Source organism: Falco punctatus (genome assembly GCF_963210335.1).
Source record: "Falco punctatus genome assembly, chromosome: 8".
Lineage (NCBI taxonomy): Eukaryota > Metazoa > Chordata > Aves > Falconiformes > Falconidae > Falco > Falco punctatus.
In genome coordinates, this window is record NC_137588.1 from 53,984,901 (window position 1) to 54,116,174 (window position 131,274).

A 131,274-nucleotide genomic window follows, 5' to 3' on the forward strand; every position below is an offset into this window, starting at 1 on the left:
TATCCAGATATGGGCCTAGTTTCTGGGTGAAAGGAAAAAATTAAAAGATGTGGATCTCTTAGTACAGAGATGATGACAGCAGGAGGAAGAGGAAGAAAGCTGCAGAATCAATTAGAAAAGCAGTATGTTGCACACAGCTTGTTTAGATTGCTGTCATTTCCCTCTTTCTCTTGCCCTGCTTTTAGACTTAAAAGGCAAGAGTAGCTGTATCTTGTTCCTGCACTGTAATCTAACATGCACTGTATATAAGGGACAGTACTTCCTAATAAAGCAGTGGTCACTCTACCTGCAGCAAGAAGTCCCTGGCCGGTGCTATTATCCGAAGACATTATTAAGGGAAGGACGCTGGGAGTGTGGAACAGTACGGGATCAGCCATGTGTGTTGCATTAACCCTGGCAGGGATGCAGTCAGACAAAAGCATTTGGGCAAAATGGCAAGACTGAGGAAATGCCTTGCCAAAAGAATTGGCAGCTTTTTCTTATTTTAATTCCTTGGCTTCTAATGAAAGATTTTGAAGAGCGAGCGAAGGAGCCACACTGGTACCAAAGGAGTCCATCCTCACCAGGAGGTGTACCTGAGGGTGCGTGTCGCAGCGGTGCAGGAGGGCTCCTCCTTCGAAGCGTGAGGCTTTCCCCAGTCTGCCACTGAGGCTTGACTCTGTCTCCAGCCAAAGATACCGCCGTCACAAACACCGGCCCTTACGCCTGCGATGCTGAGCACGCCCTGCACAGCTGCCATGCTGCGGCCTGCAGGCCCGGGCAGTCCCGCTGGGCAGGCTGGCACAGCCGGGGGGGGGGCTGCAACCCCAACGTGCCCCGCTAACGTGGGCAGCGGCTGCACCGGGCTGGGCCTGCCCCGCCTGGCAGGGTCACCCCCGGGGCCAGGAGCCCGGTGGCTATCGGGCAGCAGGTGCTGCCAGGGCCCAGAGAGGTGGCCAGGCCCGTGAGGCACCGACTGGGCCCTTGCGGGGCTGGGGGCGCGCAGGGGCCCGCGGGGCAACGGAGCGCGGGCAGGGCCCTGGAGCTGCGTGGCACTGCGGGCATCCAGGGGGGCCCTCAGCGCCGGGGGCGGTGGCTCACAGCCGTGGGGCGTCCGGGGGAGCCCTGGGCCCGCGGGGCGGCGTGGGGAGCGCAGGCGGGGCGGGGGCGCGGCGGGGAGGGCGAGGCCCGGCCGCAGCCCCGCTGCCCCGCAGCCGCCGCTGCCCGTAACCCGGCGGCGGAAGCGGCCGCCGGCTCCAGCCGCCCAATGGGCTGGTGCTGCGCTGCGGCGCGGCCCGTCACTTCCTGGCCCTGCAGCCGGCGGCAGCGAGGCGAGAGCCGGGGCCGGGGGCGGCGGGGCCCGCAGCCTGCCCGGCGCCCGCCACCAACATGCCCTTTGACTTCAGGAGGTGAGTGCGGCCGGGCGCGCCGCCCGCCCTCCCCGCCGGGCCCGGCCTCGCTCGCCCCCTCGGGGGGCCGCCGCTCCCCAAGCGACCTCCCCTGGCCCCGCCGCCCCCGGCCGGGGCGGGCTGCGGTGGGCGCCCCACGCCCGGCGGTGCTGGCTGACGCGAGGCCGCGGCTCAGCAGCAAGGAGAGGGCCGGGCCCGTGACCTGCTGTGAGGGGGGAGGGAGGGATGGAGGGAGGGAAGAAGTAGGTCTGGGCAGGGAAGGGACGTGGGAACGCGGGAGGCTCAGCCCGGCGAGCGGTGGTTATTGTATAACGCGGTTGTGCAAAGCGCAGAGGCGGCGTGTGGAGTTTCGAGCTGCCGCGGGCGGGGCGGGTGGGCCCGGGTCGCGGGGCCGGGGTCAGGGCACTGGGCCCCTTCGCCTCCCTCGGGTCCCCGAGGGCTCGGGGAGGGGGCGCTGGCCACGGTGGGGCTGTGTGCGAGGGAGGCTGGGGGCACCGTCGGCGCCCCCACCTTGGTCTGGGCCTTGGGAGTGGGTGTGAGGTGCCAGGTGTGCGGTGCCACGCACCAAAGCAGAAGTGAAGAGGGCCCTTTTGACTCACACGGTGCAGAAATAGCAACTGTGGAATCATTTTCTCTTCAAGCCGTTCCTGAACTAAAGATTTGTGCCTTTGGTACAAGTTGTAACCTTTGGAAACTGTACATAACTTCACCAAATTCATAGGTGCCATGGGGAAGACACACAGTCTTCTCCTGTCGGTTTTACTAGAACATTAACATTACAATTAAAAAATACACGTTTTTTTGAATTGACAGATACAGTTGTTGCTTGGTGCTTCTCATGTAGGACCATCGTGAACCCTACATTTGCACCCCTTTGAGATGACGGGGGGAAACGGTGATATTGCAGGCTTTTTTTAGTTCTCCCGAACAAAAGTTGTGTATTGTATTTTTGCTGTAATTCTAAATCAGGCCTCTCATTTATACAGGCTGACAGGATCTTGTATGTGATCCATGGGGCACTATTGAACATGGAGGCAGTTGCTTCTGAATGAAAACTTGCTGAAGCTGGAAACAGCATCTGCTGGATCATTTGGGATCCGGGGCCCAGAGCCTCATTTCTGCTTTTGTAAAATTTGATAGAAAGTATCTTCTCAGCTTTGGAGACATTCTGCCAGCTGCAAATCCCATTTGCCGTCTATTTTCAGACTTGTACAATACATGAACAATAAGAGATCATGGGTTGTGGCTGTCACTTTGTAATAGCAGATAAAGAAAATGTTATCTTGGATGTCTTTGAAAATGTAATTTTTGTTGGGTCTCAGAATGTGCATGTGGAAACACTGGCTCACCAAGAGTAATCATCTTAAGAGACAGCACTAGTGCTTCACTTTGGAATGGAAAAAAGGCATTAAGGAAAGGCAGAGTTGCAGAGTTTGTGTTAATGAGTTACAAAAACATAGAGGCATCAGTTCAGATCTGCATTTTAAAGACTCACAATTGCAAATAACTTCTTTGTCATTCACATTGGAGGATTAGGATTAGAAACAGACACTTCAAAGCACCTTCTCAAATAGTAAGCTTACTGAAGCTGAAGTTCAGCTTTCCTGCAAAGATGAATTTTTAGAAGACCACTGTTGATAACAAGAACTTTCTATTTAAAGATGCAGAGAAACTATTGTTATGAGCAATTAACCACTTCCCTGTTTTAGAAGCCTGAACAGAAGTTCAGGACCAAAATTTTTGCAAAAGTTGGAGTCTATCTTTAAGCTGTTGCGGTTTTTGTTCATTGTGCAGTCAATGGAACAAAATCTGCTGAGGCTGGAAAATTTTACTGTCATAGGTGAATGAAGTATGATACGTACGTTGAAAGAAGTGTACAGTTACTTCCTGACAACTATAGAACATACAATACAGTGCTCTTAGAGAAATAAGGTTAAAACTGTAGTAAGTTTCTGAATGAAGAGATGTTTTTCATCATGTGAAATGCAAGGTTTTTCTTTCAGAGGTTTCAACTGGATGTTCTCTTTGGCAGGTATAGTTTGGCACCCTGTCTTTAGCACACACTGTAAAATGGGTGTTATGCCTATGTATGATTAGAGGGTTGGATTCTTAAGAAACTTTTAAAATTGTCCCTAAGTATCTCCTGGAGTCCAAAATGCAGAGGTCCCAAGTGGAAAGGCATTGTGTTCTTCTGGAGACCACAGTTTTCACAGGTCTGTGTTGCTAATGCATCTGAAGAAATCACTGACCCTAACTGCTTTGCTAGGGCATTTGGGAAGGCCAGTTCTTTTTTTGTTGGATCTTTCCCTCAATTAGAGCTTTTATTTTTGGTATTGTAGAATGACAGGACATTGATAGGTAACATCAGCTGTAGAAAGGGGCATAGCAGACCAGGTAAAAGTTTGGGACTCAAGCTCTGTTTCCACGCAAAATAGCTCTAGGAGGAATGGATTGCCACAGTCTCACCTGGAGAAGAGAGACACAAATGGCAAGTAATGAAAACAGCCCATGACCAAAGAAGTCCCTATTCCTCACCAACTAAAAGTCAAAGAAATAATTTCCGTCCACACAACTAAATCTCCTTCCTATCTCCTAGACTTATGGGTTCATATTTGGCCAGACTGAAGAACCCAAAGTGCTTGAACGTGTTTCTTGGTAGTTGTCTCCATGGGTCGGTCTGAGGCATATTTGTTGGTGTCAGATATGGAAGTAGCTTGTTTGTTACTTGTACTTTTTTTTTCTGTAGGACTTCTGTTTTCTTGTCTTGTTGTTACTTTTGCTAATATAAAATGCATTTAATTTATAAATAAAATAATACTTTTCACAGTAATTTCAAGTGAATAATAATTATTCTGTCCCAAGCATCTTTAGGGTTTTAATAATACTTAGTACTCACCTAGGGTTTTTAATTTTTCAAAGCATTTCATTCACACTAATCTCTACAGTCCTGCTGTGATGTTGGTAAGGAACCAAGTTTTCTGCTTCCAGATTAGAGCCTTCAGTACAGGTTTGTTCAATGCATGTCACAAGACACCAGCCCTCCTACAGAACTGCTAAATTAGTTTGTATCACTGGAAGGCCTGGTTCTTTCTTATTTTTTAAGACCTATTTGACTGTAAGAGAAAACCAAATTTTTTTCCTTGTGGCGTCTCTCCCTGTTTGTTAGAACTTTTGTTAGCAAAGCAGCTTCATACCTATTTAATTGGGGATTTTGAGTTAGGTCGCTGGAGCTGAAAGGGTATTTCCCCCTCAAGCATTTAGGAGACCCAGTGTCACCTGCATAGCTGCGGCATCTGTGGTTGGTTAAAATCATAATTAGGTTGAACTTTAAGCCAGGGTCATCTGGAATAGTGATTGTGGGTTGGAGCATTTCTCCCACCTGTGATCCATGTAGCAGGGAGGGTTAGCTTCAGCAGCTAATGCCAGTGCTGGACCTTAGACTGCTCTGGTGTTGAGAGTTAGAGGTAAAAATGAAGTGACTTGACTGCACTGGGTGTGGATGTGTTAGAGAGAAACGTTGCTGCAAGTTATTTTGAATCTGTTGGGTTTTCTTGGCGTTTGCCTGTTTGCATGAAAGAGTTACTGATCGGTTGGGTTTGTGGCAAATACTGAAACTTCTGAACTATTTTGGCAGCTTTAACTGGTTAGACTGAGAAAAACTAAAATAGACCTCTCTGAAATCAAGGTTTTGTTCTAATTGTGGGCAGTTCTCAGTTGTGCCCTGGCCACGTTTTTGGCAGAGTGACAAACATCTGTGGATGGAGTAACAGTATGTTACACCTGGATTTTGGAGGTTATGGGAAAGGAGCCAGCTTTAGAAAAGATTTAGATTTAAATGCTGATTTAAGATGGAAGGCCTTTGCGGCAAAGGCTCTTATTCCATCTGCACAGTACAGTGGTCCCCCACAGTCAGCTGTTCTTTGGCGCATCTCTGATAAATTATACTTCTTATGTGGGCATTCTGATTCAGATATAAATGACATTTTTGTTGTTTTGGGTCACAGGCAGGTCTCTGCTTTGGTTCCTCTGTGCTTTTTTCAAATCAAATTGTCCAGTCTTAACGAGCTGACACGCTTCCAACCTTATTGCTTTTAGAAGGGGCAGTGTATTTGGTTTTCATTTAGACCAGAGTTGTGATGGCTAATAGCCAAACTGATGCTTAAGACATCTGACCTGGCACAGTTGTGAAACCAGTGATACAGACTGTTTCAGCAACATCAGGGAGGTCTGTTTGTCTGCCTTCCATTCCCAACCAGATTAGTGAGGGCAAACCAGTAAATTGTAGGTGATTTGAAGGTTAAGGAGAAAAATCTTTTTCTGAACTAAGCAACCCCTTGGACAACAATTTTTCATTCACTTACAAGCCTAAGGAAAATAGCTTTCTTACAGGCTTAAGAAAAGAAGGAAGAAAGCTATCTTTCATAATCCTACTATTTTTCTTTCAACAGGTTTGTGAGGGTCATGACTTAAAATCTTTCTGTAACCCCTCAAATCTCACTTAAACTTGTATGGGATTTGTTTGGCCTGTTTGAACATTTGCCAGTTGTTAAGCAGAAATGGGGACTACGTGATGTTTTGGCACTGCCTAATAAATACCAAAGGTTAGTGGAAACACGCGTGTTTGCTCAGAAGTTTTAGTTTGGAGTCTCAACCAGCTCTGCATTTCTCATCAGATCATGGTGCTCTGTACTCCATCCACCTGCTAGCTCTCTCCCAGCACCTTGTTTAACTGGTTGCATTAGCACAAGTTCATTTGCCAAAATTACTTGCTGAACTGACTTTAACAAATGAGCTCACGGTGCCTCTCCTATAGAAGGTATATGGTGGTGATAGCAGCAGGTAGGTGTCTTCTTGGCTGAAACAGTGTGGGGAAGACAGAGAAGAAAGAACAGTGAAAGCCAGCTGATATGGCTTCTTAGATGAGTTGTACCTTCTGGTTTGTGAGTAGCAATGGCATAGCAAAAAGGTTTGCATGTGCCCTGTAGTAAGCTGTGCATGGTCACACTCACTTCCACAGCCATAGACATTGCCACCTTAAAAATCTTCAGTCCTCTATGTGACTGAGCTGGTAGCTGTCACTTCCAAAGTTAATGTCTACGTTTAAACTAGTGGCAGTAACATTATTCTGTGTTGGTTAGATAGTTGCCTCTCTACAGTTCACAGGGACCTGCGCTTTTTCTCTCCAATTCCTGAAGTGATAGCTGACCACTTCATAGCGCCTGGTAACTGAGCAAGTGTATTTTCATGGTGAACTGCAGCCAGGTCTGGCAGGCATGTTCCACTTCACATTGTGCAATGTCACTGGTAAACAAGCCTTCCAAGTGGTATTGCTGCCACCTTACGTAATTACCAAAGTTGATTTTGGTGCCAGGCAGTGCCATGACTAACTTTGTTTCAACAATAGGCCTTTGAGGACACCTGAGAAATTATTCTGCAGTCAGATGGGCAAGCAGGGTTGTACAGACAGTCTGTTGATGTTGATGCCACAAATAGCTGATTATACATAGCATGCACGTGTATAAATATTGCTAAGTCTCCCTCCCTAATGCATTATTTCTCTTAAAATGTAGTTGGAGTAGATTTTTTTTTTTCCCAAGTAAGTACAGAACTATTAAGGTCTGGCTTTGTAGGAAAGTTTTGTGTTGTTCTTTCTAAACTTTAACTGTCCTCCTTTGTTCACTTGTTGATGACACAGATGCTTTCTTCATGCCATCATAGTTCATTACTGTGAAAATAGCTGAATCACACAGTAAACAAAGTTGAAGCAATACCACCAGCATGGACTGAGAAGCTGTGGATGTTGTTCAGCTTGTGTTTTGAAGTGTGCCTGTGTATTTTTTAGGCATGTAATTCAAATGGTGGAGGTAGTAAGAAAAGAATAGTCTTGCAATGAAAGAAGAAACAGTGGGATCGTTTGGGGTTTTTTGTCTTCTACCCAAGCACAAGCACTCAGGTGTCTAGGTATTCCTGTATGGAGCCAGTTACCCCCAAAATGGAAAGCTTGTTCTGCCAAAAAAAGTAACCACAATCTTGCCATTATCTACAAAATCTTCCTTATACTGAAATATTTGAGTATTTTGGAAGTGATCATGGCAGACACATAAGTAAAGTCTGCAGTTAGTGCGATTTGCTGCATTTCAGCTGTGTGTGTTTGGATGTTTGGATTTTTGTTTGTTTGGATTTTAAGGATGTTTCCAAATGAGATGTATCTAGTTTAATCCAGAGAAGCCAGAAAGATTTGCATTTAACAAAAGAGCCTTCAAAATGCTATGTTAATATGGACAGGCATGTATTACTGCTAACAGGATTTCAGGCAGTCATGGTTGCTTAATATTTATTTAACAGTCATATCCTAGGGCAGATCACTTGGCTTCCTAATTGCTGTCCATCTCTGTAGACCACTGTGTGCTGTGAATAAAGCAGGGTTGGAGAGCCTGCCAAAACACAAGTGGAGCTAGTGATGTAAGTACGGCTTTGTGTTTTCTGATAAAGGTGAGGTCTCGGAGCCTCACTCGGATTCCATGTCACTCTAGATCAAATATGACCTTACTGAATTGAAATCTGAATCTGGCTGCTGCATTGTAGCAAGTTGTATCTGGACTAACAAACACTGGTAAACCTGATGCCCAACTACAAGTTGAAGCTCTGTCTTGGGTCTGTATTAGTCACGTTTTTCTAGTGCGGTAGCGTCAATACAGATGTTTCTTGGAAACTGAGTCAAAACCGGGAATGTCACTTGGAAGCCGGATGATGCATGAATTGTACTTGCTTTTAGGTAATACAGTTATATGCAACTAAAAAATAGGACTGAGTTGTAGAAGCACGTACAGAAATTCTTATCTCCTTAGACTGGAATTTAAATAGGAGAACCCAAGCTGGTCACTGCTGGTTTATTGATATTCTTTGGTTAGGTACTGAAAAAGTACAATATATTTGAATTCCTGCTGCATGCTTTGGGAAAGGGTGTGGGTTTTTTGACCCTAAATCTTGTGTATTAAGGATGGATTTCCTTATAGGATGGATTTTGTCCTATAGGAATTGCTTTGGAGGACAGGGAAGACTTGGTGGTGTGTGTGTAAAGCAGTGAGTGCCGTTGTGGGCTCTCTCAAGTCAGGGTTCTGCTGTTCTTAACTCTCCGCAGCTTCAGGCAAGTAACGGTCCCTTTCTGAGCGCCAGTGACTGGTTTGTTTTGAGGGGACCTTCCTTTGCTCGCTCACTCTGCGGAGCAGTGACTGAACAGTTTTCCCTTTGAGTGGTGTTCTTGGCCTGGTCCAGCATGAGATGGTGGGCTTAGCAGACCTCTAGGAGTTTCCCTTCTTGATACGGAGAAATCTCTATGTCCTGCAGTACGGTATAGATTGGCTTCTGTGCTTTTGAGGGAAGCCTTGTGAAGACAGAGCTATTTTCTTCACAGATTCCCCCCTTTTTTTTTTTCTTCACCAGATGTTATATTTGTTCGTGCTGTTTTGTACAAATCTCTGTGTGCTCTCCTAGTGCAGCTGGGACTTAAACCTTTCAGAAAGCAGCTTCCACAAATAAAATTGGCATGATTCTGATGCTAAATTAATCTTAACAGATCTTGTTTCAAGGTGTTCAGCAGTAAAGGCAGCAACAGAGTCTTCACATTTTGTCATTCCAGGAAGCTATGGGAAAGACTATAGTACAACTTTTTTTTTTTGTATTTTTCCCCCCAAAGATGTATCCTGGTTATGCTCTGAGTTGTGTGTAGGTAATTTCTTGGAAATCATAATCCAACTTTCAATTTTCTTCAGTATCCGCTAGAGATTAGAACGTTGTGTCTGTGGGGAGGGCTGAGGAGCTGGCTACTGGGGCAATACTGGGAACCAGCAGCTATGGACAGTGAGATGGAGCCAGAGGAACATGGCAGGAGGTAGAGGAACCCTGAACTGGCAGGTCTCAAATTGGGATAAAGGAGAGATGTTTGGGACTGCAGGGCTCACAGTGGAAGGAGTGGGTGAGGGACAGCACTGGAGGAAGTGTCTGGGCGATGTGATGGTGGGAGGCGCTGGGATGTGCTGGGGTTCTCTAAGAGCAAGAATCTCTTGAGCTTAAGGGGGATGAAGGCTCCAGGACAGGAAGGGTTACAGTCTGCTTATGACACTCAAGTATCTGAACAATTAATTAGCTTGGGGAGCAGCCACAGAACTTTAATCCTGTCCCCCATTCTTTGCCTCCATTCTTTCTGATCTCCAGAGTACGGTACTACCACTCAGAAGTACGATTGCTCTTGCTTACAGTCCAGTGAAGGGCTTGATCCCTTCAAATACCAGTCCCCTTACTTGAACATTTTTTCCTTATGATACTTTTCTCCTGTTTTGATGAAGCAGAGTATAGTTTGCTCACTTTATTAAAAATAACATTTCTCTTCCATCCTTCATTTTGACGCCTGCTTCACTGCTTAAAAGGAAATAAAATGCTTGCTGGCAAGACAGTGCCATTGAGTATTTGAGATTATAAATACTTTCTTCCTCCTAATTACCTTTGAATTATGTTTGAGCCTAACATATAAAAAAACCAAAGTGATGTACCACTTCCTCTCTTGCATTCTTGAGTGCCACCTGAAATAGTTTGCACTTTTGGCATATTTCAGCAATAGCAATTGTTCTGTATTCCTGGGTGATAGAGAACAGCTTCTTATGCACTGAAGGAGTAAGAGCACAAAATTTAGTACGTGGTTGACAAAAAGGTGTTAGGCAGGACAGCACAATGGAGTTGGGAAGGCTGGCAGAAGGGGGAAAACAGGAGAACTAGCTCCCTGGAAAGAAATCAATTTAAACAGGAGCAGAATGTATTCATTTTTTGTGCCCTCTTTCTGCAAGTGTGTGTGGATTCATAGTTCTTTTGTCCTAGAAATAAATGGGTTTGTTGGGTTTTTTCCTATACAAATCCTGCACCTGCTAAGTAACTAGCAGACCAGATGACTAATGCTGCAGAGGCTGATGCCTCTGTTCTCTCAGCCCCTTTCCCTAAATGTCCAGTTACCCAAAGGCTGGATTATATAATTAATGACAATCCTCCTGGCTAACCTTGTTTTCTTGTTCTCAGTACTCCTCCTCGTTTCAGAAACTTCCTCTGTTAGTTTCATTATGTTCTTGGAACTAGAATTAAGAGGGAGGAGCTAGCTGGCAAGGAAACCTATTCCTACATTTCACTCCTGGGCTTAGAAGTGTGGAGAGTCAGCAGGTGAAAAAAAAAAAATATTTGGAGGATAATGCTTCAAAAACTGACGTGATGTTGGGAGTGAAAAGTCAGTCATACGGAGTCTGAAAATTGCAGTCTTCTCCTGCTTTCAGCATAGTTTAAACCAGTTTACAATTGCTTTAGCCCCTGCACCTCCTTGTCCAGTCCTTCACATATCAGAGCTTGCTCAAAGTAGTTCAGGATAAGCAGTTTCCAATGTAATTTTAAAGCCTTGAGAGTTTGTCCATTAACGCTCCACTTCTGCAGTATGTATGTTAATATCCTATTGTGTGTAAATGAGGACTAGCTTGATTACTTAATGATGTTTGTATATTATCTGCTGTTACGCAGGTGTTAATCTTATAAAATGTGTTAATAACTGCTTGGTATTTACAAGTATCGGCTTATTAGTGCTCCTTTGAATCTGTATTTGCATTTCAACTCACATTTAGGGCCAAGCTTTGGTATTTTTATATTCAGTCTTTACTTTTTGTGTGCAACTGAGATTAACGAGATGACTTATTTTACTTTCCACATGCTTCGAAGTTTGTGTCCCAATTCATGAAACTCTTCCTGATCAAGATTGTTCGTAAACATGCACTCCAGGCATGTCCTTGTTACTGAACTGAGGCTTAGCTCTTGCAGTGCACATTCAGTTTGTTTTTGTAAGCCCGTCTTCCTGCGGCTTTCCTTGTACAGACCTTCAAAGAATTGGAACTTTGATCAGTAATACTTCATGTATTTCCAGAGTTTTTCATCTGCAGATTTCAATGTGCTTGATGAAAGGTGGGCAAATGTTACCAGGTGCCACTCTGCAAAATGAAGAAGCTGAAGAAGAAAGATTTAATTGACTGGAACAGAAATTACACAGTGAGTCAGTGCTGGGAGCGGAACAGAATTCAGGTCTGTTGGCTGCCACTGCTGCATCCCATCTGTGAGATCGCAGCGTGGCTGTCCCAGAAGCTGTCCTGAACTGCTCTCTGCACATTATGTTCTCATCTACCGGCAGACAGGAAACAGAAATTTCATTTAAACAAAGAATTAACAATCGCAAAATGAAGTGCTTGGAGTCAGTAGTTCCTATTTTCTTCCCTGCTGCTGAATTCCTGCCATTGTTTTCTCGCTCTGTAAAACAGGGGGATAGATTTCACCTACTTTGTTGGAAGAAGAGTTGTTTCTTATCTGTGCTGGATTGTGTAGGAGCTAAGTGTTCTTGCAGAGTTGTTTGAGCAGGCGCTTGCCTCTGAATGTGCGGAAAAGCAACATGATCTAAAGAAAGGATTTCAGAATGAAATCTTGGACTAGTATTTCTCCATAAAAATAGAAAAATTAGTGCTTTCCATGCATATATAGAGGAAGGTGTTAGAATAAGGCACCTCTACTGCCTGTGGACTGCTTTAGAGTGAATTTACTGATGTGTAGAAATTATTCATTCTTCAATAGACCCATGGAACAAAATTCTGGATTTTTGTCTAGCACAGGTTCAGCAAGGACCACAAGAAGTTGAAAATACATAGGGAGTTGAAGCCACTGTTTTTTTTTTTGAGTAAAGTAGGAGAGATTTTACTTTAAAAAGACACGCTGTCCTTGATGTTTCCCCAGTTAAAAACAAAATAACCCAAGAGCATTGGTTCTGATGGAACTTCTACTCTGTAAATCTCGTAATTTGATTTTAATGCTCTTTCCAGTGTCCCTGAGACAGAGACCACCCTCTTCGATCCTGACATTACTTTGGAGGGAACATGGCGGTTCCCTCTCTCTGTTCTTTAGAGGTCTCCAGCCCTCTTACTTGGGGGTTGCATCTTCTCTCAAGTCCATGCTTCCCTAGTATAGGGACTTGCTCCAAACTGCTGGTCAGACTGGTCTGACATTCTTTTTTGTAGCTGTTTTCAAGCACCTAGGGTACATAATCCAGCCCACAAAATTGCGGAGTAGTCTTCTCTGTCACCTGCCCAGCCATCTGCTCATTCATCTCCTCTCTCCCAGGGGAGTCTGGTGACGTCCAACCCCTCTCCAAGTCCTAAGCAGAGGGAAGTCTTGCCCCGCTTGTTCCTTTATCATCATTGTCCTACATACTAGCTGTTCTCCAGGGCAGTTTTTACTTTTTAGATTATTTCAAATATTCTGTTGTTAGGTGCATGGAATGGCATATCTGGTCTTTCAAGCCATCTCTGCATACCCTAAAAGTCAGCCTGCTGCTACACTCTACAGTCTTGAATAAAATCAATTTAACAAGTAAAGAGGTTAATCTTTTTCTCTCTGATCCTGGTCACAGTAGTTCTAGGTATGGTTTTAACAACTGTTAACAATAAAAGCCGCCTCCCCCCCCCAGCAACAACAACAAATAGGTGCCTGGGATTTTATTTTTATTTTTTAAATAGATAGCGTTTTGTTAATCAAAAGAGCGCTATGTGTGCAAACCAGACTCAGCTGTGCTGTTTGTTCTGCTTTTACATTTCCCTCAGCTTGACCAGTCACATTGAAAATGAAATTGGTGGTTTTAGATTTACCCATTATACAAAAGTAACAGATTTGCTTTTAAAGATCTTACTGCGAGTGTCTGATGTGCTTCATAGGAGGGAACAAAGCCAGGAAGGTACATTCTGTGTTGGAGGTACCTGTCTGTGTTTGGTGGAGTGAAAGCGTATGTATAAGCCTGCTTGTATTTATTTAGAGTTTAACGTCCTCTGAAGAGGTTTTCTCTTATGCACTTGTACTTCTGATTCTTAAGCTTTGGTTAGATGATGGACATCATCTTGCCTGAGCAGTCAGCAGATCACAAAGATATATATTCGCCTTGACACAAAACAGCATGCCTTTGGTGGGAAGGTTTCTCTAGAAATTCCATGGGTACTAAAGGAAGGGCGTTTCCTCTTGCCTTTAGTCTCCAGCCTTGGAATCCTCTTGCTGTGACAACAGTCTCTCCATAGCTTCCTTTTGAGTCCACCAAATTCGCACAGAAGATACCCAATCCCAACGAGGGCTCTTCCCTCCCCACCCCACCCCCTCTTCTGCTTCCCAGGTACACTGGTTTTGAGGGGCAGAAGGAAGCTTCTGAGACAGATGCTGTGATTAAGTTCTGATCTCCCCTTTGTAACACCAACCTCCACTAAAGTTTTCCTGGAGAGAGAAAATGGAGTCCATTTGGGCACAGTTGTCTTTGAATGCCTGATAGACTTAATGCAGTTTATATTTATCGTGACTGAGTTTTTTCCCATTTCCTGTGTTCTCCTTATAAAGCGTTTTATGCAAAGTGAATTGCTGCATTTTCAACTGTTCAGTGTTACCTGTTCTAGGAGCCTTAATAGCAGCAGATATTGAATGAATCATAGTCTATAAACTTCTGCTGTCTCTAGGGATGCTTCTTTCAGAGGTGGTAGCAGCACTACTACGCAGAAGGTAAGTTGTGTGGTAGCCCATACTGCAAACGGATTGAAAACTCTTAAGAGCTGTTGTTCCAGCTCATTTCATGTGCACTTAAACATGTTTCCTGAAGTGGGGTTGAGGTTGCTCATTCTCCACTCCCCACTTCACACCCGCCTTGGTTTCCTGAACTGCTAATGCACCTCTTCTGTCGTGAAATGACAAACTTAAAAATAGATACAGTTATACAAATCCTGTGGGACGAGCTGATTGTCTGTCTCTGCATCAGATCTGTAGCTTCTGTGGGGAACCAAATAAAGGTGACTGAACCAACCATCTCTGCTCTCTGAATCATATGTCTGTAACGCAGCAATATAACAGAAATGTTGGAGGAGACAGATAAGAAATGGTAAGAGGAAGAACAGAAGTGTGTAGTGACAGATCCCAAGGTTATGGCCTTGTCTCCAGGGAAAATTAATCCTTCTCAGAGTTAAGGATGATTCTTCTCTTCAGTGGCAGCTGAGTAGAAATTGTTAGTTGGCTGGATTCGTTGGTGTCTACATGCGGTAATTAGAGAGCGTGGTGTAATTCAGAGGGATGTGGCCTAAAAATGAATTTATTTAGACTGTCTGGATGGTAGATGCTCTCAAAGAAGAGAAGATACTAGATGGTTTCTAACCTGTTATCAGGCAGAGCTGCCTCAAGATGACTCTTACCAAAGATGAAATGGATGCTGGTATAGCCTTGACTGTCCAAGGTTATGTTTGGCAGCTGCCTTGCTCTTTGTGTACCTTCCCCAGTGCATGTAGTTTTCATTGAAAGCAGTCTGTCGTTTTGAATAAATGTATGTTCCTAGAAAGGCACTGTACGGCAGTTTTTCTGTCTACCTGAAAAAGAAACCCAGTATAATTAACAAGCAGAGTGCTTTGTCTTTTTTGACAAAAAGTACCTTTTTGAAAAATAAGTTTCTTAAAACTTAATGTGTCCGCTGTGCATGGATACCTCTGTGTCGCTGTATTTCTTGAACATGGCAAGTACGGTGTGTAATGGCAGAAATTCTCCCTTCTGTGTTGTAACTCCATTTACTGGTGAGCACGCAATAAATGGACTTTGTGAGGAACAGGCAAGCTCTTTGTTATGTTAGTCAGGAATTGGGGGGGGGGGGTGTGTAGAAATACTGATGACATGCCTTCTCAGATTCTTGATATTTGAGGCCTGTAGCCACATACAAACCAAAGAAAAGTGGATCAGAGTAAGAAGGACTTGACAAATGGGGAAAAAAATAGCAGCACTGCTGCACTTGAATGTATCTCCAGTTCACAGGAGCTGCGCTACTTGCTGTTAGTGGATGGACATTACCAGCACATGAGCAGAAGGGGAAAGAAGTTTTGAAAAGTGCTTTAATTGGCTTGCATTCTGCCGTACAGGGGGCAAGGAAACATTTCTTGCATGAAATAGTTCTTAAAAGGCCAGCCTAATCTTATTTCACTTTGTAGAGCAGCGAGCTTGTCCTACAAACTCGGTGTTAGCTGGTGTGCCAGGTTTTAGAGCTTGTTTTCTTGGTACACGGAAGGGTCAGTGGCTTTAGTGTGTCACAGTCATGTTTTTTTAAAAAGGTTCTGAAAAGACAGTCTTATTCCTGCTTTCTGACTTACACAGCTGTCTTGAGTGAATTGACCTGTATGGCAAATACGTAAATATTGTGTGAGAAGAGAGAATCTCAACGGAAATCTTGAGTGATACAGCCCGTATCGTTGCCCCACAGCCTCCCACTGGAGTGCCAGCTGCCGCTGAAGGCAGGGTTTATTATTTCTTTGTTCCTTTGTGCTGTGATTTAAACTTGAGCCCTTGACCAAGGGCTTTTGTTGATCCAGGAAGCCATCTCAACTTGGGAAGGTGTATTATTCTTCATTTCTTCAGACAACCAGTCTGTCCCTCTTTGTGTGTGTCATAGGTGCCTTGCCTTTCTGTTTTTCGATCCCTTTCTCAGAGCAGTTGTGGTTCTTCCCAAGAAGGAAGCAATCAGAGATGGACTTTTTTCTGATACTGTGAAAGCCCTTTGGGACAATTCAGGCGTGAGGCTTCACCAGTTGGCTTCTTATCTGGGTTTTCCCCTGTATCTTGGAAACCCTAGGGACATCTTCCTACACCCCCACACCACCCCTCTACCCCTCCTTTTTCTTTTCTTTGAAAGACATTATGGTATCTGATGGATTACGGTGGAGATGTAGCTCCCCACTCATAACGAACGAGCACTTGTCCAGCACTGAGTCTCCAGCATCCAGCATGTTGGAATACAAACACTGGCTCCACAGTTCTTCAGATTTCTTATTGCAATAACAACATAATCTTCATAGTATTTTCAAAGTTAACTTTTTGTATGTGTACTCGGTAATCCCCTCTTTGTCTAGTTTAGTCAGATTTGCTGTAGAATTGTTAGTTGTATGGATAACTTGCACTGAAGTTACGTTTCTGCTGTTAAATGTGTTGTTCTTGCAAGTCACTTCAAGTAGAGGTGCTTGTTAACGAAGCAAAGAGGTTCAGCAGCACCAGGCTGTCTCTTTTTTCAAAGAGATCTCAAAGCTGCCGATGTGTAATAAAATTAAGGTAATTGTGCACTGTGCACTGGGCTCATTATTGAGAGTGAGTAATGTCACCAGGAATTAGTGGCCTCAACTTCAAATGTGGTATCTGCTGAAAAATAAATGCCACTTCTAAAAGCTAGTTAACATGGGAGGTAGGGAATCAAGTGTTGTTTCAACACCCACATTCTTCTGTGTGAATCACAACCATGGACCCTTGCTGCTAAGACGAGATGACCTGATGTATTTACGCCATCACTGACCTGCTAAAAATGGCGTTTCAGCCATGATAGAATTTTTAAATCATCTCTGACATCACAAATGTGATTTCCGTAATGAATGATTGTGTCCGCTAAACACTAACCCTTTTCAATACATGCTGCAGAAGTACCTATGATAGAGTCAGTATGCTTCAAAAAGAAGACTAATGTTTAAATATTCAGTTATTCTGGGGAAAAACACTATCTGCCTGAAGAACAAAAATATTTTTCCCCTGTCTGTGAGTATTAAAGCTACATTTCTGACTCATCTGAGGAGTGGAAAGGGATGAAAATTAATCTGTTAGCTGCTGATTTATAGTGCCTAAATTCTGTGCTGTGACCATGTGCCACATGTGAATGTGTTGCACTTTTGCCTGGCTGCGTGATTAACTGGAATCCAAAATACAGTCCAAGAGCTGCAAAATAATCTTTCCCTTGCCCCTTCGTTAAATCAGTAAAACCGGACTTTACAGAAGAGCACATGAAAACATCCCACTGCTGCATGCTCCAGAATTGTGTTTGAGTTCCACAGACAGAGCTAAAGCATCTCCTGTCTCTTTGCAGTGACTCCGCACAGTGAGTCAGTAGTAAAGGGAGATTTACAAGCTGTGCTCTAAATGTCTGCCCCAGGTGACACGGCCAGTGCATTGCTCCTTTGTTTGTGCCAGGGAGGGGTGGGCATGCTTGAGGGTTGCATTAAATGCTGTAAACTGAAGGAGGAATTAGTGTTCTTCCTTCTCTAATGCGAACTCCTTTAGGTATCAGCATTTCCCTTTGCTACAAGACATGCAAATTTAACCAACAACTAGTTAGTTCTACCTGTAAGTATTTTTTTCTCATTATTGCCTTAAGTTCTTTGCTTCTTCCTCATGAAAAAGTTAACAGCATCTTACAGAGATGTTACTGTAGTATTTTATTGAAGCTCTTCTCAGACTCCAAAGATGTCAGAGAGGATTTTTCTGTTTGGAGGTGTGGTAATCTTCAGTGAAATTATGTATTTATTACTTCATTTCCTGAAATATTTCAGATCCAGACTTGAAACTGTTCAGGTGTATATAAAGCATGCCCTGGCAGGAGGCCCTGTTAGCAGCTCCTGCTGGGGGATTGAGCTCATCCCCATTCTCAGGGCAGGCATTTGAAGTATCTACTCTAGAAAAAAACACAGTGTTTGGGTAGACATCTTCTGCCCTCCTTGTCACCCATCTTGGGCTGTCAATCAGATAGATTTGAAAGGGAAATCAGGAATTTACCCCAGGGCTGATGATGTCAGTTTGCTTAATTCTGTTGGGTTTGACCTATCTTTGCCTCTGGATTGCCAGCCTCGGACATGGTTGGTTGTGGCTGTCCCCCTCAGATGACACTACTGCGTCCAGCTCGGACTTGCTAAACATTGATGCTTTTTGTGGCTCTAGGAGATCCTGAAAAGTGCATGTGAAGAGCTTATACTTCTGTCTGAAGAAAAAATATTTGAATAGCAACAGCCCATATTGGTCTCAATAGAGCTTTTGAAGTCCTTCTGCTGTTCACTGGCACTTGAAATCTGCCATCCTTTTGTTTGGCTCTATTGAGGTGCACCCATCTACAATTTTACCTCATCATCCATTTGTGCAACTCCAGTAAGACAAGACTGAGCATGTAATTTCTGTCTCAGAGAGGACTGTTGCACACCTGTCCATCAGGCAGCCGGAGTTCTGCCTCAGACCTGGCTTAATCCTGCTAAGGTTTGTGAATGCTCTGTTCCAACCTGTTTAGGAATGATCCTTGTGCTGCTCTTCTTTACAATGCTGTTTTACCAGTTTGTTGACATTCCTGTCAGGAAGGTGAGAAAGTTTTTTGCTATGTCCTTCCAGCATTGGATTGGGAAAAAAAGTATTGTAGCATTGTCTCATGTTAGTTATGAATGTTGGTTCCTGCAAAACTCTGACATTGCCAAACAGCCTTTTTTTATTTCTTTGTTTGCAACCATGCTCTCAATTGAAAGAAAAGACAATAGATACACTGGATGTGTCAGGAACTTCCTTTGTTACACTGATGACAGCCTAGTTCTATCTTTAGCCTTGTATTCTGGTATTGCAAGGTCCAGCCTTCCCTTTATGAGGATACATATGACCTGGAGGAAGAACTTTCCGAGCAGACAGTTTGTTGTTTCCACTTTGCAACTATGTCAGTTGATCAACTCAAAGATATTACTTCGCCTTACAAGCCTTGCCTTTCTGAGCAAAGGAAGAAAGTTGCCAAAAGCTATATATAAATAGTGTGCTGGCTGTCCTGTGGAAACTGTATGTGTGCATGCTTTGTAAGTGTAAAGTAATGTATCCCTAACCGAAGGTGGGGTATGCTGCTGCTGCTGCACAGTACTACGGGTTAAGAGAGTTCACTTAGCAGTTACTACCAGGTGGTACATGCCGTAAACCTAACCCTGCCTTCTCACGGTCATTTAGGATATGACTACAAGACTGTCAAAGTGGATGTTCACAGTGTAGTACAGTGTGTCTTGCTGCATTATGAGCTGGCTGGTAGAACAGTTCTGAACAGCCAGTCTTCCTCCAGCGTTAGCAGTATCTTCCACTGCTTTGAATGTGCCAGTATCAGAAATCTGTAAAGCAGCTTTTGCAATATACAGAGCATGAGGTTCCTCTCTGTTCCCGGGGTACAAATACTTTCCCAAGTGACCAGTGCCTCAGGAACCTGGAGGCTCATTGGAATTTTTACTGCAGGTGCTTGCAGGAACATCGGACCTGAGGGCAAGTAAAACCTGTTCCCCTTTACCATGCATACAGCTCCATGGCCTCCTCCCTCATACATTACGATCGCCTCTGGTGTCTAATCCTCATTCTTTTCCCTTCCCAGGACAGTGTAAGTGATCCCCTGAAATTGCTTGGAGCTCTGTGAGCAAGGCAAGAAGCCAGCAGCAAAAGGTGAAGGGTTTGTCTAGTAGAGTCTAGAAGTTAATCGAGTTTTTGACTCTTAGGTCTGATAGGAGCTAAGGGTTTCACAAATCCCTGATTGATTGGAGCTTAGGGTCTCCTGTTACAATAACTCATGTCCATTTCGCACATTTGAGAAGTTTGCTTGATTTGTTTATTATAATTGCATGTAATTAATGAGGCCTTCTTTGGGTTCCATTCTCTACTTTTCATTTCATACATCCATGGGTTTTCATTTCTCTGGTGTCTCACAAACAGAATTTTCAAGCTGTCATTGAATCCTATGCATTTGTATCTTCTTCTGACTAGGAGTTTAAATCAGAATTAACAAGATAGCTCTGTTCCCTAGCAATGTCAGCACATCTGCCATGCTCTTCAAAGTTCTATGTCTTGCTGTCCTTTTGAGCTCCCAACTTGCCCTTCTTTGAAGGCACAAAACCCAACTGCTGTTTTCACCATCCTGGATCAGACTAAATAAATTGTACTTTCTCAAGCTGTGGCCAGTGTCAGATGCTTTATGGGAAGGTGCCTGGTACCTTGAAGAGTATTGTTCCTTTGCCAGAGTATAAACCCTCCTAATCCAAAGCATGTCTTTTCCAAGCAAATGAATGTTCTGCCAGGATACTTGCACAGAGCCAGTCCTTTTCCTTCTGGACTGGTAGTCTCTTGGCCTTACTGCTATCACGTGGCAGTGAGCAAAATCTAGCCTGCAGTGTTTGTCTCTTATTCCAAACTTGTCTTTTTGCATTCCCTTGCTGTTAATGTTAATTGTGATAATTTCAGCATCCTTCTGCAGGCTTGAATACACGTTCCCTGCTTGCCTTCCCTTCTGCTGCTTGAATCAGATTCTGGATGTCATTCTTCAAGCTTCTATAAGCTTGTGTTCTATAAGTGTTCATCTATAAGATCTCAGCTGAGCTTTCTTCCTCCCTCCCTACCATCCAGCCTGCTCTCATTGCCTGTTGCGTGTATGTTGTCCACTCTTGATTCTGTGTTGTTCCATAGTGGCTGTCCTAATCTGAAAATGTGTTAATTCTACAAAACAAAGTATTAAAGCGTTATGAAATTCTCCTGGGTTGTTCTGTTTTCTTCTTCTATGTGCCTCTAGACTGTAAGTTCAAGGCTAGAATTCTGTTTGCCTGATGTCTGCCTAGCGAGCTGTGTACCCTCACCGTGCTCATACACTAAGTGATTGTTAAAGTGTGTTAAGGTCCTGTGTAAGGACAACTGTTGTGAATGTGCTGTACTGTGCTTGCAGGGAGGCTTGAGGCTGTAAGTATAGACCCAAGAGTTCTCAAAACTCCAGGCAGATCAGATCCAGAGACTTGCTTAAAGCCATTTTCGAACATGTGTCGTGGAGGTAGAAGAGAGAGGGAGTGTAACCCCGTAGTCAAAGAGGTGGGAAGCAGAATAGCACAGAGAAGGTGGACTGTCTTTGAAACACTTAAGGTCAGGTGAGAAATGTGGCCAGGAGCCATTGATCACTCTCTGTAGTGTCTTTGCCCAATTCTAGTTTACTTATGCCATGTAAAACTTAATTTGTAGGGTTTGGGTGTTACTTAGATGATTAAAATGGCAGTCTGAGAGGAGAGAACCCTGCCATGACACCAGCTTTCCACTGAGTTATTTAAAAAGCTAATTTTATATTTTTTTTTTAATCCTGTGATGGGTCATCATTTTAATGCTAGTAAATTTTTCTCATTGTAAGAAAAAACTTCCTTTTATAGTATCCACATGCTGCTGTTTTTACTCAGTCCAGCAGTGAGCTATTTCCTATTTCTAATTGTTCACTCACACTCAGCAGCTCTTGTGTGTTCATGTGCTTTCTCTCTCTCTTTTTCTCTCAGCTTTTTTAGCCTTGTTGATCTATTATTGTGACTTTGGCGAGACGATGCCAGCTTTCAGTGTTTAATGGGCTGTGAGCAGGAACGCTCAGCTACTTCCTCTGCCTGTGAGACCGTGATGTCACCAACTGCTTTGGGTTGCTTTACCATCCGCTGCTGCCGTTGCTTTGGTTTATGTGGAAAGAATGTAAACAGCACTTTCCAGCTGTTCTCAGGGCAGCTGGAAAGCCATAAATGGACTGTTTGGTTCAGGAATATTACTAATGTATTTAGGAGATGACAGTGAAGAGAGTCATAAAAACATACAGCTCCATGCATATCCTGTGCAGCACACTCTGTCAAGTGTATCGTAGTGGGTTGTTGGAATGGTTAAGAGATGCCATAGCTTGTTCAGAACTTGAGCTGGGCAAGTGAACTGTCTTTATACCTGCTCTCTTTCCCTCTCCTACCCTTCCTTCCCCCAGCTTCAACTCCTGAATGAAACATAGCAACGGTGTCCTAATCTCATGCAAAGCAAGTCCTGTTTTATTCATCCAGAGTGCCTCCAAGTTGTAAGTGATCTCAACAGATGAAGAGTGAAGAAAAGAAAGAAGATGTAGTTTTTAAACTCCCAGTATAATATTTGGTGTAGTTGGAACTACTGAATAAACATGGAGGTGTTTCGCCTTGACGCTGTATAGAACGGGAGTTTGGAAGCCAGTGTCTCTCATGCCTCTCCAGGGCTGGAAAAAGCATCAGATCTCACCCACTTGTGGTATATCCAAAAAAAGTCTGTTTTGGGGGAGAACAAGTCACTTCCTTCTTTAGGGTGTGTGTGTGTGTTTTTAATGCATTAATTAATTTTTATTGAGTGGTGGAAAAACTGATGTCAGAGCTGCATTGCGGCTGGATGTGCAGGAACACAAGGTTGTAGGAAATAATACAGCTAACATCATAGGGGCAGTGAAAGTTTAACCGTGGAGAGTTTAAAATAGCAAAGCTGAGCCATATGGATATTAAAAGATATGACTGAATCAAAACAACAGTCTCATATTAAACTGGATTTTGCTGGGGGAGCAGCAAACTTCTGGGTTAATCTCTTGTGTATCCAGTGTCCATGGGTAAGGTTTCTTGTCTCAACACCTTGATTTCTGACTTTGGAATTGTCAATTCCTGACTGTGGCAGGATATGAACTGCAAGGGGCAATATAGGTTGTGTCTCAGCATGTTGCCAGGACTCTTTATTCAGGAGTCTGTAGAGTATCCTTTTCCTTTTACGGTGGTCTATAAACTTGTCCAGCATGACTTCTTCCCTGGCATCTCTCAACGGTTCAGATTGCACAGATCCATGACAGCAAGGCAGGGACAGGCGGAGTGAAGTGCTTTGGAAACGGGAGCCAAGAAGGAGCACAGTTACATAATTGTACAAAAGAAAAAGGGTTTTTTGTTTTACTTTGTTTTTCCTCCTCATATCCTTCTGTGAACTGAAAAATGTTGTTGGAAGGCTGGATGGAAAAACTTCGGCATCATTCATCCCTGTGGGGACATAAAATGTATTGAAATGTTCCACCTGTTTTATGGCTGTTACTTTTCCTCTTTCAGGTTTGACATCTACAGGAAGGTGCCAAAAGACCTTACACAGCCAACCTACACAGGGGCTATTAGTAAGTAATCCTTCTTTTTTATGTCCTTGCATAGCTCTGATCTAAAATTAAAGATTGCTTGGCTTCTCTGTCTCCAGGGAATTTTTGTAAAGGGATATTAAACACTGGAAAGGGTATCCTTTGTTGCTGAGACAGCTCATTTTGCCCAATCTGTCAGGTTGTACTAAACAGCAAAGTAGTTTGCATGGATTCAGGACCTCGGCAACAGAAAGTAGTAAAGATACGTTGTCATGAAAGGGAGCTCCTAAAAGCTAGTGCTGAAATGCCCAGGCTGCTGGCTACTGAAGCAGCTAGAGAGCTTTTTGCTGGGGTCTTTCCATGAACACTAGCTGTGAGTCCGTTCCAGACACTGGTGGAGGCGGGTGACTGCAGATTTTGTACCTCTGCCTGGTGGGCATCCCCTCATTCGGTGTGAAAAACAACCCGTAACAGTTGTGTTCAGTTGGTGTGCCCAGGCCTTTGCTTGTGGAAGAGACTTGAGGAGCCAAACTGTTGCAACAGGGAATCTGGGTTCTGGAGCAGCAAGGAGCAGTGTGGGTGGCAAATACGTGGTGGCCAGCGGTGAAGATGATTTGGGAAATGCTTATTTCTCTCATAGCATACTCAGGGGATTCATCTGATGTTGTAGGTGGGACTAATGAGCAGAGATTTTATTTCGTTGATATTTATTGTGCTTTTAAAGAAGAAAAATTGCTTGGTCAGGAACCACTGATAGTGATCCACTCTCACTCCTGTGTATCAATGCATAGGCTTCAGCTGATACAAATCTCTTGCCTTGGGCCCCTTTTCCTTCCTTCCTCCTCCTGAGGGAGGCTGTAGGCTGAGTAATGCAATTTCACACAATTATATGCAGCGAGGGCTCTGTGCAGAGTGGTAAACATTGATCAGGTTGATCCTGCCAGGCCTGTAATTAGATGCCTAATGCAGCTTTCCTGTTCCATTGAACAGTGGCTTCCTTTGATCATGTAGCTGTGCTCCATTCATCCATTCTTGTAGATGGGTCAGTAGCCTTGTATGTCATTGCTGACGTGAGTGACGTCATATCCCTTGGTGACAGCAGGCATCAAATAGAACTGAGTCAGTGCCAGTGAATCAGTGGACACAAAAGGAAGGCCCTTTGTGAGCTAACGAAACTCCTCGCTCCTTACTGTGAGGATGGTCAAAGACTGGAACAGGTTGCCCAGGGTGGTGTGGAGCCTCTGTCCTTGGAGGTACTCAAATCAGCTAGACCCAGCCCCGAGCAACCTGCTTCAGCTGACCCCGCTTTGAGCCAGGGAGTTGCCCGGGCTGATCTTCAGAGAGGTCCCTGCCAGCCTCAACTATTCTTTGCTTCTGTGAAGATAGCACGTTACTCAGATATTTACTTTCAGAGAGTCCTTGTCTTCCATGTTCTCCTGACCGCTGAATTACTTGTACGTTGACTCCCTTTTAGGTTTGCTGAGACTGTGAACGAAGGGCTTGAATAAAGCTGTTTGCTAATTTAGAGGTGTATGAGATTTAGTGTTCTGAAAGAACACTTTGAACTTGTTAGTGATCCTACCTTCTGTTTTGGAAACTAAGTGTTCCCACACTGTAACTGGGCTGCCTTTGAGAATTGGTCTTGTTATGAATCACCTGCTGAAGAGTGTGTTTTAGAAACAAAAAAACCATCAAAGGCCATTCAGTGTTAGGCTTTCTGATCTGCAGTAAACAGCTCAAGTGATAAGTCTGTTGTGGGAAGGCTTGAAGGCTGTGACTCTTACTTAAAATTATTAGCTGACTTATTTCTCTCTATTGTTACTTGCAGCTTCTCAGGCTTTGATTTTTCTTCTCTAACTGGTTCTCCTTCTTTTTGTCAGAGTGTTTGGAGACAGGCTGATATAAGCTTTTGAACCACACAGGCAGCCAACAAACTCTGGTGGCTTTGCATGTGAGGATCTTGTGTGCAGCTTTCCTAATGGGCTCTCTGTCTGACCAAGCCTGTGTCTTGTAATTTGAAAGCCAGAAATCTTGCGTGTTTTAGGAGGCCGTGGATGAGACCAGCCCATTGCCATGCCAGTTTGAAGTTTGGAAAGGTGGCATGGTTTGTGAGAACTGCTTTAGGGAAGTCGGGTTGTAATAACATTGAGGGCTTGAGGGGGAAACATTCTGCCTCTGAAAAAATATTTTGGGATCTAGTAAACACACGATATTACTATGGCTGCAGCTGTATTTTGGCTTTCCTTAAGTCCTCCAAGTTTTAAAGAGCAGATGTAAAATAGCCCTTAGTAGCTGACTTAATTTAGGCTAGTTCCACATGATTTCTGCTGAAACTTTAGATCAATGTCACTTCTGGTGCTGGAAGCTTTCAGGAATAGGAATGGATTTACTGCCGGATTCCTGCAGTTACTTTTGGATTGTAAAAAGGCCTTTTTTTGATACATTTGAGGTTTATTAGGGAAGAAGGTGCAGATCACGTTACAGAAGAGACGAAAAATAGCAGCTCTGCTTCTGACCTCCAAGGCTAAAGAGTTCAAGTCTTCCAGGAGGGAAGCAGCTCAGGGAGGGGAGAGTGAGTGTTAGGGTATTTTGGTGGAGAAGAGCAAGGCAATCTTCAATTGCAAGCAAGTTTAGAAGCCAGCTGGAGGGTTATTGAGTCTTTCTGTTATGTACGGCTATGTAGTTTCAGAAGTTGCAGTGAACATGGCAAGATACTGCAGGTCTGTGTAGCAACCCTTCTGACTAGTGAAAATCTGTAGGAATGAAGAAACCAAGACCAGTCCGTTGCATTTTACTGGAGGAAAGTTTGTGCAGAACAACAAACCCGCTGCTGCGGACTTCTCTGAAAAGCATGCAGAAGTTACTCGTTCCTTTTTCCCAATAAAAAATCTCTTCTTTCAGGCGGCACCGTGATCCCTGTGCCACTCAGCCAGTCATGCCATTGTTGTCCCTCTCCCACCAGATGCTTGTGCCAGTCGCAGGTCTTCCCACCCCTGCGTAGCGTGTTTGTGATGGCAGCACACTGCCGCTCCCGACAGACCTGACTAACGTGGTGACAACTTGGCCATGTTTGGGGATGTAGGCAGCAGCAGCAGCACGTGCCCTGGCTGGCTGGCAGTTGGCATCTGGCTGGACAGGAGCAGTCTGATTTCTTGAGAGAGGGGCTTGCAACTTGGACAGCTGCTGTAGCAATCCTGCTATTTATCAGTCAGTGTGGATGCATAGTTTGCATGCACATGTTGTATTCACACATGGTAATGTTATCCAGAAATACTCTGTGCTGTTTGGCGGCTGGGGTTTTAAATACACATCAGGAAATATCGAAGTTATGATTCACATGGCATCTGTAACAAGACCCGTTCCTTGCACTTCATAGCAGTTTGCTCCGTTGAATAATAAATACTAATAATTTTATGCCTTAATATAGCCATGGATCCACGTTTGCAGTCTGTATGATGTGTTAAACACTGCGTTTCTTTCATTTCTTCTGGGGTGGGGAGGAAGGTACATAGATGTATGAAGGTACCATAGAAGGTATAGGAATGTACATAGATGGGGTGTGTACAAAAAGGTTAGGTTGTTGAAGCTAGTGCAGGAAAATTAATTTGGCAGAATTTCCCAGCCTTCTGGGATTACTGATTAGCCAACAGCAGTGTGTTTCAGTGCATCTAACACCAGCAACCTTTGATATATTTGTTGTGTTATCATATTAGAGTTTTAAGAAACCTGTCTTAGGTGGTCCTTTGAGCTCTGTGGGAACATCACAGTGCTCTTGCAGTTAAACTAAGCTTTATGCATGAATTGGTTTATTCTGTCTGATCCTAGCCTTTAATCTACTTTTCCAAATATAATACAGTTGTCAAATGTGGGTGGCAGGAACTGCACATTTGCATGGAAGCAAGTAAAGACCTTCGCTATGAAATAAGTAGCCGAAGCACCGTGTGTGTAAATTCTTATGCTGGGAACATCTTATATGCCTGCAGCTCCATGCTAAGGAGAGGAGCTCACGTTCTGCATCTGAAAAACCATTGGCTCTAGAGATGGTTTAACGCGCAAGTCTTTCACGCTTCTCAAGCTAGAGACACCCCCCCACCCTGAAAATGTGCGTTGTGTACAAGAAGAGTTTTAACATAAGAGCCGCCATGCTAGCTAGGTCAGTGCAAATGTCTGTGCAGCCTGGTGTCCTCTGGCCAGGAGTGGCCAGCAGCAGATGCCTGAGAAGGAGCACGAGGACAGGCTGAACACCTCACCAGGCCCCCGTCCGCTGGCAGTTCGGAACTGCCTGAGCTGGAGGTGGTACCTTTGCGCTTAGTAGCCCTCAATGGATTTCTCTTTCAGGACACGTATGATTCCTTTTTGAAATCTTACAGATTTTTCTTCAAGCATTCTCAACGTCCATAGTCATGAATTTTCAGAATTTAATTAGGTGTTCTGTAAAGGAAAACCTCCCCCTTCCCTCCCATTCCCATGCTGGAAGAGACAGTGGTAGTTGTTGCCCATTCATCTCCTTCAGGCTGCTTGTGATTTTATGTCCCCCTCTCATGTCCACCCTCAGTAATCTCTTCTAAGGTTGAAAACTGACAGTGCAGTTTGAAGACGTTGAGAAGCTTTGAAGGTCAGTCCCTGCTAGGTGTTTCAGGGCATTCTTGCAGGATTTTTTAGTTATAGGTTAGTGGAATTTTACTGTACTGTGCTTGGTAAGTGTTGTCACAAGCCTTCCCTGCAAGAGCTGGATTGGAAGATGGACTTGAGGGAGCAGATGCTTTGTATACTGGAAAAGGAGAAGGTAATTTGATGATATAAGTGGCAGAGAAGAATATTAAAAAGTTGGAAGAGAAAGAAGACTCTGGGAGAGAGTTTACAGTTAGTAGTACCAGGCTTGCATAGAAGTCCTGGAGAGTAGAGAGGTCTAGCTGATGCTGTGGAAAGCCTTTACAGGATAACAAGCAAAGAGGAATATGGGAAGCAATTAAAGAAGAAAGGGTTGTCTGTATGTCAGATGCTCTCCCCTGCATACTGCCAAAGATCAGAGATCTTGCGTCTGTGCTGTTTGGTGATTAACAGTAAGGAACACTGGATGAACTAGTCTTGTGCTTAGGTTACCTTTTTTGTGCTCTTACGTAGGTGTGTATGTTCTCATAAGAATTTGCTGCTGTGCTTTAAGTAGCCCTTTCTCCTCCCCCACGCTGCATGGTGCACCATGCCGATGGTTTAGCTGGGTTACAGCAGTATTGCTCTTCTCTGTCTTGACAGTTAAGACTTGGAAGCAACTGTGTAACCGCCGGAGTTTTCTCTTTAGAAATTAATATCCCCTCATTTTCCTGCTGGTCTTTGTTTTTCCTTTTCTCTCTTTCTTCATCCTAGCTAATGGATTTTTTTGGCATCTCTTTTAAACCCTTGCACTTTTCAGAGGGTCAGTACATTAATCCACCCTTGAAATTACTCTGATGAGGAAGGGGAAGCAACGCATTTCTCTTTCCTCAGAACTATAAACTGACTAATCTGAAGAATGGGGCACAAGGCTTTAGGTCGCACAAGGGTCTGTCTCGGTATTTGCCTTAAGTACCTCCTCTTTCCTTCCCTTGCCTCTCACGTTCTCTACCAAGGGAGTTGGGACAGACGCAATTGTACGAGAAAATTGCTTCCCAACCCGTTATTGCTTGAGCTTCCCAAAGGAACGGGTATTCAGACTGTGTAGGTCATGTGGAATAAAGCTGAGGAACAGAGTTTTTCTTGTGTATTTCTCAATCCTAATTAGTGGCTATGGTAAAGTGGTCATTTCCAAAGAGTGCTTGGTCATTGCAGCTCTGCTGGGCTTGAGGGGTGAGCCAGATGGTACTGTTGTCACAGCCCTGGAGTAGCATGCCATTTCCTGGTTTACTCTTACGTATAGTGATTCATGGTGAACTTGGGTATTTTATTTAATACAGATACACATTGCAGCCCTGTCTCCTTGAGTTGGCACATCCTTGTCTCCTCCAGTCATCCCTGTTCAATAGGATTTACAGGTGTCCTTCCAGCCCCTCCTTTGTGGGTCAATGACTCTGTCACTGCTGTCTGAATGTCACTGTACGATGTTTTGAATAGTTTCCTGATGAAGAATAACCAGTAATGTGCCAGTTACTTCGGGTTCCCTTCTTTTAACTCTAGGTTGGCATTCTTAGAAAAGATACGGGACTTGTCCAGATACTTTGCAATTCCTTCGCTGGGTGTTTTCCCTCTCTGAAGAATCAATGTATGGCCAAATGGAGAAATTAGAGAAGTATCAGGCATTGGCTAGACTAGTCCATTATTGCCATGTCTCTGCTGTACCAGCTCTATCTAGTGGGTAGTACAGGCTGTGGGATGACTTAGATGTAGCCTTAGAATTTGACAAAGAACCAAAGTGTCTCCTAATCCACAAACCACTGTAGCTGACCGTATGCTTTTGAAGCAAGGAAGTGCTGATCTTTTTCTTTTCTGGAGGTTTTAGTAGTAATAAAACTCCATTTGGAGCAAGGGCTCCAAAGATGTAATATATCGTCAAGCAGCTTTGTCAAGAAGCTGGGAGAGCTGGCAGACCAAGGTTGTGTGCTGGTAGAGCCCTAGCGAGATAGAAATCAGTGTGGAAGAGGTGGACCAAGAATTAAGATACCCAGCAGGATGTTGGGTATTAGCATGCCATTGAAGGTTACGGCTCTGATGGCCTCCTTTGGGTCTCTAAATTAGTTCTCAAGTGTGTCTGGGTGGTGTATCCATGGGGGGAACAATATGCCTGGGTGAAAACAGTTTTTGCCTTTGTTAGAGATATGAAACTAACCTTTTCCTCTTCTTGCCTCTTTGCCAGTCTCTGTCTGCTGCTGTCTCTTCATACTGTTTCTCTTCCTGTCTGAGCTCACCGGATTCATAGCCACTGAAATGTAAGTAAAAATCATGTTTTCCTTTGTTTGAATGTATGTGCATATATGATTCTTTACAGCTTCACTCTGTTATCTTGGAAAAATATGCCTGTAATATCACTAGGTCCGTTAGTTGTCTAATGGTTTTTGTATTCCTTTTGCTTGAGTCTGAATTCTCAGTCATTCATTCAGCTTTTTAATTTACTAGAGTATGCGGGGGAACACCTTGGTTCTAAAATAATTCTGATGGAGAAAACTGTTGCAGACCTGCTTGATCCTTTATTAGCTGCATACATGTTGAGCAGAGTGGATATTTTTCATGTGACTGCGGATCAAAAGCTTCTGACCCTTTTCAGTTCTCTGGTGATCAGGTGTAAGGCAGTGTCAATGCTAAGATGATGAATTCCAGTCAGTTGCAGTTTCCTTCTTCCTCCTTAGGCTGTTGTTTTCTTGCCCTCATCTGAGATTTGCTTCCCCTCTCCTCCTGAATAGGCACTTTCCTCTGTTTGATTCAAAGTGATTCTCAAAAAGTAGCATGTTTTTCATCAGTGACACCATATGTTTAAATGTGTGGTGCCTACTGGATGAATCCACATGGTCTGTGCTCTTGAGACTGTGGGGTCCCATCGCAGACATGGTGGGATCTCTGAGAAGACGTTCTCTTTTCCCCTTGCTTCCCTGTGGATAAAATGGGTATCACGTTCTGCCAGTCTTCGTTGGATGTTTTTGGAGATGCTTTTTGGAAAAATGAATTGCATAAAATATGAATGGTTATTAGTTTAATGCTAATAATATCTTTGTTTTTTTTAATGTCAGAGCTGTATCTCTGATACATGCAGATAGCTTTGCTCATGTATGAGATTTATCTTCTTTCTTTTCACCTGATGAGCCTTACTTGGAAACTTAGTTGACAGGTTTTGTGCCTGAAGACAAATTGTCCCAGGTAGCCTCTGTGAGGCCTTGCTTTGAGCAAAATGGAAATAATTTCTGCTTTTAAAAATTGTTCATGGAACAAGTATTTTAGTTAATCACACTACTTTTTCTCCCTGTTCTCATGCTGCTCCTCCCTTGAAAGAAACTTTTCTTAGTAACCATTAACATGGGTACCTTTTGGTTTAGGTTCTAGGAAATATCCTCCATCATCCTACTGATGTGTCCATGAGCTCACTAGACTGTGATGCACAGTTCCTGGATAGTTAGGAAGGGTGGAACTTCTGTCAGACTTACATGACGGTCTAGAGAGTAACAGATGTCACTGCTGAGCGAAGAAGTTGGGCTTTGAAATACGTTGGGCTTATTGTGCTGTATTTAGATTGACCATGCTTTACGTGGCTTCTGATAACCATGTCGCTTTTTCATTGTTTTTGAGCAGCTCTGACTTGGGTCAGCAATATGGTTTCAATAATAATTTTAACCTTGAGTAATGTTTAACCTTAAGCCAGTAGTGTAATCTAGCTCTAGCTGATATTTTTTTTATGCCCATTGCACATTTACTTCAGAGATGTTATCTTTGCCGTCTCTTTGAATTCAGTTCCATGCATTTATTTGTAAAATACTAGGGCCGCCTTATCAACCCACTTCTCTCAGGAGCTGAGTTTTCTTGGGTTTTCTTGTTTTAAAAAACAGAGAAAAGCTAGATAAATTGCTTCAGGTAAAATAGTACTTTTTTTTGCTGTCCTCTTAGATCTCACTCTCTCATCTGGTTTTCTTTTTTGTTTAGTTAATGCTCTACCAGAAGAATTAGTAATAGTTACCTGATTTTGATCCAGTTATTTGAGTGCACGTGCCTTTATGTAGTGGTAGTTTCCTGACTAGAGATTTCTTTTTGAATAGCAAAATTGTATGATCCTCTGAGGCCTCTTCATGCTTTTTTCTTAACAGGATGATGCATTTTCCGCAAAGATATTAGAAGTGCTATAAGCTCCTGCATGCTCAGCTGACAAGTTTCTCATTAAAACGTCAGAGAGATGGTAAACTGCCTTCTCCCAGCAGGAACTGGGTTTGTAAGCGGTAAAGCAGTAAAATTTTAGAGAGGATGTCGTGGAAGAGACCGAGACTAATGCAGGAAACTGATTTGTCATGGACCATCCAACACAATAGCTTGCAGAATACGAAAACCTCCTTCTGATGAGTTATAGGTCATCAAAACCTCTGTGGCTGGGAACAGGTCACCCACAGCTTTGGTGAACAGGCTCCCCTGTAATAGTGGAAATATTTCAGAAAGTCACATAACAAAGTGCTTCCCAGTTCAGCAACTTTTAAAGTGGAAGTAAACTTTTCTTTTTTCCATTTCTTACTCATTGTTTTCTCTTCTGGGAACACCTTAAAGGTGTTTAAAGATGTTGTGAACCTCTTGTGCTTCCTTTTCAGTTGTGTATTAGTAGCGATGTGTTGCAAGGCAATATATAGCCACATCATTTGGGATAAGGGTGCCGAAGTGTGGAGCTCTGCGTGGTCTGGAACAAACAGTGTGAGAACTCTGTGCCACCGGTTCACTGGGTGGTAGCAAATAACAGGGGAGACAGTACCTTACAGAGATACTTTGAGCCTTGTTTGCCCATGAATCAAATACTTCTGAAGATACGGAAGATTCCTTATGTGCAAACTGTTCAATTCCTATAAACTTTTATTGCAAGCTTAGAGTTTCTTTTGTATTAAGTCTCCTGCAACAGATATCTCTCCCAGCTTGAAGTTTCCTAGTGTCAGCCAGGATCTGAATGATTAATTAGCATGCACTTACATGGGGTGAGCTTTCCTGCTTTGCCAGTGCCGGCTGTACTATGAGACTGCATCAGTCTTTCTCCTCTTGCGTCAGGTTTCCTTTAAAGCAGTCATGCGCTTGACAGAGCTGGCTTGCGTGGGGATAGCTGCACATTTTTGACGGCAAGGTGAAATCGAGAGCACTTGGCCTGGTGCCTCACATCAGAGACGTACCAGGTTTGCTGATGTGGACTCATACTTACCTCATAGCCCCATTAAGCCAAGTAATTGTGCATGGTGTGTGTGCACTGACAGCCTGCTGCAGGGCAAGTCAGCAGCAACCTCAACAGCAGTGGTACCCACAGGATTAACTGTCTGGCTCACCAGCAGGAGGGTTCTTTGGTATCTGTCTCTAAAGTTAGAGGTTGGTGTGGTTTGTGGAACTCATGTTGCAATGTGAGAAAATAAGGTCTGCTGCGCACCACGCTAACCCCGAATACTTGTTCGCTTCTACCCACTGTTGGACTTTCTTCTACGTTCGTATGGCTGTAGCAACTGAAATTCCTGGTATTACTAGAAATCTCAGTACGGTCAGTGTTGCCCAACTTCAAAGCAGTTTTTCCTTGACCAGCCTATTGTTTTAGCGTTTATAATCTCAACTGCTAAAGACTTGTCTGGGTGGCAGAAAGCCAAGAAATTCCGCCCTCATCTTGAGGATAACAGTCATAACACTAAAACCAAAGAGATTACCTATGTGGGGAAGGCAGCGTGCATCACAGTAGGTATGTCATAACTCGTGTGGGCATTTCTAATGAGCGTGAAGATTGCGTCTGTGCAGGGGAGCTTACTTCAGTTTAGGAAGCCAAACTAAGACGTGCGCACATTACAGCAGACATGCAGGAAGTTCATGTGCCATAGGTAACGAGCTGCAAATGCATCTCCTATTTTGCTGCTGACTGGCTTCCTGCGTAGAGCCTGAGTAGGGTAGAAAACTCCTAGTTTCTCATCTTGATTTATTGTGTGACCCTAACAGGCTGTCTGCTGAGCAGCCATGAAGGAAATCAAAGCCTGGTTCTTAAGTGGGGCTGCATTCTTTCCAGGAAAAGCAGAATGAAGGGCTGGTGGGGGAAGAGGTTTTTCCTTCTTTGCTCAGCCACAACCAATCATTGCAGTTGAAGGGAGGATGACTTTGACTCGAAATCAAGGAGCTTCTTGATTAGTTTTTGTTCATTTGGTTTTATGTTCTGTCCAAACTGAGACTGACTGAAGACTTAGTCCAAAACAAGAACCTAGATTGGCCTCCTTAATTCTGTAAAAGATGGATTAAAAAAAAGGAGGTTCATGCTACACATTTGAACCTCTGCAAAATTTGTCAGTATCAAGCACGGTTGTCCCACTGAGCAAACGACTCAGATAGCTGAAGAAATTAAGCTGAAGTGCTAAATCTGTTTGGTATTTCCTGGGCAGGATCAGTAGTAGGTTGAGAGTTGAGAGTAGATTCAGGGCTAGAAATTGCCTGGCATACTTTTAGCAGCCTTCCTCATTCATCGTGCTGTTATGTTGCAAGTCAAGAGTGTAGAAATCACCTATCTTTTCTAATTAACTCAGATCAGTGCTAGAAGTTAATAGCTGGCAAGATGATAATCTTGCAGTTTTATCACTATAATTAGGTCATGAATTATGTTCTGTAGAATCAATAAGAGTTTTCCAAGTATTTCCATCATTAAGGAGGAAAGATGTAATTAACTGATCTAGTCTGCCTCACTTTGGCAGCCAGGGGAAGGGGCAGAAGGGTGTGAATGGGGTACTTGTGGTATGAATGTAGCTGCTCAACAATAACTCCTCTGCCAAAGCATGCGGCAGAAAGCAGCACACAGCTTCTGGCAGTGTTTTATTGGTTTGTTGTTTGGGTTTTTTTTAAATATAGTAACAGGCAAAGAACAGTCTGAAGTTGCAACTTTGCCACTTGGAAGGCTGTGCCCCCCTGCAAGGCAATTAATTACTGAAGCAGTAATAAACGCACTGTCTTTGTATTAAATTGTAAATCATGAGCAATGTCCAAATAAATGTTCATTTAAGGTGACCGGATCATTCACTGGAGACACCTGCTAGCTTTAGTCATTTTGAAAAATACCTTGCCCAGTCTATGAATATCACACAGCACAGCTCCTCTGCCGGGGCCACATCACGTGCAGCACAACTTGACTGTTCGTGCAGGCTGCCAGGTACCCCCAGTGTGGAAGGAAGCAAAACACTAGGAGCTTCGGAGACCAGCATTGCTTGTTCACACTGGATTCATTTGTATGCCCAAGCCTGATCCTGCAGTGAAGCAGAATTGTTACCTGCCTTCAGAGGGTTTTCGTCCCGTAGCTCTCCAAGGTATGTGGAATGTGTCTTGTGGCTCTTGGCCCATGAAAATCTCTGCTAACAACCTGCTGGGTCAAGCTGCACCTGCTCTAAGCAGCAGAGCGTGATCCTGGTGCAGCAAGAGTTTCTGCTGGAAACTGTAAGCTCGGAGCATAAGCCGTCTGCACCCGGAGCACAGTGCTACCACTGGTACCTTCTGATGCTAAACTGGAGATAAAACTCCAACTCTAGCAACTGATCCCGTTGAGGCAGATGAAATGCTGGAGCAAACTAGACCAGCACAGGGGATACAGCCTAGCAGTCAGAGTGGTGCGGAGTTGTAATCCTCTTCTTGCCATGGACTAACCTTGAGACCTTTCTGTAGAAGGATGTAATACGTAGCTGCCTACCTCTCAGGGGTGCTAAGAAGCTTAATTAGTGTTTGCGTAGTAACTTGGACATTACTTAATAAAAGGTGTTATATATTTGTGAAGTGCTGTTATGCCGTTTGTCCTAATGCACATGTGTGGGTTAGCAGGAAGTGGAAGGTCGTGTTGTGATGTCATTTGCAATTCCTGACTCAAATCTACATTGACGTCTTTCGAACCCTTCTCCTTCCTACCTCCCGGAGAACTGTAATTCCTTCCTGTGTAGGACAGTGCATTTTCTGTGCTTCACAGCTGAGCTAAGACCTAATCTGGGACAAAGACCTTCTCAGTGAAGAACTGGTTGAGATCAGGACGTAGAAGTAAGATTACAAATGGCAGAGCAATAGACATGTGCACAATTTATTACACAGTAGCGAATTTGCTGACCAGCAGGTTGTTGTTTCCTTGCACAGATTGAAAAGAAGATGGGTTGTTTGTCTTATGTTGGATCTTCTCTGGTCTGGCACAACTGAAAAGATGGTAATACAGGAATCTTAGCTTTGGATGGTTGTTTCTGGAAGGTGGTTGATTAGAGCTGAAATGGCAAGTGAAGCCAAGAGAGTTTGCCTGAGAAAGTCTTTTGAGAAGCTTTGAGCTCCCTCAAGAAAGAATAGGCTTAGGGTCCTGGGGACCAGGGAGGATTTCTGAGAGTTGGAGGACAAGGTAAAATGCAGCTTGCTGGAGTAAATGGCTGTATTTTCTATATGGCTGATGGCTGGGGAGGGAGGGTGCCTTGTTGTTTGCTGTGAAAGAGATGGGGGAAAAAAGGCTAAAACTTGAAACAGAGGCTAGGATGAAGATGACAGAGGACAAGGAAGATGTGTTTAGAGAGCACCCAGGAAGCATGTGGAGCTCTGAAAGGTCGATGCAGTGTGTCTCCTCTTGTATTCCAAGGGCCACAAGCTCTTCAGCTGTTGAAGTGCTGAAGTGTCTAATGTTAGTGGCCAGGGCTGCTGGTTAGTGACCAGGAAGTAAGTTAATGAGGAAGTTTTGTTTCTGGGGAAACAAAGCTGCTGTGTCGTAAATCTCGTGCTAGAGCATGAGGAATGGGTCTGGCTTTCTTTGGATAAAATCTTAAAGAAATGCTGAGATCTCTTGCTGGTGTTTCTCCTTTTCATTCTGTCTCGGCGTGCCATTTGCATGATCTGCGATCTTAGCTAGAGTGCTTCCAGCATTTTCTGTGTAATGCTGCAAGTTTGTCAGCAAAGGGGATAAGCAATCAAGAAGCCCAGCAGCACCACTCAGGAATGTGAGGTATTTAGAAATGGTTCTTTCTAGAAGTGAAGCGGATTCTTTCTGCGTGGATCATGGCTCCTGCTGCGTGGAGCAGCTTTCCTCCCTTTCCTTGAATCAGTGGTGGGAGGCCCTGGGGGGGGGAGAGGGCCACCTCCCCCCTGTCCTGTTGCCCTCATTGTACTTTCATAGCTCTGCACCTCACCCCTGCTTTATTGTGCTGCTTTTACTCACATAGTCCTTAACGACAACCAGTGAAATACCAGCTCCTGTGTGGTTAGGGTCTTCGGAGAAGGTATGTGTCATCTTTGGAGCTGCGATACGACGCTGTACGCTGCCTCTAAACAGCCAAAGCAGCAGCTGTGTTTACAGTGTCCTTCTGTCTGACCTCGGGTTTTATTTGCCTTGTGGCCGTCCTGGATTCATTGTTAAGCTCTGTTACTCCTGGGACACTTTATGTTCCAGGAGGGACAGCTATAAATTAGAACCAACTTCATTCTTCCACTGGAGACGTTATCCCTTCAGGGAGAGTTACTAGAGGTGGTAACTAGTGCTTTTCCCAACATCCCAGAATTGTCCAATTCAATAATAGGAAGGCTGTGTGGAATTTAGCTGCTTGGCCCTGGGGAGAAGGACAGCGAGGGAGGTGTAAGTGCCGGTTCCCTGCCAGCTCCGTCCAGACTTAGGTGGCCCTGCTTCACAGGGACTAGCCTTGACCCCGGCCGTTTGCTTTACCTGTGAGGTTTCCAGAATGTATTTTGGGAGTGATATTCCCAGTTTGTTGAAAACGATGATGTATCTCCTGCGGTTTGCCCCAGCGAGTGTAGCCTGTGGTGTGCTGTCATTGTGCCCTTGGTTCCCCATAGTGAGAGGGAACCTCAATAACAGAGCAGGTCAGCATGAAGGGTGCTCTTTGGAGCCGCTGGTGAGAACCCTTGCTGGGTTTGTGGGCTTGGGCCCCCCGCAAGAGCTGGTGTGGCCGGAGCCAGATGGGAGCAGTGGGTTCAGCAGGCAGCATGCTCCATGAACGGCAGCGCTGCAGGGCCGAGGGAGGGGAAGGAAAGACGAACTATCACAAGCTGTCAGATGTCTAAGGAGTGATAGATGGGGTTATGAAATCAGGAACGTGGGTGGGAGAGGGGCAGGGGGCTAGTAGGTAAAGAGGAGGAGGAGGAGGAAATGGCTGTGAGCCTTGCCCAAGGGACAAGTTGGGAACCGTTGGTCCAGTGACTGGAGTGCAGGACAGGAAACCAGTTTCCTTTATCTGCAGCTAATGGGCTGTGTGACGTGACAAACTGGCCTACTTCTCTTTGCCTCAGTGATCCAGTCTGCAGCCGGGTGACCTCACTGCTTGCCTTCCTACATAAGAGCTTCCGTAGGCTCCCTCTGCGTGGTTCATCCCGTAACTCCTGCCGGCACCCACTGGTCGCTCGCTTGTGTGCCTGTGCTGACAGACTGCACCTGACCGCGTGTTTTCTGACAGGTTTGGAACTGGAAATCAGCAAATACAAATATTGACGTTCCTAGAGCTTTCCTCCAAGGAGCTGGGATGTTCAGCTGAGCTGCTGAACCTGACCCGCTTCTCTGTCAGCCCTGGCCTGAATGCTCCTTTTTGCCAGTAACGCCAAGTTGCTGGCGGCACTGGCTGGGCATGGCCCACATCTCAGACGGCAGAGAGCTGGGAAGAAGCCAGGTGCTGTTACGAAACAGGTCTGCTGCCAACTGGGATCTTGATGGGAGGATTTGGGGAGCACAGAAAGGCGCATGGCTTTGGGGGATTAATGCCTGTCCTGGCTGGAGCTGCTCCTCACAACCATACTTGGCCATATGACTTAATCCCAATTGCTACCCAATCTGCCAGTAATAAACACGTAGAAGATTTAATACATTCCACCGGGGAGAAGAGGGCTCAGCCAAGAAGCTTCTAACTAGGTCACTGATGAGCAATCTTTCCCCTCCCTCTGTGTCATTTTTATTAATCACTTGAAAAATACGTTGAGTAATGATTGCAAGCAACTTGTCAAGCCAATTAAAAACAGAGAAAGGTAGGGCTGTGAAGCTGAAAACAAATGCTGTGCTGGTTTAAATGAGTGTCTGTAAACCCCACTGACCTGTGAGTAATTACCTCTAAAAAAATTGGCAGCTGTGTGTTTCTCAGTGTGAAGGCTTGTTTCTTCTCGATCCACGGGGCAAACAGTTCATTATGGTGCAGAGATGTATCACCAGAGCAAAATCACTTTGAATCTGTCTTGTAGCTGCCCTTAGTCTGGTTTGTCTATTAGCATATAGACTCTTCTGCAAGGGCTTGTCAAAGGGTTTCATGCACTTTGAGCATTAAATAAAAAGAATACATAGCACTCTAGTAGCAAAGGTAGTTTATTTTATGTAGCTTGCCTGAACATAAGTTCCCATAGCTTTATAATCTGTCCGACTGGACGATAAATTGTCAAATCTTTGTATTTTATGAGGCCGAAAACAGTGTTGGGCTTTGAGGGAGAAAGAGCTGTCAGGGAATCTCGCAGTCTTCTCAGTTCGGCATGGTGACTTTCCCTGGAGTGGATTCTCTAGGACCATTCAGCTCATTCAGCTGTGCTTGTGTTGGATTTTTTTGGTTTATTTTTTACATGTCAGATGGATTGTATGTGCCGACAATAAATATTTATACTCTTGTATTTCTTTCGCTCTGTATGTGTATTTTGTCTTCTGTGAAATATGTGCCAGCACTGTGGGTGCTATGAAACAACATTACTCTCTGGGAGACTGTTGCATAGTGTGTTGGGTCCTGCTGTCCAGGATGTTTCTTCCCATCTGTTCCTGGCTCAAATCCTCTTCTCCTCAATTTTAGTCATTGCTTTCAGTTACCATTCATAGATTGAAATGAGATAATAAGAAGAGAGATACAACTATGCCATGCTGCCTTCTTTTGCTGCTGCTCTGTCAGCTGGGTGGCAATAACAAAAGGCAGTTAGGTATGCAAATAAGCTTTCCTGTGGGATAGTTGAGAGCGGGCTTTCTCTAAAATTATTTATGAAACAAATCGAAAAGCCCATGCTTCCCTCTTTCCTAAAAGGAGTAGCAGACTAGGTATGCAGAGGGCTAGCACACTAGCCTGCTGCCTCATCAACATCAAGTTCTTGTTTTGTATCAGCTCTGGAAACTCAGGGGAGGGGAGAGGGCAGGAAGCATAAATCGGACCAGAAGTTTTGTTTGCTGCTGCTGCAAGGGACATGTTTAAAGCCTCCAGCACTTGCCATGCAAGAAGTAAAATTAAATTGTGATTTGCCCCTCTGCAGTTGTGGAGAGCTTTTTCTGCTCTCACTCTCTGTCTCTCTCTGTTGCAACTGTCACACAGTCAAACGCCCTGCTTCAAAGTCTCCTTTTTTTCCCTTCCCATGCTATTTGGTTTTTTCCCTGTGGAAGGTACCTAGGTGCCTGAACCCACCTGTGTTTTCTCTCCTCCAGAGTTAATGAGCTCTACGTGGATGACCCAGACAAAGACAGTGGAGGTAAAATAGAAGTGAATCTGAACATCAGTTTGCCAAACCTGCATTGTGAATGTGAGTACCCCTTTTCACTTAACAGTTTTTATTTGTATTTTAAGTAATACTTGAAACAGTCCCAAACTGGTACAGTGGCCCTTCTTCTGTAACAAGGTTGATGGAGACAAAGTAGCTGCAGCCTTTGCCAATGCCACATTGCTTTCTTTTTCAGGCCAGGACACCTGTTTTCTTGGACCCTGTGCTCACTCTGCAGCTCTTCTTAGTGGCTGGCTAACTTTGTCACTGGCTTCTTTCTAAATCTTATTTCCTTTTTTCATAGCAACCTTTCTGTGTCTGGGAGCAAGAAACCTTCCAAGTTTCATTTGTGACTCTGAATGCATCAGCAATTTGTTGGCTTTTTGCAAATCACCTGCCTTATCTGCCTGAACTTTTTCTATTTATATAGTTGAGATTGCAGTCAGCTGGAAAAATAAGGGAGGTATATTTGTGTCAAATATACAGTCTGAGAAGTTTGGCTACGAGAGATGGTATAACAATATTTGACAAATGATGTTACTAGCACAGTTTAGTCAAATGTCAGGAAAAAAGATGTGGATTTTTTTCCCAGTAAAAGCAGTGCATGCTTTTCCTATGCAGCCTTCCTGTTATTTATTTTGATTGGATTTTTTTGTCTCCTCCCCTCCCACCCATGCAGTAGTTGGACTAGACATCCAAGATGAAATGGGAAGGCATGAAGTGGGTCATATTGACAACTCGATGAAGATACCTCTCAATAATGGGGATGGCTGCAGGTTTGAGGGCCATTTCAGCATCAACAAGGTGAGTAGGAATGACAGTGGGTGAGGAAATGCTAGCAAGACCCATTTGTAAAACGTTTATGAAAATCTGTGTGTCAGTCTCTCTCCCGTGGAGTGTATGTTTGTGTCCCTCATCAGTGGTAAGTTCAGTCCTTCAGTGCTGCAGAACAGTGCAGAGAGAGGAGGCGGCGTAGTTAGACCCGCACAGAATGTGTTAGATCAGGCTTTCTCTTCGTCCTCCAAAACAGGTAATTGAGACAGCATCGCTTAACAGCAGAGAGCAGCTCTGCGTTGCGGCCACTGCTGTCTCTCTCGGTTTGCGGCCACTGCTGTCTCTCTCGGTGCAGCAGTCTAATGTTTAGGGGGATGTATGAATTACCTACAAATGCCGAGTGCCTTCTATGTTTACTCGTCATGACTTTTGCACCTCCAAAATGTGACTCACTGTGTAGAGGTCTTTGGCAATGTCTCTTTCCAAGTGCTCTTTTGTTTCGAGAGCTGCAGAATGACAGGAATGTTCCCAACTAGAGGGTGCCAGCATAACAGAAGCGGCTCCATGCTGAGGTGTTTGGAATCCATGCGTGCGGCCTCTGCGCATGCTTTGTCGGGATGCTCTGCTTCTGTCTCAAAGAATGAAAATCCAGGCCTGGAGGAGGCTCCTCTCTGGGATGGGTGTGTTCAGAATTGAATAATCTTGCTATGTAATGCTGGAGATGACTAGCTGGGGTGGGGGAGGCAGTGGTGGGGCCCACTGATGTCCTCAGAAGGGCACACCCTTTATTCATGCCTCCTCATGTACCACAGGCTACAAAATCCTACTTCCTTCTTTTCCTCCCAGGTCATGTTAAATCGCATCTAAAAATAACAGGCAGAACCTCTTACTGATTCTGTGGCGTGGAGAGGATTAGGGACTTACAGAGAGGACGTTTCTTCCCTTGCCTCTAAGCCACCAAGATTACTGGCAGCTGATAGCCCACAAAACTGGGAAAGGGCTTCCTGAAAGGCAGTTCTTGTTCTGTTAGTTCCCAAAGCGCAGGGCTGAAATACTTGGGGGGTTTGTCTGCCAGATGCGGTGTGTTCTGCTCCCCAAAGCAACTCAAAAGGGGGCTGCTGCAGGTGGCAGCGAGGCGCTCCCCTCACTGCTTAATCTGTGAAGGGCCACTAATTGCGTTGCCTCATACAGTGGTTGGGATTGCTGTCAGAAGAAGGGGACCCGGTCCAGGGCTTCTGGCTCTGAAAACCTGAACCTCTCACGGATGATGGACATCTGCAGTCCCTTGGCAGGAATTGTACAGGCTTCTGTATGAGCCAGTGCTTGGAGTGGGACGTAGCCAGGCTTTGAAACTTGACCAAGGGTTACACTTGGGTGTTGTTCTCAAACCTGAAGAGGGAGGACGAGATATCAGTGAGATGATTGTGTGTACTACTTACTGCAGACGCTGCCACCCTGTTTACCGAGCTTGTGTATGACACAGCTTGTGTCCACACCTGAAAGTGTTCCCAGGGGTGCACTGCGGTTCCTCAAGTCATTTAAATTAGCTTTCCTGAAAGCACATGGAACCGGCATGTGGCCTCCCGTGGCCCTGCTGGTGAGGTGTCTCTGCAGAGAGCACAACAGGCACCAGTTGTATAACTGTCCTCCCACTCTTGTCTTAGGCCATGTCAGATTGCTTCTCAGTGTTGTTTAATTTTCCAACCTTTTCCCAATACGAGAAAATTCTTGCATCCTCCATAAGAGTGATTGAGCTGAATCTGCGGAAAGACTTCATGGACTAAAGCTAGTGACCTGAAAAGCGTATGCATGCCAGAGTGATCCCACCAGAATGACAACAGTGCTTATTTTCTGTCTTGGAACTGAGTCCTTAGGTGAAATCTGTATTTTTCAGAACTTTGTATTACCCTACATTTAAAAAATAAAGAATGGAAAAATGCTGTACGTGGAAGGGTTGTTGCCAGGGCTAGCAGCTGAAGACCTAGCTTAGTTTGTGTGGGAAGCTTCACTGTTTTTGGTGGGTTTTTTCTTTTTTTATATAAAACTCATACTTACACACAATCTTCTCAAATGTAAGCTTACTTGTGAGCAGTACTACAACAAGAATGTATCCACAGCTTTCTTGGGTTGTTCTGCAGCAGTGGGCCCATTTACAAATGTGAGATGTGGGAGTAAAACATTAAGCAACTGTTTGTTGCCTGTCAGAGACACGAATCTTATGGTAATAGGGATGAAAGACATAGCCTTAAGTGTTAGGAATCCCTAAAGTTGGGAGTGATCCACTCATCGCCTCCTAGTCAGCAGCAGCGGCAATGTGAGGGTGCCAGACTCTTGGGCTGCGGGATGTAAGCGATCCTCCGTGTGCAGTATAGGGCTGTTGGTCAAGTGCAGGAAAGTATTTCAGAGCCTTTCTCCGATGTGCCAGAGGTTGTCCACTGCTAAGTGGATACAGCCTGCCAGGCTGCACGGATCCTGGTATTTCCACTTCGTATCACAGAGCTGAGCAATGCCTTGAGGGATAAAATGTGAAATCCTGTCTTCCTTGTCTTGACTAATTTTAGGTCCCTGGTAACTTTCACGTGTCAACACACAGTGCCACTGCGCAGCCTCAGAATCCCGACATGACTCACGTCATCCACAAGCTTTCATTTGGGGACAAGTTACAGGTGAGTTCTCTTCCCTGAAAATTCCCTGGCTTTAGGGGAATGAATGCAATGAGAGTGACTTTAATACTAGACACTTCGGTTTTACGGAAGGACCACGCATGGTGCGGGGAGGGCATAAGAAACAACTGCCTGGGTAAGCAAGTCCATCCCTTGCGTTCATGCAGTGTACGCTCAGTCCTGAAGAGTTTGCAAACTGTTTACATGTCACCACTTCAGGAAGGAGCAGCATTCGGTCATTTTAGTTTTTATCTGAAAGCGCTTTTGGAAGACTGTGGCTATCTTCCTGCAGGGAGTAGAAATACAGATTCATGGCTTTGCAAAATCCTATGCAGTACTGTTTTCAGTATCAATGCAGGAAACAAATTTTTACTGCCTTTGCAGAGGAGCACTGAGTATGCTAAGGAAAGATGTGTGCTCACTACTGTGTTCACCGTGGCACCAGTCAAATTATTTTTAATTCACTTCACTGTACTTGTATAGCAAACACCTATTAGTCAAATTTGTTCTAAGAAACACAAGTTAGACTTAGAACTGGCAGTTCCCTGCTGGGAAGAAGCTGAGTGTGTGCACTTGCCCAGTGGTTAGAGTTTCACCAGGTGTTGCAAGTTATGTAATAATTCATGATTTCTCAATAAGGACAGATTACAGCACTTCTCTAGCCTACTTCCAAGGAGCTAGCATCATAGGTGGGAGTTATATATGTGCACACCCAGTTTGCGTCTCACCCTAAACATTGCTTACCCGTAGTCTCTCTGTAATCTTCTTTCCTCAGCACAGACGTCTCATTAGTCTGCTTCTTGTACACCCACTTCCAAAACCCTTTTTCATGCTAACAAGTCTAAGCGTTGCTTTGTAGTCTTCTGATTCTGCTCCCGGCTTCTTTTAGGAAATATCTTGTGTGGGAACGCTGGAATATTAGCATATAAATAAGCTTGGCTTAATGTCTGTAAAGCACACAGAGATTATGAAAAATATTAGGTAAGTGCTAATAGGGAGTTCTGCAGTTTGCGTGGGAAATCAGCGCTCTAAGGTAGCGTTCCCATTGTTTTATCGTGGAGTCTTTGAGTAATGGAGCTGAAGTGCAAATCAGCATGAATGAGATGAGAAGCCTGGACTGTTGGGGGCAAAGAAGCAAGTATCTTCAGTTCTGGTGGTGAGAAACCTGTCTAGTAAACATGTAGTTGGCTCCCGATTTGGACAAGTTATGATTAGTATTTTCAAAGTTCAAAATAACTCATCATCATCTTCCATACACAAGAACGGAGCATGTAGGTGCTGCTGATCCTGTAGGCAAACATGAGTTCAACAGCACAAATTAAAGAAGGATATGTTAGCTAAACATGTGCTACCGAGACTCAGCAAGCAGTGCAGAGAGCCGGCGAGTATGGAGAGCTTTAAGTCTATGTAGGTACACCTTTGAATATTTTGGGTTGTCTCCACCTGCTTTGATGTAATATATGCTGATATTTCTTGAAGAGGCTGAGGAGCTTCTCATTCGCTTGTGTCATGTGCTGGGAGTTAGTTCTTTGTAGGTTATTACCAGCTCTGCCGGAATGATCCACTAAGGTACATGCTGTGTTCTCCAGAAAGAATAAAGTGTTGGCACAGTTAAACCGCTGGCTAGCGTCCTGTGCCCTTACTGCAAGTACTGGATTTGGCCTTGGTAGTGCAGGACGGTCCTGCTCTCTGGCTAAACAGGCTTGTTGAAGTTCTCTGTTGCAAAACAATTTTGGTACTGCAGCCAAAAGCTTACTCCTTGTTGAAGTCTCTCCAGGTACTTAATAAGGTACGAACAAGTACGTTCCCCCAAGGAACATACCTGTGCACTTTGTATGGCAGAGATTAATTAGCGATCTACAGACAGCAAGTATTGTAATGGGAGTCCAGAACGTTCCACAAGGAAAATCATGGTAAAACATCAGACTGGGAGTTACAAATGCCATCCACGTTGTAAGACAAGAGAGGCAGGTGTACTAAAGGACCTGATGGCACAGAAACAGGCAGTTGTGGAGATGTCTGGTGGCTTTGTGTGGAAGCTCTGTAACTCACAGCTTTGCAAACTCACCATGAAGAGGGATGCAGAGCAGACAACTTTTAAATATGAACAGATGTGTGGATGCTGGGGAGCCAAGGACAGGAATTTAAGTCCAAATATGTCGGTACCTTGCAGATACAGTTGTTTGCTGAGTAACCTCTGAATATTTACTGCTGGAGTGTTCGAAGTGGACCTTAAAGTCTCTAGCCCAGATATTCTGTAAGAGATTTACTTCTCGGCTGTATCAAGAATGGAACATAATAATGTAGCCCAGTCCAGGGGCATCTCTTTCATTGTGTGCTTTTTACAATGAGTAAAGAATGTGTACAGTCTGCACGTGCAGTTCAGAAATGGTTGCTGTTGTTTAAAACATTTCAAATGCTAGCTGACTGAAAGGCGCTGTGGAAGGTTCAGCTGTTGCTTTTGCTTTGTGCTTGTTACCAGCATCTTGCCAGTTGAACTTGCTGATGATTTTGTCTCTCTATAATTTTATTTCTCAGGAGATAAGTGGGCTCAGTTGCTGCTTCCTCCAAACCATCATCCACTCCATAGCATTGGGAATAGGGAAAGAGCCATTAGGATGAGACAAATACATCCACGTGGTACCGGTTGTTGCGAGGGTCTGGGAAGGAGGTTGCATTGCTCTGTTGGTGAGGTGAAACTCTGTCACACCCATGACCCAATAGTTCTTCTGAACTCTTCTTCCCTGTTGTCTGGCTTAAGACCGGGAATTTCTGGGTCGTGGAGTTATTTTTCCTTTCTGTATAGCTTGCCATACATGATGTGGATGATGCAACCTCTAACCTACAGCTGTTGCTGGGGGGTTTTCCCTGTCTGAAGAGTTCACAGATTGATTATTCTATTGGTGGACATCAGGCTCCGGATCATAGTATGTGGAAGGCATGGCATGGAAATCCTGTTACGGATACTTGCATGCCTGGGACCAGCTGCAGGAAAAGCTGAATGGATGGCAGTGTTGGCATGTGTCCTTCCCATCTCCAAGGGCATAGTGTGCATGGTGTGCGAGCTGGGCTAATGAGTTAAGGCTGTACAAGCCAAACTGCTACGGCATGAGCTTTACAGGAGAACTCTTGAGTTGTAACCTGAATATGACTCCTATTTATTTCCCTTTCAGCCTGATAAATTAATTTCACAGTTAACTATGTAAAGCTCTTAGGAAATATCTCACAATGAAATTTCACAACTGGCCTCTTCCAGCTGCAATTCCTTTAGCTTTGGAGTGGTTTTGGAGTTTCATCTTGTAAGACATTGTGAAATCAACTTTTTTTACTTGGAACCAACCTCTACAGTGATGGTCACTGAAAGATATTTCAAGTCATCTTTTTACTGGGTTGAGGCTTTGTTTTTGGAAGGGTTGAATCAGGCTGATCTCCTTGTTGGAGGATAGGCTAGGGAAGCAAAGGTCAAGAATGCAGAGTCAGAGCATTGTTTCTTCATATGCCTTTTTGCTTTCCAGGTCCATAACGTTCATGGAGCATTCAATGCCTTGGAGGGAGCAGACAAACTCAGCTCAAATCGTATGTATTCTTGTGATTACAGGTCTTAGCCACTCTTTGTAGGAGGGAAAACAGGGCCATTCATGCAACACCGGAGTATCCAGAGGTCTTTAATTTGTCTCTTTACCCAAAATGATCCAAACACTGCTGACTGACATTCCCATTTTCCTCGGTACCATAGAGAAGGTCCTTTGCAGCCCTTCTGCAGCCTGGACATTGTCTCCAGGTCTATTATGACCTCCTCAGAATACTGAGCTTTTTATCCCCACCCTATTCCTATAGCTTCCCTTTGCTGCTGTCACCACCACCAGAACTTTTCCTTCTTGTTGTGTTGCAGTTTAGTTCTTACCTTAAGTTCTACCCTGTGGCTGGAAGGATAGACGTTTTCCTTGCCCTCCTTTATGACCAGCAACGTAAAAAGAAATTTCCAGTGCGTGCTACAATTCAGCATAGTTTTTCTCCATCAGGTGTTTGGGTCCTGCAGGATATCAGTCTTGTCTACTTCTTGGAACAGAATTTCTACGGCTGTTCCTGAAGCTAGACAATTGGGGTTTGGTTTGGGTTGGGTTTTTTGTTTTTTCCCAGGAGCCAGATGTTATTGTGTTACACTTGGCTAAAGGATCCTGCAGAGAAATAGTTTAGAATTCTGTTTTAGAACTGTTTCAGCAGACGCAAAAAAATGGTACAAGCCATTTAAATAATGAAAAAAAGAATTTGTTAAGCCGTTGTAGGAGAAGGAAGAAGAGAAAAAAAGATGGATGCACAAGAAATAGGAGTACACAGGTTGTGATGCCTCAGCTTTTTCTGTCAAAAGAATCTCAGTGAGCTGCAGCTCTGACTTGAGCTAGTTCTTGATTAAACCAGGACAGCTTTTTGTGGTGCTGATAAGACTGAATCATTCACACTTGCAAGCAGTTAGGAAGGTTCAAGTGACCCAGACTTCTCTGTGGGTTGTGGTACTATAAAAGTCTTAGAATGGTGGGCAGGTTCTGGTGTCATCCAGCTGCCTTACAAAGTTTTGTACAAAGGACATAAATGTAGGATGTGAAATTGTCACTTTGTCACCAAACCTGAGATAAGGAGGAAGGAGATACCTTTTCTGTGGCTGACTTATTTTAGTTGATTTTGCGCATTTACTTTGAAATGTTGCGTAGGCTGTGATTCCTTTCTCTGAATGCTAACATAGACTTTCCTTGCCTGACCACAGCTCTCGCATCTCACGATTACATATTGAAGATAGTCCCGACGGTGTATGAAGACATGAGCGGCAAGCAGCGATACTCGTACCAATACACTGTAGCAAATAAGGTAAAGCAGCGAGTAGTTTCAGAGAAGCTCCTCATTGCAGCCCAGTGGATGCATGGAGGATCTTCATCGTTCCTCCTCCTCCTTGCTCCTCTGCTCTGCAGCCACGTCCGTTTGTTTGTAGGTGAGCAGTAGCCTCTGCTGGGAGAAGGAGGAACTGAAGCTCTTCAGAGCGGGGCTCCTGGTGCTCCAGGTGCTGGTGTTTACCAGGGTTGGGATTGTGAGGGTTTGTCAGAGCAGGTGGTTGTACTGTTTTAACTCTGGAGAAAGGTATTCTTACTCCTGACTTTCTCATATGTCAATTTAACTGATCTGCATTTCTCTAAGTCGTATGGAAGGATTTTACATGCTGCGGGGACTCTTTGTGATTTGTGTCAGGCTCAGTCTGCATGGAAACTGCAGTCCAGCTGAACATACAAAACTGCACTTACACGTGGTTTTACTAATAAAACAGTCTCAATTATGATGGATGTATCAGAAAAATAAGTTAGCAGAGTTTTTAGCTTTTTACAAATGTTGATTTTTGGATATTAAGCCACTGAACCTGCAGCAGCAAATACGTACTGGTTGACTGTTTCAAAGTGCCTACTTTGTAGTGGATTATGATAGTTATTGTAAATTAATTTAAGAATTGTAAAGTTATAATAACTGTGAAGATACTTGTATGTTAATAATACAATGTATTGAACTTTTTAAAAAAACCAAAAAAAACCCAACCAAACAAAAAACCCAGACCCTATTTACTTTTTAAGGTAAAAAGTCTCTTTCAATTTAAAATGATTTGCCATTCAGGTGCTAAACGAAAGTCCAGAATCTGTTTATAATATCTAATTACTGCTAGTTTGCCATAACTGAGAATCAGGCATGCACTGTCATGGCCTAGTTCTCAGATTAACATTCCTGTCTAGTGACTTTTGGGCTTGCTTGTACAGTGCGTCCCAGTGATTTGGATGTCTCCCTCTGTTCAGATTACAATGTATTTGTTCTGCTTAATGTCACAACTGTTGTTCTGATAAGACCTTTGCGACGCAAGTTCTGAAAGTAATTTGGAAAACAGACAGCAGGAGCTTTTGACACTTCTGTGAGCATGGTTGTAAATTGGGGCGTTCAGCCAAGACTGACTCATCAGGGCAGGATCGCTGGTGGGGAAAAGGGGAGAAAAAGGAAAAAATGAGGTCAGTTCTATCAAAACTGAAGTGCAGAGAAACAGTGCTGCCTCTGCAATTTCTTCTCTCTGAAAAAAATAATCTCTTTATCTGTGCTTTAGTCCTTGACTCCTATACTCATTGGTGGGAAACAGAAATCGGAAGCCATTGGAATAGTCTGACGTAGATTGACTAGTATGAAAAGACGAATAGTGTCTTAAGTACAGACTGCCTGTCTGCTCTCCCCTTTGACCTCCTAGGCCCTCTGTTTCCACACTTCCCCAGATACCACTGTCCCAAGATGTGCTGCAGAACTTCTGCAGTAAGAGCCCTGAAAATACTATGACTAGAGACTTCAGCTGCATTCTGCTTCTCATCATCCATGGGGAAAAATCTAAATACAGGGAAATTTGGGATTTATATGACATTAATGAAGGAGATAGATGCTGTATCACTTGCTCCCTGTGAGCTCACAAAGGGTAAAATTACCTTTTTTGTATCGTGCTCGTGGGTCACCTATTGCTTGTCCTTCCTTCATCTTTCTGAAATGTTGGAGGTTGTCTTTGCCTCTGCGTGAAGGAGAATTAAAACAGAAGAGGTCATCTGAGTTGGTAGGCATGTCACAGGGGTAAGGAAGGGAAGAGCAGCTGGGTAAAGAGGCAGTGTGTGCCATGCCGGTGCTGATGGCTCACATGGGATTGCTGAGTCCCCAGCTTGCTATTCTTTGATTTTTCTTCAGTCTGCCAAGATAAATGTCCTGAACCTTGAAAATGGATACCTATTTCCACTGAGAGTACAGGCAAAATATTAGCTCAAAAAGATGTGACTTTTGATACGAAGTTGAGGTTAGTATCTGTTCTACACTGACACTGCGGTATGTCTTGTCGGGGTGTTGTCCTGTGGCTGGTTGATTGCACTGTAACCTGTTATTAAAGAAATGGATTAAAGGAGATTATCACTGGCAGTCTGTGAAGCTGTCTCTCCCAAGCCAGCTTGGAATATTTTTTGAACCTTTGCCAATGTTTGTCTGTATACAGTTTCATTTTGACTTTCAGCATGATTTTTAAACGTGGCTCGATTCATACTGCGTGGGCAAAGCGCTCACACTATTGACCCCAATACGAAGGGGGCCTTACAGACAGGAGCTGCTGCTTGCTATTCTGAGTGCAGGGGTGAGAAGGGATTTTCAGGTTCTTGCAAACTAAATTCTGTTTGTTTGATGAATATCCCAGTATCTGATTTACATACTGACAGTACAAAAAACTTCACCTGCAACCACTTAAGACACTGCTTGTATTTAAATAGAGCAGATCTAAGCTAGAGAAATCAATGACAGCCTTTCTGTTTACTTCTGTAACTTTGAATGAAGATGAGAATAAGCACCATCACGCTCTGTTCCCAGCTATATCATTATCAGACCGTAAAGAACTTATTTTCCTACTTGATAAGGATGAGGGTGGGCAGTCATACAGGAATTGCTTGCTTCTTTCAGTCCAGTCATTAGTACAGAACAGTGGAGTAAGGGCCAGATCCACAGACGGAGTTTTACTCCAGACACTCTATCTGGAATGAGATTGCTCACGTTTTCTGCCATTTTTCCCCCACTTTCTTTTCTAGGAGTACGTAGCCTACAGTCACACTGGCCGCATTATCCCAGCTATCTGGTTTCGTTACGATTTGAGCCCCATCACAGTGAAATACACAGAGAGACGACAGCCTTTGTACAGGTTTATCACATCGGTGAGTTACTTTAAACCTCTAATTCTCCTTTCTCATGCCTGCCTTTCATTTCTCTTCTGAGCCTTTCTTCTCCAGAAGAATTGACTTTCGGCCTCAGAGCATTGTGACATGAATGAAATAAAGCAGTACATCACCACAGTTGTGGTGAAGTGTGAGTGAGGTAACTGGTGAGCCCTATGCGCTGACAACTTGATTTAATAGCTAGGTACACGTAGAAAGAAAATTATCCTATTCTAGAAGTGCTGAACTCTGTGTAGGCAGGATGGGCAGTATTGCAGCGTGTCAGAAACTTGGAAGTGAGGCAAATGTGGTATGCAGTAAAGCGTGCTGCAGTAAACCATCTCTCTAATGATGAGATCTAACTTGCAGAGAGTACAAGGCAGTTGTTTTACTCAGTGCTGCTGCTTGGCTTAATATGGGTATGCCACTTCCAGACATTTACTCTTGGGTAGAAGTGGAGAAGAGCTGCATTATCAAATTCCAGAGGTGTTTTCCTGAAGAGTTATGTTTTGATCTACCCAGGTAAGATCCTGCAGTACTGATCTTACCATCTATAACAAAGTTGTACTGTCCAAACTGCTCGTTAGGCAAAGAGCTATTTAAAGATCTTCCAGAACTTTAAAAAACGTGTCCTCAGGGAGCTGGCTTAAAATTTAAGCTGCAATCCTAACTGTGCCAGTAAGGCATGGTGGAATGTGAAGCCGTTGATAAATTGGCTGGAATGAAGACTTCAGATTTTGATTTTTAAACTGCTTGAATGTTTTAATTGGAAGTAACATAAACAGTGTGGCTGTGCTGCACTTAAAAGATTTTGATTTTGCAGTTTCTGATAAACATCAAGTTCCCTTAACTTTAGTAATGCATGTGATCACTAGGATACACAAATACTGAGAGCAAGGGACTTGAAGCAAAATCGAAATGCTGTGGTTTGGTTTAAGACCTTTTCTTCTTAGCGTGTCTGTTTGGTTTCAAAACATAGTCCTAAAAAAGGTCAAACATATCAGCATTTTATGACTTGGCATCTCATACTGCCTCTACTTCTTACCCTATCAATAAGCTATCATAGGTGTTGTATGCATCCTGTTGGGGGTGAGGGTGTGGAGGTGTTTTTAACAGGAAACTGTGTTTGGAAATGATTGATAGCTGGCGTTAATTTTTTGTCATGTCCGTTGCTAGCATTGATTTACTGCTGATACGCTATTGTATGCATATAAATAGCATCTTTGTTGAATTTGATACTGTGCTTCAGAGTTCACAGGAGGAGTCCACAGGAGAGGCTTTCCTCACTGGTTGTCACAATGACCTTTTGAATTTGAGATGGCACCAGCCAGAATTTTGTCCCATCCTGTCTGTAAAGGTAGACAGGCACATGCTGGCTGCTAGACTGCTTTAGAAGAGTCTTACAATTGATTTTTGTCTCTTTTGTTTGCTCTTACACATGGCTATAGTCTCAAGCAGCTCACCTGGGGCCATTCCAATTGAACATCCTTCCTATGGAGACACGTGGATGACACGGCTGCCTGCAGTAGCTGTTAGTATGTCAGACTGGTGTGCCAGACCCTTGTCAGACCTGGCTGACTTAGAGGCAGATCCTCGTTGCAGGTGCTGTATTGTGGCTGTCAGTCTGGACCATCTGGCCCTGATAGAGATGTCCTGCTCCTGCTCTCAGTTAGGCTGGGAACGTTGCACAGCAGGGCAGCCTTGGCTGTGTGTGTGTATGGCTACACGTAAAGCTTTACAGCGTTCAGGGTGACATTGAAAAGGTTCCGGGAGGGAGCAGCGCTGCAGAGGATCAAAGCACCTTTTGTCCTAGGTTTCCTTGCCCCGTTTTGATGACATGATCTGTTCCGTTGTCCTTTCCACTGCTTTAGTCCCTTCCTGTATCTCTAGCGCGGCCTTTTGCATCACGGTTGCTCTGGAGACCAGTTAGTGATGATCAGCACTGGGCTGAGGTCCAAGTGGAGATTGTACTGGGCCATCTCGAGTCATTGCTGAACGGGGCTGGCCATGGAAAGCATCAGCTTTTTCTGAGCAGCAGCTGCTTTATTTAAAAACCACAAGAGGGGCTCTGGGGTAGAGAGGATCACCTGCATCTTCTTTTAGTGAGCAGATTGTTTACTGGGGCACCAGCGTGGCTTTCAGTAAATTTAAATATCTCACAGGGATGACAGAGGATCCTGTGGGCTTGAAAGAGACTTTAAGAGGGAAACAGTGTCAATGTTGGAGGGAAGGATACACGGTGGAGGGATAATCCCATGTGGAGAGATCAGATGAGAGAGGGGTCTTGGCTGTTGAGCAGAGAACATGCTGCTGGGAAGGCTATCTGATGCCCTTTGTTCATAATGAGTTTGTCCCAAGAAAACTTCAGCACTGCTAAGAGCAGCATTGTAGCACCATAGCGGTGTTCCCAGGTCTTCTGTCTTCCCAGCAGACCAACTCTAACCCGTGTCTGCTCCTGGGGTTTTTGTGGTGTGAAGAATTAACCTAATTTTCTGTACCTTGTGAGAGATGCTTCCTGTGCAGGACAAAAGGCATTGGTTTAGCATCGATTTTACTTTACATATCGTGCTTCAATAACTTCAGTACCAAATAAGATTTTGTATTGCTTGTGCGTCCACGCTGCCACTGCCACCATACTGTGAATTTTCTGTGGATCCTGGGGTTAACCACAGACACCTGGCATAGTGGTAAACACAGTAGGTTTTGCCCGTTAAACTGTACTGCGTAAAATCAAGGCATCTCCCCATAGACAGAAGCCATTCATGGCCTTGTGGTTGAGGATGTATGGCGGAAGGGGGAAAGTTTTGCTGCTGAAAATTTACAAGTTCCTGTAAGTGGCCAAGTTGAAAGAAGGTTTTATTCTGAGGTCAGCTAGGGGCTGTGAGGGGAGAGCAGGCAGAAAACAAGCAAAATTTCTGCTGAAGCATTCAAAATGCAAAGAAAAGAATAGACTTCTCTAATTTCCCGCCCCCCCCCCCCCCCCCCCCCCCCCAATAATGGGAGGACTCGTCTGCCCTGTAAGTGTGAAAAAAATTAAACTGGAAATAATTGAGGCAGGAGGAGTGGTTGCAGGAAGAATTATTTTGGCCATGGGTCCTGTTACCGACAGGAATCATAAACTCAATGTTTGTGATACACAAGTATGAAAAACCCATGGTGTTTTTAAAACCAAGACAGTGTTGTTCTATGAGACGTGCTGCAGGTCAGCCAGAAATCTCTGGGTGGGATTCTGCAACTTATCTTACTAGGAATTACCTAGGGGTCCTACTGGTTCCCTCTGTCGTTAAAAGCAATTTTCAGATTTTAAAGACATCCCAGAGGTCCACAGTCACATATCTGACACTTGCCCTTCTGTCATTTTGCTTGCAGCCTTTCCTCCTCCATATCCGCTCATGTTTCCCCTTAAACTTCAGCCTGCATCCCAGCCACTGCCTTATAACTCTTTCTGTTCAGAACCCTCGTGCGTACCCCACGTTGCACGGTCCGTCACTGCTGTAGTTATTACACTTCTGTATTTCTTTCCCTTCCTTCTTTAATGGCTGGGCCTGAGTCGAACTGTAACCTCACAGAGCCAAACACAGATTGTTCCCAGTATAAAACTCCATTACATGTAACGAAGCACATGATGCCTGACTTCCTTCAGTGCTGCTAAGGAGCAACGCTCCGTACATATTAGAACTCGATGATAAAGAAACACGGTGGTGCAGCTTCTGTGCTGACCTAGAGACCAACCCTGGTGCTGCTCTTTTTTTTTTTGTCACAAGGAAACAAAAGGGCTGTGTGCGTGCTGGGAGGCAGGCTGCAAGCGAATGCCAGGTGTGTGTGACTCATAAACACTCAGCAGTACAGAGCTGTGCGGATGAATATATAATTTTTTCTATTCCCCACCACCTTGCGCTGCTGCACTGAAATCAGATTTTCCTACCATATGATGCAGAATCTTAGTGTTGGATGGTTTTTCTGTTGTTTGTGGTGAACATCTCCTGTCAGCTGAGCTTCTGTGGACTGAAATAACCCAACCCCATTGCGGTCATTTTCCCTGAAAAGTCATCCTGCGTCATGCCCCGAGGGATAGCAAGGAGGGGGGCACAAGGGGCAGGAGCTGGACTTGTCCCCTAGAAATACTAACTGCCTCAGGCCAGCGCTCTGGTTTTTGAAGCCTTTATCTGCTGGAATGTCAACTGTCCTGCAAAATCCATGTTGACTGCAGCTCCTCTTTTCGCCAAGCTCACTAAATCCTATATCCCAGTTATAAATACGCATGTAAATGAGTGCCTTATTTCTTGCTGCCATTTACGAACTGTTTGTTCCATTGCCGCTGCTAACTCCCTGCCGAGCCGAATGCTGCTGCTGCTGTTGTGTTACTGTTTTGTCTGTAACTTTGCCCATGGGGCATAAAGCTGTGTGGGAGAAGAGACGTGGCATGGTAGGTCTAGTGTGGCACTGGTTGCCTTCTGTGTCAGTTGTATTGTATTTCCCTGATGCCCTGCTACATTGGCTTACTGATTTTGGGGTTCCTCTCTCTTGGCTTGTAGCTCGCAGCAAAATTCCCCTTGTCCTAGGCAGGCCCTTGTTAGGAGATAAGCTTTGTATCTTGTCCCCTTCGCACTGACCTGGTGTCTTTTATTCTCACAGCTACCTAATCCTACACAATGTAAAAGACCAAATTAAAAGAGCATCACAGTTATGAAGTAAAAAACGTGGGAGTTAGGAAATGCCAGGTCCTGTGTAATTATAACTTGGCTGTTAAACGTTACTACATTACAATATTGTGTATCATACTTTCCATGTGAACCCTGCCTTGTGCAGTGTGAGGGGTGGGGTGGCACCCTGTGAGCAGTGTTTCTTCCCACCCGATGGTGTTTGACTGATGCCTTGTTACTAGTAGGTGGTTTGTATTAACTCAGTCCTGAGTATAAGCCATATGTTTCCACAAGGACTCTGAGATGGCTATTGTCATGGCATTGAGCCCTTCAAATGCATTTTCCTTTGCAGTTTCCCTGGAAGGAAGGTTTGGCATTGTCCCCATTTCATAGATAAGGGAACTGAACCACTGTGTTGCAAGTCCATAACTGGTGCCCTCTGATTGTGGGTGCTCCAAGCCCAAGTGCCTTTGGTTTGACATGTCAGAATACTGGTGTGTTTTTCTAGCACTTGAGAACTGAAGTAGGCTGTTACGCTAATCAGGAGATTAATTTTTTCCCTAATTCTGTTCTTGAAAATGATTACGTGTTTTTACTGGTGTTTAAATAATTCAGCCCGAGACATCTTGCATGGAAAACTCGGGCCCACAAAGAGTTAAGTTGGCAGTGCTTTTGTAAGCAGCCCTTGTAATGGAAAGTGTTAGAGAGACTTAGCTGTAGGTGTCACTGGTAGCTAGGTTTCTGTTAGTCACCGTCCTTCACATGCTATGTAAGTGTCTTTTGCCTGTTTGCAAATGCTGTGTCTTGTGAAACAGGGAAAAGACTACAAGGCCGTGGTATTTAGAATAGAAGACAGTAGCAGGAAGATATGAGCAACACAGAACTTCTAGAAAACTTTGTTACGTGGAGTTTACCCCAGGAAGGAACGGCATTCGTGCTGTAGGCTCGTAGAGCTGGGATTTATGATTAGCTCAGGCTATGATGAGTTCAGGATAGCACTAAGTTATTCCACTGTAAGGAATGGTTTTCCTGAATTACTGTCATGTAATTACGTCCCCAGTACTGTTACCCAGTTCTTACAATGCTTCCAAAAAATACCCTAGCAGTAGGCAATAATATCTTTCCTCTCGGTTTCAAGCTGTGTAAAATTTTCCCTCATCACTGACACTGTTTCCTCTCTCTGTACGTTTCAGATATGTGCCATCATTGGAGGAACATTTACTGTAGCTGGGATCCTCGACTCCTGCATTTTCACAGCATCAGAGGCCTGGAAGAAGATCCAGCTGGGGAAAATGCAGTAGGGGTGAAACTCTACCCTAGTCTCCAAGGACAGGAGCAAAGATTGAGAAATCTACCACTACCTGTTTTTGTCTTTATTTTCTATTTGATTGAATCAGTAAGTTTTTCTCTAATCAGGCTGTTCAGTGAAGAAGTCTTCAACAAATCAAGGAAATCTCCATGCATCTCAGAGCTCTGAGAGTGAAAAATCAATGGAATCAGGGTGTGGATTTCGATTCTCTCCCCCCAGACAGAGAGGTTGAAATGCCATATATGAAGTATACTGCCAGATCTAAGTAAGGATGAGAGTGTTCTCTGGGAGGTTCCTGTGGCAGTGTACGAGCTAGGTAGTAGATTGCAAAGAGTTGAGCTGTCTTGTGGCACTTTTTGGAATTCTGTTGGATTTGCATGGTTAGACAATCGACTTTTGTATAAGGTAAAACTATACATTAGGAAGAAATTCCACCTGTGGTGCCAAAAAGAGATGTATCTGTTGGTGAGGAATGGGAAGTGTTAGTCCCCGTAGCAAACTTTAGAGACAGAGGGCAGAAATAACATCAAGAAATGTTTTGTGCTTTTATTGAAAGCTCTTTTGTTCAGGTATGACCTTCTTAATGAAATGAGCAAATGAGAAGAGGAAGCCTTCCCCCAGCTACCTTTTCCTGGGTAATCTGTGATCCAGGCAGTGGAGGGCCTTTTTTTTACTCTGGATGTAAAAGTGGTTTCATTTCTTCCCAGAAACTGAATATCCAGTCTTGTGTTTACAGGTGGCATGAAGTAAAAACCAAACTGAGCAACACAGTTTTATGTGGCCTTTGCTTTGAAAGGGAATAGTTGTCTTTACAGCATTAGCTTTTATTCTTTCTTATGTCTTTTAAACACAAAGACCACCCAACAGTCTGGATTCTGCACTTCTGCTTTATTATTATTATTGTTATTTTGAAAAGGGGTTGTATATTCTATGTGTTCAGGAAAACGGTGCAGTCTTCTGGGTGGATGAGCACAGCTTACTGTCTTGCTTTGTGTGTGTATATTGAATACACCTGTCAAACACGGGATGTCTGTCTTTTCAGGGTTTAAGGTGCCTCCCTTTTCCTTTAAAATTGTCAGGCATCTTTTCTGAGCCCCAGACTGACACGTTCACCCACAGGTACACCAGTAGCAGGCCAGACATTCCCACAAGCTGGCCCCTGCTAGTAGTTGTTTTGTGTTATTCCTTAAAATGGTACCTGAGCTTCCATGCCCATTCATTCAAGCCTTGTCTTCTGGGGCCTCCAATAAACGGAGGCATGAGGGGAAAACTACTGCCAGGTGGCTTGCATGTAATGGTAGACATGAGTTCACTAAAATTAGACCAATACCCACCAGCACATTTTCCATAGCCTCCTAAATGTTCCTTGAGTAGTAACAGTCTCTGCATGCTTTGTAAATGTCTGAGCTAAGGATACACAGATTTTTAAGCGTTCCAGGATGGATGAAAGTCCTAAAATAAAAATCTTTAACTCCATCAATGCTGTAAATTCTGACAGGTGCAGGATTTCTCTTGGATAATATCTACTGCCCACTGCCCTTTCCTGGAGGCAAAAGTATCCAAACGTTAATACTGTAATAATAACGAATCTTTGAATATTCAGTGTTAATTCTAGAGTCAGATGCATTTCAAAAGTATTCCTAATACATGTCTGTTGAAATTGTCTCTTTACTTTGGAAGTAGGGAAGGTAGCCAGTTTTATCCGCACACCAAAAAGAAGAAGCCAGCCACCCTTCCCCTGCCATCCTCTGCCCTGTAGTGACTTCGGACAAAGTACAGCATTGGAATTTTTCCCTCTTCATATTATGGACTGATTGCTATTACTTTAGGTGTAAACTGGATTGTGTAACTTCCTGTATCTGTTAATGTATGGATAGATTTTATACATTATTTTTTTTCCATTTACAAAAATCAACTTGAAAAATGAGATGCTTGTCTTCATTTCGGTGTGTGCGTCCGTGTGTCCCCACAAGCGGTACCCACTGGATGGCAGCGGCAGCTGCCCGGTAGGAGCCAGGATTTTCCATTGCAGTTGCTTCTCTTGCTGGCTGGAGGATTTCCTCTAATCTAATCCACTATGACCAGCTGAAGCTTACAGCAAACATGTCCTAGTTTTTCCTCTTGAATTTGTTGAGTCTTTGCTCACAGCTTGTGAAACCCAGTGGATTACAGGGATGTAATTTTTAGTATCTTAGCAGTGCATCTCTCTCCTGAGCTGTGCAAGAGAAGATCTTTGTAGTGCAGTGGACTGTACTGTTAGTTTTCCTAAATTTCTTCCCTGGTACAGTTTCTTCAACACAAACAACCAAAGCTGGCTGCAGATTCCTTGTGTCCCCTGACGTGTTATTTCTGCCCTTCTCCCCATCCTCTGTCTGAATGAAACACTGCCTTCAGGGCAGTCCAGGCCAGTTCTCTAAACCAGACCAGTGAAATTGGCTTTTTTTGGAAATAACAGATGCATACTTCAGTGTGCCTGCTCTCTCTGCCAAAATGCCGACTGCAGTAACCTAATAAATCACATTTTTTTTTGCTAGATGTGGAAACCAAATTGTACTCAAGTTCTGGCAAAACTCTGCTGAGGAAACAGTCCGCACCTTATCTCTCTAAACCAAGCCTAAGCCTTTGAGTACTGCCAAGCCAAGGCTACCTTCTGGGTCTGCCGTGAGCTGTGGTGAGCTTGTCCTTCAGACATGGTGGCTTGGGTCGTGTAATGATGCTGCATCATGTGTTTACAGAAGAATCTGCTCTTCATCTCTCCAAATGTGAAAGTGAGGTAGTTACTGTGATAGCAGTCCTGCCCCATGCATATGTGTCTCATTAGATTTCACTTTTATTTTCTAACATTTTGTCTAGAGACAAAATGAGCTTAGTTATGCTTTTAAACATCATTGCAAACAAAAATAATTTCAAGCCGTAGCAGAAGGAAAACTTATCGATTGTAGGTGTTCATCCACATTCCTGACTTTGCTCTTTCAAGTCAGCACTTTGACAGAAGTATTTGTGGTTTTCCAAGAAAGACATCCCTGTAGGAAGTAAAATATTTAGAACTTGTATATATTCCAGTTTAAGTAAGTCCCTCTAAAGCTACACGTCATCATACAGTGAGAATTTGTGGCATAGTCTGCTTTGCAATGGTGGAGTTAACATTTTTAGCTCTAGAGAAAGCTGTGCTTAGGTGTATTCTGGGCAGTATGTGGACTGCTGAAGATTATTTTTTTAAGGAAAAAAAAATGGAAATGGGGTAAGAAAAAGTCGGAAGGTAGGCATTTGTGAATGTTTTTATCGGATTTATCAAATACTTGCATTCAACTACTGCTCTGTAAAAAGTGAAATCTGCAGTGTAGATGGTAATGTCTGTAGTTAATTTCTGAATATTTCTCATTTAAAGTTGTTTTTTACGTGTGATAGACAAACTGTTTGGGCTGAAAATGATTGTGATGAGTATCTGCTTTAGAATAGCCGTTTGAGGTATGTCAATGAGGTATTTCACAATAGTCCTTGGAAGAAGGGAGAGAGGACCAGGGGAGGGAGAACGCAGTCCTGTAGTGTGTTACGGCGATGTTTAAAGCACAAGTCTTTAGCATTTTTACCGTGGAGATTATGAAAGAGTTCTGGCATTTCTCTTTTAATTTGCAACCTTATGTTAATAAAATATTAGCCTTTTTAGTTCTATAATTAAAAATAAAATTCTCATGTGTTTTGATTGGCTTCTTGTTGCACTACTACTATTGCAAAATCAATCTAAAAGGGCTTTTTTCTTTTGTTTTTAATTATTATTTGAGTGAACTAAGCGTTATCACACAATGAAATCACTGTAAGCCAGGTCACTGTGTAGAAAGTTAACACGAGGCTCTTTTGTAATAGGCACTGAGTCATGTCTGGACATTCAGTGCTGGGTTTTCAACAGCACCAAGTGTCCCAACCTCCCTTTTTTTTAATGAGAGGTGAGTGGACCGTGCCTAGAACTTGCTGGGTCCAGCTTTAGTCACTGTGCTGCTTGGTATAGAAAATAACCTGGGTTTTGTTCCCTGCCCCCCCCCCCCCCTTTAATTTCCTGGTGGCCTTGCTTCACTGATGATTTAGAAATAAGTGTCAGAGGCAATTAGAAAAGATTAATAGTAAAGGGTTACAACACAGTGAATGTGGGCACTGTGTGCATCTGCAATTTATTAAGAAACCAATTCCTTTTAAGTTCCGCTATCGCTTGCTAGCGTTGGTGTCTGCTGCACAGCATCTGCGTGCAGGGAGAGATGCCGCCTGCTTCCAGCACCCTCGGTGCAGGCTGGTGCTTGGGCTGCCCGGTGGGATGGAGCCGAAGGGCCCCCGTGGTGCGTAATGGGGAGCAGCGGCACCAGGTGGGGCAGCGGGTCATCCCCTGGTAGGGCGGCAGGTCACCCTCAGCCTGCCACAGCTCCCGCAGTCTGGAAACTTCTCCCGCCTCTGTATAAACCCCAATGCCATCAGGTGTCTGTACTGCTGCTCACCCGACGGACGGGTTGGTTTCTACCAATAACGCGTTCTGCCACCGGGAATTTTCCTTGGGAATAAATTCCTGTGTGTCTTGGAAACGCGTAACGGCACCAGCGCTGCCTGAAGCGCCCGCAGCTGCCGCGGGTGCGCTGGGTTGTGGGGGGAGGCGCCGGGCCGCGGGCGCGGGGCCGGGCCGGAGCTGCCGCCCCTGGCTCGGCGCCGAGCGGGGACGGGGCTGCTGGGCACGGCCCCGGGCAGGGCGGCACAGCGCCCACCCCCCTGCACCTGTGCCCGCCGCCCGCCAGGGGGCGCGGGTGGCCCCAGCGCCGCGCGCAGGGTCTCGCGAGTTCCCGGCGGCCGCTCGCGGAAGCGGAAGCGGGTGGTGTTTCTCTTTCCGGGCGAGCGTGGCGGCGGCAGCAGCGGGGTAAGGGCGGCGCGGTCTGGCCTGTCGCATCCGCCGCCATCCTGCGCGGTGCGGCTCCCTGCTGGCCGCGGAGCTCCCGCGGCGTACGCGGCGGGGCCTGCGGGGGGGCGGGAGTGCGGCGGGGAGGGGCCCGGCCGCCGCTCGGAGCTGGGGGGCGGCGCGGCCTGGGCCCTGCTCGGTGCTCGGGGAGGGGAGCGGCCCTGGCCCGGGCGCTGCGGCCGCGGCACTGAGTTCGCGTCCCGGGCAGAGGCTGTACAGGAGCCCGGCATTGCAGCGTGGCTGCGGGGATGTCCGGCGGGGCAGGCCTGCGGGTGCGCGGCAGGAGCTTGGGCCCCAGGCACACCTCATGCTCCTCGGTTTGTTCTTTGACACTGGGTTACTGGGTTCCTGTGGCTCGGGCAGCGGGCGGGCTGCCACGCACAGCACGGCCTGCGCAGGAGGAACAGGTGCAGAGCGCTTTAAAGTTGCGGAGTTGAGCAAAAGCAGCCTTTAATGGACGTGCCTTTGTCAGGATGAGTTGTGTCATAACACACAATCCTGTAGTGCAGTTGTTACGATTTAGGGAAGGCCAAAAATATCTTAGATTTACAGGTCTGTTATATGCACCAGTCTGGTGGTGTGCTTTATTGGAGATACCTGATCAGGATGAGTTCCCTCTCTCTGTGTGTCCAGAATATACATTTATAAATGAAGGTGGTGCGTACTACAGTGCAAAATTAAGACTAGCCAGCCAGGTGTCCTGGGAACAGCAAGCTTTGTATTAGAAAGGTCTGATGTGCATGTGTGTAGCACATCTGTCAATCACAGGGTCATTGTCAATCAGGGAGGAGGCTGAAATCTTATTTAAAAGTACAGTTTGCAAGGATATATTAACTGGGGGTAGGATTAAAAGTAGTTGCAATAGCTGTTTTATGTCTTAGCGTACTTCATGTGGGTAGATTATAAAGAATAGCATGTATAAGTTAAAAGTGTCTCGAACTTTTGTTTTTCTTTATGCAGCCAAAATGAAGTTCAATCCATTTGTGACCTCAGACCGCAGCAAAAACCGCAAACGACACTTCAATGCACCTTCTCACATTCGAAGAAAAATAATGTCCTCCCCACTTTCCAAGGAGTTGCGGCAGAAATACAATGTCCGCTCTATGCCCATTCGAAAGGATGATGAAGTCCAGGTAGCTGTGCTGTCTTTTAAGTGGTACTGTCACACATGAACTTCTGTCTGTGTTTTAGTTTTCACGTATAGCCTGTGCAAAAGGGAAAGGCTAGACAAACTCAGATTGATGCTGGAGCTTTGCCGTGAGTCTTGCAGAAATAATACAGGTTAAGGTAGTCATAGACTTGGCCTATTGTGGAGTGCTGGAACACAAGTGTGCTGGCAGCTTTACTGCGCTTTGGTTACATGCGTTATCATGCTGGCTTAAAGGCTTTCAGAAGTAAAATACAAACGAGAATTTTTTTTTTATAGACTATTTGCTGCCTGTGATATTTGAAAGATCAGTTTAGAAATTAATCCAGTTTAAGTGGCTTTTTTATAAAAATGCAATGATAGGTGAACAGCTAAGATGAAAACCTGTTGAATTTGACTGTTAGCCCTCTGGTTGAAAAGATAAAGTTCCTTTATTAGAGTTTACCACAGGGAAAATGAGGGAGAGCTATGGTTCTGACCCATTGTATTTTCTGGTTTAGTGATTGCTGAACTTGTCCAGTAATTGATGTCTTTGTGGCACCTTTATACAAAAGCAGAATTGGGAGTTCAACCTGTGCAGTTCTGGGTTTCTGTTGCGATAATTAGATAGTGTTTCTTAAGGTCAGGTAATTGTTTAAGGGGTGGTTTTGAAGTATGAGACAACATGCTGCTTATGTTTGTGTTTAGGTTGTCCGGGGACACTACAAAGGACAGCAGATTGGCAAGGTGGTCCAGGTGTACAGAAAAAAATATGTCATCTACATTGAACGTGTTCAGCGTGAGAAGGCTAATGGCACAACTGTCCACGTGGGGATCCATCCCAGCAAGGTACAGTGCGAGAATTGAGGTCTGAAATGCATGAGCAGACCTCGTTGGCAAATGAAGACACTGCTGCTGGCATGAGTAGAGCCTCGTTATGGCACATGGAATAATAGATTGAGATACTATGGTATTGGTGGGGTAATAAAAAAGGAAATGTTAAGTGTCCTGATGGTAGAGAAGTGAATTGAAACCAAGAACTCCTTGATGTTTCTAGGTCTGATTTGGTGAAGAAGCTGCTAGAGATATTAGAGTCTTGCTTAAATACTTCCGTTAACAGCCTGACGTTCTTAAAGCACAAACCAGATCATTTAAAACAGCCCTTCACCTTTGCTATGGTGGCATTTGCACTGGTGAAGGAGATCTTAGAAATGTTGAGGGAGATGCTCAGAATCACGATTTGTTCTTGTGGGCTACAAGTTCTTCTAAATCTGGCTTTAGCCTGCAGTTTTACAGTGTTTAGAGTTCATGAAAACCAGGCAAAGCCTGTTTAGATCATAATAGGGAAACATTTCAAACTAAACAGAACAACTAGCCAAAACCAGGTTCGCAGCAGATAAAATTAGTCTGCTTCAGCCTTGCCATGTGGGCACACATACTGAAGTGTTTGTGGAAGAAATCCAGTTGTAGCAGGTTTTCTGCTCTAAATGGTTGGCATGTTCAGCAGAGGGAGAGCAGAATTACTCCAAAACAACATAATGGCTTGTGTGCAGTAATAACATTTGATGGACAAGGTGACATTGTGATGGAGGCAGTGTATGTACTGCTTGTGTGGTGAATTGCAGTGAAAGAAACTGAATTTTGTGCTGGTCCTTTATTTCTGTGACAGTTTTCTCTTAATTGGGAAACAGACCTTGATAAAGCCTTGCATAAAGATTCTGGCTATTAATGGAAAAGGAACAGAGGAATGTTTTGTTAGTTGCAAACTTGCAGCAGGGTGGAGGCAGAGGTAAAGAGGTAGGAATTAATTACAGTTAGAGACCTAAATGCACAATGGAACTGAAGAGTGTGCAGCCCTGGTACAGCCTATGTGGTTTTTCTGGGATTTGATTGTCAGTTGTATTTTTAAAGTACTCCTTTCGGTAAGACCAACACATGTATAACTTTGCCAGTTTTAGGGGGCACAAACAGCACTGAAGGCTGCCGAGGAGCTGAAAATTAGAGCTTTAGTTTGCTGCTGCTTTGTTAGAAGTATCATTAAGGCTGGGGTAGCTGATGGCCTGAGCAATCTACCTTTTATGTGTCCCTGTTGGTAATACTTGATAATTGCCTGGCCTCTTTGCAGCTGTTCAACAGCAGATGTGTTCTTTAAAGTGTCTTCCTGTGAGTCACTACGGTGTGTAAACTTCTGCTGTTGCCTGTAGTTCAGCCAGAGGTACAGCAATGACACAATAATGGCAGCAGCACAGTTTTGTGGTGTTGCAAAATGTAGGTAATACTGTTTCAAACATGGAGAAATTAAAATAGTGATCCGTTACATGCCTTTGTGGTGGTGGGATCAGCTGTTTGCTATACATATACATCAGAGGGATGTAGTGTCCATTATGTTTGAGTAGCATAGTGGAAATAGGATTTACTTTGAAGTAATTGTTATGTAGTAAATAGAAATTTGGTTGCTTTTCAGTTTGTGCAGGTGTTCTTGGCTGTGCATAAAAGCAACTGTCCATATACTATGATCCCTAAGTGCACCTGGGAAAATTGTGAAATAGAGAGGGAATTCAGTACCTTGGTTCTACTCAAACCAAATGAGATAGTCCGTGGAAATAATACTTGTGTGCCACAGCTGGTCTTCTTGGGCTGTGCTATGTTACCACAGCTCTGTCAGGCTGCTGTACTTCCAACACTGAAGAGAGACTAAACTTGTTGTCCTTTCTCTAGGTGGTGATCACTAGGCTAAAACTGGACAAAGACCGCAAAAAGATCTTGGAGCGTAAAGCAAAATCTCGCCAGGTTGGCAAGGAGAAGGGCAAATACAAGGAAGAAACAATCGAAAAGATGCAAGAATAGATGGGTTCCTATTTGACACCATTAAAGAACTGCTAAAATTAAACCTATTGTGTCTATACTCATTTAGAAGGTCTTTATACGTTGTGTCTGGTTAGCATTTAAATACTCCTTCTCATGTTTTGATGTTGGCTCTGTAAAAAATACTTCCTGTAAATTAAAAAGGTTTTTATACTTATTTTTACTTTTAAGAAAACGGAAGGCTTTTTCCCCATAAAGGAATATTTCAACCAGTGTTAGAATAGTGCAGTCCTGAAAACGTGTGTCTAATGACCATTATACTTCTGTCTCTTCCACTGGTCCTTAACTTGGATGTGTTCGTGGTTTTAAATGAACATGTTAGTTTTGTGCACTGTGTGTGTATTTTCTATCCAACATTTGAAGTAAGTTATTTCTGGCCATGAATCTCTTTCTGTCATCCTCTGAAATTACACTTCCTCAACTGCCTTATGAATTGGAGGGGAAAGGATGATATTTTAGAGCATCAGACGCATTGTGGCCACACACAGCTGTGATGTCTCGGGGTCTTACACCTTGAGGACGGGGGTTACCTCCGCGGTGCTCCCGGGGCAGAGCCAAGGCCGCCTCCGTGCTGTTGCTGACGCTGGTTTTGGGTCAACTGGGGGGGGGGGTTGGTGCTTCACACCCCCGTGACGGAGAGCGGATCGCGAGCGGCAGCGGCGTGTGGCGAGCCCTGCAGCGAGGTGGGTTCGCTGGCTCGGCGGCCGGCCCTCATCGCCGATCGAGAGGGAAGGGCAGACACCCGGCTCCCGCCGCACCGCGCTGGGAGCTGAGCCCTGGCATGGGGGAACCGAGGCACGCGACGTTCCGGCTCCCAGAGCGGTCCGTGGGCGCCGGTCTGCCTCAGGAGGCGGCTCTGCGCGCCGGTCTCGGCGCAGAGGCTTCGTCCCTCACCGTGAGGCCCGGCACTGCGGAGGCCCTCGGGGTTCGCTGCCGCGACCCTCCTCCCGCTCCTCGGGCGGCAGCGCGGGGGCGGGGCCAAGCGGCGCTCGCGCCCGCCGGGCTCTGGCGACGTGTCGGGCGCTGATTGGCGGGCGGGGCGGGGCGGGGCGCTGCGGCCGGCCGTGAGGGAAGGGAGGGGAGGCGCCGCGCCGGGTCTGACCGAGCAGCTTCCCTCCGCCGCCGCCCCCGCCAGCCCGGCCATGGCGTACGGTGGCCTGACGGTGCCCATCATCGTCATGAGCGTTTTCTGGGGGGTGGTCGGCGGCGTCCTGCCGTGGCTCGTGCCCAAGGGGCCTAACCGCGGGTGAGTGACCGGGGGGGCGGCGGGAGGCCCCTTCCCTTCCCTCTCAGGCGCGGGGCGGTGGGGGGGAGCGTGTGAGGCGGCCTCCCGCGGAGGCGGGCCCGGTACCCCGCGGCCCGGCCCGGCGGAGGCGCGCAGTGCCCTTGCGGGCCTGCCGGGCAGCTGCGGCCTGGCGGCGCCGGCTCCCTCGAGTTCCCTTTCCCCCCACCGCCGAGGCCCTGCAGCGCCGTGTGTGCCCCGCGCTCGCCGCCCCGCCGGGCCCGGAGCCGCCGCCTGCCGCAGTCGCCCTGCGGGCTTGGAGCTGCCGTGCTGGCGCAGCGCGGAGGGCGGGTGGGCCCGGGGCCCAGGCGCCGGTGCCAGCCGGGACCCAGCCAGCGGAGGCGGGCCGGAGCCAGCGGCTGCGGGGCTCCCTGAGCGTGGGGCCGGGGCCCGGAGCGGGTCCCCGCGCCTCAGTGACCCGCAACCGTTCGTGCGTGCCCCTCGCGCCTGTGCGCGCCTGCATACACGGCGCCCTGTGGCAAGGGCGTCAGTTGTTCGGTTAGGTGCTGTTTGAGAATAACTTCCTCCTTCTCTCACTCCATCTCTCCTACCTCATTCCACCATCCTCGAGTTTCGCACTGGATGAGGCTGAAAAAGCTGCTGTAGTAGATCTCGGTTCCCTGCTTAAATGTGTGCTAGTGGCCTTGTTGGCTGCGGTGGCCTGAGGACAGAAGCGGCGCACCTAGGCAGAGGCGTAATTACTGCAGTGGTAGTGATTGTAGCTGCTGAGATTAAAAACTAGACAAGTTTTTGTCTTTCTCTTTTCCCTAGGAGATAATGACTTCTTAATCTCTCTTCTCTTTGACATCCCCTCTACTCCACAGGTACCAACTGTCTTTTCTCTTAGTTGTTTACCTGAATGCGGAGGAATTTTCCTCAAGTTCTCTTTAGCTCTGATATTTGCTGCCTTAGTTTCATACCTGAATTGTGTTTTGTGTCTGAAAACGTGCCTGCCCTCAGAAACACCTTGGAAATATGTCTTCCAGGCATGTCCTTAAAGTATGTGGGTCATGCACAGATGTTTTGTCGTTATTCCAAAATGTGATTGTTTAATGACTATAAATAGAGAGCACACTACTGTGTTCTGATTCTATAGCATGACTGTAGTAACACTGTGTAGTCTGTTAATTTAGCTTATTAAAAAAATCAAACAAAAAAAACTCCACCCAAAGCCTGTTTCTGAATAGCATTGTTCTTTTTCCAACAAAATAAGTCAGTGCAAACTTTAACTGATCTAAGAATTCACTTTGCATAGGTTAAAACTCCTAAACAATGACTCTGGGGCTCCCTGGGAAGGAAGGGTTCCTGAAGCTTAATCTAGGCTGTGTTAGCTTTGTAGCATTAGTTTGAAAGTTGACAAAAGGTGGGTGTGTATTGATAGATGAAAAATATTGAATGTTACCCATGTCACAAAAAGGTTGGAAGTTACTGACCTAGCATGAGTTCTGTTACTTGGTTGGGGAGAGAATATGTGGAGGGAAATCCCTTTTTATAATTTAAAAATAAAAAACCCCTCAGCTCTGCTACTGAGTTCCATGAGCTACCATATCACTTGCTGTTAGAAAATCTCATTTCAAAATCGTGTGTGTGTATAGCTGCAGTTTTACCATTTTCAATTTCAAAAGCTGCTTGGTTCTTGCTTCTTTTCAGTGTAACTACAGTTTCTGACAATTTTCTTTGAGCAAGAAAGGAAAATCTTATACTACAGATAATTTCATGTGGCTTCAGGATTTTATTTTGTGTTCGTTTTGCAAAACCTTCACGATATAAAATTAAGAGTTATTTTTATAGTGAAATTTTCTGTAAGCAGAATTTTGCAAATGGAAAAAATGTTTATTGTTTACAGTTAGTATTAAAACATCCAGCTTCAGTAATTCACTAAATTGCTGGTAGAAGAGACTGAAATGGAGCAAGGACATTCCATAAGTGTGCTCCTCTTTGGACAGATTTTTGTTAAATACAGCTGTATGCTTCTGCTTGCCAGAGCTGTGTCAGTCCTCTGCAGAGTCTTAGCTGTGCCTCTGCAACTTACTCAGCTGGAGTAAGTTAGAACACTCATGTTGAGTCACCTTCCATATGATCAAAGTTGAACTCGTACTTGTTTGCTGGGGTTTTTTTCCGACCTATCTTGTGGTCAGTCATAACATGACAACTAATCAGCTCTTTCTCTCCTTTCTTTTTGCAGTGTTATCAACACAATGCTGGTGACCTGTGCTGTTTGCTGCTACCTGTTGTAAGTATAAATAATGTCTTGCCTCTTAAGACACAGTTCTGACATAATCAAAAGTTCCTTTTTTATATCCTCAAAACACTCAGGAAGAAGCTTTTCAAATGTGTCACAGATTTAGGCAGATGGCATTCTCTGACAGCTCTTAGAATTCTTAGTTCTAAAGACCTTTAACGTGCAGAAGAAAACATTTTGCTATTGCAAGTTACTGAATTAAAGCAAACCTGAATTCCTTTTGTCCTCTGACACGTAACAGTTGAATTGTGCTCTGCATTGACTTGACATTACTCCTTTCCAGTTCACTGGCTTATTCACTCACAAGTGTAATGGCAGTTTGTCAATTCTAGAATTTTCCTGATTACAGTAGAGCAATGACTTTTTGCCTTTTTCATTCTTTATACTTTACATTTATTTCTAAGGTGATAGTAATTTAAACTTACTGATGAATTTGCTTTACTTAGTTTGGTTGAATGTATTGTCGAAATCTGGTAGAGCAGTGGGTGAAAAAAACCTATACGTGCGGGTTTTCCTGTATACAACAATTTTTGTGACAGACTTATGCTTTGATATATTAAGACTGTTTCTGTTTAAATGTATATTTTGAGGCTGCCTCTTTTTCTGTAAGAGAATTAGTAGAAATAACAAAATTACTTGTTGAGGAACTCTTCATATCATGCTTGCTTGTTGGCAAGAGGTAAGCCAGCTGTAGCTGGAGTCTGGTAATGGAAAGTGTGCGTATTGTTCTCTCAGCTGTAGGGACTGATCTTGTCAATGCAGAAATGACTTTGAAAGAATGTGTTATGGAGAGTAAATTGGTAAAAGTCTGGTTAGATCTTTAGTTTTAACTTGTAATAAAATCATTATTCAGGGTTCCGTTTGAAGCTGAGTAGTATTTGTACTTTCCTGAAGTATTTAGGCATTATTTATGCTACTCTGAGGAGTTTAACATGAATATTTAGAGAAATGCATTTCTAATCTCAAAACCCAAAAAGAACTGGCAGCCAAAAAACATGTTATCAGTATCAGCATGTTCCAGGAGAGGCCTATTTAGTTCCATGTTGCGTTGGCCTCTGGCACAGACTTGTGCAGGTTTGATTTAGTTTAATGTGATATTCAGGTTTTATACAGGTGAGGCCTTGGGTTTTTTTGGTTTGGTTGGTCGTGGGTTTTTTTATTCAGAGTATTTGACATGTGAAGTCTTAAGTAATCATTCTGCTGGATAATTGTAAAAGAACAGCAAACGGTTCTGTGTTTTGTATCTGTGATAGTTTTTTTAAAATTCACGTTTTGCTGAGCAGATGTAGAGACTTGAAAAGCTTTGTAGTGCCAGCGACTTGAATTTGGGATTGAAATTTTGGAATCTCAGTGCTATGAAGGCCCCCTCGCCTGCACGTAAAGTATGTAGCAGCCCAATCTTCTGGTAGGTCCCAAATGCTTCGCTAAGAAAAGGCAACTCTGTGCTCATTTTTATTAGGTTACTGCATTTAGGTTACAATAAGTTGGGAAGGTTTGAGTTTTGTTTAAGTTTAAAGTTTTCACTTAAGTTCTTCCTACTCTGTATTTTAATAGAAATGATGTCCTACTCTTCTAAAATCCTTGAAGCTTAGGGTTTGTTTTCTTTATTGTTTGAAGAAGTACAGTTTCCTTAAAGTCAAGGCCATGTGGCATCTTCAGAGACCTCTAGATTAGGATGCGGAATGTATTTGTTATAGAATTTCTTAACTTTGACTGAATGCTGTGGAATCTTCGAATGTGCAGTAGTATTTGACTTGTAAGTTTAGTGATTTTTTTTTTTTTTTTTGGTACCAAAACACACCTATTATAAATCTAGTATCATTAACATGACTTATAATCTGTTCTTGCATGTCCAGTGAGGAGATTCTTTTGTAATCTTGTGGGCTCTAACTTGTTTTCTGTATTCCATTTGGCTTTCTCAAATTACCCCTTGAAAAAACAGAAGCAGCAAAACCTTGCTATATTTTAAACCATTAGTACTGAAACCCAGCCACACAAATTACGTACATAGCGTGTGCTTTCCAGAGTACAACAGAAACCAGATTTTTCTTCTCGTGTTCCAAGACAGAACTTGCCTCATCACATGCTCTTCCCACTGCCCCCACCTCCCAACCCACCCACCCCCAACCCCCTTCATGAATTCTGTATGAGGTCATAGTACAGCCCTGGTTGGAAAAGATCATCTGGTTCAACCTTTCTTTCCTCTTTTTTTTATTCAAATGTATGTAAATCTGTTCTTTTCGTATCCTCTTCCTCTTTTGGGGGAGGCGTTGAAAAAATTTTGAACCTTAATTTTAGTGACTAGAGACTTAATTTTTCATGCCAGTCTTGAAGGAAACCCAGAAGAATGGTTTCTGAGGATTCTTTGTTGGATATGTTAGGGTTAAAATAACTTGTGTTGCCCCAGGTATGGTCTTCTACCGTACACCGTACTTAGTAGGGGGCTGGTGCTGTTACCTACTTATTTTAGAGCTGTTTAGAACTCTGCTAGACCTACTTCCCTACACTTTTGAGTTACCTTTGCAGTTGAAAATCAGGGGAAAAAACAATTTTCTGCCTTCATTGAACACCACTTGATCGACAAATTGATTTGCATCAAACTGAATTTGTGCTAACTAAATTTGAAGTCAATTACATTTCAACTTAAAGCTGTTTCTGTGTTTAGATGTAACAGTGATAATTTTGAATAACCATATTGATCACGTGGTGTCGATTTGGTTGTTCTGTGGAAAAGTTTTGCATTGGTAAGTGCATAATTTGTGTGTAGGTATTGTACCCAGCAGTCTTTTGAAGGAGAATGCACGAGCCTTAGGAACCTGATAAAATACAAGGCAAAGTATAAGGAGTTACTGCTGCAGAAATTATAGGTTACACTATGTTTGTAAGGTACTGTCAAAGTCTAAACCTATTGTGCAGTTTAGAAAGCAGTTCCTGAAACAGTATTCCACTAACAGAGGACGGGGTGCTTGAAAAAGAGATTTATTTGCTACTGATTCTAAAAGGATTAAAATATAGTTGCCCAAATTGACATTTAAACAGAGATAGCAGGACCTTAATTTGTAATATGCAGCATAGACAGATGGCAGTTATGGCAGGAAGACCTTTTAAAAAAATCTTTCTGGTAGAACATAAGGGACTTTAATTTCCTTGTCTGAGCTGGGTAATTAACACTAACTGTTGTAAATGGTATCTGGTAGAATTTAAGGACCTGTGGGTGGCTCGAATGCCATACCTGATTTTAGCAACTCTGAAACATTACATGTTGGATACAGAAGCTTGCTTTGTTTTATTTCGAATGCTGCGTTTTGTTTTGCGTTGTCATGATAGATTATTGTATAAAGCAGCATTGCTTAAGCAAAATGTGGGAAAAGCTTTTTCATGACTTACCTTGAATGCAAGGGAGTCGTAGAGTTCAGTGCCTAACTACTGCTTTAAATTATTAGGCCCTAGCAGGGCAGGGAGGAGGAATATACTATTGACCTGTAATGCCACTGTGGCTCAGAGCTTGGGTATCCAGCATGGTCCCAACAAATAGCTTTTGAAAACTGCACAGTGCTTGCCTAAAGCATGGTTGTGCAGCTGGGACACATCAATATTTTGAATGTGCTTCCAGCTCATTTAATTCACAGCCATGCTGGGTCTGAACTTAGGAAGCATAGAGAGGTGAGATATTTGTGCATACAGTTCCTTCCTTCTGTACAGTGAGAAAGAGAATAATGTGCTTTAACAGGCTTTTAGTGTTCCTACCCTCCTCCCACTTCTGTTAGTTCAGGATGCTAAAGGCAGATGGTACAGTGCTCTGGCACCCCTTCTATCTGTCTTTTGTATCTGAAAATTAACCCTTGCAAAATAAATTCCAAGATACTTTTAAAGAGCTAATTTGCTTTTCCCTTAAGTAAATTTGACATAGTGATTAATGTGGTTTCAAAATATCTTGTCATTGCTTTGGACAGCAAAGTAGAAACACCTCAACCTAAAGGTTATTGGCTCTTCTTGGTGGTGTCTTGCTGATGTTTTAATTGCTTTTGTAGAGCCTGCTACATATTTCAAGGCTTACATGATGGATACACTGCTGCAGGCTCAGCACATCGTTTAAAGTCCTACTTTGTGCAAAACTGAAAGCAGCACTGAAAATAAATACTTGTAAATTTTAAGAGGATTGATGTGTTTTCTTGAAGTCTGGTCCACATCTTTTGCCCCTGGCTGTTTCACCATTTTACAGCCGACCTGCACATGGTTTGCTGGTCAAAGCATCAAGGTTTGTGTGGAATTTTCCATGACTGCCTAAGCACTCTGATACATTTGTGGCAGCTCCCATTACAAAGCTGCTCTGCTTTTTCTCCTCCTTACAAAGCATTCTAGAAATAGCAGACAGATGAGCCAGTGTGTTCACTAAATGTGTTTATATAGTTAGTATTTAACATAGATTTAAATCCATGGAAGCATCCATTGCTTTTTCTGAATCTTGTAATATTGTCAAAGCAAATGTATCATTTAACAGTGGAATATTTATTTCTGTTTAGTTTTCCTGGGTATTTTCCACAAACTACATTCCTCTTGTTCTCAGTTCTGGCTATGGCTTTTGCAGTGTTAAGTTTGTCAAGTGCTCTCATGTCAAGGCTGCTGCTGCTGATAATCTGGGGCTTGTTGTTATATTGGTTTTGTTGTGGGGTTTTAAAATTTTTCTCTGTGTGTGTGTTCCTGTAGCATTGTACCCTTTTGTTTCAGATTCCTGTTTTTTGACCTCTGTGCCGGGTTTAAATTTGCTTTTGTTCAATCTCTGATGAAAAATATACCATGTCTGCAAGGGTAGGTTGTCATACACTGAAAATAAGAGCAAAATGAGAGAGCATGTATCTCAGAGGGTTTTGTTTAAAGGATGCTTCAAAGGCAGGTCTTTCCCTCTTACGTTTCTATCTTCTGAGCCCACAAATACCCAAGTTTCATACATCTCTAAACACTTTCCTGTCAAAGGAAGAGTATGAGAGAAATGCTGTCTGGTGGGTTTGTGTTGCTTCAAATTGAACAGGACAGTTTATTGTTTCAGTTGCAGAATTGATTTGGTACCAGATCTTCATTGCTGCCATCTGGTCTTTGTGTACGAGCTTGAGTAGAATTTTGGTTTGATAGTAGATCTTCCTGAAAATAGTAGTCTTCTCTGATAGTACTTGTGCTTTGGACAAGCCTTGCCATTATCGTAAGCTTTGTAATTTGGCTGATGTTCTCTCTTTTGGGTTGGGGGGTTGTCTTGCAGTTGGCTGATTGCAATTCTGGCTCAACTCAACCCCCTCTTTGGGCCGCAGTTAAGCAATGAAACAATCTGGTACCTTAAATCTCACTGGCCTTAAGGATGTATGTCCTCTGCTGCAATTTATCGACTAGGTGAGTATGATCAGATTTATTAATGTATTTGGTATGTTAAAGCATCAGGAGAAATTGAACAGTAGTGTAAGTATTGTGTTCAGAATTGCTAGCTGTTTTGCAGAAGAAGTCTATTTTTCTATAGGCTGTAGCAAAGCGTAGTTTGGATGTTAATCTTGACTGGATACTGTGACAAGCTTGGATGGAATTCTTGTACAGTTATTTTTCTCTGCTATCATGTCATGTGGTGCTGTGTTCAGTAAGCAGGGGCTTGTAAGGAGGACAGTACATTTCTTCTTCCTACAGAAAAAAAAAATAGGCTGGCGTGTCTCTTAATAGCTAGCATAAGTGGATTTCTTAATCTTTAACAACTGTTAGACCTCTCTTCAAGCCTACTACCACTTCATCCAAGACCTGTCCTGATTTCCAAAGCAATGTACAGTTGCCCTTATTCATCTGGGAAGTCAGTGAGAACTGCAATGAGAATGATCCCTTATCTCCTGTCAACGTATAGCACTAACACTGAGCTTAGATGAGCGTTTGGGTTTTTTTTAATGATAGCCTGTGTGCAGCTATAATCATAGAGCTGGTGGTTGCTATCTGGGCAGTGCTATTGGAATGCTGTTGTTGCAGTTTTTGGGCATACTTTCTGACGTGACCAGCAAAAATACAAAGTCTTGTACTGAAAGTTACCAGGATGACTTCGGGTTTCTCTAGAATGGCAGCATTTGGAGTCGAAGGTTCAAATGAAGGATAGCTGTGAAAAGAAGTACCCATGGTTTTAGTTTTTATGCTGGTAACTGAATAATATTAGAGACAGAGGCTTTTTACTTTTTTGGTTGTGGTTTTTTTTGTCCTTTTAGCTTTAACTGCCTACCGCCTTGCTGTTATTACTTTAACTTCTGTTTACAGAAGTCCAATAGCAGCGGACAGATGACAGTTGATGTTACAGCTCAGTTAAACGCTGTCTGTAAAGCATCCTGAACATTTACCCTAAAGCAAAGCTCCACTGCTTCAAAGTAGGCTTCTCTGAACTGTGCTATTGTCAGACTGTGGCATGTGTGTGTGTCTGTATCTTCTTTTTTAAGCAGCAAGCAGAAGCTAAAGGTAGAGTTGGCCCTGCTTCAAGTAGAGGCCTGTGATTAGCCAAGTCAGTCAAGCTGAATTTCCTAAGTGCGTTTTTACTGCTCATGTGTTAACACATAATTAGTTAGCTAAATCAGAGACCAGTGTATTCTGGTAATGGGCGTACAGATCCCTGAATCCCATAGGATAATTCAGTTGCCTGAGATCTGAAACAGAGGTGTATTTATCTGGACAAGTGGATGCCTTGGATATAAAAATTGGGCTTCCTTCTGACTGATGAATGGTCTGTGTGTTGTAACCAGAGATACAACTCCTGGAACCTAGGTGCCTGTTAGAAGAGTCAGGGCTTTTCCCCCTCCCTTCCAATATAGGATTTCCCAGAGAAGTAGAAGTAAATTTCAACGAAGGAAGAGGGAGAACTCTAATGCATTCTGGGGTGGCCACAAAGTTTATGTGAGGAGCTGTCATTTTAAAAGTTATTAATGGGAGATTTTGAGACCTATATAGTGCATGCTGTTGTGTTATATGAAGCAGTTTATTTTAGCCTTTGATATGTCTGATTTCATTGGCTTAATTTTGGAAAGAAATTAAGGTTCTTCTCTTTGTGAAAAAGAATGGTTCAAGAAAGTAAAAGCATATAATAATCCTCAAATATCATAGTTAAATATGATGTTATTTCCTGCTAGAAATGGGCTATCACAGGGCATACTATTCTCCATAATCTTGTTTGAATTACTCTTGAAGTGTTGAGTGAGTGGAGTGGCAAGGAGGTGGCTACCATGATCCGGCTGTTACAGCATCCTGTCTCTTGCTGTTGTGTGACTCTGCCCTTGGAGCCTCTTGTTGAGTTTCTCATTAGACAGGAGCTGTGGCTTAGATTCCATCTGAAAGAGTTGGGATGTATCTCTCTGACACTACACAGTTTCCCATGAAGATAGCTACCATTTCTTGTTTGACCAATTGTTTTTGGGTTTTAAGATGTGCTTTTCCAGCACTCGGGGTGCATGTACTATACTCCTTTCTGCATCCCATTTCTCTTTCAGTTGAGGTTTGGATTGATTACTAAAGACGATGCAGAGTTAAAGAGAATGAAATACTAACTCCCAGAGTGGAGAGATCTTATTTAAAAATGAGGATAGTCTAAGCAAAGCAAACCCATTTTATTTGACCAACAGAGCAGGCTAAAAGTGGAACACAGAAGGCTACTGCATTCTAGTGAGGAGCTTCTACAGATGCCGGCTTGGTTGATCTATGCCATATTATGGAGGTTCAGTCTTTTCGGTCAGCATCCCTCCAATTCAGGTGATCATGACGTATCAGATGACTTGTCCAGATAATCAAGTTAATGGCTTGTATGGCAGTATGTAAGAAAATGCAGACTTCTGTAGCTGTGGTGAATATGGGCTGTAGCCTTTTCTAAGTAATGTGTTCTAACGCCATCTTTTATCCTTGACTTTGTCAATTTGCAGTCTGTGTTCTCAGACCAGAAACTTTTTTCATGCAAGTGCAAGAAGGGCTGTCATCCAGATGACTGGATGCTGTCACAGCATTGAAAACTTTCTAGTAAAATAACTGTTCTACCAGCTTATGATGTAACTAAAGCTACTTGCAGTAACTTCAGAAATGAAACTGCTAAAAAAGCAAGGAAGTAGAGAGAACTCCTTTGAAGCTCCATATAGATGAATTCTCTACAGTTCTTGCCCATTTCTCGGTGCATTTGTGGAATGGAAATAGTTGCGGTTAACAACCAGGTCTTCAATAGTGAATTGTATCCATGGAAAGGAATAATTAAGTTGCCTTTTGCTTTACAGGTAAAGAAGAGATTTCCTCCAGATGAAAAACTCCACTGACCCAAAGATGCCCTTAACGTAGTTGGTTGGATACCAAGCCTGCATTAATGCCTTAACCTTTCTATTGTGCTTCAAATGGCTTGTTCAAAGCCCTATATTTTTTCCTACTATACCTTTAACAGTGTGCCTAATGCAATTTATACTCCTTTTTGGTACTGTAAATCTTAGTTAACTTCAGAAGTGATGAAAATTTCTAAAGTTTTTATGGGTCACAGAGTCTGCTTTCCTGATCATTTTACTCACCCTGTAGAAACACTGTATATGTCTTACAGGTCTTAGGTTGTCTGTTGCTGTGTACCCCTGTTGGTTGACTACACTTGAAAAAAATGTGTGCAATGAAACTGTATGAGAAGAGGAGAAACAATGGTGCCACATGTTGATGGCATTTATTTTTTAAAATTAGTTGTATTCTTGTGAAATTTGGTCATAAAATTTCTCATGTGGAAATAAAACTAATCCTCTGCTTTATACCAAATATTCTTGTGCCATGTTTAACTGTTACAGTGTGCTTTTCTGTCGTTTTAATCAGACAATAGTAAGCCACAGTTAAGCTGAGGAAACTTAGATGATGTAGATAAACTGTAATAAAGTCGTATAGCATGGCGAGATGAGCACACTCTCTGCCTGTATCAAGACTTCTTGAGTAGCTCTAAAAAAGGGCTGAGTTTGCAGTCTAAAATTGCTGAAAGGTCTGCAGGAAGAAGTGAATGCTTAGCTTGAGAGCCTCTTCTCCATAAACTTCCCGTCATCTGATATTAGGGGGATTCAGTAGCAGAGATAACATGACTAGTTTGAATGAAGCATAAATAGTAATTTTGATAGGAGATTGACTTACTCCCTGGCCTCTTTGGAGGATACGTATAGTAGCAAGCATTTGAATCAAACAAAAACATAACAGTTGTTTCATGCTGACTTGACGCTTGCACGTGGACTTGCAGACCTGATAAAGCGCATGGCAATATAGGCCAGAGGTGAAAGATTGCTGAGGCTCCTTGATGTCAACTGAGTCCGTGGAGTTGGAAATTAATCTAGTAAGTCATTTGCTAAGGACTAGCTTCAAAGGACATAAATACTGCTGCATGCACAGACGTCTTCATGTATGCTTTCTGATCTCCTTACATCATGTCCAGATGAATTGCAGTTATTACTTGCTGTGTTTTGTTATGCGCAAGCACGTAACAGCGTAGTTTGGGTTGTTTTTTTTCCTTTTTGGGTAGCATGGTTAACTTGTTCAATGGGATCGTACCCTTTACTGTACAGGAAATGTCAAGATCCTGACAAAATGCTGTAACTTGCGATGATCGAAAACTGGAGACAGCATGAACTGCAAAAGAAGTAAGAATGCGTCCATGATTACAGATAAGCATAGTGACTGCTGGGACTGGGATAGTGGAAATTTTTTTCAAGTTACCTACTACGGAAAGCTGTACTTTTAACGTGCAAGAAGTTGTACACCATGACACTGTATAGTGTGTCACAAAATTCTGAAGAAAATTTGAAACCAAGTGATCTTGCAAAAGCTTAGGCAGTTGTTTGGTTGTCTTTTTCTGAAGTGTGTGGAGGATAATACATGTTAACATCATATGAGGAGGGGATGTGAAATGCTTCAAGACATTGTTGACAATTTTGAATATGTAACAGTTTTAAAAATACATTGATCTGCCTGTCATACTTACCCTGAAGTGAGAAATCAAAAAAGAAAATATCCAATGACAAAGAGTGGTATTAGTATATTGGTATTATCATTTTCTTTAACAAGCTTTCTATTTTAGGTTCTAAGCTATCACTTCAAAGGAGAACTAGAACAGTTTACACAGTGTGTTTCACTGTTGGTGAATTTAATATAAAGAGCTATTCAAAGCTTGGACAAACAAGCCCCAGTTCAATTTTTATTTAGGTGCTTTTCAGATAAAGAAACTTCCCTTTATCAGAGTGGTTAATATTTTCTCTGAAACTGAGACCAGGTGGTAGCATGATTGAAGAAGTTGAAAATGTTTTGTTTCTGTTCTGCTGAATGTTGTGTGACCTACTGTCTGCATCGTGATTATGGAATGGTCTGCTCCATGTGTGCCAGGGATTAACACTGCTTCAGATAATTTCTTTTTTTTTTTGCATGACTACAGGAAATTGGAGCAGACAGATTCAGCCACTGGTGTTTAACAAACAATGCAGGTATCAAAGCCGTCAACAGTTTCCTCTTGGGTTTTTTTGACAACAGAAGAGAATGCTAAATGTTAAAGTATACATGAAGGAAGCTGGCTGGTGCTTGAAATAGATAGAAAGCCTGACTGCAAAGAAATTCTCTGATCTCCTTGTGTGCATTGGTATTATTGGGGGAAGGTAAAAAAATGAGGAAGATTAAGGAAACGGACTTCATAGTCAGGTCTTGAAGACTGGGAGTTATAAACATTGGTGGCAGGTACAGCAAGTGTTTAGGTCAGGGTCATTTCCAATGCTTTTAACTTCTTTTGTTCACGTTGTTTAGGAAATTCAAGTATCTGCATCTGTGCCCCTCACAGGAAATTGTTCTGAAGTTTATGGAAGTTTGCTTTTCCTCTACTGGAAATCACAGAAGCATCTTACTCACGCAAAGGGCTTTAATGTAGTTGTCAGAGGTGGGTGGCTGGTCCCTCCTTTTGAGAATCACATGTTACAAAGCTTCTAGCGGGAAAAATGTTTTTTTTCTTTGTACTGTAAGGGACTATGCATTTTAGGTACAGGGGAAAGAACTTTTGTTACCACACAGGGGTGAAATGCAGTAAGTCATCTGAACAATAGAAGAAATATCCTTTACAAATAGGAAGATAACACAACTAGGGAAATTCCTACTAGAAAGACCCAGCTGTTCTTAAGTGATGGAGGCCCAACACCCGTCCTTGTGAGAGGTGGCTCTGTGCAGGGCTGGGGAAAGCACCAAAACCACGAGGCTGGCGGTAGCAGACGAACGGAGGAGCAGCGCCGGGCACAGTGTCAGGGGCCGCCGCCGCCCCCCGCCGCCAACAGCAGCGCCCACCAGCTGGGTGCGGCCCCCACCGCGCACTGCCCGCGGGCATTCGCCACCCTGCCTTAAATACCCCCCGCGCGCCTCGCCGCCGTCACGTGATGAGGGAGGCCCCGGCGGGGCGGCGGCCGCCGATTGGCTGGCGCGGCCTTCCCCCCCCCGCCCCCGCCCGCCCTCCCTCCCCACGTGAGGGGGGCGAGTCACGCGATTTCCGGGAACCCGTCAGGAAGGGACATAAACAAAACAAACCCCGAAGCCGCATGGAGGGTCCGGGCCGGAGCGCGCGGGGCGGCGCCCCCTGCTGAGCCCCGGCCGCCCGGTGAGTGCGGCCCGCGGGGGGCGGCCTTGGCCAGCGGCTGCGCCCTGGAGAGGCGGGAGGGCGGCGCGGGGTGCTGCGGGGCGCCCCGGGGGACGGGGCGTGGGGGGGTGCTGCGGGGGGCCCCGGGGGACGGGGCTGCCGGCCCGCTACCCCCGCTGGAGGGGCGGTGGCGAGCGGCGGGCGTCCCGGCGGGGAGGAGGCGGCGTTGGGGTGTGCGCGCCGGGCAGGGGGCTGCGGGGCGCGGGAAGGGGTGTGTCTGCCCGGCTGCCGGGCGCCGAGAAGGGGACGGGGATGGTGCACAGCGGACGGGAGCGGAGCGGAGCGGCGGGAGCCCACCGCCCCCTCGGCTCCCCTCGCTGCGCGGGGGGGTGTGGCCGCCGGTGCTGCGGAGAGCAGCTGTGCGCGGGGGGTGTCCGGCTCCTGGAGCTGAGGTTTCGGGCCCGGTGGGGGTGGGCAGCGCCGATGTGGCTTGAGGGCGCGGTGAGAGGGGCTGCGGAGGGACGTGCAGGGGACGGAGCGCGGGCTTCGCAGCGAGTTGTCGGCGTTCCCTCCAGCCGCCGTCCGTCAGGGGCGGCCCGCGCCTTTACGGGGAAGCGGAGCTGGCAGCGAGCGGCGGGGAAGCGGAGGCGCCGTCCTGCCGGGGAGAGGGGCCGTGCCGGCTGTGCGGGGCGGAGGAGCTGCCGCGCCGGGGGTGGGGAGGGCTCGGCGGTCCTTGCGCTCTGGTGCTTTTCAGGCTCGGAGTCGCCTCCTCCGCTTTCGACCTGTTTGAATGCTTGGGACGGCCAGGGGGTGACCGTGGGGTTTCTCTGGCTGGGGCGTGCTGGTTGCTCGGCGGGGCAGCTGCGGTCCGTAGGGATAGCTGCGGGGCCCGAGGAGGTAGAGAGGGGTCCCGGCCCGGCGGAGGGGGCTCCGCGAGTGGCGGGGCAGGGCGGCGGGAGGGACTCTCTCCGCTCCGACACGGCTTTTTATGTAACGGACCGGAGCGGGAGGGGGGGTACGAAGGCTCACTGGCGAACCGCAGCCCCGGCCGCTCGGGAAGGGGCTCCCCGCGGGCAGCGGGGGCTGCGCTCCGGGGGAGGCCGCGCCGACCGCCCCCGGCCCTCGCGTGGGCCGCAGGGCGGGGGCTGCCTCCCGCGGGGCAGGGAAGCCCTCCGCGCCCTCTCCGCCACGCCGGGGCCGGGGGCAGGCCGGCGCGGGCTCGCAGCGCCCCACAGGCGGGCGGACGCGGCTCGGCTGCGCTCGGGGGGGCCCGGGGCTGCGGCCGGTCCCCTCCGGAGCGGCGGAAGGGGGTTTGTTTACATGTCGCCTCACCCTAGCTTGAAAGGGCCGCTGGGCGGGTGAGCGGCGTGGGCGGCGGCGAATGGGAGCGCGCGTGGCTGAGGAGCGAGCCATTGAGCGGGCGGGGAGGGCGGGGCGGGGCGGTGGTGGCCGGGCTAGGCTGCGCTCCGCGCTGGCTGGCGGGGCGGCCATGTTGGTTGGGAGGTGTGTTAGTGGGTCAGGGGCGGGGGCGCGGTGTGGGCCGGGGCCGCCCGGGCTGGGGCCGAGCTGCCCCTCCGAGAGCTGCCGTGCCGCTGCCCGCGGGAGGGACGGGGGGCTGCAGCAGTGCCGCTGGCTGCTGGTACCCGCGGCCCCGTCTCTCCGGAGCGCTTTGCCTCCGGAGCCTGTCACTGCTGGGGGTCGGGCCGCCGGGGTCCGCAGGTGCGGCCGAAACCGGCCGGCAGCCGGTGATAGCCGGGGGTGGGGTGGGGCGGCTCCCGAACACAGGTGGTCCCGTTCCCCACCTCTGAGAGGAGACGGGCCACGTTCCTGCCGCTTGCTGTGCGCCAGTTCCCACAGACTGTGCTTATAAGATACCGGTAACTCCCCCGGGCCGCTCAGGAGCCGCCTCGGGTGCGCCTCCGGCGTTCGGTGTCTCCCCACACGGGCGCTGGGCACTTCTCCACGCCTGGATTAAGCTCACACAGGCTTCTGAGTGGGGGGCAGCTCGCCAAACCCCCTCGTGTCACCAAGGGCCGAAGCCTGGACTTTCATTCCCCCCCCCGCCCCGAGGGTGAGTGTAGGAGCCCGCGGTTCGGTCGCTGAGGTGCAGCGTGGCCAGGCCAGCCCACGGGATTCCTCAGGGAATTGTCTGATGTAACCGATCAGATATCAAAGATAACTTCATGACCAACATTCACTGTGTCACACACGCTCCGGTATGAAACATGGGCTCTTTTTCAGGCTTCTCTACGTGACAGGCTGAAGTTTCAATCCTTCAGCCAAACCAGCTGAAATGTTAACTTCTTGTTTAGAGTAAGCAAAATCTTTATGTTGTTGCCACTTGAGGGTAACTTCTTGAAATCTGATTCTGATACTGTCTTTCAAACACTTAAAATGTTTTGGAGTTGATGACAAAAAGGCCTTTGGCCTAAGGTCGCTTAACCAAGTGCTTCTGCGTGGCCTTGTGGGGAGAGTTAATTGTTATTATTATGCCTGTGTTCTCATAGTAAGAATTACAGAGAGGCAGGCACAGGTGCTTTAGAAACTTGGCCGATTTTTATTGTTGGCAACTTAAATGAGAAGTCAGAAATTCTATGGGTAATACATCGGGTCATCGTTTTAGCAGGAAAGGTTTCTTGTAGAAATACCAATGTTCAGTGATAATACTTTCTAGAGGCATGAATAATAAGCCAGAGACCTCATACAGTGCTTTGTAGCCAGTAGTTTACCTGAGCAAAGAAAGAATTGTTTTGGTTTTGATGGGAGATAAATCTGCAGCAAAGGTATCAAGCTGTTGAACATCCTCGCCGTGTTTTTTTTAAATAACGAGAGTGGCAAAGAGCTTCTTGAAGGACAAAGGTTTGAAGTCCCTTCAGTGTTAGCAGGAATTAATTGGGTATAAATAGAAGCTTCTGTCCAACTAATGGACTGGTACATAATGTGTGGTGCAAATGAGGGAACACACTGGTTTAGATTCATATGACTTGCATGTCCATACTGTGTGCTTCGTGAAGCATTTGGTGCCTCATAAGAAGTGCTTGAAAGTTGGTATTGGCTTGAAAGTCAAACCAAAAGTTTTCTGAAAATCATACATTTTAAGGTGTAGACCTTGCTATAATAAATTGCCTGAATATATTATTACATATATATATTAAAAAATACTCCTGTTCTGAACTCTTACGTTGCAGTTTTTTACTTTTTGGACTATTTTGACTGATGCGTTTTTCTGATTTGTTGCTGACTTTGAAGTATGGTGTACTGGTAACCAATTTCTAACCAAAGTATAACAAAGCATAATCTTACAGTATGAAGAGTAGACTAGATCGTACCATTCTCTTCATCATAAGAGGGTTTTTTCTGAGAACTTTAGAATTATTTTTTTTTTCTTACCTTGAAAGGCTTTGCACTGTTAGAAAAAAATACAGAAGCGCGCGTCATGTAGGAATGCAGAATATTGCTGGAGACTGTAAGCTAAATTGTTGTCTAGTTTTGCTTTTGTTTTCTGTCTTTGCTTTGGCCACATTCTGCCTCAGGGGAAGTCTCTGGCTCAGAAAAAGATCAACTCCCCTAACTCTACCATGGCATTTTAATAAAGGTTTATGCAATTCATATTTTAACAATAAAAATTGTTCAAATTTAGTGTGTTAATATAGTTCTAATAAGTTTAACACACTGCATGTCCCACTCTTGGCACTAAAATAATAATAATATCTCAGTCTTTGCTCCATAATGTACAGAAAAGGTAGCACTTCTAGTAGGAATATGTTATTCTGTGCATAGTCGTTATAAAATATGTAGATGCAATACGTTGTTTGTTGGATAAAAAAAAAACCTAAACTTTTTTTTTTCTGCCTCTTGCATGATGATCAGTTATTGGCATCTGCCTGTTTGCTTATGCAGTTGCACTGAAGTAGAATACCCCCCAAAGCTGGGTAGAAGGCATTGAGGTGTAGGGGTATTCATTCAGACAAAGAATGTAGTGCTGTATTCTTTTTGGTAATTCATCAGCTCTTTCACCTCAGGTGAAAGCATGTGTGATTGGAGACCAGAGCTTCTGTTTAGTGGTATCACTTCCAGATATTGAAGTTCATCTGCTGTGAGCAAGTAGGATTAGAAAAATAATTGGTGGGGGAGGCCAGCAGAGAAAAAGGAACAAAGACAGGGAAGTAGCAGTTCCCTCTCCTGAAGGGAAGAGGATTCAAAGAAGTGAAACAGTCTTCATATCCTTAGTTCTTTTACATGGCAATGCTCCATCGTCTGATTAGGGTCTGGGTGTCTTAAGCAGGTGTTGTTTGCTCTTCAGGGTAAAGAGAGCAAAAGGCATAGTGTCTTAGATGCTTATGCTGGCATTTTAGTACAAATACATCACTGAGAAGGTGGAGGGAGTTGGCTTCTTTGGATGAGCAGGTGAATGAGGCTACTGTTGGTGGAAGCAGGGAAGACCTCCTACAAGAGCTGACCTGCTACAAAAAAAAAAAAACAAAAACACCAAACGTAAAACCCAACAACAAACAAAACGAACAAAAAAGAAAGGGGGAAAAAAAAGGGGGGGGGGGGACCCCAGAAAATAAAACTTAGTGTCTTTGTGGTGAGGAGAAAAGTACAGTAATTTTTCAAAGGCTGGCTAATAATTGAAGATTCATGTAGAAGGAAGAAAAAAACCTTGATAGTAAGTTCTGCACTTGAAGACTGCATTGAGCAGAGTTTGTTCTGTAATACAAAACAAACTGTCACAAACTGGAAGGAAAAAAAGTTTTAAGAGAAGTGTAGAACTTCTTGCATCTCTAACTGTAGTACTTCATAAAATGTTCAGATACAGCAAACGCTACATAATACATAATGGTTCTTTTAAAATATGTGGTATAGGTTTTGTACATTCTCTGAAATTCTGAGTTTGGCATTTTGAATGTTTTAGCCTGAGTTTCTAGGTTTATCATTGGCAGGCTCTTGTGACATGCTATTTTTTTCTCTGCATCAAAAATGTAACTTCGACAAACTGTACGATGCAGGCACCATCATGAAAAGTGTAATTGTTCGTGTAATGTATTTATAACAGGCATTTAGCTGCTGTGATAATAAGCACTGTACAATCAGCAGAATGGTATAGCGATGCTCTGTGTGCTTTTCAAATGGTACAAAATACACATCTGAATTGAGACAGAAATAGCAGCTTTAGTTACAGCTACAGTACAAATGATTCATACAGGTGACTGAGGGAGATTTCAGAGTTGTCAAGCTGAAAGCTGGCAGTTTAGTTTTTTCTCTTATAGGGGCTTCTTTGGAGATAATGTATTGTCACAGAAGGGTGGTTTACTAGTCTAGGGAAGCGGCACATGCATGGTAACTGCCGTGCGTCCCTTTAATGCTGCACAGTTTGAGTTTAGGTCCTGCTGTCTGCCAATTTAAATGTACTGCTGCGTCAGTGATGTCATGTAATAAGCCTGCTACTGGATTGTTTGAAGTTTGGGCTTCCCAGGTATCTTGGGCGCACTGTTAAACTACTCTAAATGCACATTTCCAAAAAGTAAATGTAAATGCAGAGGATTTTTGTATTAGGATTTGTCTCTGTAAAGCAGGTTTTGGTTGCTTATTGATGACTGATGGGGATTTTAACCAATGTATATATACATGCCTCCATCAGTACCCCAAATTCTTAAATGTTAGATGAACATAGCAGTTCCTGAGATGTCTTGCCTTTCTCACCAAGTGAACAAGCAAGCCTCCCAGGAGCAGGGCGCAGCTCTGTACTGATGTGACTCAAGAATCTGCAGACACGGAACCAGCTCAGGGACTGGCTCCTTAATCACCTTAATCTGATTTAACTGCAGGCTGCTGCCAAAAGGAGTGGCGGCACCCTGCCCGGTGCCTCGGGCTGTATATTCCACCTGCGATTCAGTTGTGAAGCAAATGCAGGATTTCTTAACCTCTTATCTCTGCATTTGGGAAGGGCTGATGTAAGGCATTAATGAAAATTGTCATGAAGTAGAAATTCCTGCTATATTTATCTTCAGTAATTCTTATACCGCTATTCTTGAGCTGTGCCACGGATCTTTCAGTTCATTCAAATCTGTATTCATTATAGATAACGTAACAACTGTACTAATCTGTTCTAACTCAGTCTTGGGCTGAGACTGCCAATAATACATTCTGTAAAAATGGGACTTCAGCTGCAGTCTACAGAGTTAATTTCCTTCACAGTGAGTTCAGATTTTACATCTGTGCTTCCATGTGTGTCATTGACTTCTGCTTTACATCTTTATTCACCAGTTCATGAAAAAATACTGGTAGTTAAATGTGAACGCCAGCCTTTTAATGAAGATTCTTGATGATTCTGAAAAATTTAGAAACCAGTGGGAAGTGGGTCTGCTTTGTTGTGAGCATGAAGCATGCCTAGATTGGGCAGCTCCCTGAGGCAGTGTCTTTCTTTTTATGGCTTCACCATGTTTCCCCTCTCCACAGAGCTACCAAGAAGAATCTTATGTTGTAGAATACTTGAATAGATCCTAATGGGATTCAAATCACATTTAAATAATAATATTATAAAATGTCAAGAATGAAATATAATTACAGGAACAATCAGATTAGCTGATACACTGCTTTGACCCCAGAGGACGTGCACTGTCATTCTTAAATGGTGCTATAAGTTTATAGCTAAAAGATCACTCCAGTCTTTGAGATGGTGAAAATATTTTGAACATTTAATGTCTGTTTTGAGGGGTTTTAAATAAATAATTCTAAAGCCCCCTGGTCACGACACTTGGAAGCATTGGTTGGTTGAAATCAGTGTCAGTACAGGTTAAGTTTCTCCCCTCTTTCCTAGCTGTGTATGAAACACAGTGGAATGGCTTGAGGAATTCCCCCTCCCTGGCAGTGCGTGGGGCCAGGCTGGACGGGGCTCTGAGCACCCTGCCCTGGTGGAAGGTGTCCCTGCCTGTGGCGGGGAGGGGGGGAACTAGATGGTCTTTCAGGTCCCTTCCAACCCAACCCATTCTGTGGTTCTACAAAGTATGTGTTCTAACAAAAACCTAACAAAGAATAGCTGGCCAGGAAGCAGCAACATCTCCTTTCTGTTCTCTTAACGTCATGCAGTAGCAGGACTTTGACAGTCTCCCATGTGAATGCAGACGGTGGTGGTGTTCTTGGTGTTGATGTCGAAAGTATTAATCTGATGTTCTGTTGAAAAAGGCATCGATCTCTGCTGTTCTCATATGGACAGTAAGGTACTAAGGTGTTAAAGACTATATTCTTCTTGCCTCTTCCTTAGCATAGGAGAACATAGTTTATTTAAGAACAAGCCCTTTCTCCTAGATCAGATGAGCCTGAAAAGTGAATTAGTCATTCATGCCACATGTAACAGCACAGGAAGGACTAGTTCTGCTGCAGTGTGGCCTTTGTGGGGTGAAGGGAGATGGAGGTTGTTGAGACACGTTGCCCTGGGACACAAACTTAAGTTTAAATGTATTTATCCTAAAACTTTAGGATAAGGAAAAAGAGTTCCCTGGAAATTTTAGAGCAGAAAGAAAATTTTCTCAGAAGGGGCTGGCCCTGAATTGACACAGGGCCTTACAAGAAATGTCTTGCTTTGGCAGTGGTAGCATGGTTTTACTGAGAACATGTGTGTAACTGGGGTTGTAATTGGTCTTTATATTCTAGCTATTATTTGAAAATCAGTATGTTTTGATAAGTAAAGACTTTTTTGTATAGTTTCTCTTTTTACCACGATCTGATGGTGTATATGCTGAATTTAACAAAATAGTTGTATCTTAAAGGAGGAATAAGCGCAGGGATGGTGTCATGTGCTGGTGAGAGCAGGGTTCTGAGCATAGCTCTGCTGTAGAAGAACACTTCTACTTGGCTATTTGTTTTTCAAAACAAGCAAATAAACACAGCCTGAACAAATTGCACCAAAGTCCGACTTAGGAGCAATGCTGAGTGAAGAATTTTGCTCAAAGAAACAAACAGTTTTTAACTGATGTTGTGGTTTAAAACCAGCCAGCAACTAAGCCCCACGCAGCCACTCGCCCACTCCCTCCTGCTGGGATGGGGGAGAGAATTGGAAGGGTAAAAGTGATAAAACTTGTGGGTTGAGATAAAGACAGTTTAACAGGTAAAACAAAAGTCATATGTGCAAGCAAAGGAAAGCAAGGAATGCATTTATCGCTTGCCATGGGCAGGCAAGTGTTCAGCCATCCCCAGGAAAGCAGGGATTCACCACACAGTTGCTTGGGAAGGCAAATGGCATCAGTCCGAATGTGTCGTCCCCCCCCGCCCTTCTTCTTCCCCAGCTCTTTATTGCCGAGCATGACACCATGTGGTGTGGAATAGCCCTTTGCTCAGTTGGGGTCAGCTGTCTCAGCTGTGTCCCCTCGCAACTCCTTGTGCCCCCTCCAGCCTCCTCGGGGGGCGGGGGGGGGGGGGGGGGGGGCGGGAGGCAGCAAAGCCCTTGGCTCCGGGTAAGCGCTGCTCAGTGGCAACTAAAACATCCCTGTGTTACCAGCACTGGTTTCTGCACAAATCCAAAACATAGCCCCATACTGGCTACTGTGAAGAAAACTAACTCTCTTCCAACCAAAACCAGCACAACTGGTAATGCTGAAAAACTGTACACGTATGATGATTCAGGTTTTTGATTATGCCCCTCTAATGCTGCTATTTTGTTAAAGAGGCTTTTTATATAAGGGTAGGGATCCTGCAGGCAAGCAAGACAGAAAGCAGCATCCCTGAAGACAGTGTAGTTACATTACATACTAAGGTTTCATACCATTAATGATTTTTTTTAATTGGTTTTCATATAACATTGTTCTTTTTTTACTTCCTGTTACTTTTTGTAAGCCTTTTGTCATACTTTTAGTGTAGGTATAGTTCCTGATGTTTGTGCTAAGGTGCTTGCTTTTCTGTAGTTCATTTTTTCCTTACATTGTGTAAGAATGCAGGATTAAGCAGGGTATGAGGCTCAGAAAAATAGATATAATCTGAAGTAGCAGCAGGTCTATAGAAACTACTAAACTGTTAAAATTACTAATAGATAAATTGGACCAATTTGAACATGTGCCTTGAAATTAATAGAGAAAATATTTTATTAAGCAGCTCTGAATTTGGCACAATTTTTAGTTTGTTCTATTAGGGAAGTCTATGTCTTCCCTTCCTCTGCTGCTGGGCGGTGAGCGTGCTTGCTGTAATCCCTCTGCCACTAGATGTTGCTGTATGAGTGATTGATACAATCTTATCTGATGCTGGATGGATTAATAATATTTTAAGCAAAGGAAGAGATCCAGCTGAAACAGTATTACTGCCTATTCCAAAATAAGTATTTTGAGACGTTTGCCTGAGACATTTTTAGATTTTATTGGCTCTTTTATATTAGTCATAAAGATTGTTTCTCTCTTGTATACCCAGCAGTACACTAGGCGTCATTTCCAATTAGGCAGGCTTTTCTTTTCATATGTCTGTAGAGCTCGTGGCCTTGGTAGTGAGGAAAAAAGGCAACAAAATGTAACTCAGCCAAAAAGGTTTTTGCAGGAACTCTGCTCTGTAGCATCTGTGGCTTTTCATTTGATGAAAGATGGCAGGGGAATAAAATTGCTATATATTCCAGCATGAAGAATAATCACTTTTCAGGGGAAATTTTTGTCTTTACTTCACTTTGGCTGTTTTTTAAGCACTACCTCTTTGGTGAAGGATTACTTACCCTCCTTGGGGCTTTGCTGTGTTTATTCTACACAGAAGTCTACAAATAGAAGAGCTCCATCAGGGTGAACTGCAGTTATCCTAAGGAAAAAATTCATTGCACAGATTGTGTAAACTTACTGAGACCGAAGTAAAGCTGGAAAGGAAGCTACTAGTGCATAAAACAAGAAGTTTGGAATTGGATTTGGGGAATCTGGGCTTGGAAATGCCTCAGGTAAGTCTGTTATGGTTTTGTTGGCCTCTGTAAATAATTTTTGCTTCATTATTTAAAAAAAAAAAAAAAAAAAAAAAAAGATTAAGAGTAAATTTGATTGGTGTTACCGGGGAGAATTTATAAGATATTAAATGGTTTATATTTTTTAGTGTCTGTGGTGGAAGCTATGTTGCTGCTCTTGGTACTGTATTTGTTCACACAGCAAGATTCAGCAAAGTTGTCTTGATTAGGGTGGATGCCTGGAGAGCAGCCTTTTATTACTGCAGTGATTCACACATCAGCACACTGAATGACTTTCAGCAGTACAGTGTTTCTCCCTTCCCAGCCCTCAGGGCAAGTGTGTCTAGAAGAGAAATAGAGGTCTGGAATTAAATCTAGCAGAAAGCCTTGCTGCCCATTCCCTGTGTGCCCAGTCATCCTGCGTAATGTTTTCTTGCAAAGTTCCACTTCATTCTCAAGAGCTATGACACTCTTGATTTAGTTGTAATAAATTTTGCTTTTGTATGATCTCAGGTGGAAGTTTCATGAATCCTAATGGTTCTAAAAGCAGTCAACACTGCTTTAGTACAGAATGGTTTGTATTAGGGTGAAGGCCTTCTGAGTGTGTTAGTGCCTATTGATAATCGCAGATCTTGCCAGGACTCACTCCTCTTCTACAAGTGCTAACATATTCCTAAACTTGGCAAATGCATGAGAATTTCAAACCAACAGAAAAGAGTGAATGAGCAATGCTCTTGCAGCTGCATGATGAATAGAAATGTGACCTTTAATCAAAGAGCTGCATGTTGTTAGCTGCTCTTAAAGCATTCTCTCACTCTGAGAAATGGAGTTTCTCCATCTCCAAAAAACACCTTTACTTGTGTAGGTAAAAACATTCCAGATGCAAGCATAGCGCAATTTCGGGGACTTGGATGAAATGGCAATACTCTTTATGCTTTGTTGAAGAAAAGAATACGCCTTTTTCTAGCATGCTTCAAATGTCAGTGTCAATTTTGTTGTAGCCCAGTGTGAGTGGAATGGACCCTCCTTTTGGGGATGCCTTTCGGAGCCATGTGTTTTCAGAGCAGACTCTGATGAGCACAGATCTCTTGGCAAGCAGTTCAGATCCAGACTTCATGTATGAACTGGTAGGTCATCTTTCTGTGAGTCTATTAATTTTCTCTCCTTGACTAATACCCTAGTTCATGTAGTAGTTAAAGGGTTATTTATTACAAGATTATTCATTACTGCTAGCTGCTGATGAGGGAAGAACATAACTGCTTGTCCAGCAAATGTAATGCTTCCTCAGTAGGCACTTGTTAAAGCTGGTCATCAGGAGAGGCTTGATAGACAAGTTGCATGAGACTCTGCTTTACAATCTTTTCTGCAAGAGTAACTATATGCTACTTCACCCAAGCTGTGGAGGCAGGGTAAGCAAAATAAAAATTGACTCTACTTATACGATGTTCTTTTCCCCCTGCCACCGCATCAAGGGAGAAAGGTAGCTCATAGCTGTTAATTGATCATGTTAGAATGAGGTTTTCCAGGGGCTGGTAACCTTGAGCATATTGTGTTAGGTACACAGCAAAGATAACGTAGCTTAATAGGGACTAGAACAGCTTGCCTGTGATGTCTTCCATGTTTTAAATACATGGATATGGGTACCAGTCAAGTTCTGATGACCAGGTGAATTGCAAAAGCAGAAAAAGAATTGAGCAGCATTTGACTTCTACCTTTAGCAATTTCTTTAGAACCTGATAGCCTTCTGTGATGGAATGCCTAGCTGGGTAGATGAGGGGAGAGCAGTGGATATAGTCGACCTTGACTTCATTCAGCAAGTCTTCTGACGCTGTCCTGCCACATCCTCATAGGTAAGCTCAGGAAGTGTGAGTTAGACAAGTGGATGGTGAGGTGGATTGAGACCTGGCTGAATGGCAGAGCTCAGAGGGTTGTGATCAGTGGTGCAGAGTCTGGTTAGAGGCCTGTAGCTTGTGGTGTTCCCCAGGGGTCAGTGTGGGGTCCAGTCCTGTTCAACTTATTCATGAATGACTTTGTTATGGTTTGACCTTGGGTGGACACCAGGTGCCCACCAAAGTCACTCTATCACTCTGAACCCTCAACTGAACAGGGGAGAGAAAAAATACAACAAAAAGCTTGTGGGTCAAGATAAGGACAGGAACATCACTGAGCAATGACTCTCACGGGCAAAACAGACTTGATTTGGGGAAATTAGTTTAATTTATTACCATTCTAATCAGAGTAGGATAATGAGAAATAAACCCAAAACTTAAAAACGCCTACCACCCACCCCTCCCTTCTTCCCAGGCTCAACTTCACTCCCAGTTTTCTCTACCTCCTCCCTGCCAGCAGTGCAGGGGGATGGAAAATGGGGGTTGTGGTCATTTCATTACACATTGTCTCTGTCACTCCTTCCTCCTCTGGGGGTGGACTCCTCACACACTTTCCCTGTTCCAGCATGGGGTCCCTCCCATGGGAGACGGTTTTCCACAAATTTCTCCAATGTGAGCCCTTCCCATGGGCTACAGTTCTTTGCATTCTGCTCCAGCATGGGTCCCTTCCACGAGTTGCAGTCCTTCAGAAACAGATTGTTCCAGCCTGGGTCCCCCACAGGGCCACAAGTCCTGCCAGGAGCCTGCTCTAGCACGGGCTTCCCACAGGGTCACAGCCTCCTTTGGATGCATCTGCCTGCTCCAGAGTGGGGTCCTCCATGGGCTGCAGGTGGACATCTGGGTCTCCATGGGCTGAGGGGCACAGCTTGCCTCACCATAGTCTTCACCACAGGCAGCCAGGGAGACTCTGCTCCAGCACCTGGAGCACCTCCTCCCTCTCCTTCTTCACTGACCTGGGTGTCTGCAGAGTTACTGCTCTCATGTATTCTCACTCCTCTCTCCAGCTGCAATTTTGTTGTGCAGGTTTTTTCCCCACCTTCTTAAATATATTATCCCAGAGGTGCTGCCGCGCTCACTGATGGGCTCGGCCTTGGGCAGTAGCAGGTCTGTCTTGGAGCTGGCTCGACTGGCTCCATTGGGCATGAGGGAAGCTTCTGGCAGCTTCTCGCAGAACCCACCCCTGTAGCCCCCCCACTACCAAAGCCTTGCCATGCAAACCCAATACATGATGAAGGGACAGTGTCCCCTCAGCAAGCTTCCTGATGATACAGAACCGGGAGGAGTGGCTGATACCCCAGGAGGCTGCACTGCCATTCAGCGAGACCTGGACAGGCTGGAGAGTTGGGCAGAGAGGAACCCAATGAAGTTCAGCAAAGGCAAGTCAAAGGTCCTGCACCTGGGGAGGAACAGCCCTGTGGAGGCAGCTCTGCGGAGAAGGACCTGGGAGGTCTGGTGGGCAGCCAGTTGCCCGTGAGCCAGCCGTGTGCCCGGGTGGCCAAGGCCAGTGGTGTCCCGGGGTCGTTAGGAGCAGCGAGGCCGACAGGGGCAGGGAGGTGATCCTCCCCCTCTGCTCTGCCCTGGCGAGGCCACGTCTGGAGTGGTGTGTCCAGTGCTGGGCTCCCCAGTTCCAGAGACAGGGAACTGCTGGAGAGGGGCCAGCGGAGGCTACAAGGATGATCAGGGGACTGGAGCATCTCCCTTGTGGGGAAAGGCTGGGAGAGCTGGGCCTGTGTAGCCTGGAGAAGAGCAGGCTGAGAGGGGATCTTACCAAGGGCTACAAATATCTTCAGGGCAAGTGTCAAGAGGACAGGCCAGGCTCTTTTCAGTGGTGCCCAGTGACAGGACAAGGGGCAATGGGCACACAGTGCAACACAAGAAGTTCCATCTGAAAAGGAACAGGCTGCCCAGGGAGGCTGTGGGGTCTCCTTCTCCAGAGACATTCAAAACCCACCTGGACGTGACCCTGTGCAGCCTGCCCTAGGTGACCCTCCTTGAGCAGGGGGTTGGACTGGATGATCTCCAGAGGTCCCTTCCAACCCTGACCAGTCTATGATCTGCTGGTGAAGCGCAGAAGCTGAACATCATTCTGACCCTCAAAAGAAGCTTTTAGTTGAAACTTGAGGTGTCTTTGTACATTATTACTCTATTACACTTCACTGGAATTAAGTTCACCATACTAGATTAAAGAGAGGCAGAGATGATTGATACTTTTTTTGTATTAATTTTTAACTTTTCTTATGCATAGGACAGAGAAATGGACTATCAGCAAAGCTCCAGAGACAACTTACTTTCAATGGAGGACTGCAAAGACCTTGAGAACTTGGAGTCTTTTACGGACATCCTGGACAAAGAAGCTGCTCTCACCTCAAAGTGGGAGCAGTGGGACACCTACTGTGAAGACTTAACTAAGTACACTAAATTAACCAGCTGTGACATCTGGGGAACAAAAGAGGTGGATTACTTGGGCCTTGATGACTTTTCAAGCCCATACCAAGATGAAGAGGTGATAAGCAAAACACCAACACTGGCTCAGCTTAACAGTGAGGACTCCCAACCTGTTTCTGATTCACTCTACTACCCTGATTTGCTCTTTAGTGTAAAACAAAACCCTTTAAATTCTTTGTTACCTGGCAAAAAGATTGCAACCAGAGCAGCAGCCCCAGTCTGTTCTTCCAAGAACATTCAGGCTGAGGCACCTTTGTCGGACTGTGTTCAGAAGGCAAGCAAACCTGCAACTCAGCCTGCTTCCAGTACGCAAATCATGGTGAAGACTAATGTGTACAATAATGAAAAGGTGAACATTCATGTTGAATGTAAAGACTATGTTAAAAAGGCAAAAGTAAAGATCAATCCTTTACCACAGAGCAGACCAGTGCTGAGCCAGACGCATGCTGATGCAGCAAAGGAGAACACCTGTTATTGTGGTGCTGTAGCAAAGAGACAAGAAAGAAGAGGAATAGAGTCTCCGCATAGTCACAGTACACCTCCTATTTTGCCTTTTAAAGAGACTCAAGAACTGCTCCTCAGTCCACCCCAGGAAACCCCAGGGCTTATTGTGGGGGAGAGCAGTCTTTCTGCCAGCACATCAGTGTCAGATTCTTCACAGAAGAAAGAAGAGCACAACTATTCTCTTTTCGTAACAGACAGTTTGGGTGAGCAGTCAGCCAAAGGAGACCCTGAGGAAGATGAGGATGATGAAGACGATATTGAAGATGAGGACCATGATGAAGGATTTGGTAGTGAGCATGAGCTGTCTGAAAATGATGATGAGGAGGAAGATTATGAGGATGATAAAGATGACGACATCAGTGATACTTTCTCAGAACCAGGTACCAGCAACGTTGGGCTTTGTTAACAGAGGTTAATGGATTTGGCTGCCAAGTGGGAAAGAATGCTTTTGAATGCTTTATAGTTACAGATGAGCAACACTGATCTTAACTTACAAACTTTCATCCCAGATTTTCTAAGTGCTTTGCAAAATGTAATTAATGAAAACTATACAAGGTCTTTATTGCCCTGTTTCAAGCAAAACTGCATAAACTGTGGTCATGCAACAAAAATAATGAGAGAATACAGGAAACCTAGCTTGAAGCCTAAGGTTGTAGAGCAACTACCTGCAGTTGTTGTCTTTTTTTTTTTTGTGGCTTGATGATAGGATGTGCAGAGCTTTCTAGTGTTTCAGTAGGTTGCTGCTTTGGATTTATCAGGGCTGTAGCTCTTGACAGCTGGTATGAAATCATAGCCTGAGTGAAATTACTCAAGTCCTACTGTAGGTATAGTTTTCCACAGAATCCGAAGAATACCTACCACTGAAACTAATCAAACCGTTTCTTGGTGGTTTTCAGCAGTAACACTTAGTGGGTCTTCAAAGGATACTGAATTCCTCTCTTCTGCATGTAGAAATGGAGCCCTAACAACAGAAATAAGAACTAACCTTCACCTAGAAGGTAACGAAGCGGTAACATTGTGTAAAACTAAAATCTGAAGTGAAAGGGACAGGACTGTAACCAACTATTAGTCTCATTGTAGAAAGTATTAAAATACTCACATTTTATAAATGCTTTGTAATAGAGTATAAGAATTAAGGTATTCAGACATTTGGCAGTAATGTAACTTCAAGGGGGAAAGCAGCTGAAATTTTGCCTTTTTAAAAACAGCAGCTTCCCTAAAGCTTGTCAGTGTTTGTCATAATGAACTCTCAGATTAGATTATTTTTTTAAGTGGATTTCCTGAGTTGGCATTAAACTTGTCAAGCATTATGCCCTTTATGTTACTTTTACATGTACATAACACATTTTTATTAGCATTTTAAAATTCTCTTCCATGTACATAACACATTTTTATTAGCATTTTAAAATTCTCTTCCTCCCTTCTTCTGAATGGAGGTCCCTCTACTTTTGGGGGCTTTGAGTAGCTATTACAGCTCTGCAATGATTGCTGTACTGCACAGTGCCTTGCAGCCCACGGAGGCATGTTGCACAGAAAAAGCCTGGTACCCTTGAAAAAGGGGTGTCGTATTAAAATTCTGGGATTTCCGTTGGTGGAATTACATTAACTGTTTGCCATTTGTTCAAATTGTACTGACAAGCAATTGCTCTTGCCTTCTAAATACAACTACATTGTGCGGTACAGTAACTGACGCACTTGTACCTTTCTACAACTTGAAGTGAATGAAGCCATTCACCTCAAGTATGGTGATACTATGTTTCATGATATGTTTTGATTTTATTAGAAGGTGATGTCTCCAGGTATTTTAATTATGTCCGTCTTATACTTTGTGTTGCTTTTTTGCCTTTAGAATAAAGATAAATACTAGGCATAAAGTTTCTAAAAACAGGCATGGCATGGGAAGATTTAACTTTCCATAGTACTAAAAGCAAAATCAGTTGATAAATTTAGAGTGAAGATGTAATTTACTGAAAGGACAAAAAATTATCAGTTATTGCTGGCCCTCTGATGTATTTTATACAGTTTGCTTTTGTTTGTTCTTCATGTATGGGTTTTGGAGTGCATGAAATACTTCCTTGAAGCCGTAGTGTTGTCTGAGGAAATAATTAGATATAGCAAACTTCAGGAACTTGCAGAAATATCTAAAAATGTGACTGGCTATCAACAATGTTTTTACTGTCACCATGGTACAGGTTTAGCAGTTTTAGTCAAATAGTTACTTGGTCAAATACCAATTGCAATGGTAATTTATTATGGGAATTACCAGCCCAGACCTTTCTAGCACTTAAACTTTTTTTGCCATTACTGGTGTATATTATCTATCATTTAATAGAAATATTTGGAAATTACTATTTCTCCCATCGAGTAGTGACTACTAGAGATTCCAGAAATGGGAGATGCAACAACTGATTCAGTTTTCAGTAGCAGCTTGAGAAGAAATAGCTGAAAGGGAAAAGTGCTTGTAGAGACATGGAGATTGTTTAACAAATTCGCGTTGCATCCATTCTGAGCACCTGGACCATCAGCTGGGGGAAGAAGACTCTTTATAAACAGTTTGACAGAAGTCAGTATGACTTAATGGTAGGGAAAGGGTTTTTTCTGGTTTTGTTTTGGTGGGGTTTTTTTTGCTTTTAATCTGGTAGGATGCAAAAGTCATGTCTGTCCTGTTCCTGTTCTCTTTTACTGAATTTAACCATGGTGAATTTAAATCTAAAACCATAGTAAGAGATGTGAACAAAGATTTTCAGGAGGAACTTGTGCAGGGCTTGACAGGTGAATATAAGAACCCTTTCAGACTTTTTAGAAGCCTGCCAAAGAAAGTGAGACTGCGATATGATCTTTGCTAAGAGGAGAGTTCAAGGAGGATGAATACAGCGCAGAAAAGCTAAACAGACGCGTTGGGCTCCTAGATGTTATGGACTAGGTTAAGACATTGTGCACTAGATTATTCTGTGTAACTTTAAAATGATAGCAGGTCAGTGTTAGCGTTGCAAGGCAGGATGCATTAAGTCAACATAATTTAAGTTGCTAACTTAATTATAGTTTAAATAAGCAAACAGGAAGTCTTGATTTTAACCCTGTACATTTGTACATGTCAGCTCTTAAAGAGATTTGTTTTCATTGGTTGGCTTAATTCTGTGTTATCATGGAGATGGGCTAAATTTATACATATCTATATAATGAGTTGCATAGCTTGACATGTTTTCTCAAGTGGAAAGTAAGTGAGGTTTTTAACATATAGTATTTTGATACTTATGTCAAACAGCATTTGTGTAAAATGGAAGTAAAAAATATTTATGGTATTTGAAATGTAAATTGTCATAATAATTTTGGCTATATAAGAGAAAATGTTTTATAAAACATGCTTCATTGTTTGATTTGCCTTTAAAATGCTGTCTTTTTAATGAACTAGAGAATCAAAGTAAATGAGTTGACAAGATGACTAGAAACAGAACTTTAAAACTGATTTCATCCTTCTGCACACCTAACTTATTCATACTTTGGGTGATGAGGTGAGAGTCAGACCAAAGCAAGAAAGTTTGATTTTCCTCTTTCAACTAGTTTTTCAAGTGCAAACAGACTGACTTACTGGACTGTTTTAAAAAGAAGGAAGTGTTTTTGTGCTACTGTTAAAAGATGAAGCAGAGCTCAGGCATGTGGGGTCAAGGCTTGTTAAGTATATGGTCCATTTGGTGGTTGGCTTTTCTTTTAGCTTCATCAGTGTATGTGGTGTTTTGAAATACATTCTTTTTATAAGTAAGTGTAAATTATTACATGGCATTTTACTACAAAAGGCAATGCAGTTGTCTGGGTTTTTTTAACCTTAGTATAGGTTGTCTTATTTTCTGAAGCATACATAAGATTTTAAAAACTGTGGTTTGTGTTTACATAATTACTCTATAAATATTTATGCTATGTAGGTAATGGCATTACAGTTTCCTTATACTTCATGAACAGTTCATCTTATCAAGTGCGTCATAATATACCTGTAAAATACTATATAGTTTTACTGTGGATCATTTTTCTTCATCCCACAAAAGAGGTGAGGAAGAGATTGAACAGCTTGTGTCCATATCCCTTCAATTTAGATGGTCTTTTCTTATGGGCTTTAGGTCATTGTCCTGATAACAGAGCCCCTTTCCTTGAATCTAATAGAGAGGGGTGGTTTGATTTATTTCCCAAAGGAATTCAAACTCAAAAAGGAGCAGGAGTTGGACTCAGTGATCCTAATGGGTCCTCTCCAACTCGGAATATTCCATGACTGAATAATTTTGCTTTCTTTGTTAGTCTTTCGCTAATCCATCTTCATTATATGCTCCTCTTTCCATGCTTTTTGATTAGAGATTAATGAAAATGTGGAGGCGAGTTAGGATTATGTTCCTGCACAGTCATGGAGAAAATTGTAAGGATGGAAGAACATGCTTCAGCAGCTGTTGTCTGTACCCTGCAGTGGTGTGATTGTGGGGGGAGAAAAGCAACAGAGCTTAGGGGGCCAAAGAACATAAATGGGCTTTCAGTGCATAAATCATCTGTCTCTTTTCAACTAACGAAGCACCATCACTGGCTTAATGTCCATCCCTGGATTTAAGGCAAGTAGCCAGTAGTAGTTGACACTGAAAACCAAGTCTATTAGATAATGTAAAACAGGCCTTGACTGTGGTTTTGCTTATAACTTGACTACTCAGTCCACTGTTAAAGGGCTAGAAACAGTTTTGTCAATATTATATAAACAATGCAATGCATCCTTTTAGGGTATGAAAATGATTCTGTGGAGGATTTAAAAGAAATGACTGCAATATCCTCTCGGAAAAGAGGCAAGCGAAGATACTTCTGGGAGTACAGCGAGCAATTAACACCATCACAACAAGAAAGAATGCTGAGGCCATCTGAGTGGAATCGGGATACGTTACCAAGTAACATGTATCAGAAGAATGGTCTCCATCATGGTAAGAAGACAGTCCTAATTACAAGTGAACGTCTTTCATTCTGACACCTTCAGTAGCCAAACTCCCATACTTGCAAGTGCTGAGAAGTTGTGTTTTGGCCATGAAAATAAATCATTAAAACACTGTAAGTCTGTTGCTCAATTAGCAGACTTCTGCACAGTGTCCAAGGAAGGCACAGTGAATATACAGTAGTAACTTTCAGTGTGGTTTCTTCCAGAGGAAGGTGGATGAATTGAGAATTGTAACTTCCAAGGGCTTTCAGTGGAAACCCCAAGAGTTTGAAATTTTCTCAGTGCGATACTGTAAACACATTGGATGGGTCGCTTGGCTGGTATTGGTCCTGCTAGCTGTTGGGTTTCAGTCTTGCTTGTGTCAGAAGCAAGCTGGAAGTGATCTGAGATGCAAAGTTCATGTTAACTGCAGTATGAACTAAAGGACAAGCAATAAGGCGTAACTGTCTCTTTCTGCTCCTCCCTACTTGTTTCTCCCACCTGTGTGAATGCAGCACAGTGAAGCAGTTACTCTTCTGTGAATAGACCATTTCTTTAAAATACCTTCTTGGAAACATAAACCAATTGGTCTAACAACTGTGTTTTATTCCCGTAATTTTTTGATTAGGAATTTGCTGTACCGCAGACATGACTAACATCACCCAGAACAAACCACCCTTAGGAGTAATGTTTGTTTTCTTGTCGCAGGACCTCTTTTGGTAGGCTGCTCCATTTGGTTTTGGCTTTGAAGGAGAAAATGGAAACCAGCTTCCCTGGTTGTAATGTTAATGTTCCCTCACAGTTGAAAATTACTGTTCTTAACATGGCAGTTTACCTTCTGTTAAACCAAAAGATATTTTTGTTGTTGTTGCTTGTAGATTTATTCAGGGAAGAAAATATTATTTTAATCTGCTTAGGTTTTCTATGCAGGTTTATCTTGTCCCTATCTAAAGTCCCTATCACTGCTCCTTCTTATGAAGGCTTATATCTATACTTGTTGTTAAACAACCACCAAACATGCCTTGAGGACTCAGTCCCACCAGACACTTGGAGGTGCAAGTGACCTTTAAGTCAGGTGCGTATGCAAGGGATTTGAAGGATCAAACACTACTTAACATCCAGAAGCTACAGTATATAACACATGCAGGAGTTTTTTTATTTTCATATACATACACGTTACCAAGGCCATCTACTACCTCAGATAAATCATGCTAAATTATCAGCTCTGTAATAAATATTTCTGTAGCTGGTTTTGTTAGTTTTACTAACATTTTCATGCAAGTGTCTGTAACAACTGGAATTTTTAACAGAAATCTAGAAAAAGACACATGGCAAGGGGCAGAGAATCTTAAGGAGCATAGATTTTGTCTTGGAATATGTATATCTCTTCAGGAAAATCTGGCCCTAAATAGCTTCAAATACATATAAAAGGGGTTAACTGGCCTTTATATGGATCATTTAAGCTCAGTGTCACTGAAGATTGTTTCAGTATGAGGCCTCAACACTTCCTATTAATACAGAACTTTAGCAATAATATTAATTAGGAATTCAATCAACCTGTGTGTGCATGAGCATCTATTGGTTGAACACATGAGTTAGCAAGTTACAGCTGGGGCAAAACAACAGGGTTTGAACTTGTGACATACGTTTTTTAGCACAGTTGTGTGTATACTGTCTTTCACATCCAGTAGCCTGGCCAGCAGTATTTGCTCTTATCTGATCTGGATATCATATGAATTGTACAAAGCAGTTTGTCTGGAAACTCTCTTGCTATTGTGAAAGGCCATAGGGATCACATGATTCCAGTCCATTCTCTTGTAACGAACAAAGGAACTTAAACTGCACCCAAAAAAATACATATTTAAGACTGTTTTTTCACAGCTTTATGTACATATTGTGTCACTTCCCAACCCAATTTTCTGCATATTTCAAACAGGAAAATATGCAGCAAAGAAGTCACGGAGGACTGACGTAGAAGACCTGACTCCCAACCCCAGAAAACTGCTACAGATTGGTAATGAATTGAGGAAGCTGAATAAGGTGATCAGTGACCTGACACCAGTCAGTGAACTTCCCTTAACTGCCAGACCGAGGTCAAGAAAAGAAAAGAACAAGCTGGCTTCCAGGTAAATATTAGATAATGCTACAAGGATTAATAAATGTTTATTACTACAACTGTACAATTAAGATCTAACTAATCTTTGCCTCAAGAGATCCTGCTTCATCATGGCAGTTCCTGCAGTGGGCTAATTACCAGTTTTATCAAAAAGCAGGGCAACTGGCAGTTTGGAGATGTAGTTTGCCCGTTCCCTAGATAACGATGTATTTCCACTGGAGGCTGGTTTACTTAGCTGCAGGGCAAATGATTGATACAGTGATAAAATCCACAAGTGTGAAATGGTAAGCAAATACAGGTAGCAGAGTGCTTTCAGTGGAGGTGAGTCAGTAAAGAAATGATTTTGTACATCACAGCTCTGGGAGTATTGGTTGGTAAGTTTGTGTGGCAAACAGACAGATGGTCTTAGGATTCTGGAATTTTTGTTAGTGTTCTAATTCTTCCCCTCTTCTTACTATAGGGCTTGTAGACTAAAAAAGAAAGCCCAGTATGAAGCCAATAAAGTAAAACTCTGGGGTCTCAACACGGAATATGGTAAATACAACTCTTCACATCTTAATTTTTCTTTTTGTTCAGACAAGTCTGTGTTTTGCACCGTTGTGTAACCTGGGTCATACCTGACAGTTTATACAGAAAGCAGGGTTGGTACAAACCTAACGGTTTTGTTAATACAAAATCAGTGCACTCCATAAAGTGTATGTAGATTGGATTACCTAGAGTGTTGAGCTACTTTACAGATGTAAATTATGCAAATGTATCCAAGTAATGTAAATAGTTGTGAAAATATGTTTACAGATGTAAAGTAGTACATCTTAATTTTACAGTAAGTGTGATGTGACACCTTTGACACTTAACAGATTACAGTGTGTGGACAACTGTGGATCTCTTGCTCCAGAGGGAATGTGCTGTAGATCTAAACCAGCTTTTTCTCTTTGCAGATAATTTACTCTTTGTGATCAACTCCATTAAACAAGAAATAGTTAATCGGGTGCAGGTACCTAAAGATGATAGAGGAATCAACATGGAACAAAAGTTGAACATACTTATTAAAGACACTCTTGGTAAGCAGTAAACTTAACATACTTGCGTGCATGTGAAGAGACATACAATCTATGTTAGACTGCAAATAATGTCTGGAATAGAGAAAAGAAAGAAGCACTTCCTGATTTCAGTTACCTGTGCCTTTTTGTTGGCTGCTAACTAGTGTTCATTGGCTTTGTATTACTTACAGGAACATACAAATACGTGCAGTGAATAGTAACCTTACAGGATGTTTTCTTACCCTCCTTTTTAGGGCTACCTGTAGCTGGACAGACATCAGAATTCGTGAATCAAGTTTTAGAGAGGACTGCAGAAGGAGACCCCACCGGTGGCCTTGTAGGGCTACGAATACCAATGTCAAAAGTTTAAGATATGAGTTCAGCTATTCTCATCATTCAGATTCTACCTGTGTTGTCAAGTACTTCATTGTAAATTGCATTCTGGTCTGCATGTCAGTTTAGCATTACCTAAACACTTACAGTTAGGTTCCATTGTTTTTAAATAACAATGTAATAATTCAAAGTGTGACATAAAATGCTTAATAGCATTTTTGGACCATAAACCAGATAGTTTCAAAGCTGCTTTAAGCTTAAAACAGAGATGAGAATTCTTTTAAAATTAAGTTATGTAGGACCAGAATATATTACTTTTGTTTTAGAAGCAAAAACATGGTTTTGCTAGTAAAAATTTGTAGCATATGCCAGACATTGTGACAGGTTTATGCTCCAAGTAAAATAAGAGGAAGCTGTCAGTTTAGGGAGTTTTTTGTTGTTTTGTTTTGGGGTTTTTTAGTATTTGGATTTTCTTTGGTTCTTAAAAAACAGTAAGCTTTCTTTGCAACCATTAACTTGTACATAGCACACGTGGCATTAGAGCTAGTGTGCCATATAAAACTTTTAATTTTCTGAGCTTAATATAGTATTTAAATGTCTGTGCAAGCAAGAGAAAAAAAAGTATATTCTTTGTGCCTTGTATTTTGGGGGGAGAGCTATCAGTATAAGCTGGTAAAGTTTTGTATGAAGAAAACCCTGAGGGGAAAAACCAAGATGTATAGATGGTATGATTATAGGTTTTAATGTATTTGTTCCAGCTCTTAAATTTTTTGAATGTATATAGGAATATGTTGAAAATGTAGATATATGCCACAGAGTCTATGTATTGTATAAAAGATGGCTCTAGAAAACTAAATTTCGGTACTTTGGCCGGAAGAAAACAAATACTTGCACATTAATGCGATTGTTTATTTTTGTACCAAAGACAAATGCAACTGATATGGCGAACTGCCAGTCTAAGTAAAGTTTTGCACAGCTTATATGATACTGTACTGAATGTAAAAACAAACGAAAAAAAGAAAAAAAATTAAAGGTCAGGGTTAGGGATCTTACTGAACTGTGAATTTTTTTGTTTGGGTCCAATTATCTACAGAAGGAGCATTCATACGTAACAATATTATTTTGCTGTTCTTGTAGTTCGCTTCCATGGTAGATAAGTTGGTGGCCGTCTCGGAGTCTTTAAATCTTTTTTCTCTGCACTTACTGTAGGAGATTTTAATATATTTGGATTTTAGTAAGCTATTGGTAAAATAGTTTTCAACTTTGAGAATTTAAAAAAATATTTAGCTTGTTGTAGTATACTTCCACCAAACAACCAAAATAAAATTATTTTTATTGTAATGTGTATATATGTAAAGAGAAAAAAGAGCTACAAATATCTAATTCCTTAGTTGCCACTTTTCCAGTTGATGTATTATTATGCATGTGATGTTTCCAAGGATCAACACAGGCTTCAAACAAACAAAAAAAAAATTTATAGACTTTTATATTTTTGTACAGGTATTTCGAAACTAGCTTCTTCAAACTTATATGTGACTTATTCTTGTTAATTCAGTAGTTTCTATGATTGAGGAATATTAACCCACAGTTCTTATTTGCTCTTCTGCTAATAAGAGTTGGCTTTGTAGTCAGTGTTAACGTACAGATTAAAAGCTTTAGCCTTTGATGAGAAAGTCTTTTATCTCAAGGCAAGATCATTCTCTGGTTTCATGGACCCCCACCCCCTTTCCCTCCCTGTTCTTTCTCTCCCTATTTAAAGATGACAAAACACTGTTTACTGAAAATAGGAATACCAAATATTTTCAAATGTAGCTGCTGAAAAAAAAATGCAAAAGTCCATGAAGGCTTTCTCCCCACTCCCTTTGGGGAACTTCTCCATTTCTAGTTTGTCTAAGTTTGTTTGTACTGTGATTCCTTTTTGTTTGTAAGTAGATTATTTTTATATCCAAGCTTGTACTATAAAAAAAAAAAAGGCTGAATCGGTAATAGTGCAGTAAGAGTGGCTGATGGAGGTGGCAGTCCTGCCACATACTTGTGAGTGTGCACACAGCTTACTTTGTATCTAAATATTTTGGAAGACTCAAAAGGGAGGAGGAGGCCAAAATACCACTACTGAGCTGTACGGAAAGTCTTTCCTACAAGAGACTGAACAAATACCCAGGGCAATTTAGGCAAAACTTTGTAAATCCACTTAAGACTTACAAAATCTGAGTGGAATGTGGGTGTTCTTGTTTCAGGTGGTTTTGTTGTTAGGGTGAGGCGAGAGTTGGCTGCTGCTTTACACAGTGGGTCAGATGTATTCCTGTTGTAATTATTGCCGGTGTTGCAGTTATTCTGGAGATGCATACGGCCCATAAAACCCGACAAAGAATGTCTCTTGTGAAGTTAAGGCCATGTCTGTACCAAGATTTGAATACTGTTCCTTTCGGATGAATGGTGTTACCGTGCTGCTCAGATACAGGCGGTCCTTATGCTATATCCAAACTCTGTAGACAAGGCAGCACTTCTAAACATTAAGAGAGCAGTTTTGCAATCGGGTAAAAGCTGTGACAAATTAAACTGACAAGGTATTAAAAAGCCCCCTTTGTACTGCTCAGAAATACTGGGCAAATATAACTTTATAGCTTTTTATTTTTGTCTGAAAACCAGAATATGATTTTGGTCTAGCATTTCAAAGTAGACTTTGAATCTCTAGTGAATTCCATACCCTTGCATTTCAGTGTTTTCTGTGTATTATTTTAAGTTAAAGCTTTTAAATAGTTGAGCTTTTTAATGTCGACACTTTATTTTGTAACTATTTATATGTATGTATATCTTAGACAAGCACTTTGTTTAAAAAAAAAAAAAAAAAAAAAAGAAACTGCGTTTTATATGATTCCTGCCACTTGCTGCTAACTCTGGGCTGGTCAGAATGCTGCAGCGATACTTGATACAAATAAAACCTGGCAGTAAAATGTAGAGTAAAGATAAGACCTTTTGCTGGTTTAACTTTATCATAAAGGTGACATAGGCAAGCTGTGCAGCTTTACATTTTAACCAGGGGACTCTGTGGCATTTAAACCGTCTAGAAATGGTTGTACTTTAATGCCAGTAACAATCTGCTTCCTCTAGTGTCATTAAAATATATACATTTAGTGTATACTTATCACAAACAAAAATCTTATAAGGGTATAAAAACCAACAAATGTACATGTTCTGTTTTTTGGCAATTGTGGCATGCATTTTTGGATGATCTTTAGAGAATACCATTTTCTAAAGATTTTCAGTGTTCATACATGGTATGTGGATCTTAATGAAGTCCTGGATTTTTTTGTTTGTTTTTGAGTGTAGGCATTGTGAATATTCACTTTTAATCCTATATCCAAAAACAATTATATATTTTTGATTTAATACAAACAAAAGCTCTTCCTTTTTCTGATACACTGGATTCTCTAGAATTTGTTTCCATATTAAAAGCATGCTGTCATAACTGCTCTTGTTGAGATCTCGTCAGTCTGAACTTAGGTGCCACAGTCTGAATCGATGGACCGCTTGTTCTGCTGTACCATGTATGATTCTCGTCCTTTCCTACTTCCTTCATGACAGATGATGATGTGGCTTTATATTGTGCCTTACTTGTACATCTAGAACTAAATGTTTTTCATTCCCTCTGAACTCTTCAAACCTAACCCTTCTGAAATGGAATCAGAACTGATAAAAAGTGTCCTGAAGAAAGTCTGGATAGATCTGATTTCAGTTTCTCTCGGTAGTAGTCCTTTTGTATTTATATGGAAGACTAGTTTTTGAATGGCCTTGTAAAACGTGGGGGTGCTCATGAAGGGTGTTTTTTAGCCCTAAACCCCTTTTGCTAACGCTTCCTTTCATGGTTTATTGAACACATTTTCTGATACTTGGTGAGTACTTTTTTTGGATGAGAGAGACTTACTACTAAAGCTATGTTTACGTGTGGATGGGCTGGATTTTCTTATCATACCAGTTGAAGTCATTGTGATTTAATGAAGTTGCATTGCTGTAAAGCTGATGTGAGAGTCAGGCTCAGCTGCATTCAGTTCCTAATTCTTTATAGACAGACTTTTTTTCCATATGGAGAGGGCCAGGAAAAAGGTTTGGGTTTTGTTGGGTTTTTGTTTGGTTTTGTTTTGTTTTTTTTTAAAAAAAAGCAAACAAGAAGGGTCTTTAACTAACCTAAAAGCAACCAGATGCTTCTGAAGTAGTGGTGTCAGTTTAGATTTTATTTTTAAAAGATGCCCCACTAATATTTATCTGACATTTGCCTTTGTTAATAAAATGGTTAGCTTATTTACAAAATGTAAAGACTGGATGTGCTTTTCTTTTCCATAAATCATTTAGACATAGCTATTTTTTTAAAGCTGTAAAGGCTTTATCAGAAGAATTTCAAAGGGTTGTATACAAGTTGTCTTCAGCAGAAACAGCAAATGCAATTCTGTTCCTCAAACGTGCTTGCTAGTCTTCCTGAAATTCTGTTGAGGCATAACCCAGTTATGAACCGTGAATGTTAGGATCTGTCTTTGGCCTTGAGACCTGAATTTCAAGAATGTGTCTAATCATGATTTTATTTTCTTTTTAAGTTGGAGGCTTCGGTTGAAATCATCTAGTTAAGTGTGCTGCTAGGTGTGGTCTTGGCTTATTGACACAGCCTTGCACACAGCTGAGGTTTATTTTGTTTACCCCAGGGATCGTGTGAAGTACATTTCAAACAGTTACTGCTTCAGTGACTGATTCTTGTAACTGTATTAAGGGCATTAGTATGTTGAGAAAACACCACTCTTGACTATCTCCCAATATAATAAATTGGGATTCTTAAATGTCATTAGTGAAAGATGGCACTTTTAGGTTATATCTTCCTTGCAGCATACAAAAATGTCTCTATCTTTCTACAACTTACGTTTCACAATATGCCATGTTTTCTCCCCCAGTGCTTCTAACATGATAAGAAGGTGTATGTGTGCACTGAATTGTAATCCTCAGCCTCTTACACTCATGAACTTCCACAGGAGCAAATACTGACTATGCATTTATTGTCTTTCTAATGAGCTGTGGAGCTAAAGGTGGAGCCAGAGCTATCTCAAGCCATGCTGCTTTTTTTTCTCCATTAAAAAAAAAAAAAACCTCAAAACTTTTGAGATAACATCAGTGTTCTGAGATTTTCTTGAGTGAAGAATATTTTGTAGTCTGATATCTGAGTAAATCAAATTTGGCCGAGTTCACTAGCTACTGTAAGGAAAACTTTGGACTGGATTTGGTATTGGCAAAAGCACATCCATCCCACCCTATCAAAATCTTCTGATTAAGGAACAGAACCTAGTAGCAGCACTTTAATTTTCTTAAGGTTCTTTATTATGGTGGATATTTATACATTCTGATTTGAATCATCTATCCTTGCAGAATATTACACCCAAGGAAAACTTACTGCTCAGTATTTGTTGCCGGGTAAACTCTTGAGGCTGATGGCACATGCGGATGTAGGTGATTGATGGGGAAAAAGAAAAAAAGAAAGAAAGAAAAAAAAGGCATTTTAAACAAAACATGGCATCCTGTTCTGCCTACGCTTGGGGTCATGATTGTAACGCTGTCCTTGATATTATTCTATAATCAACTTCCAACTGGAGCTCAGCAAAACTTACTGAAAGTCTTGTCTCTGTTAGAAAATAAATTTACCTTGTTAAAAGCATGATCTGTTAAGAATTGCAATGTTTAATGTTGGTTAATAGTTGTGCAGTTTTTATTTTTTTGAAGAGAGGCACAATTAAACTATTGACTTTGTTTACTCTGTCACCCTCGGTCCCTAGCACTTCTATCCAGATACAAATTCATCAATGTATGCAACATCCTTTGTAATTTAAAATAAAAATTGTGGAGGAAATACCGTCTCCAGTCATTGGGGGGGTGACGGTGGATGGTGCAGCGTCTCTTGCAGTCAGCGCCCTCCTGGCACCGTCAGCAGCTCCCCTTCGGCAGGGATGGGGGCTGGGTGCGGCAGCAGCTCGGTTTTCCGCGCGGCTCCTTCTGACCGCTGCGGGGCCACCGGCAGCCGCTGGGCTTGCCGGGAGGATGCGCTGGGATCCGGGATCCAGGTTCCCGGGGGACCCCTGCGCCCCTGGGCAGCCCTACTACGGGCCTCGGCCTGTTCCGTGCGTCCCGGGGGGGCTGGCGCTGGCGCGGCCCCCTGCCACCCCTGCTTCTCCCGGCTGCCCCGCAGCTGTTCCCTCGGGCCCGTTTTTATCTCGGGAGGGCACAGGGCCCCTCCCCGGCCCTCAGCCGCCTTGTGCTTGACGGGCCGCCCGCCACCCGCAGGGCTACGGGGCTGGCAGCGCAGAGGGACGCGCCGCGCTGTGCTCAGCACCGGGCCCCCGCCAGCCCCTCAGCGCAGCCCCGCGGCGGCGGCACAAGGCCCGGGGCGGCGCCCGCCCCTGCCCGCTCCTCGGTGCCCACAGGCGGCGCCCGCGGGCCGGCGGCGGAGCTGCGGCCTGCCCCTTCCCGCGCAAGATGGCGGCGGCCGGCGGCGTGCCGGTGCGGGTCTGCCACCAGGAGATCGTCAAGTTCGACCTGGAGATCAAGGCGGCCGTGCAGGTACCGCCGCCCGCCCCCGCGGCGGGTCCCCCCTGCCGGGGCTGCGGGGCGGCCGCTGCTTTGCGGGGGGTGCCCGGGTGTGTGTGTGTGTGTGCGGTGCCCGGGGGGGGTGCCCGGCGCGGGCCGCGCTGACCGGGCCGCTGCCTTGCAGGACATCCGGGACTGCCCGGGGCCGCTCGGCGCCCTCACGGAGCTCAACGCCGTCGTGAAGGAGAAGTTCCGCCACCTCCGCGGCCGCATCCAGGTGAGGCCGAGGGCCGGGGGCGGGGGGCCGGCCCGGCGGGGGGGGGCTGTGGCGTCAGCCCGCTTCTGGCTCGCCGCTGGGCCCCAGGCCCTGATGGGATTTTCGTGTTGCGGCTTTGCACCACAGGAGCTGGAGCAGATGGCCAAGGAGCAGGATAAGGAGTCGGAGAAGCAGGCCTTGCTGCGGGAGGTGGAAAACCACAAGAAGCAAATGCTGAGGTGGGTCGGGCAGCCCCTGCTCCCTGCAGGCCCCCAGCACCCTGAGGTGATCCAGCCTCCCCCAGCGCCGAGCAGGGCCTGCCCTGGCACTGACACGGTGCTGTGTTGCCCAAGACCAAGAGCAGATGAGGGATGGAAAGGGCAGGACTGCCGCCTTCTGCTTTCCTCTCTCCTGTCCTGACACCGTCACCATGATCCAACCCTTTGAGGAGCCGACCCTGTAAGCAGGTGGCTTGAGAGTCTGTCATTTCACAGCTGGCACAGTTTTCTTCTTCCCTCGCCTTATAAGCTATACACTTAGGAGAAGAAACGATAGCAAGTGTTTTGTTGTTCTGTGGTATGATACAAAGTCCACGCATCACTGGGGTTCTCAGTTTCAGTGGTGGTTGCTCCGTGAAAATAGTTTTTGCTTGCAAGGTGTTCCCATTGTGTTACAACATTGTCCTCTTGTGATTTCAGCAATCAGGCAGCTTGGAGAAAGGCGAATCTAGCTTGCAAAATTGCTATCGACAACTCTGAGAAAGATCAACTGCTGCAGGGAAGAGACTCCTTAAGACACAGGTATTAGACCATCCCGCTGTGATCTGAGCTTTAAGCAGCGTATGCTATATTCACTAGTTTTGAATGGAAGCGATGTGATGGTTTTAAGTTATTTAATTTTATCTGGAACGTAGCTTTTCTAAGGTGCCAGGAAGGAAATCTGTTGCTGGCCCTCACCTTCCCTTTGCAGCCTTATAACAGCTGCAGTGAACCTTGGGCTACATGGTTTCTAATGAATGCATTTACCTTTTGTGAAGATTTAAACTGTTAAGGATTGTGGTCATTTCATGTTTTCTTGGTGTTGGCTTGTCTAAGCGGAAAAGGGGATAAGTGAGCCTTCATAGTTTTTCTGACCACCTTTTACATTGATTCCAGTCAGGGTTATAAGTATATTATAAGTAGTGGATCACTATGGAAGCTGTTCTCACATGCAAATCTGGATGTAAGTGTACACAGTTCCTGTATTGAAAGCAACAAATGGGATACCCAGGATAATAAAGTGGTATCAGTGCTTCCATACCAGCTCATACTGAAGTTGTACAGTCATGGATGAGTAAGTTGTGAAATACGGGCCCCTGTGAGATTCTGAGCCACTAGCAGTTGTTTTGGTTCATTACTTTAATGTTCCGTGGGGTTTTGGTTTTTTTTTTAATGTTTAGTGAAGATAATCTGAATTTCTCATGCTGTAAAAAATAGTTGAGTCTTTTGTACAGTGGCAGAAGTGTTTGGTGCCAAGCTCTGTTCTAAGCTTTCTGGCAGCAGCATTTCCCCCACAGTACCTGCAGACATAATTTTATCCCTTCCTGCTTTACTTTTCCCCTTTCTTTTCCAGGAAGACTACAAAGGAAAGCCTGGCAGAGAGTGCAAGTAACATCACAGAGAGTCTGATGGGCATTAGCAGGATGATGTCACAACAAGTCCAGCAGAGTGAGGAGACTGTGCAAACCCTAGGTACAGATGTTTGGGTTTTGGGTATGGATTAGATGATTGAAGCACCTTTTGCCAGTTCTGTTAGAGTAGGGAGACACAAACGGACGTGGCATGGAGCATAGTGGAAATGTGCTTTGCTGTAGGAGAACGTACTACAATGATAATTGAAGGGCCATCCAGCAGAACTCCTCTTACAGTTTGACATAAATAGAAAATAATAATATACATTGCATGGACCTGTTTGTTGGAGTTTCTGTTTCACGATAATGAAAAGTAAAAGAGGGCAGGGAGAAGGGGGCAGGGTGAGGAGCTTTTGTTTTAGTTTCACATAAAAGCAGTTGTAAAAGCCATGTGAGTTCACATAGTGCTAAGGGTGTGTTTGATGTTACTCTGTGCTACTGTCCTGCCATGCATTTGGTATCGGTAGGGAAAATAAAAGCATGGGTACAGGTCCATACACAGAGGGAACAGTGTGGGTGGAGGACTGTTTTCACCCAGTCTCCATCCAGCTGGGATGACTAAGAGAGAGGGAGATCAAGTGACTTGAACCCGAGGTCACTTGCTCTGTCAGCAGTGCATCAGGGACTGTGAAACCAAGATTTCACCCAGTTCTTTGGCTTAGACTCCTAAGACAATAAATCAAGTGACCTGTCACAACTGCTGATACATGAAGCGTTCAGAAGTTGGATCTATGTTGCCTGGGCCTCTTACTAGCTGTGCTTTTGGGCAGAAGAGAGAACAGTTTGAAGATGAGGATAAATAACACAGCTTTTGCCTTCCTTGTTTTCTGCCCCTATCTGAGGATGGCAGCTGGGCACGGTTTGTTCATGTAAAAGTAGCATGTTTCTTCTCCCATTAAAAAGACAGTTTGACAGACACTTTTTCACGCTGTTTCTGACTGAACAGCGCTTGGAGTTCATCAAGGGAAAAACCATCAAAGGTCATTTACAAAACCCAGCTGCAAATTCTGAATCGGTAGTTAGAGTTTCCTTTTTTCTGAGCAAGTCCTTTCCCAGTAGGCAGTGAATAAATGCAGCCACGAAGCAGGGAAGCTCTACTTCGTCATTAACAATGTGAAACAAGTTTTCTATTTTCATTTGGATCAAAATGCTTCTTTAAGATGGTATGTAGTGGTTTGAAAAATATTACGGATGTGTTTCTACTATGTTTGTTTCTGTAACACACTTGGAGCTTGGCCTGTCTTTAATCAGTCAGTTCAGTAGAGAGTGTGTTACCCGCATTCACTGCTGTACAGGGTGTGCGTTCTGTAATATAAGAAAAAGGGAACTCCTGGGCTTTTGCTTTCGTACAGTAATTTGAAAGGAGGAAGGCTGAGGAGCTTGGGGCATTTGTTTGTTTGCTTGTTTGTTGTCTCACAGGGAAAGAGAAGTTGAAAGGAACCGATGTACCATCTTACTGTTTGGGAATATCTTCAAATTCTGTCTTTAGTTGAGACCAATCAACGCACTTTTTCCCTAGTTGATTTTCTGGGGTTTTTTATTAGGAAAAAAGCCCCAAAGAATTATGATTGCCAAAAATAACTGTTAAAAACTGTTTAAATTGTTAGAGCTGAGTAATTAAGGATCTCTTGCTGCTGCATGCTGCTTTTTCACTTTCTGCAATCTCATCTGAATCACACTGATTCAGGTTCTAGCTTGGGGGAACAGTTTCAGTTGTGCATTTAATATATTCAAATACTGACCTGTCCTACTGCTGGTTAGAGGTGCTGCTGACAGTGATGGTGATTTCTCCCCCTTAAATCGGTGGTTCAAGCACCATTCTTATTTCACTCTGCTTCTAGCGAGCTCTCAGGTAGCACTGACTTTGTTCATAAAAAATCTGAACTAGATTTTTATCTGGTAACCTGAAAATCAAAAATTCAGCAACAGGACGTAGGGCCTTTAAGCCATTCAGTACTCTTGCTTTGCTTTGTATTTTTCTTTAGCATGTCAAGACTAATGAGTTGTGAAAGCCTCTGCAAGGACAGTCTGCATTTGTCTTACCCATAAGTCAGTCTGACCTAGAAGGATCTCCCAGGCACTGTCTGTATTGCCAAATATTGCATGCTTGTAGCCTTTGTCATGTGTTTTTGAAGCACAACTAGCTGATTTCTATTTTTTCTTCCCCTTAATTTCAGCCAATTCTTCACGAACCATCCTGGAAGCAAATGAAGAATTTAAGTCCATGTCTGGGACAATTCAGTTGGGGCGAAAGCTCATAACAAAGTACAATCGCAGGGAACTGACGGACAAGCTGCTCATCTTTCTCGCCCTTGCCTTATTCCTAGCCACGGTGCTCTATATTTTGAAAAAAAGACTCTTTCCATTTTTGTAAAATTCCAAAGCTAAACTGAACTATTACAAAAGATCAGAAAGAGATGGCGTAATAATGGTAGGGCTTTTAAATAAAATCGTAAAGGGATATTGCAATAGCTGAAAGAGCATTAGAGCAGGCATGACTTTATACTGTTCCCGCAGAGCATGTGACCTGCCTAAGAAGAGCTTAAATGAGCATGAGGTGGGAAGAAGCAGGTAGAGCAAGGTATGGAAAGAAGAAACACCAATTTGCCTGTAGGTTTGGGGAACCAAACACGTGAGGAAGGAGGCGCTGAAAGGTGCCAGTCTTAACTTTCAACCTCCCTTCATTTTGCCTTGAAATTCACTTTTGTCCTTGGCATGGACTGGAAGCTGCTTTGATACCTGTGTGTAAGGTGCCGAAAGAGGAAGGATGAAAGAAACTCACATACATTCCGTTAATAAACTATTTATTGTATCTATGTAAACTGAGTTTTGTTTAAAAACAAAGTCTAATGGATTGAAAGAGCCTGAACAACTTCCCATGTGAAAATTCTGCTTAATACTTAACAGCAGCAGTTGCTTACAGGTTGTTTTTTTTGTGGGAGCATAGCACACGTGCAGTCTGGCTGTGTTCCTTAGGAGGGCTCCGTCCAAAGCAAACATGGGAGCCCCATTTGTTACTGTTCATTCACACGATATATTTGAGAATTGCATTGCGAATCTGTTGAAATCAGAAACCTTTTTGCTCCTTTTCTTTATAAAATTCCACTGCCATGTTGTATGTTTGTAAGGTTTTCTTGCTCGTAGGGTTAATCTTTTCTCAGGTAATCATTGCAAGAGGTTTTGTTCTTCAGTAGTGGGAGTTGATTTGCTTTAATAGCATAAATGCCAGCCTGCCACGCTCCACGTAGTACCTGGAAGTAGCACAAACTGCACTGCAGCGTTCTTAAAACTGATGTTGCCTCTGGAAATTGTTTTATTGCTTCTTCAGAGCTGACTGGTAAGGTTGACATATGGTTTAGGAAATTCTCACAGAATGGTTAAATACTGCCTTAATTTAGTAGTCAGAAGTAAACTTTTTTTAAAAAATGTATATCTTAGGAAACATGATGTCAAGCAAATTACGGTGTATAAATTTATGTGAAATTTGAGGCTAGGTTACCTTTGTAGGTAGTTCTCCATAGTACATTTAGGGAGGAGAGATGACCAGACTGTTACTTTGTCATTCTAATATTAATTTACTAGATCTTATCAGCAGTCACAATTTACCCTTTTGCTGGCAGCTGCTACAAGCCTGGTTAAATACAGAAGAGGAAGTAGGTTGTAGTAATCCAAACTGGAGTACAGGACAGTGGAAGTGACGATGGTGTGTCTATGCATAAACAAGAAAAGCTGGAAAGTGTAATGGAGTTCAGAATCAAGGGCTCTGCCTGCAGAGTCGGTTCCTGAGCCTTTCTTACTCGCGTAGTAGCAAGGCGTTTGGTAACCTCGGCGCTGGGAGTGGTGTATCCCACAGAGGGCACTACTGCCTGGGAGTCCGGAGCGTTTCCTCGCACTGGAAGTCCTGTAATATGCAGGCTAGACAGCATGGATGTGGCTTTGTCTGTACCGTTTTATTCATCGATTTTTAGTGCAGCCTTCGTAATAGTCCTTCCTGAGATACAGAATTACACAAAGATTGAAATAAATTGACAACGTGCATGTTCTAGTTTTGAATAACAGAGAAATTACTCAGCTTAAAAAAGGGAAACGCACAAAGCTGATGAATGTGTGCTTTTTGGTAATAATAAAAGCGTTGCTTTGGTAAGAAGTCTTCTGATAAGCACGCTGCTAACCAAGGTCAGGTTTGTATACAACAAGTGTTTTGTAGTCTGCGAGTTGGGGCCACAGTGGAGCAGGTTTCATCCTGCTCAGTGATGCTGGCAGTTGTGTCTCTAGCACTGGGCTCCTGCCCCCTCTGGAACCCAGTCGTCCTTGTGCCCCTCTGCTCAGAATGTACAAACATCGAAAGGGTAATAAAAGTGTGTTCGCCTGTCCCCCTGTCTTGGAAAATGTGGCTGTAAATACAAATAATATTTAAGACATGAAGATTATTTAAACTGTAATTATGTTTCAAATGAATTGCTGTGCAGCAGTTCCTATTCCCCAGGTGAGCGGCGCAGTGCTATCAGATGCAACTTCAGAGCAGTCAATAAAATTCTCTTTTTATGCACTGCTTCCTGCTCCTAGGCCAGATGTAGCAGTGTGGCTTTATTTCTTTCAGCCGAAAACAGTCTCGTCTTTCTCAAACACGGTACCTGCAGGTGGTCAAACACTAGTTATTTCAGTATTTCCTCCCTCATGTGGATGCAATATAAAAATAGGATGTTGCTGCTCCCTGAGATACCGGGAGGCTAAGCAGAGGAGAGAGCTCTGCTGTAAGCAGTGGTGCAGCGCGACTGCAGGAAGTTTCACAGCGTTTATCTTTGTGACATGCTCCCATCTGAACGCAGATCAGTCTTTAAAAAAAGCAGCAGCTTTCTCACACTGCTGAGAATTTCAGTAAAGTTTGTTTTAAGGGGTGATCTTTTTGCATGGAGATAGTAACGTAGCAGTTTGGAGGAAGATAAAAGGTCTGTTGCTGAATGTCTTGGGCTTTTGTTCTGTCCTGAGGTTGTTACTGAAATCTTAGGTTTCAGACCCTGACCTGCTGGAAGACCCTGAGGGGAAAAAATAACTTGAGGACCTTCCTTAAGATATTTGTTTTCTGCTGCATCCAGATTGCATGAAAAAAATCTAGTCCTTTTGTAAACATACCTACTTGCTCTGTGTACACTGTCCATTTACAGACCTTAGAGAGAAAGGAAACAAGGGGGAAAAAATCAAGGACAGCTGATCCTTTTGGGAGAGGGGAAGAGTAGAAATCCTCCCTGGAACACAGCAGCACTTGGTGCTTGAGCTGTTCCCTTCCATAGGCAGCCAGAAGACACCCAGACTCCTGGTGGGCTGCAGACCTGGAAAGAAATAATCAGTGGAGCCAGCGATATAAATGTTATTTTCTCTTTGGAGTAAGAAGGGTGATTTAGTGAAGCACCATCTCTAACCCGAGGGCCAGCCACCCCCGGTGGTGCCTGGGCAGACGCCCTGGCTTGGTGGCTGGGTACTGGCGGCTAGGGGTGGCACAGATGCCTCCATCAGCCCGTACGACCCTCACCTGGGGGTGGCTCGGTGGGCATGCTCAAACACCGGCCCTCCAGGCTACGGCATGGCATCTGGCTTGCTCCTTACCTGCAGACCTCCCTCCTGGCTTGAAGGTAGGTCCCCTTTTCTAATTTTTTGAATAAGTGAGCAGGAGCAGTGCAGTGGGAAGAGGAGGTGGCTGTGCCTGGCTCTTTGTTGTCTGATGCTCGCAATGTTTATCCACAGAGCGCGGAAAGTTGGGCTTGTGCGGTTCTCCTGTGTCTACAGGGGGATTTATATTTGCATCTTCTGCCTTTTGGGCAGCCCGCTGGTCTCCGTGGCTACTTTGAATATGGAGATGGGGTTTTAATCATCCAGGATGGTGTGTCTCAGGGTCTTGCTTTTGCTGCGTGCCCTAGGGTTGTGTTGTGAAAGCCAAAAATGAGCATCACGCCGTTTTCTTTGAAAGGGAGTAGCAAAACCCTTCAGTTTTGCCCTGACAAGCACAGCACGTGTATCGGGGATGGTGGGAAGAGGATGGCCTCTGCTCCCTCTGCGCTTTCGGGCTTGGGGGTGACTCGGGAGCGAAGGGTTGGAGCCCTCCTGAGGCCAGGAGCTCCAGGACTTTGGAAGCAGAAGGTGTTTGAGGAGCTTTAGAGGAAGAAAGAGAGAGGGCTCTGGAGAGGCATTCAGGGTGTGCTGGAGGGTTCATGCACAAGTGAGAGCACATGGGAGTCCTCCTGCTGCTGCCTGGAGCTTTCTCCCACCCACCGGGGCAGGTACGTGCTCTGCGGGCACTGGAAAGTGGGATTCACCATCACAAAACGGTTGCAGTGAAAATCATCCTTTAAAGAATAATGCTCTTTTAAAACAAGGAGTAAGGAACTACTATGAGTTAAAAAGGGCCTGAAATCTTGCCGTGGGGTTTGGGGGCTGAGATGGACAGCGGGTAGCAGTCAAGTGGTTATGGGTTAATGAACTCCTGCTCATCAGCTGAGTGGTTCTTAATTAACTGTGTCCTCCTGGCAAAGGGGGCTGGAGCCATGTGAAGGACTGTGGGTGTTTTGCTGTGCAGCTGGAGCTACTTAAGGATGAGGATGGGGCAGTTCTGATGCCTCAGTGGATTTAGAGGTTTAGAGCTTGCTGGTTTGTGAGGGCTGGTGTCAGGTTCTGCTCATGGAGTCTGGCCTACCGAGACCAGTTTGCTTTTTCTGAACACCTGTGGAAAAGGGGAGGACACCTGGAAGTCGACCCTTGGTGTGTCAGGAGCCAGACAGTGCTCTCAGATACTTAGCTGTGTTGCCAGCACGTGGTCAGCAGGCTGTGGATGCAGATGTGCTTGCAGATGTGCTCCTGGTGGCCCTACATGGCCGTGATGGAAAGCCTGTGGGCAGGAGCCGATGCCTGCTGGGTGTCTGTGTTGCTGTAGCTGGGGTCACAGACACCTCCCCACTACACCCCTGAAGTGTCCAGCGTGAAGGTCACTTCTGTAGCATTTAGTCAGATGTATGTTTTCAAGGAAAGTCACTTTTTAGTGATTGCAATAAAACACGCACCCGAGGGAAAGAACTGGAAATAGTTTTAACGTACAGCATAACTGTGCTGAAAAGACTGAATTGATTTGCCTTAATAATTATTTTGTTGTTGATTATAGTGTCAGCTAATACAAAAATATTACAGGATAACCCTCTGTGGGAAAATAAATGAAGAGTGTAATATCCTTTTCCACCCCGCTAAGAATTAACAGGAAAATTAAGTTTGTATTTGAAGTTCTGCTTTTGAAATGCTTTCCACATAACTAGCTTTACCAAAATGGAAGGGTGAATTCATAGCTTGGAAGTTTCTAAAAATGTCTCTGCCAAATGTGCGTGGCTGCTATCACATGCCAAGTGGTCCAGAGCAAGTCAGGCTGGAATCTTTGGGGGCTGAGAATATCCAGGGGGCATGTGCATACTTGTCTGCAAATACGTGGGGCTCTTCTTTGGGAGTGGGGGAAATCTGCTCACCATTGCTTCGCCTCCCCGTTTGTAAAGGTGTGATGCCGTCAGAAGATGAGTCTTAAGCAAATATTTTAGCAAGGTGTGGTGTCTTTGTGATTGTTTATTGCTGCAGAGACCACCAAGCCCTTCGCGTAGCTGGTGCCTGAGCGCTTGCTGTGGCTCTGCCCGGTGCAGGTGAGGTGAGTGCTCTCCAACCAGGCAGCAGGTGCTCTGTGCCACAGCCAAATGCACTCCGTGCTGCCCGAGCAGAACTGCAGCAGTGCTGTGGGCCAGTCCCGATGCTCTGCGGTATAAATGCCAAGTATCTCCCAATTAATTTTTTTTCCAATAGCTGAAATGAATTTTTTTCTGATTGCTACCCTTTCTCTGAGAGTAGTTGGTGAGACCTGGAACCTTGCTTCGGAACTTAGCCCTTTTGATAGGGCTGGAAGTTTTCTTTGCTGTTGCTCTGTTTATCCACGTTTCTCAGCGCCGCAGAACCAGCTGAGGTTGGCAGGGACCTCTGGAGGTCACCTGGTCCAAGCCCCTGCTCAAGCAGGCCACTTAGAGCTGTTGCCCAGCACTGTGGCCAGGTGTCTTTTTAATATCTCCAGGGATGGAGACCCCACAACCTCCCTGGGCAGCCTGCTCCATTGCTTGGTCACCCACACAGCAAAAACCCATGTTTCCTGATGTTCAGAAGGAACCTCCTCTGTTTCAGTTTGTGTCCATCACCTCTGATCCTGTCACTGGGCACCACTGCAAAGAGCCTGGCTCACTCACCAATGCACCCTCCCTTCAGGTATTTCTACAGGTGGATAAGATCCCCTTCCCCTTGATAAGAAGCTGCCTCTTCTCTGGGCTGAGCAGTCCCATCTCTCTGCCCCCGTTCAGTCCTTTTTTGTACTTTTAAGTATGGTACACTTTACATTAGCTGAGAAATAATTTCCACTTAAAAGAGGTGGAAAGACCTTGTATTCATACTTGAAATTTTAGTACAACGTTTTGTTCTCTCTTCTAATGCAGCAGTTGACGATACCATTGACTGTTTCTCAGTCATGTGCATCTTAAAAGTATGCTTGCTAGGGAATAAAGGGATCAATTGATGTTGATGTAATCTTTTCAAGATTTGATGGCTACAGGGTTTGTCATTTATCTACAAATAAATAAAAAGGTTAACTGAATCTAAAATGTTCACAGGTAGAGAAGTCAGACTTCTCATCTTTTTCTGATTTGTACTGCATTGCTCAAAGCTTGGTAGGGAAAAAAAATTAACATGCCAGTGCTTCCTGAGAACAAATCTCAAATCACATCATTTAAATTCATGTTGTGTTAAGCATGTAGCTTAACTACTGTGGTATCTGGAACGGTATCATATCTTTCTAGTTGCCCAGTGTACTGTGTACGTCTGTGGTCACATCAAATACTCACTGAATAAACACTTTCCAAGCTGCCAGTCAAACAGGGATAACCCATTCCTGAAAATTGATGTCCTCCTGGTTGCAGGCTGTGCTGGAATCTTTGACCGATGGTCTAATTGCACCTGGGAGTCACACAACCTGCTACCTCTGCATCTGTCCCATCGTGCCACCAGGCTTTCAGCCGTATAAAATGCACCTGAGGGCTCTGGCATCATCCTGCCACTCTCTAAAGCTGGGTGTGGACCGGCTCAATGCGGGTGCCTGTCCCTGCAGCTGGTGGTGGACTTGTTCAAGCTGAGACTGTTACACTGAATCTGCCTGCTTATAGGAAATGGTACCAAATGGGCTGCTCCTTGCAACAAGGCAAATGACAGTCCCGCTCAGCTGAGGTTTTGGTTTTCTCACAGGAACATGCAATGGAAGGGTTTGTGCCAATGTCTTTGGGTGATGCGTCAAGAGAGATGCTCTGGGTGTGCTGGTGCACAGTAACTGTGCCTTGAAGGTTCGATCCTCTTCCACATGGAGAGCTACAGCCCGAGGAAGGAGCTGGGAATCTTTATTGACTGAATTGGGTTTAGGGCCTGGCCCTTTGTGTGATGTACACTGAGATCTGCACTCAAATTAGCAGATACACAGCATGTGTGGTTTAATGTTAAAGTCATTTACTGTCTATAATTATTCACGCTTCTGCAAGGTCACTGGAAAACGTTACCTGGTTGTGTCTGTGTCCCCCTGTAAACGCAGCTGGTTAAGGGCAGTGAAGCCAGCACTGGTTTCCCAGGTTAGTCCCTCCACTGTGGACTGGGGCTGCTGGTCCCACTGGCATGAGCCGTATGTGGAACAAACCCCCAGCTCCAGGCGCCATGGAATTGTGAAAAGTGTCACATTCTACGTGAGCAGGTACATGGTCTTCACAGTAGCAAACACACACTTTAAACGTGAACCCTGTGCAATGCTTCATAAAGAAGCAGCTTTTATTTGTATTTGCCTCTGGCTTGGGGATTGCTTTTAATGTCATGATTTTAAGCCTATCATGTACGTGTTGTGTGTCTAAATCATAATCTCGGAGCGTTTGCACTTGCCAGTTTCTCTTTACTCAGCCACATCCTCAGGCAGTAGCTGTTCCCCCTTTCTCAGTGCGAGCGGGAAGGGCCCAGCTGGGTCTGTGTGGTGCTGCAGCGAGTGGCACGGGGCCAGCATGGACCCTGGGTGCTCCTCTAAGGCCAGAGCTGCGGTAATCATGGCCATGCACCCACCTCCAGGCGATGGCTTGGGTGCTAAAACGCTGGATGAATGATAAAGCTCATGCAAATCATAATTTGGTAGGAGTTGTGAGGTGCAAACCTGGTGAAGGTCTCGCCCCGGGGTGCTGTGACATCTTGCCATACCTTAGACCACCGTCAGGCTCTTACTTCCAGTTGGGCTTCCTTTTATTTTTAACCTGGCACCGTGAGACTGATCAGATGCTATCGCCCCTGACCTTTGTCTCCTGCTGCAACATCAGAGCTGACTTGCGTATCCCACTTATCTCCGGCTTGTAGAGGCTGCCAGGCGGGGTCGCGGGCTGTGCCGCGGTGCTGCGGAGCGCTTTGCCCTGCGCTTGGTGTTGGTGGCTGCATGAAAGGAAAATGCCACTCGGCTGCTCTGAGCCTGGCTGGGTGATAAAGCTGCGTGCGTCCCTCTGGTCCTGCGATAAGTGCCCAAAGGGCAGGCAGGGAGAACGTCTCCTCAGGGATCAGCGCACACCAGGCCCTATAGATAGAACCACATATATATAGAACAACATGAAAGCTTTTTGCTTTCTTCTTTTCAACAGCATGATGGCTAAGTATCACATCCAAGGACGCTTTCGGACCTGACCCCTCCGGGGGTCTGGTCTCATTGTACACACAAGTTCTTCAGTTTGCATCGTCCCAACGGGATTGGAGATTTGGAACTGAAACCCACACGGGTGGCAAGGTGTTATTTTGTGGTCCTGATAAATGCATGAAGACCGGGGAGGGGTGGGTCAGTTTATCTTCAAAATGGACAGCAAGACAAATTTTTTCTGTTTGGGTTATTGGCTTTTCCTAGGTGTCACCCAACTAGCAGTTATTGCTGATGGGAGATAACTCTGTCAGTGGCATCTAGGTGCTGACATTGTGGCTAGCTGGTCTGAAACAAAGATAAGATTTTTCTATATTAAGTCTATTGATCCAGTTAGACTCCTGTCCTGTGTCTGATAAATAGTTGATGTTTCCAAGAGAAGCGAGCCTTCCCCTGTTCTGTATATTGTTATATATACTGTGTGTATATATATCTCTCAAAAAAAGAAAAAATCTGTGATGTGTATGTTAGTGCTGTACATTTTGGGTCAAACAATGAAGAATTCCTTTTTAGGCCAGGTTCTTTCAAAGCATGCTGCTTTTGCTTCTTTTCATTTGCATATAAAGTTGCAAATGCTGCTAAGGATCATAATGTTATTACCATTTGTTTAAACGTCAGAGATTATGTTTGAATATAGCTGAAGCAAAAATGTAAGTAGCATCATGCCACAGACTCCAGCTTTCACTGACTGGTTTGTGCCAGTAATTTGCTTATTCAAAACCAACTGGCCACAAAAAGGAGAGAGAGGGAAAAAGAAACCCCACAACCAAAAAAAACACAATTCTCTTTATCTTCAGCTTTGTTTAAAATAGTTTTGTCTTTGCACCAATATCTTTGGTAATTGCAAACTTTAACCCAAACTTAGTTTCTGATCTTTCACAAACTTAAAGGTAAATAACTTTGTAGACAATAAGGCAGTATTCATGCTGAAAGAAAGACCGCAAGTGGGATTTTACATTCTCATTACTGCAAGTTAATTAATTTCTATGAAGATGTGGGTGGATGTTTAGTTTTGCAGATTTCAGAAAGAGCTTCTCGTCTTATCACCTTGTCAAAAAGACGTTACGTTGTGTGTCTGTTAGAGGACTCCAGAAAAGATAGCAAGTTTGGGAGAGAAATAGCCAGTTACTAAAGCATAACGCCTGGCACAACAAAGAGCAAATACAGAATACTCCTCTCCAAAAGAAAAAAACTTTTATGTTCAGTACTAAACCCTAGATGAAGACTTTGCTTCTGCCTCTGCCAGAGAGGAGTGGCAGCAGAGCTATTTTTGTGGATTAAAGCCAAAAGATAGTAGCAGCCTTTTCTGCGCTCACCCACTGTGACTTAGGCCACTGGATTTAGCATTGCTGTAGTAATAACCACACATGTATTGTTAATTAACATACCTGAACCTTATTCCTGTGAGGTACCTTATCCGTGACCCCATGGGAGAAAAAGTTCCCCCGGGTGACGGGGGCCGCGAGGTCCCTCCTGTGGTCCAGGCACAGGGGGACCTGCAGCTTCTCTAGGAACGTGTCCATCAGCCCCAGACGCTGCTGGTGACACATGACATCTTCTTTGCCTTTGTACACTAGGGCGTAAGATGTGACGTTTGCGTTCAAGATCAATTATTTTTAACTGAAGAATGATAGCCCTGTGTCTAAATTATCTCAGGGCTTAATTCACATCAGTTAAACCTTTTCAAAGGCTTATTAAAATTCCTTAAGTGTGTCTGACTTATCAGCAGTTGAGTGTCAATGGCATTATACAAATGTTGCTATTGGAAATAACTGTTAAGTATTGTTTGACTATATTATTCTCATATATATATATTATGCCTGTGGCTATTAATACTACTTAGTACTTACACGACTCCTTTCATCTGGTGATCGTAAGGCATCGCCCAGGGAAATAAGTACCGTTGTCCCCTTTCTAAATATGGGAGAACTGTCACGTCCAGCAGCCGTGTCTCATACTTGGGTTTAACATCTTCCACTGAACCCTGCCAGGCTTGGCTCTCAGGCTGCTTCTCGGTTTTCAGCAGGACTTCATTTATTTGTGCTGCCGTAGCACCTAAAACCTGGCACCCAGGCAGTGCCGGCTGCTGCGTGGACGAACGCGGGGCAATGGCACAGCTCCTTCACCGAGGCACCTGCGCTGCTGGGAAATGTATAGATCAATATATATAGATCAATGTGGACTGACAGATGCGTGGCAGGGAGGAGGTGATACTGAGCAGCGTCTAAGGCGGTTCAGCACCACCGTCGGTGTTATGGAGCAAAGGGAAGTTTGAGAGGAGCCTGGAAGGGTTTTGGAGGGGAGGAGGCTTTGACGCTCCTTCTGCTGAGTGTCCTCATGCTGGCAGGAAATCTGGGAAAATCGGATCACAGAGTCTGGCATTAACATCTTGATGCTGTAAGAGGGGATGTGAAGGGGAGGGACGGTGGCTGAAGGGCCGCGAATGCCACTAGCTCCGTGTCCCTGTGCTAATCCCCAGCAGTGGTGAGGGAGGAAAAATCCTGGTTCTCACATAAAGGTGCCACCTGCCCTGGCATCCAGTACCACTGCAGGAGGTTGGGATAAGGTTGTTGATGTGCACGTGTGTATCAATATTCAGTCAGAAATGCTTAGGATTAGTGTGCAAGTGTCCTTATGCATTTTTTCCTTTTTTTTTTTTTTTCCTTCCCTTCCCCCCACAGGGTAAAAATATAGCTCGTACCCATCTCAGGCAGTTGTGGAGGTTTAGATTTTATATATGCTTATATTTACTTCACATTGAGGTTCTGTATGGAGAATGCATTTTGACAAGCTGATCGTTTATTCCAGAAGCCACTAGGTAGCACTGTGAAATAATGTTCGGCCGAGCCCCACACCGATTTCACCCAGCTAGCCTCAATAGAGCAAAGACGGCGCAAATTCCAGCATGTTTGGGCTCCGTACGGGTAAAGGTAGCAAAGGTGGTTTTAAAACTTTCTCCAGGATTGGGCCCACAGTCACACATGGGAGAAACCAGCCGTGATGCAAGCATCACTGTCTGTGCTCTTGGCTGTTGTGGGCACTGCTCAGCAGAACGCCGCAGCGTGTGCCCAGCCCCGCCGCACAGGGCAGAGGCTCGCACAGGTGAAAGCAGAAGCACAAATACGTGCAACGTGTTAACACTGCTTCTAAGTGGCCACTAGCGCTGAAACTCTGCAAGGCAGATGCTACAAATATTTCTAAAATTAATCTTTATGCCTTGAAGGCAACAGCTGCATATGGTAGCCAAGATGTGCTGTACTCGGATTTATTGCATATTATTCCTGTAATAAGTGTTTTGCTGTCATTAACAGTCTCTTTACTGGAATATAATTTTCTAAGTTTTGTAGAAAAATTATAAACAGTCTAATACTAATTTTTGGTTTGATACTCAAAATTATTTTCAGTTAAACTCTGAGTTTCTCCTATCTCAATAGGATTTATTAATTCCGATGAGATCCATTATATTTCTAACTTTCATTGGAATATACCATGAAGGAAAATGCATTGCCTTGATTTACTATGTTAAAGGTTATCCTTCCAAAGGAATGCAGTCAGATAAAAATTGGAGTTTGATTATTAACTTGGTTTCATTAAAATTATTTGTTAGATCAGAGAAACACTTTGGATTATTAATCCCAAAATTACTCTAAAAATAAAATAGGCAAGTCATCTATTTTAACTTTTGAGCTTGAATAAGTTAGTAAGTTAGCTTTCTGCATTTTGCTTAACTCCATATATTCAACTGTATAATAGCCTAACTATAGAACGGCTTATGCACATTTATATTTAAGTACCCAGCAACTAGCTGTAACGTGTGTGACTGCAACAGCACCATATCACTGCTTTTTAAAATTAGACTTCGCTCTGGCTGCCGCAGGGAAAGGGGACGTGATAAAGGGATTGAGCATCCTGCTCTGCAATAACTGCTGGGCTTAAACGCTCCGGTTACAGCAACCCTGAGCTGCCACGGCTGCCGGAAAGGTCCATGTGGTCCCTGGCTTCGGGCATCGCGGTGTGCAGGCGGGCCACTGTCAAACACTTTGGAGAACTGCAAGGGTGGTCAAGCATTGGAACAGGCTGCCCAGGGACATGGTGGAGTCACCATCCCTGAAGGTATTTAAAAGACATGTAGATGTGGTGCTTAGAGACATTATAGTGGTGGGTTTGGCAGTGCTGGGTTGGACTCAATGATTTCAAAGGTCTCTGCCAACCTCAATGATTCTGCAATTCTGTTGGCATTAGCTAAGGAGCTGGAAACTAGGACAAGGAGATTCTTTTTATGTATCTGCTGTAGCTGTACCTAACGTAATGTTTTTTCTGTCTGCAAAACCAGGCAATTGGATAGATGATCACTGTAGGTCCCTTCCAACTGAACTATTCTACTCTAAAATAATCATGTTCACAAAAACATTTTTTGAGTTGGGTATAATTCACAACTGTCAGTGAAATACATGGAAAGTGCTGACCGAAAAGGGCAAACCATTTGCATTAAAGGCTGCCTCTTGTCTCGTGCAAACCAAGACACCCCAATTTAAGCTGAAACAAATGTCCTTATTTTGCCCTGACAGTGGCCTGGATTGCTTGATGTTTCCACCTTTTTATAGGTTTGGCCACCTTGGCTTACAGCAAAATAACATTGTGGCATCACCTGTTGCTCTAATGGTGTCTGCTAACACTCGCTGGGCGGTTGCTTTACCTTATCTGGTTACTTCTGCAACATCTGCAAGCAAGTTACGTGGTATTTTCATCCCCCTGAGAATTTATGGTGACCTCTCAGGGACCTTAATCATTGGATCGCTTCTGACACCTGTAGATCAACATAAACTTGACCCTTGGTCTTGACAAATCTATCACCACGATGCCCTTTTTTTTTACTTAAAGCACCGCCATGGCGGGGAGCGGAGGGGGTTTGTGCCAGATGGCAGCAGTGGTGGTGGCAGGGCACAGCCCCATCCATTCCAAGGTCAAAAGTCAAAGTGATAAAGGAAGGGCCCGCCTGTGGTACCCGGGCGGAGCGCTGGGATAATGGGGGAGCAGCTCAGGGAAAGGTCCCTCCAGGATTTTGGGGTACAGCCAGGTCCCCAGGAGGACCAGCAGCTCACTGAGATGCTGGTCCCGTGGGCCATCCCAGCGTGTGGGGGAAAAGCTCTGTTAAATGCCGTACGCGGTCCCCCTCCTTGGGGAGTTCTGGTAAGATGGGATCTGCTGCTTTAAAAAGCTGCTGGTTGCGCTCATCCTATCTTTAGCTCAGGTCAGCAGAAAGCATTTTCTCGTTTGAAAAGTCAGTTCCTCTCTGTGCACAGGCTTTCCTGCGCTCACCCCCCCACCACATGCATTTTTCCATCCAAGCACTCGGAAGCAGGGATTTCTGCCCGTGTCTTTGCAGCTTGCCTGTGTTCAGTGGGCGATGGAGGAGCCTTGTTCCTCACTCGAACTCTCTCTGTAATGCAACATGTGAGTTTAAATGACCATCTCAAGATTCTGCATAAAATTAATGTCAGAGTTAAAATTAAAATAAGGTCTTCCCAATTTCAAGATCTCACCAGCTCTGACTTTACTGAAAAAAAAGCAAAACAACAAGCAGTGCATGCTGCAGCAATAACAAGCATAAGTAAAGGGCACTGTGCAGAATAGTAATTACAGTGAGATTTATTATTTTTTTTCCCCAAAAGTTTTCCACAAAATGTCAGTGACTCAAAAATTCCAAAGTTATCAGTTCTGTTTTTAAGAAAAAATAAAAATACAGTCCTGTGGCCCACATGATTTTTTCTCAACTGATTTTGAACCTCCTCTAAATATTTTCATTTTCCCTCAGAAGGTGGCTGTGATGCTGTTTTCTTGGTTGATAAAACAAGAGTGGTCTCAAAGAAGACTTTTGATTTGAAAGCTAATCTGGCTAATGTATTTTGAAGAGGATGATGCTCTTTTGGCACACTCCAAAATCTGCAAACTTTGTGTGATGTTATTTTGAAAAAAAAAAAAAAACAAAAAAACCCACAAACCAAAAACAACAACTACAAAAAAAAAATACACCAAGATGGTGTAAGCGGGAACTAGTTGCTGGAGTGGCCTCGCCGGTCCCAGACACCTGTACCTCAGTCTAAATGTGACTTCTGTCATTTAGTTCCCTGGGCATATCATGATGACTTCTGGATGAAAAGACCAAGTAGAGCTAATGAGTCGCAATGTTGATTTCAGCTGCATGAAGGGAAGCAGCCTGCCTGGAAAATGAAAGGAATGGCCATCTGGGAGGCAGGAGGAGGAGGAGGAGGAGAAACTAGCGAGGACGTATTTCCTTCTTCTCTACAGTTAATCAGGGGCTCTGTCTTTCCAAATATTGCAGGGCCAACTTGGCTTTCCTGGAGCAGAATCTTCAAACCAATTAATTTTGCACTTCTAGTAAGGGTAGTGTCTGACTTTGGCAAAATACCCTCTCTAGTCTCTTTTGGTTATACACTCAAGTTGGAGTGGATCTACCCCCAAAATACCTTTCTACACAAGACAAGTTGAGCACAGCAGTATTAACTTTCACCAGAAGAGCATCCTATGTCACCAGAACTGAGATCGTGGCTTCTCTGTGCTATAAAGGGCCTACAGTCAAGTTTGGGTCTGAATTACATGACATTTAGCCGCATATGTGTATCCACCCTTTGCTTTGGGAGCCCACTTGCTCCATCTGAAGTTTTTTAAGGCCAAAAAGGACAAGCAGGATGGTCTAGCCTGATACCTTCTATGATACAGTCCAGTGTCTCCCTCCTTATGATTTCTTACCCCTTCTCTGTTTGAACAGATAAAATAGCAATATGGTACCTGCGATCCAACACAGCTATCCTTGCAATGAACTTCGTGTAACTCTTGCCATAACCAAGAAGTTAGCAAATTAAATGCATTGGAAAAAAGACCTTCTCTACCATGGTAGCAATGGGTGTATGCGTTTGCGAAGTGTAAGTAGATGGAGTCAGGATAAAACTGAAGTTCCTGTACACCAGGGCTCCAAAGCGCTGAGTTTTCATCTTCTAGGGAAAAACATGGGAAGCTTTGGGTGTGTAAAAGGAAAACCATTTCCTCGGTGATTTTTTTAATGGGATTTAAAATAAGATTGGCATCTGAAATGTATTTCTTTATTCAGAAATCTTCACTCCATCAGGGCTCAGCCATTGGTGCAGAAGCTTTGATGTGAAACTTCGGGGTTTCACTTCTAACATTGCCAGATCTTCCGAGTAACTTGAGTTAAATCCCTGTTTCTGGATGTACCGTTTCATCAACATGTGAAATGGTGATCCCAGTAGCTTGTAGGGATGGCAGTGCTCAGACAAGTAACAGTTGTGTGCATGATGCTTTGAAATGCTAATCTGCAAGAACCGAAGAAGTGTGGTTCATTATTATTGTCTAGTAGGACCTAAAATAGGTATTTGGTGGCT

General features: G+C 44.0%; 5 protein-coding genes across 14 annotated transcripts; all 5 read left to right on the forward strand.

Annotated features, from left to right (window-relative positions):
* The first annotated feature begins 1,212 nt into the window (after positions 1-1,212).
* ERGIC1 (endoplasmic reticulum-golgi intermediate compartment 1) lies at positions 1,213-61,103 on the forward strand. Its single transcript, XM_080398224.1, has 10 exons — positions 1,213-1,388; positions 23,147-23,208; positions 29,993-30,065; positions 40,214-40,308; positions 40,946-41,070; positions 43,602-43,706; positions 47,219-47,279; positions 48,466-48,566; positions 51,326-51,448; positions 57,285-61,103. The coding sequence occupies exons 1-10, from the start codon at positions 1,369-1,371 to the stop codon at positions 57,390-57,392; spliced, it is 873 nt and encodes a 290-aa protein (XP_080254350.1). The 5' UTR covers positions 1,213-1,368; the 3' UTR covers positions 57,393-61,103.
* Positions 61,104-62,149: 1,046 nt separating this feature from the next.
* Positions 62,150-66,349, forward strand: RPL26L1 (ribosomal protein L26 like 1). The gene is made up of 4 exons (XM_080398223.1): positions 62,150-62,294; positions 63,294-63,466; positions 64,168-64,308; positions 66,178-66,349. The coding sequence occupies exons 2-4, from the start codon at positions 63,299-63,301 to the stop codon at positions 66,304-66,306; spliced, it is 438 nt and encodes a 145-aa protein (XP_080254349.1). The 5' UTR covers positions 62,150-62,294; positions 63,294-63,298; the 3' UTR covers positions 66,307-66,349.
* Positions 66,350-67,387: 1,038 nt separating this feature from the next.
* ATP6V0E1 (ATPase H+ transporting V0 subunit e1) lies at positions 67,388-78,620 on the forward strand. Its single transcript, XM_080398225.1, has 4 exons — positions 67,388-67,570; positions 69,792-69,839; positions 75,103-75,230; positions 78,107-78,620. Exons 1-3 carry the CDS (start codon positions 67,467-67,469, stop codon positions 75,194-75,196), a joined length of 246 nt encoding a protein of 81 aa, XP_080254351.1. The 5' UTR covers positions 67,388-67,466; the 3' UTR covers positions 75,197-75,230; positions 78,107-78,620.
* Positions 78,621-81,266: 2,646 nt separating this feature from the next.
* Positions 81,267-108,756, forward strand: CREBRF (CREB3 regulatory factor). Of its 9 annotated transcripts, none has more exons than XM_080398209.1 (10): positions 81,323-81,465; positions 91,168-91,345; positions 92,347-92,472; positions 95,480-96,563; positions 97,080-97,181; positions 100,935-101,129; positions 103,056-103,245; positions 103,696-103,769; positions 104,174-104,296; positions 104,530-108,756. In XM_080398209.1, exons 2-10 carry the CDS (start codon positions 91,337-91,339, stop codon positions 104,643-104,645), a joined length of 2,019 nt encoding a protein of 672 aa, XP_080254335.1. In that variant the 5' UTR covers positions 81,323-81,465; positions 91,168-91,336; the 3' UTR covers positions 104,646-108,756. The 9 variants fall into 9 exon arrangements, with proteins under 9 accessions (XP_080254343.1, XP_080254335.1, XP_080254337.1 ...); XM_080398211.1 differs by having other exon boundaries at positions 97,083-97,181; XM_080398210.1 differs by lacking the exon at positions 81,323-81,465 and adding an exon at positions 83,766-88,664.
* A 2,013-nt stretch (positions 108,757-110,769) lies between these two features.
* Positions 110,770-115,903, forward strand: BNIP1 (BCL2 interacting protein 1). Of its 2 annotated transcripts, XM_080398563.1 has the most exons (6): positions 110,793-111,199; positions 111,351-111,443; positions 111,570-111,661; positions 112,121-112,222; positions 113,034-113,152; positions 115,269-115,903. In XM_080398563.1, exons 1-6 carry the CDS (start codon positions 111,116-111,118, stop codon positions 115,463-115,465), a joined length of 687 nt encoding a protein of 228 aa, XP_080254689.1. In that variant the 5' UTR covers positions 110,793-111,115; the 3' UTR covers positions 115,466-115,903. The 2 variants fall into 2 exon arrangements, with proteins under 2 accessions (XP_080254688.1, XP_080254689.1); XM_080398562.1 differs by having other exon boundaries at positions 110,770-111,199; positions 111,351-111,661.
* Positions 115,904-131,274: the final 15,371 nt, after the last annotated feature.

Bases quoted from the DNA above. Each gene is read 5' to 3' on its own strand.
- ATP6V0E1 (XM_080398225.1), top strand. From the start codon at position 67,467: ATGGCGTACGGTGGCCTGACGGTGCCCATCATCGTCATGAGCGTTTTC. The intron at 67,571-69,791 runs GTGAGTGACCGG...TTCTTTTTGCAG, and splicing joins CCCAAGGGGCCTAACCGCGG to TGTTATCAACACAATGCTGG. The intron at 69,840-75,102 runs GTAAGTATAAAT...GTTGTCTTGCAG, and splicing joins GCTGTTTGCTGCTACCTGTT to TTGGCTGATTGCAATTCTGG.
- CREBRF (XM_080398209.1), top strand. The intron at 92,473-95,479 runs GTAGGTCATCTT...TCTTATGCATAG, and splicing joins CAGACTTCATGTATGAACTG to GACAGAGAAATGGACTATCA. The intron at 103,770-104,173 runs GTAAATACAACT...TTCTCTTTGCAG, and splicing joins GGGTCTCAACACGGAATATG to ATAATTTACTCTTTGTGATC.
- ERGIC1 (XM_080398224.1), top strand. From the start codon at position 1,369: ATGCCCTTTGACTTCAGGAG. The intron at 23,209-29,992 runs GTAAGTAATCCT...CCTCTTTGCCAG, and splicing joins AACCTACACAGGGGCTATTA to TCTCTGTCTGCTGCTGTCTC. The intron at 30,066-40,213 runs GTAAGTAAAAAT...TCTCTCCTCCAG, and splicing joins GGATTCATAGCCACTGAAAT to AGTTAATGAGCTCTACGTGG.
- BNIP1 (XM_080398562.1), top strand. From the start codon at position 111,116: ATGGCGGCGGCCGGCGGCGTGCCGGTGCGGGTCTGCCACCAGGAGATC. The intron at 112,223-113,033 runs GTATTAGACCAT...TTTCTTTTCCAG, and splicing joins AGAGACTCCTTAAGACACAG to GAAGACTACAAAGGAAAGCC. The intron at 113,153-115,268 runs GTACAGATGTTT...CCTTAATTTCAG, and splicing joins GGAGACTGTGCAAACCCTAG to CCAATTCTTCACGAACCATC.
- RPL26L1 (XM_080398223.1), top strand. From the start codon at position 63,299: ATGAAGTTCAATCCATTTGTGACCTCAGACCGCAGCAAAAACCGCAAA. The intron at 63,467-64,167 runs GTAGCTGTGCTG...GTTTGTGTTTAG, and splicing joins GAAAGGATGATGAAGTCCAG to GTTGTCCGGGGACACTACAA. The intron at 64,309-66,177 runs GTACAGTGCGAG...TCCTTTCTCTAG, and splicing joins TGGGGATCCATCCCAGCAAG to GTGGTGATCACTAGGCTAAA.